Source organism: Marmota flaviventris, chromosome Y (assembly GCF_047511675.1).
Source record: "Marmota flaviventris isolate mMarFla1 chromosome Y, mMarFla1.hap1, whole genome shotgun sequence".
NCBI lineage: Eukaryota > Metazoa > Chordata > Mammalia > Rodentia > Sciuridae > Marmota > Marmota flaviventris.
The window spans coordinates 14965749-15109396 of record NC_092519.1 but is presented as its reverse complement, the minus strand read 5'-3'; the positions used below and the strand labels follow the sequence as shown (position 1 = coordinate 15109396).

General features: G+C 48.4%; 1 protein-coding gene and 3 long non-coding RNA genes across 7 annotated transcripts; 3 read left to right on the top strand and 1 right to left on the bottom strand.

Moving 5' to 3' along the window:
* Positions 1-63455: 63455 nt before the first annotated feature.
* Positions 63456-89472, bottom strand: Pnpla4 (patatin like domain 4, phospholipase and triacylglycerol lipase). 4 transcript variants are annotated; one of them, XM_027954013.3, is made up of 7 exons: positions 89156-89472; positions 87196-87380; positions 83230-83324; positions 82925-83060; positions 72472-72537; positions 64982-65134; positions 63456-64267 (listed from the first exon to the last, which is right to left on the bottom strand). In XM_027954013.3, exons 2-7 carry the CDS (start codon positions 87373-87375, stop codon positions 64136-64138), a joined length of 762 nt encoding a protein of 253 aa, XP_027809814.2. In that variant the 5' UTR covers positions 87376-87380; positions 89156-89472; the 3' UTR covers positions 63456-64135. The 4 variants fall into 4 exon arrangements, with proteins under 4 accessions (XP_027809814.2, XP_027809816.2, XP_027809813.2 ...); XM_027954015.3 differs by lacking the exon at positions 89156-89472 and adding an exon at positions 88977-89077; XM_027954012.2 differs by lacking the exon at positions 89156-89472 and adding an exon at positions 88568-88643.
* LOC139703470 (uncharacterized) lies at positions 88796-122926 on the top strand. The gene is made up of 3 exons (XR_011705768.1): positions 88796-89042; positions 90484-90662; positions 122487-122926. It is a non-coding gene; the product is annotated as an uncharacterized lncRNA (long non-coding RNA).
* Positions 97179-99821, top strand: LOC139703471 (uncharacterized). The gene is made up of 3 exons (XR_011705769.1): positions 97179-97369; positions 97759-97867; positions 99077-99821. It is a non-coding gene; the product is annotated as an uncharacterized lncRNA (long non-coding RNA).
* An 11718-nt stretch (positions 122927-134644) lies between the features above and the next one.
* On the top strand, positions 134645-138432 carry LOC139703472 (uncharacterized). Its single transcript, XR_011705770.1, has 2 exons — positions 134645-134918; positions 137323-138432. It is a non-coding gene; the product is annotated as an uncharacterized lncRNA (long non-coding RNA).
* Positions 138433-143648: the final 5216 nt, after the last annotated feature.

Here is a 143648-nt window from a genome sequence, read left to right as displayed (position 1 = left end):
AGCTCACATTTCTGTAAAATGCTTAATCTAAGTATGTGTTTCAAATCACTAGGGGACAGGCCTCAGTGTGTGAATGACACCCACCGTGAAGATCACCGGTCTCCTTTTCTAGAGCAATAATGCTTCCCAATCTGGAACGTCACCTTACGATTCCTTGACAGGATTGCACAAAAAAACTATGTGGTGTCATCATAAGGGAACTGTAATTTAGTCTACTTGCCCAGATAAATTCAAAAGTGGATCAGCCGGAATCAGGGGTGCACGCCTGTAATCCCAGCGGCTCAGGAGGCTGAGGCAAGAGGATCACAAGTTGGAGGCCAGCCTCAGCAACTCAGCGAGAGAACTTGACCATAAATAAAATAGAATTACAAAACACAAGACTCCAATCAGGTGTCATCAAGGAAAGAATTAAAAGGCCACTATATTCATTGAAAACAAACACCGGTCACGAGCGATTCAGACACTAGACACCCAGTGTAAAAGGGGAGGGAATATTTCCGAATCATAACACGGCTGTCAATATCCAGTAACTTTTGGAAATCAGGAAACAGAAAATGCAGCCCTTGCTAAAGAACTTTTATTAAAGAAATATAAATGTTTCAACATAAGCTCTGGCCAAATAATGCAACTAAACCAAAATATATATATATATATATATATATATATATATATATATATATATGCATGTGTGTACATGTGTATCTTTATATGCACCCGTGTGCATGTTTGTGTGCATACAGAGTGAGACAGGGAGGGATTATTTTTGTAAAATAAATGCATATTACTTTGCATGTTATTTTGTACAATAAATGCAATAAAAGAGAATAAAAAATCATGGCATTTGCAGGTAAATGGGTGGAGGTGGAGAAGAGAATGCTGAGTGAAGTGAGCCAATCTCCAAAAAAAAACCAAATGCAGAATGTTTTCTCTGATATAAGGAGGTTGATTCATAGTGGGGTAGGGAGCAGGAGTGTGGGAGGATTTGATGGACTCTAGATGGGGCAGAGGGGTGGGAGGGTTAGGGACGGGGCAGGGGGTGATTAATGATGTTGGAATGTGATGGACATCATTATCCAAAGGACAGGTAGGGAGACAGGAATTGGTGTGAATATACCGTGTACACAACCAGAGATAGGGAAAATTGTGGTCTATATGTGTAATAAGAATCGTCATGCATCCCGCTGTCACATATAAATAAAAAATATGTAGATGAAAATAAATGCATGCAGTATGTTTAGAAATAGACCGAAGAGCATATGAAGCAAAACGTTAGCAGTGGTTACGATCCTTCTCTGAAAACATCATCCTGCTGAATGTCAATCAGTGACCCGATTCCAGCGCGCTTTCTGCCCTCCGCTCCCTCTGGTGCACAATGAGCACATACTTATTGTCTCGTCTTAGAGGCATTTGAAAGGCTTTTGACTGCGTTCATGGCTGTGATCTTAAATGTCGACGATCGAAAATCGCAGAACTGCCTGGCAACCTGAGCAACTGGACATGGCAGGCGGAACAGGGTTCTGGGCAGGAAGGCAGAGAACGCAAAGTTAAGAAGCACAAAGGAGTTCTGTAAACGCAGCCTTTCTGGATACGCTTGCCGTTCTGCACCAGACCACGGGGAAGAAGGCAAGGGGGTCTGCGGGCAGAGTCGACGCGTTGCTTTTGGACGTGACCCAGTTTAATAATCGATTCCAAGTTTATCTAAACGTCCTCTGTCCGTAGCATAAGGCAGCGACCCACGGTTATGCCTCTTGCAGATGTGTGCACCTCTGTCACCGAGCAAGCAAGCCATCTGGGAGTGAGAGCGTAGATGGTGGTAGAGACAATCTCAGAATCATCCTGCACAACCCCCATTTTTTTCTCCCTGGGGAACGCAGAGACCAGAGACCAGTTTGGCTTGGACATTTCCAGTCTGGTCTCCCGTAAGCAAGTCGGGATCCAAAAGGAAGTGGACCGGCTCGGGTCATAAATTGGCTCTTGCGAGATGAAATCATTGATGGTGTGGGCGATGCTGCCTTTGCCAGGTGGTCCTCAAAGGACCTTGGGAGAAAACAGACGTAGGTCTGTAGGTCAAGATTGCTGCAAAAATAGCGTAGGTAGGATCTCAGCCTTCAGGGTGGCCCTGTGGCAGTTTCTGCAGGTGACAACACACCTGGTAGTGTTAGAACTTGCACTGGGGCCTGGATAGAGTTGCACACATTCAGGAGACAGTGACCACAGTGCCTTTGAGTGGCTCAATATGAATACGGAAGGCTCTGAGAACTGTGATCTCGGAGAAGAAACACCGGGCAGAGATGCCCTTTCCCCCACCTGAAGATGAGCCATCTCTCAGAGTCCTGGACAGACACATGAGCTGCAAGCCATCGTCCTCCCTGCAAGGCTTTGATTTAACAGAGTAGCCTCTTAGAAGGGGGAGGTGTCTGTGCTCTTGTTTGCCTAAAGGAGAACCCCGGGTTGTATAAATAAAGAAGAAATGACGAAAACTTGGACGGGGACCTGGGTGACATATTAGGAATACAAACCCCGCCCCTTATCTCTCATAACAGTGACTTTGGCCACGGTACCCTTCAGACAGGAGCAAATTAGCTTTTCCCAGCCAGTAGCCCCTCAGGAAACTAATTATCGAAGGTCAATCATCCCTAGTCGTATTGACCGAAGGAATGGTCAGCTTGCTGACACGGTCGATGCTAGCTTTCTTTCCCGGACATGTTTATTAATAATTTAGGATGGAGGGGGGTGCAGAAGAGGATGCCTTCCGGAATTGCTGTTGGCTGTGACGTGCCACAGATCACGATGAAAAGTGACGCCCAGCCAAGGCTGTGGGATGGATGCTAGGTCGGCCGTGGATGGGCAAGGATGCCGTCCTTGTAGCCGTACCAAGGTCATCTATCAAAGAGATGCGTGCTTTTCCATGGGACTGCAGCACGGATCAAAATAGCCAAGCTGTGGAATCAACCAAGGAGTCCATCAGTGGGTGAATGGGCAAAGAAAACACGGTGTATGCACACAATGGAGTAGTATTCAGGCATGAAAAATGCAGCCATTTGGATGAAACTGGAAGACATTAAATGAAATAAATCAGGCATCAAAAGACAAATACCACATATAGGAAGCTAAAAAAAAGACTGATCACATCATGTTACTGAAAATCGCAGGGAAAATGTTAAAAAGCAGAATTTGGTTTTGACAGAATTTGGGTGGCTATGGGGTGAGGGGAGAGGGACCTGCAGTCTCCTCTGCCTCCTCTTGGTGGCTTCTGTTCCTGGGGGTGCTTGGGCCTCTCTATCTCCACAAGAGCACCCCCTGCACCCACCACTCCACTGCACAGTCATCTCAGAGCCCCGTGTCAAGGGCAAGAGTGGCACCTAGCCGGTCCCCAGAGGTACCGCGTCCAGAATCCCCTGCTGCACCCCGTCTGCCACCGTCTCCTGGTCGAAACTCATCACAAGGTGACCCCCATGTCAGGGTGCTGGACACAGACCCCCCCATCTTCAGAAGCGGAGATGCACTGGGAGATGACGTCTCCAAGAGACGTCACCATGAAAGAAATCCGCCGCGGTCCTTCCTGCATCGAATGTGGATGATGTGACCGGCATCCATACTCCTGAAATTGCCATCTTAAGCCCTGAAGGGTCCCCTTTCACAGAAGAATTCCTGTGCATTTGGGAAACTCAATCTGAAAGATAAAGGAAGACCTACTGTGTGTGTGTGTGTGTGTGTGTGTGTGCACGCGTGTGCGCGCGTGCAGGATCGGTGTCCAGCAGTCAAATTCGTCCACTGGACTCTTCCTTCCTGTATTTTTAATTTACTTGGTTTTAATATATTTCAACAAGTGACACATGCACACGGCACCAGATTCAGAGGCGGAGGGGGGCGTACCGAGAGCGAAAGCCACCTCCCTCTGCTGCCCAGGTTCACCCTCTGGAAGAACCAGGCTGCTTTATGGGCGGGGCGAGCCTCTGCAAGGTCTTGTCCCAGGAGTCTGCAAGAGCACCCGCCAGCCCCAGTGTCCTCACTGTACGGTCACCTCTGAGCCCCTGGCCAAGGGACACCTAGCACTCGGGATGCAGGTTGAGACCCCTGGCGTCAGGGAGCACGGTGGCCTTCACTTGGCTCCAGCACACTTTGAAGTCAACCAGGGATCGCACTCTGATCTGGGTGATTGACATCACCATCAGCCGGCGTTAGGGAGATGAGCGATGCTGAAGTGCATGGGATTCATCCCAACCCCTGACGGCCTTAACAGCAAAAGCCGAGGTTTCCAGGAGACAGGGAAATGCACTCTCCAGACGGTAGCTCGCAGATCCTACCGGAGTTTATGTAGCTGTCACCTGTCCTGCTGATTTCAGACTTGCAGTGTAGTCGTCATGTCAGCTGACTCCTTGCAAGTGAGCATAGATGCACCTTCCCACCCCATCTACCCGTTATCTCTGTACATCATGCACGATCTACCTACGTCCATCGCCTTCTCTATCCACGCACGTATCATCTGTCTTCCAACCACCTGTCAATCATGTCTACCTATTGTCTACCTACAACCTATGGGTTTGTTGTTCTGGAAAATATCGACCAAGACAGTTAAAGCAAAGACACGCACTTTCTCCTGGTCTGCTATCTTCCTTAATATTGCATCGTTACTTTTATGTGCTTTAGATCGTTTCGGCAGGCTTGTGCAAATTATCCAAATTTAACTTTTGACTGAGACAACACCTAAGAATCACTATGTGCCAGTCACTTTATCGGTTAAGGAGCATCGTTCCCGGTGACCCAGAAGGTGAAACAGATTTTTTTTTTTTCCTACATGGGAAAACCATGCTCAGTATTGTGCAGCTGCATTAACTATGCAATTAGCATCCGAACGTATTTGTATGCCCAAGGATCTCCCACTTGTCTCTCAACCATCTAGCTCCGCCCAAACACCAACAGAATCGCGTTATTCACAATAGCTATACCTGATCACCGTGTTATTCTAAATCTTCATTTGTACTTTCAGATTATCACGCGTTTGCTCAATTGGACTGTTTTTCACAAAAGCAGCCTAGCTCTATTATTTTCCCAAATGTTATTCAATGAAATTTAACAGGGATCCCCATACCAGAAAAATAAAAGTGTTTACACAAAGAATCGCTCCTGCAGCTTACGGCTCAGAGCGATATTCGAGTATTTATAATTGCAAACAATGAACTGCTTCAGTGTCGACAAATGTCTTTGATTATTTCTAAGCAATGTTCCACACCTAAGAAAATATTTTTTTCCACTCTTTTCCTACCCTTTCAGTGTATCGACTTCAAGTATTAAATGGAAGAATTAGGTTCCTCGGAGAGAAAGAACACAGAGAAAAAGACATATGAATATTTAATCATCAGAGGAGCAAATATATTACAAAATAAAGTGGGAGGTCTTATTGCCTCCAAGACGGCTCTCTTTTTCTTTTAAAACCTTTTTTTCTTATATATAAATGATTTTTCTTGCCTCCCTGTGCTGCTTAAATTCTCTCTGACGCCTTTGCAACGCTGTTGCTCTGCGGATACCTGAGTTATGTCATATCTCCGGATCAGGAGTACGTAGCCATGGCAACGGGGAGGGCAGGTAATGGCACATCAGGATGCACCCGGCCCCCTGGATTAAAAAAAAAAACAAACCATAGATCCCTATTTGGAAACGTCGGGAGTGCGAATTGTAAGTTGAAAGAGGAAAAATCCACAAACCTCACTACGTGACACTGGTAGACACACAGAAGTCCGAGATAAATTGCGATTTGCGGGTACGTGTGCCTTCATTACTTTAGGAATGTGCACAGTGCAGAAAGAGGAGGCTGGGTCTTTGCAGAGGTGGCATCTGGCTGGGGGCCGCGTAAGTCATCGTGAGTCCTCAATGAGTGAGATCAGCAATAAAGAAACACTGTCGGCGGTGCATAGCTAAAGGAGAGCATCTTCATCCGACTTTTGCAGAAGGGTCTTTCCATCAGGGGTGAACAGCTGCCTCGTGTGTCTAGCCATATTTCCAAGTGTGTGCCATAGGACCCATGAACATGACAAGGGTCTCATGCAACTTCTAGGGGGCACAGAGTAGGATGCACGGTTTCTAAAGAAAGAATTAGCACAAAGATTCTAACAGCGATCATCTCTCTTCTTGTTTCCCTAAATCAGTTTTATTAACCGTTCTTTTTTTTTTAATGTTTATTTTTCAGCTTTACATGGACAGAATATCTTCATTTTACATTTGTGTGGTGCTGAGGATCGAACCTAGTGTCTCCTGCATGGTAGGCGAGTGCCCTACCACGGAGCCACAGCCCCAGCCCCTTAACCCCTCTTTTGGGTCACGCATTCGTTTTGAGAACCAGTGTTCGATTCTCCTTGCTTGCTCTCTGTTGTTAGTCCACTCTTTTAACGGCTGTGACCAAACTATTGGACAAGTGCCGGCCACCTGATCGGGTTCTTTGAGTTTTATGTGTTACAGACGTTGTGAAGACAGCATTTGTTTTACCATCTCCATTTATTTTGTACACGATGCAGCCAAATTCCTTTGAGTCAGATGACGAGAAATCATCCCAGAGTGGGAAGACCAGAGCCTTGTTCTAGGCCATGTCTGACAGATCCTTCCAACTCCGGTGTTCACCGTTGGAATTCAGCCCTGGAAATCAAGTCGAGTGAATGCCCACTAAAGGATCGGTGAAGGGCTTTCTTGGTGGTAGAAAAGCCCACCCCGTGTTTTGGATGATCCTCTGGACTGAGGGAATCAAGTGACCTTCCATGAGATAAATAAGGATATTTGGAAAGGTTTCCAGATTCCGTGATTTCTTCCCCACAAGTTTGCAACGGGCTCCAAGCTCCACCATGGAAGACGAAAACTTGGGACATGGACCTACTGTGTGCGTGCTTGAATCGGTCACAGTGAATTCCACTTTCCCGCAAAACTCTACTGCACCAATTAAGTGAGCAATTAATAAATGAAAGACCCGTGGAGCGCAGGAAGGGGCATCGGGGATGGGAGGAGGAGAGAGAAGGAGGAAGAAGCGATGATTGGAACAGAGAAAACGAGGTGGTTTCAGTCCGCTGTCTCGCTGCTGTGACTCAAAGACCCGACCAGAGCAACTCTAGAGGAGGAGAAGTTGATTTGGGGGCTCACAGTTTCAGAGGTCTCAGTCCGTAGACAGCAGGCTCCACTCCTCGGGGCTCGAGGGCAGGCAGGACATCATGGTGGCAGAGGGTGGTGGACGGAAGCAGCTCATTTGATGATCGGAAAGCAGAGAGAGGTCTCCACTCTCCAGATGCAAAATATAAACCCCAAAGCCACGTCCCCCGTGTCCCACCTCCTGCAGCCACACCCCACCTGCCTACTGGGTTAATCCACATGAAGGGATCAATCCACTGACTGGGCTCAGGCTCTTAGGATCCAATCACTTCTCCTCTGAACCTTCTTGCATCGTCTCACACGTGAGCTTTGGGGGGGACACCTCACGTCGGAACCGCAACAGATATTGTATGCACACCTTGAAGAATAGGTCAGAAAGATCCCCACTCGTGTATGACTCTAGCGCACTGATAAAAAAAAAAGACATTTTAAAATAGGCATTTCCCAGTGGAAATGTGCGCAGGCCACAGATGACCCCCTTGCCGTCTGCCTGTGCGCTCTTACGTTCATTCAAATGCTTTCAATTCTCCCCTGGTTTGTAAACAGGAGCAAGCAGTGAGGGTCGCCTCCGGAACCCGTTTATTCAACTCGCTTTTGTGGCTGGTAGGCAAGGGCCGCCTCCCTACGGGAAACGCATGCTTCCTTTCCCAATCTTAAATAATTAAAAGCACATTCAGCAGTGAGCATCCGTAAGAAAAGAAGGCCGCAAGTTCAACTCTGTTGCAAAAAAAAAACAACCCACAAGGTAAGATTCATTTTACAGAAACACCATGTCTCCCTCCTGAGAGGCAGCAGCGTTGGCTGGTATATTTGAGGGAGGAGGAAACAAAATGCGAAACTTGATTTTTTTCCCAACTTTTTGCTTTTTATCTTTCGCTTCTGAACGCCATTAAATTTTTATTTTCACCCTGAAAGCGTTTCTTCTCCTTCCCTACAACACCCAAGCCTGTCAAGGAATTTTCGGCAATAAAGGCCCTGCCTATGCCACAGAATGACCGGAGGGAAGCAGTGGCTAGAGGCAGGGCTGAGGCTGAACTTGACACTGGGCATCAGAGAGACTAGCTCTTTGCACAAGGTCAGAATAAAAAACGTCCAGTGGAAAGACGTATTTAATTTTCAGAACATTTTCTGCACTTGGAGATCAATTCCCCTTGCAAGCCCTGCCCCGAAACCACCCCTCTCATACCACGATGGTGATGCACCTGATTTCTTCTTCCCTCCTGGGTTGCAATGCACCCTTTTTTATGTGCATTATCACATTTATCTCTCTCTCTCTCTCTCTCTCTCTCTGGCTAGAGATTCAATCCACGGCACCACGCATGCTACCCTAAGCACGTGCCTTACCTCTGAGTTACACAGCCACACCCTGAAATCTATCTTCTAAACAATAACATTCTCCCACCCCCAGCAACAGATTTCCAAACGTTGCCTCCCCTGGGTCGGGTCAAAAGGCTGGATTTTGCTAAGGTTTGCCTCCTGGGATACCTAGATCTGGATTTGCAAATCGGTGAACGTTGTGCATTTGGACATGTGTGAACGACGGCTTCACAAACACAGGCGGCTCTTTAATTTGCAGTTACAGAAAGCTGTTAAGTTGGTGCAATCATTTTTATCCATCTGGAGGAATCTAATACTCGAAGTTAAAAAAAAAAAAAATAAGACAAGTCCCGGCTTACACGTATCTCACGCAGATCTTCCTTGAAGGAGAGAGGACAACAGTCGCTTCTGCCCCGTCTCTAGGTATTTCTTGGGTCTCTTGGCAACCTGACCCACCGTCTTTGTTTAATTGGGCTGTGGACATGACGCCTAAGAATTAAAGTTGGGTCCACTGTGCAAAATAAAGAGAGAAGAAGAAGAAGAGGAGGAGGAGGAGGAGGAGGAGGAGGGAGGAGGGAGGGGGAGGGGAGGAGGGGGAGGGGAGGGGAGGAGGAGGAGGAGGAGGGAGAGGAGGGAGAGAAGGAGGAGGAGGAGAAGGAGGAGCAGGAGGCGGGGGAGGAGGAGGAGGGGGAGGAGGAGGAGGGGGAGGAGGAGGAGAGGGAGGAGGAGGAGGAGTGGGAGGAGGAGGAGGAGGGAGGAGGGAGGGGGAGGGGAGGAGGAGGAGGAGGAGATGGAGGAGGAGGAGGAGGAGGAGGAGGGAGGAGGGAGGGGGAGGGGAGGAGGAGGAGGAGGAGGCGGGAGGCGGGAGGGGGAGGGGAGGAGGAGGAGGAGGAGGAGGAGATGGAGGAGGAGGGAGGAGGGAGGGGGAGGGGAGGAGGAGGAGGAGGAGGAGGGAGGAGGGAGGGGGAGGGGAGGAGGAGGAGGAGGAGGAGGAGGAGAAGGAGGAGGAGGAGGAGAACCTTCCTCTATGAAAACAAGATTTCCATGGTTAGATTTTCCCGATTGCGTTGACTTACCCCCTTTTTTGCATTTGGTTATTATTGTTCACGAAGCCGTATCTGGCTGCATTCAACTTCTGTGAAGTTTGCCCAGAAACCCCAAAGTTAGGTAAGAGAGGCGACGGATTAAAGAGGCCTCCCTCTTTGCCCAGAAGGAAGGGAGAGCTTTTCGGGGGGGAGGTTTAATTTGCGAAGCTCGAGTCTTTTAACACCCCAAAGAGCCCTATCATTTCTTTTCTCGTTTGACGTCTGCAGAGTTACCGGTAAATCTTTCTTCATTTAGAGAAAGGTGAGGCCATTTTTCAAGGGAATCCACCCAGTGCATCCACAGGAGGAGGTGCTGTTTCTCTCTTCCCACGTCTGCCTTAAATATAGGACCTGCCCAGTCGAAGCCGATGCAAAAATAGCTTCGGATTTCAATAGGTGATATTGTCTCCCCTGTAAAGGATGAGCCCGGCGTGTGACACAGAGTCGCTGCTGTGCGAGACTCTAAGCAAGCGCCAGGGCCTTCATTCTTCCCCATCTGTCCTTTATTGGGGATGAAATTAATGGCGAGGCTTAGCTTTGTCCTTGAAAAGACCTTCACCTTTCCAGGGGGATTGAGTCGCTTGATCATAATGAACCAGCGTTATATTTTTAGCCACTTAGGCATCTGTTCTCTATCTAATTTGTGTGCTTATCGACAGTCTCGTTCCAGAAGCTGCTAAGGTGTTAACACTTATTAGGGGACGTTACGCTTGTGACATGTCACTCCCCGTTTGGAGACGTCAGAGCGAGGGCATGGGAAGGCAGAATGCTCAAGGAAGATTGCAGATTAGACGTCTGATTCCGGTAGTGGACTCCCCAAAACATTCAGAATTCAAAGGAGTTCAGGTAAATTTACATATGATTATTCTACATGGGAATACACACACTAACAATGGTTTCCCAGCCTAACCCCACTCACTCAGTGTACTCCCCAGACTGTGTGGTAAGAATACCATATATCTTAGTCCATTTCTCTTGACTATAACAAAATACCCGAGGCAGGGTGCTTTATAAAGAAAAAAAAAAGGTTTGCTGTTGCTCATAGTTCTGGAGGCCCCAAGGCTGTGTGACAATTTCTGCTTGGCTCTGACCCCCCCGGCAGATGGCATCACAGTGGTCAGAGCACATACAGAAAAGATCACGCGTTGAGACAGGAAACCAAAGGTGGATTTAAAGGTCAGTCTTGCTCATAGACAACAACGCGTTCTTGGTGAACTAACCCACTCCAGGAGACGAGCACTAATACCTTGTAAGGACAATGGACCCTGTGATCTAGTTACCTGGTTGCTGAACCTTACTCTTAAATGTTCCACCACTTCAAAGGGACCCCTTCTGAAGACAAACATTTCACTTTAGAGGACACACTCAAACCTTATCCAAACCACAGCAAACTTCAAAACAGAGTCTCTAATGTCTCAGGAGACTGCAAGGGAGGAGCAGAGGAATGCATGGGAAGAAGAAAGAACAGAAGTCACGAAACAAGAACAGGCAGAAACCAAACAAGAACAGGTGGTTAAAAAAGTTGCCAACAAGAAGAGGCGAGATGAGCGGGGGGTCTGGTTTTCCAGTAGCGTCGACATGCGGAATTTTAAATACGTAAAAGAGACTCTCTACTCGGGAACTTGTACACACCCGACCACAAGATCTCAACTCTCTGACCCACCGGTTTCCTCGTCCTGAAAGGCTTTGACCCTCAAGGTTTGTACCCCAACCGTGGAGTCCACAGGGGGAATAAATAGGACAAGCCCCAGATTCTCTCCTGTGCATGGTGACTGACTTGTTCTAACATCAGGGTGATGCTACCTCAACTTCAGGTGCATGTAGGTTCCCCAGGGTCCCTGCTCCATGAACAATCTAGTTGTATGGCTCCACAGGGGGCTGAGCTTATGCACTTCCAACCAGCCCCTATGACATGTGGAGGCTAGAGGTGGAGAGAGCCCAGAGTGAACCGTGAGGCTCCCCGGCATGTGGCTTCATCTGGCCATTTTACATCTGGGTAAAACAGGGCGTCTCTCCAGGATCTAGCTTGACTGTTCAGAAAATGTGCTAAGGAACCCCAAGAACTATCATAAGAAACCAGATGTCCCCTAGTCCCTTCCCACACTTTTCCATTTTGATCTCTCTCAAGGAGGACTAGAAACTCTCTCAAGGAGGACTAGAAACTCTCTCAAGGAGGACTAGAAAGTCTTTCAAGGAGGACTAGAAACTCTCTCAAGGAGGTCTAGAAACTGTCCCGGGTGGAAAGGAGAGTTTTTCTACAAAGGACTACATGGTAAGTGTTTCTGGCTTTGAGGCCACTCGCCAACCTTGCGAGCTTCGTGTGTCCGGGATGCATGAGAGCATCAACGGACATCTTATGAACAAAGGGCCGTGCACAGCTGTGTTCCAATAAAACTCGAAATAACGAGAACAGATGGCAGAGAGGGTACAGGGGCCGGAGTTTGCAGACCCCCAGACCTAAGGACCACCTACATTACGAGTGTTTCCACCTCTTTCTGAGTAGAATGGTCTCCAGATATTCCTGGATACGTCTTGATGATTTCCACGCATCTTAGGTACCGAGTGCAGTTTAACATCATCATCGACAGAAACCACCACCGAGTTCCTTGACTGTGCCCGGGTGGTCCGCTAGACCTAGGCAACTTGGGCACTTTGAGAAGGGGTCTTGACTTTTGCACAATTCCCCGCCTCCGTGGCTGATATCTATCTTAGAGCCTTTGATTTTTAAAACAAAAGGAAAATTCAGTCCCAGAAGGGGTAAGCCAGCTACCCAAGCCCACAATCAGGACTAAAGGGTGATTTTTTTTTTAATGACAAGAAAAATCTGCCCTTGTTGGGTGGCACACGCCGGTCATCCCAGCGGCTCGGGAGGCTGAGGCTGGAGGATGGCGAGTTCAAAGCCAGCCTCAGCAGCAGCCAGGCCCTGAGAGACTCAGGGAGACCCTGTCTCTCAATAAAATACAAAATAGGGCTGGGGAGGGGGCCCAAGGGTCGAGTGATCCTGAGTTCAATCCCCGGTACCCCCCATGCCCCCCAAAAATGAGCGCTGACTGCTTTCAGATGAGGAGACTCTAGCCCCCGGGCAGGACACTGAGAAGGTTCTAGAAAACCCTTCCTGTTAGGCAGGATCTGAGGGCTTCGCCAATAGAGAGAGTTTGTTTTCTTGTCCGTTCTGCTGTGTCCGGGAGCGATTTTCTTGATGTGACCTCCTCCTCCTGCGGGGGGAAGGCTCGGTTATCTGTTTCCGGCTGCAGTCCGCTTTCTGCCGAGCGCTGGCCTGCTGATGATGCTGTGAGTCTCACCCAGATGCATCTCATTCTTTTATTTTCCTTTGCCCCAGTAGCTCTGGAAGCCAGTGTTCTAACCTGATGCTAAACATTTAACTAAGGGCTCTCAGAGCTGAGGACTCCCAGAGCCTAGAAATACATTATTGCAATTTTTCATGGAAAAATGCCACATCACTCAAGCAGTTCATGAATAAAACAACCGCACCACAGAAAAAGCCAGGGAAGGCCTTTTTTTTTTTTTTTCTGGCTGAGAAAGGACAAGGGAGGGTTGGTTCTCCAAGGTGGAGCTTAAAACCAGAGACTGTGCGAGGCACAGTGGCTCACACCTGTAATCCCAGACCCTCGGGAGGCCGAGGCAGGAGGATTGCAGGTTGGAGGCCAGCCTCAGCAACTTAGCAAGATCTTGTCTCAAAATTAAAAATACAAAGGGCTGGGGATGTGGCTCCGTGGCAGAACATCCTTGCTGTCATAAAGAAAAAAAAAATGAGAAATAGAATTACAAAAATAATGAAATGATAAAATAAAAAATAATAAAATAAAAATAAAGTGCATTAAAACACACACACACACACACTCACACACACACACAGGGAAAATTTCCATCCCTGCTCTGCATTTTGACAGCTGCTTCTACCTGTTAGCCAAGCCAAATATGACACAATTTTTTTTTTTATTTTATGATACTCGAGAGGAAAAATAAACACAATGACAATTTGGGGCATGAATCTTGCCTTCCAGACATGCAAATACACCTAGGTTCTTTTAGCTGTCAGTCAAAATGACTTTGAGTGGAAGGCATCTGGGTCATTTGGAGCCATGGGAGGTGGCGGAGCCTTTAAGAGGCGGGATCTAGTGGACCCATTAGGTCATTGGGGGCGTGGCCTAAAGGGGAAAGTGGACCGGGCCTCTCTCTCTTTGCTTCTGGCCCCGTGGTGAGCGTCTTCTCCACCACGTGCCCCTGCCATGAAACACTGTGCGGCCCCAGGCCTCCAACTTGCGATCCTCCTGCCTCAGCCTCCTGAGTCACTGGGATTAGAGCTATGAGCCACCACACCCAGCAACCTTTGCGCCTTTTCAAGTTGATTCCCTCAGATACTTTGTCACAGTGACAGAAAACTGACTGACGCACTCTCTTGGGCAAAGCTCAGTGGGGCTGCGTTGCACCCTTTATCGCACACAGGAACTGGTAGATTTGACTTTTTTTTAAAGCAAGACGAGATTTCTTTTCTCTGGACAATAGTCCAAAGCTTCTGACCCCAACAGAATTCTCAGTTGCATGAATTGCCGGGTAGGCAGACAATTACCACTCTCTCTTCCTTGTGCTTTGTTTCTCTGTCATTCATTTTTCTCCTCTGCGTGTCCCCCATCTCAGCGGTCGGCGTCTAGAATGCTCACAGCTTGGACACACGTCTCTCTGAGCTACGGCTCCCTGACCTGAGCAACTCAAGTGACTTTATTCAGCACATGCCACGGCCCCTTCCTGCTCCTGGGAGCCGTGACAAATGGTCGCCCTGCATGGATTCTTTCCGTCTGTGACATGGGTGGTTGCGATGTCCCCATGCACAGAAGAGCCAGTGGAGGTATGGGGAACTCGAGTGAGCTGCCCGGACACAGGAGGGACTGTTGCAGTCGCCTCTGCCGTCCCAAAGCGGGACTCTGAGAGAAGGCTCCCTCCCTCAAAGACGGCATGAAAGTTCTGCACGTGAAGCGTGCACTTCAACAGCAGGTGCTGGGAGGCCAACTATTTAGACATTATCCTTCTCCTTCAAGTAGCAATACCCCCTGACCCAGCATTCTTGCCTCTAGTCCCTGTCCCCTGTGATCAAACTCTTTTGCTCTGTGACACTGGTGCTTTTAAAACTCGAATCTAGACAGTCACATTACCAAGTCTTGGTGTGCTTGCAAAACCGTCCTCTCGGGGCTGGAGAGGTAAAGTCAGTGGTAAAGCATGTGCTTACGTGCATGGGTTTAATTCCTGGCACCATATCAACAAACCGACATAAACAACTTCACTGGGCACCGTGGTGGCCCACGCCTGTCACCCAGCGGCTCGGGAGGCTGAGGCAGGAGGATCGTGAGTTCAAAGCCAGCCTCAGCAAAAGCGAGGCCCTCAGCAACTCAGGGAGACCCTGTCTCTCAATAAAATGCAAAATAGGGCTGGGGATGGGGCTCAGGGGTCGAGTGCCCCTCAGTTCAATCCCTGGTATCAATTATTATTATTATTATTATTATTATTATTATTATTATTATTATTAAACCAGGAGCCTCCACCAGCTACCATCCTTCCTCCGGTGAGACTCATTCCTAAGAACGACCTGCCTCAGAACTTGTCCGTGGCTTGAAAATGAAGGTTCCCCGTATCTCAGACCCTGTGTCTCTTTCTCTAAGGCTCACACCTGCAGAGCAAAGCTGTCTTGCCCAGGTTTTCCTGCTGCGGGGAGATCTGGGGTGTCACCCAACCCTTCACCTTCTCCCTCCCTCGCAGCCGGGCTGAATCCCGTGTGTGTGTGAGACACACACCTATTTCAAGGCAGGGACAGATACAGTTCTTCACATTTGCCCCCCCTAATTTTGTACGGGTTATCTATAGTGTTTAAATGGTTCCCAGCCAGGGATTGCTTTCCAGAGAATGCAACATTGGAGACCGAAAGAAATCTCTGCATGTATCAGTTCCCTCCCTTGGAGAAAGAGAAGCATTGGAAGGTTAAGGGAGGTTGGTCACTCGGGAAGGCCATTTTGGAACACGAGATCTTCCTGGTCCGCCACCAGCCTTTGGGGGTTATTTGAGATGAGACTCTGAAGGTTGATTCTGTTCCTCCAGCATCGTGGATACAAAGGCGGACCCGGAGTCGGAAAAGAGAACAGGATAAACTTGACTTTACAAATGAAAGAAAGAAATATAAAACTCCACGGACCAAGTTTAAATTTGCATTGGAATGAGTCGAGAATGGGTCTCGGGAAAAAAAAAAAAAACAATCAATTTCCTGGCATTGTGAAAACTTGGAACGCTGTCCCAGAATGCCGGAAAATAGGACCAAAGAGATTAAAATGAAAAGAGATTAAAATGACAAAACGGCAAAGAGAAGCATCGACTTATAATTAATGCCCTCGAAGAAGATGATTTGAAAGCAAACCGAGCAGAAATAATAGCCAAGAATGTAACAAAAGGAAACTTTTTTTTCTCTAAAGTGAGAAAAACAACACAATCCCGGATTGAATAGGTTCGCAAAAAATAGCATGGAACTGAGACAGGAGGTGCCGTCATCGTTTAAATAAAAGGGAGGGAATATCTCTAACCGCCCTGGACAAATAATGCACATGACTTAGGGGGAAGGATGCCGGGGCTGGGCTCTTGCTCCTTTGTAATATCAGACAATAAAAAATCAAGCAAAAATCCATGCATGATTGACAGGTTGGCGTTCAGGACCCAAGAGAGAGATCCGTCCAGTGTAAATTCAATGAAGAGATGGTCTCAGGTGTGCTGTGGTTCAGAGTAGACCCCATACAAAGAGCTTTTCTGGAATAATAAAAAAAAAAAATGGAGTGGATGTATATTCCAGTTTACCGAGATATAAAATGAAATAAGGGATAGGAAATTCGTCCTGATGAGGGACCCATGATTATTCGTTCACCTCTCTAGACGGATCCTGAAAAATGTGCTTGAGGTCAAAAGAAGAACTCGGCAGAATTGTTGGAAAGCGTTAAATGGCAAAAAAAAAAAAAAACACAGAAAATTACTGTAGTTACTGCTGCCTTATTAACCTCCCCTGGTCACACGCTAAAGAGATAAATAACGTACGATGGCCCAAATGCATCAAGGAAAACTGCACGGGACACAATGTGCCCAAGATGAAATGACATTTTGTAAGAAGTAGACCCAGGATTTCAGATGGTATCCCTAATTATTGCTGGTACATCAGCCCTTTAAGTTAGCAAAAATCCAGACCAGCACTTTCAAGGTGGTCTCCATTCTAAAATCACAAAGGAACTGTGTAAAATCAGCAATGTCTGTTTTGCTCAGCCCCTGAGATACTGATTTGATCTTCTGTCTGCATGCTACCTGGTACTTGGAGATGACATGGAGAGGTTGCATGTATTGATGGGGTACAGGGTGATAATTGGGTAGATATATGCAATGCAGAATGACCCGGTGGAGGTAATTTTGGCATTTCCAACTCCTGGCACATTGAATATTCATATGCGTTGGGATACTTCGGACTCTTCTAGTTATTGCAAAAGATCTCATAAGGTGTCGTCGACCGTAATCCCCCATCGTGGTGTAGAATACCAAAGTCCATTCCTCCTGCCTAACTGTATTTCGGTACCCGTTATCTGACGTCTCTCTAACCCTCACTTCTTCCTACTCATCCTGATCTCTACCGACAACGGTTGTAGTGTCTTCTATGAGATCAACATCTTTACCTTCCTCAAACCAGTGGCAATGTGTCGTATCTGTCTTCCTGTATAGGGCTGATTCTGCATCCCTCGGTGCAATCCACGTTGCAGCAGATGGGATGGATAATGCTCCATTGCGTATGGGAACCGGGTTTCTTTATCCTCTCATCTGCTAACGGGCTTCTTGGTTGATCACACGTGCGTACCGCGACAGTAAACCCTGGCTGTGCAGGCATCTCCTTGGAAAGCGGACGCATTGTCTTTGGATATCTACTAAGAAGAAGGCCTCCTGGGTCATCGGCCGGTTCTAGTCTGTGTTTTGGAAGCTGCACGCCGTTTTCCATGACGGCTGTGCTCATTCACACTCCCACCAGCAGTGGATCAGAGCTTGCAGAAAGTCCTCTGACGATTCCAACGTGCACACAGAGTTGGGGACCACTGATTTAGAAACGACTACCTGATTTCTTCTGCAAAACCTGGAAATCGTGTGTGAGGAACAGACGGTTTATATCTGTCGCCGTTGGTGTGAAATCATCAGCGGTTAAAGGGGGTTTTCATTTTTCATTTGGATAATCAGGTAAGGATTGGTGGATAGGCATTTCCGACACTTTGAGGGACGGGCTAGTGGAAAATGTTGGATTCTTAAAGGGATCAGGCCCACCAATGGGGTGACCTAGGCGGGTGGATCTCAACTGGGGGTGGTGGTGAATGTATCCCCAGGGGACACTTGGCAGAAGTTTGGAGATATTCATGGTTATCCTGAATAATGGGTTTGGTGGTAGCTATTGATATTTCCTGGGAGGAAGCCTGACCTATTGATAAGAATTTGGGGGGATGGCGTGGGCTTCTCATAGGGAGCATTTAATAAGATTAATAATACATGCGCTAAACAGTTACCAGTGCTGTCTGCCTGATAAAAATCATCTACGGGGGCACCCGTGCATGTGTGTATATATAAAATTTGCTGGTACGCTCTGCTACTTCAGCACACGCACACCTGTGTGGTACCCAACGTGACATCTTGCTCGTGCCCACAGTCCCCAACATGATTCCTGAATTCCCTTGGTTGTGCATCAGTCTCACGAGACACAGAGTCAGAGGAGAAACTCAAAAGCCTGCAGGAGACGGGCAGCTGTCACGTAGCCACACGAGGATGATTCAGGGCAGAGACGGGAGGAAGAGAAATCACGCACAAACCCCAGGCTACGCAGACACACCTCTTCTGCCCGGTGGGGTTGTCTCTTCCTCTTATGCCTTTGGTCCTGATGATGCATTGAGGAGAAAAAGCCGGAGTCACGTATTTGAACTTCCAAACCAATTTACACACCTTGGTTTCTTTTTAGTGTATATTTCTGTAGAAAATAAGAATTGCAATATTGATCAATTTTCAGGGCATATACTGGATAGGATTCATTATTCGTTCCTTCTTCTGTTAAAGACCATGCCCAGGAAGGTGCTCACAACTCTCTTCAAAGACTCTTTCTGCAAATAAAAGATTTCACTCACAAGTAACTGAAGCCCAAAAACCTACTCAAAAATGATTATACAAATGGGAAATCGTTGGCTCACACAACTTAATTGATGACCAGTATCTGGAATCAGTAATGCTTTCTGTTGGAACTGTATTCTTTACCAAGAATTATAAATAACCATCAGCCATGTCCGCTGGCAACCACGCAAGTTTCCTTGCTGGAAAATTGTAAAATCATTTATTCCAATGGGAAAAAAAAAATCCATAGGCATCATCTTTAGCATGGCCAGATCAACAGCTCGGGGAAATTCTTTCTTGAGATTCTCTTCCTAAACCATTAGCTGTTGTCTACACACCAGCACGTGTCGTCTTCTCTGGTGAAGTTTCCTTCCCACAAAAGAATCCCATTAGTTGTCTTTACACACACGTTGGATCTAAAAGAAAATAGTATCAGAGATCCTTCAGAGAATGTACCAAAACAAAAAAAAAAATGTTAAGAATGACAATTGGTCCTGGGAATCGATTTTCAGAATAGATCCTGAGCCAGGTGGTATGTTTAAATAACCAGATATTAAAAGCCCACCCATTGACTTAGTATACATCTTCCTGGTTGGTCCACCAATGTCAGGATCTCCTTCTATTTTGAAGCCAGATAATATTCCATTGTGTGTATAGACCGTGTCTTCTTCGTCCACCCCTCTGTTGATGGACACTCGGGTTGATTCCATACTTTGTCGTAAAGACAGCTGCCGTGGCACGTGGACTTGGTACTTGTACATGCAGATCCGATTTCATATGTTTTTGATATGGACTCAAGAGTGGAATTTCTAGATTATCTGGTAATTTTATTGCATGATTCCTCTTGGAGGATGTACCTCATGGAGTCAAAATCATGGAAACAGAGACTGAAACGGATTGCCCGGAGCTGGTGGGGAGGTTGGAGTGGGGAGTTCTGTCATGGGCACGAAGATCCAGAAGTACGGATGATGAGTCATTCTGTCGGTCTGTGACACCACACGATGCTTAGGTGGAACTCTGTGTCATTGTGCACTTCAAAATTCAAATGCATCTTCTCTGGTTAAGTTATTCTTCCACCAAATTAAATGAATGGATAAATAAAAGAACACAGAAATCTTTTGGAAGTGTTTGATTGATATGTCTATGATCTTTTCTCTTTTCGTGCCCAGGATTGAACCTAGAGTCGCATGCCTGCTAAGCCCACATAGCCCACCCCAGCCCTATGAACGTCACTGTGATTGCAGACGTGGTTTTGCACGTGTTGGTGCCCATCAAAACTCATCAGGTTGTACTTACTGAATATGTCCAGCTCTGGGGATATCAATTACCCTTCAATACAACCGATTAAAGAATAAAACCTAAACTTTTATTAAATAAAGTCATCCTCTGAAAAAAAAATTTATGATATTAATAGTAGAATTAGGAAAAAATATTATGTCCAGTTCAAAGCAAAGAAGCTACCAATTTATTTGAAAATTGATAGCATGATTTATTGTTTTTAAAATATGGTATATCAACCATCTATGTACGTACGTATATATTTCAGATTATGATTCATGGTATGCCAAGCTACAAAGTGGTCTATCAAGAAAAGCACTTTAAAAAAAAAATAAAGCAAATATATTTAAAAAGTCACAACTAGATAATGGGGAAAATTTTCCACTTAAAAACTGTTAATCTGTGTGAAAGGAGGCATGCCAAAGAGAACTGGGAATCTTTCATGAATTTATAGGCACTGTTTGCCAACCGGATCCAATTTTTCTCTTGTTGAAACTGCTTCATTAATTTAATGTGCAAGAAATAAATATTTGATGTGCAATTAGTTGGAGATTATTATGGCCATAATGGAACCTTTCCAAATAAACAGCTGCTCCGGCACTTTAAATGCATGAAAAAGCAAGGGACAAAATGGAAAATAGAATGAAACACCAGCTCTACAGAGGGGAAGTGTTAAAATATTCAATTAGGGCCCTAAGATGGCTGCTCATTTACAAGTTTGGTGGTGGTTTATCAAAGCACAACAGCATGAAACCTGCTCAACTTTCGCCAAAGAGCCATCCACCCAAATTTCCACGGAAACATTTACGCAGAAACGTAATAGGATCTTGCCAGAGGAGAAAGTGTCATGAAAATAGACATTTACCCATGCTACTAATTCCTTCGGACTGTTTATTTTATATATTTGTGGATACGTATCAACGTGTATTTGTAGAATTCTGATTATTCTATGTCACATTTATGGACGTCCTCTGGGTATCTGTTTAGGCGGCCACATGTGCATGGCGATGAGGATTTCAGTTTGGGAATGGGGCCCGCCTTTGACCGGGTTATTTCAGGTCTGGATGCGTCCCTAGGATTTCACAGCACGTGCACACACACACACACACTGGCGAGAAGCATCGCATGCCTTTAAAGCACTGGAGCTCCCTGTAAGTCTACGAATCTTCTCCTTCCTTTGGAGGTAGGTCATGGGAGTTGGAGATGGGTTTTTCTGCCTCACTCTCTGCACTGGGAACCTCTGGAGGCGGGGGGCAGGCTAAGACCTCAGTGTCTCCAAAGCCAGGCATCGTCCCAGTACGCATTCACGGAAAGGAAGCCTCCAAGGGTGAGCTTTTAGGGGACTTGCCGTGCTCCCAAATCTCCCAACACGAAGTCCTCAGAGTCCCTGCAGGGTCTTCCGAGTGCCGTGACCTTCTCGCCTTGGCATGTAAAGGCATGGTGCTTTGGGTTTGCCAAGGAGACGCACAGAGAAGTCACACAACAGTGCCCCAGATGAGAGGCAGCCCGGTCCCAACACGGGAGTGACTCAGATTTCCCGTGATTCATTCCCAGCCAGCCCACTGTCACAAGGGACGGGGACCAGCTGTGGCCACCAAGACCTGCCCAAATTGCAGATCTACGTGGGTTGCGGAGAGGGAGTGGGGGGGATGAATTGCTGTTGATTGCCTTCATCAAGAATCAGAGGGATCTGTTACAAAGCAAAACATAACCGGAATACACAGGCGCCGGGAGATTGGAGCTATTTATTCAGTCAAGGTATTTTTAGCTTATATCCGAATGTGGCATTGTGGCTACTCGTGTCCCACTAACCACACCTTACGCAGTCAGGAAACGAGGAGATTTAGTTAAAAATACCTTCCTGTGAAACCAGGACGTAAGTCATTTCTACCGCCCCGAAGTTGACATTATGCTGGAAGAAATCAGGGAGAATGATATAAATTAGCACCAGGCAATAAGAGCACACAGGAGGGCTTCGTGAAATATTCAGCACATACCAAATGAATACCTGCCGTATTTTTCCTGCCTGGGACACTTAAAACTGGGTTTTCTTTACCCTGCCATTCCAAAATCACTGATCTTGGTCCTGTAGAAGCCAGTCACTTGAGCCTGCATTCATAGATGTGCAGGGCTCTTACTCGTCTGCCTTTTCTTACAGGGGTGCATTCCAAAGGAGAACTCGTGGAAATGCAGGAAACATCATATCCTACAATTTTTCCTATAATATATCCAACCTAAAGCACAAAGCCTTTTTATCCCAAGGCGAGAAGGTCACGGCGCTCGGAAGAACCTATAATATATCACGTGAATATCAGGGAATCCTCTGGAATCTAGACGATTAAATGAACTGATCCTAGATCCACCTTTTCACGCTTCAATCTGGAGTTTAATGACGAGATTGAGGCGTTTCCGTAGGCAAAGCTGTCTTCCTAATCGTTCCTTTGAAACGTGCCATTGAAATCAGTAAATGTCAGCGCGTTGTGGCCAAAGAATTTAGAAGTTTTCTGTTGTCTTAGAATGTGACTCCCTTGTTGCGTAGCAAACATCCGCTAGGGGAAGTGTATTACTCCTTTGGTGAAATGTACAATGTTTAAAATCCAATAAGACTTAATAAAATAATATTTTACCAACAAGAGAATTAATTTCTTCTGTCTATTTGTGCAGTCCGCGCAGCTCATCATAAATCAAATAAAATCGTGATACCTCGGAGCAGAGGAGTACAAATAATATGCCGGTCTTAACATGATTTTTATTACTTGCTTTTCCCTCTGGAGGGATACGGGGAGTGCCCTAATGAAATTGGCTTTTATTACTGATGCATGGCAACTTCAGAAGTTCAAGAACTTGTGCAGGAAAGTAGTTAGGAATCCCCAAGGAGGTCTGTTTAAAGACGCAACAGGGTGGAGACGGAGCTGAGAGTGGTTTGGAGCTTGGTAGGGATGGTCAGGAGGCAATGTGCTTCAATCTTAAGACACCCAATGGGGCAGGGGAGGGGCGGGTTACTAAGCATAGATCATCCAGTCTGATATTTTTAGTGTAAAGTTCAGGATGACCATGGGAAAACCAAATCTCCTGCAAAATTGAAGGCTACTCTGGACCCAAGGCTGGAGCCCCCCAGGGTGTCCAACACATTGACATATCCACTGCGACGGCAGCAAGATGGCAGCTTGTCAAACGGTTTTAGGTGAAATCAGGGGACCAAATGTTGCCTCTGAAGATCCGGGACCGCGACATCACTTGTAGTTGACAACGGCCGTCCAACGTCCAACTCCCATCACCAAGAGTTTGCTTGGCCTGAGATCTTTCTCACCGAGGGAAAGAAGTACTGGATCAAAGGAAAATGGATTCTTTTGGAAAAGTCTGCTTCTTTCTGCGTTAGTGATGTGAACCAGGGAGTCGGGGTTATGCACGGTTCTGAACTCAGGTTCTGAGTGAATTCCTCCTCCAGTTCTTCACTTGGGATTGTAAGGCTCTCTCTCCTGCTCAGCACTGGGAAAGCAAGTGGTGGGGTGGCTTTTGCAGCAGAGCACACCTGCCATTATAATAAAATTGGTTAATATTAGTTGAATAAATTAACGGGGGTGAGTGAATACTTAGGATGGATGGGTGGATGGATAGAAGGACCAATGGATGGATAGATGGGTGAACCAAGGGATGAATGAATGGGTGGACAGATGGATAGAGGGATTAGTGAACCCTTGATGGTATGTAAGGGCAAGAAGATGAGAAAAAAAAATGTACGACCTTATTTGAACTTACTTAAAAATACAAATAAAAGAGAAGAGTCCCTTCAAATATAGACTGGATTGGGCAAAGTCTCCGGTAGCAGATCTTATTCTCCAAGAACATTTGGATTCTGTGCTAGATAAGAATCTTCCACGTGGAGAACAGAACATCAAGCTTTAATTGAGTCAGCATCAATGTGATTTGAAGCTATCAAAATCCTCTCGGTCTCTTGCTTAGATCTTTCTCTCTCTGTCTCTCAGTCTTGTCTTGTTTGAAATTTATCCACCTCTTTCAATGTAGGCAACAGTGGACTTGGATAAGGTACAAATGTTACGAAACCTTGACTTCCACTCCAAGACAGGACAGGCATCTAGGTCTGCTAAGGTTTCATAAGGGAATGCAGCCAGGAAAATCCTAAATGTTGCATGCGGGGAGGTCCCCGGATACTTGGATCTTCATGAGATCATTGTAGAAACAGATCGTTGGGCAACAATTAAAAACAAAACAAAACAAAAAAGATGTAAGGGGTGACGGGGATGCTGTAAAGTTCCACCTGGGTAACTCTGCCTAAGGTTTTTTTTTTTTTTTCCTGCAAACGATTGCAGATGATAAAAGTTAATTAAATTTTTCATGAGAGGCACATGTACAGATGGGCAAGCGAGTTCCCCAGGTCCAAGTCTTCAAGGAGCCCCTTAGTTACGGAGATAAGAAAAAGAGCCGTCCAGTGGAGCTCAAGGAGTGGGCAGAGAGATGAAAGAAGACCGTGAAGTACCGGGCCGGCCAAGAATTCGAGGAGGCTTAGGCGGGACTGGAGGGGCTTCAAAGGCAGCTCAGCAGAGTGTCTCTCTCGAGCAGCTAAGGTAGACAGTTTCTAAGTGTGGGCTAATATATGCAGAGGAAGTTGACAGAGGATGCTATTTTGATCCGAGTGGGAATAAAAGTTTCCACCCCGTGCAGATGTGTGGTGGAGGTGACTTTGGCCGTGATGATCAGAGGATTCTGGGACGACGGTCAGGAAAGCGTAGTGTCACTTTCATAACCTAAAATGCACACTAGGCGGTTTCTGGGTAGAAGTCATTGCAACAGGGCTGAAGTGGAGGTGCTGGACATACCCACTGACCAGACCACCCAGGTGTGTTTAGCAGAAACATCAGAAACAGAGTTGCGCACTGATACAGGACTTGGAAACGCTCCTGTGAACACAGTGCTTGCAGTCAAATGTCCATTGACTGTTTCAATCCCCCCAACTCTGCAAACCAGGCGTGATCTCTTTCTATAATGAGAAAGCAAGCATCAGAGACACCGAGAGACGGCTGGGAGATAGCTCGGTGGTGGGAGGGCGCTTGCTGAGCGCGTTGGGGACCCACACACAAGCACCCCAAAAAGACCATGTAAAAAGGCAGAGAGTGGTATCCCAGTAAGGGACAGAGCTATCTGCACTGGAAACACATGAATGGTGAGCAAGGATTAAAGCGGAGTTCACCTGCGTGTCCTGTGTTCTGCGGTGACGCTGCCTTCCACCAGAGAAAAGTCCCCCCAGTGCCAACACAGCCCTGTCACACCAACGCACCCGGCCGTACACCGTCATACATGCACAGTCACAGTGACCGCGTCCGTATGCACCCTTCAGATTGACACTTGGGCAATGCAGAGTCCCTCCCCGGGAGTCACTGAGAGCAAATCCATCACCACTCCCAGTGCCGAGGTGGTGCGTGCATGTTGGGACCAGCGCAAGAGAGCTCGTGGGAGCTGAGCTGGGGCCAGGGTGCAGGACCAGGGGAGTGGGCTGATGACCACTGAGGCCTCTGACATCCCATCATTTTCTCTAAAATAGCAGCTGCTAAGAGGTGACCAGATTTGCTCTGATCCAGGCTCAGAAAGGATGGAGCTAGCCCACTGACCTTGTGGACCGGTGAGCCAAGACGAATCTTTGCTCCTCTAAGTTGATTTTCTCAGGCATTTTGCCCCAGCAAGGAAAGGCTGACTAACACACATGAACTCAACGAATACTTAAAGATACTGACTGCTAAGCAGTGTCAGGTGCTGGAAAGAGTAAACATGGCCCCAAATCACTGGATTGTCTTGTCTTCCAGAACTGACATCGAGTAGGCATCCGACAGATAATGGCGTAGGGAGGTACCCGGGGTTTTACTGCATCAGGGAGGTCAGTCTTTGACCTGTTAGCAGGAAGGAGTCCAATAAAGTGACCCGATTTCTTGCTTATGGAACCGTCTGGCTGTTGAGTGGCAAGTGAGTTGGAGCGAGCCCAGTGCGTGGGTGGTCTTGGGAGAAGAACGGAAGGGTGTACAGGCCAGTCACAATCCCCAGGGTGCTCCAAATGGACACGGCCGGCCGGAAGCCCTCAGATTCACAATCTGTAAGATACAGATGAGAACTTTCTGTGTAATAGGAAACAGGGTGTGGGACGTGAGCAGATTATCTAGGGAATGCACATCTAGAAAGAGAACATATAAAAAAAGAAATGCACCTCCTAACACCTAATGCTAAATGATAGCCATTCCCACTGAATGGGCTTGTCCACCCTCCCCCGGGGTTATCCATGAAATCTGCACTATCACCATTGCCCAGGAGAAAGCCCGGGGTATCCTCACTCAAAGGAAGGACCCACCCTGGCCCCATTCCCTGCCCTGCTTGGCTAAAAACGGCATCTCTGTTTGAATGTTTTTAAACGCCATTCCTCAGGATGAGTGCAACGCCGCATGGTGACATTTGCTCAGGGCTGCTCTTTCTTTTTATATTGCAAAGATTATCTCTTCTACTCCACTTCAGAAGAAGGAGAGTAAATTGTAAACTGTAGATTTCTCGGCCGCTGCCCTTTCATTTTTAGCAACCTTATGTAGTAGCTTATCATCTCATTTCCTGCAGGGGGTCAGGTCCTCATTTTTTTTTTTTCCAGTTCGTGATTCCCAGCTCCAAACTTTGTGGTATTTCTCTTCTGCACATTCAGTTATTGTCAAATGATTTCCTATTGCCTGGTTTGGGGGCACAGATTTGCAGCAATTTAGCCTTTTCCCTTTTTTTTTAAATCCCTTCTTCTCAGAAGGCAGTTTTGCTGACATTTATGGAGTCTGGAGTGTCACGGAGAGTAAGGCGACGTGCTCTGCATAAGGACATTCCTATCGTGGTTCTTGAAGTCAATGCTACGTAGGCTCCAGTGGTCAGGCCATATCGCAGTGGGAGGTGAGCATCATTTAATCCGCTGTTCAGCTTTCAGTGTATCAGGAAAGGACAAGAATGTACTGTGCTGCCAAGCGTTAGAAAATCCCCTTTTTGACGATGGTGGTGGTGATGATGATGGTGATGAGGGTGGTGAGGGTAATGGTGATGGTGGTGGTTATGATGGTGGTAATGATGGTGAAGGTAATGGTAATGATGAAGGTGTGATGGTGATAGTGATGGTGCTGGTGATGGTGGTGATGATGTTGGTGGTGATGGTGATGATGGTGGTTATGATGGTGGTTATGATGGTGGTAATGATGGTGAAGCTAATGGTAATGATGAAGGTATCATGTGATAGTGATGATGATGGTGGTGGTGATGGTGGTGATGATGTTGGTGGTGATGGTGATGATGGTGGTGATGATGGTGATGGTGATGGTAATGATGAAGGTGTCATGGTGATGGTGGTGATGGTGGTGGTGATGATGATGGTGGTGGTGATGGTGATGATTATGGTGGTGAGGGTAATGGTGATGATGGTGGTTATGATGGTGGTTATGATGGTGGTAATGATGGTGAAGCTAATGGTAATGATGAAGGTATCATGTGATAGTGATGATGATGGTGGTGGTGATGGTGGTGATGATGATGGTGGTGATGATGATGGTGATGGTGATGGTGATGATTATGGTGGTGATGATAATGGTGATGATGGTGGTTATGATGGTGGAGGTAATGGTAATGATGAAGGTGTCATGGTGATAGTGATGACGGTGATGGTGATGGTGGTGATGATGTTGGTGGTGATGGTGGTGGTGATGATGATGATGATGGTGGTTATGATGGTGGTAATGATGGTGAAGGTAATGGTAATGATGAAGGTGATCGTGGTGATAGTGATAGTGGTGACAAAGATGATTATAGTGATGATGATGATGGTGATGGTATTGGTAACGATGATGGTAGTGATACTGATAGTGATGGTGGTGATGGTGATGGTGGTGATGGTAATGGTGACGATGGTGGTGATGATGGTGATAGTGATGATGATGGTGGTGATGGTGGTGATGATGGTGATGGTGATGGTGACGATGGTGGTGATGATGGTGATGGTGATGATGGTGGTGATGATGGTGATAGTGATGAGGGTGATAGTAATGAGGGTGATAGTGATGAGGGTGATGGTGATGGTGGTGATGATGATGATGGTGGTAATTATGGTAGTGATAGTAATGATAATGGTGACGGTGATGGCGTTGATGGTAATGGTGATGATGGTGGTTATGATGGTGATAGTGATGATGGTGGTGGTGATGGTGGTGATCACGATGATGGTGGTGATGGTAGTGGTGATGATGGTGATGGTGGTGGTGATGATGATGGTGGTAATTATGGTGGTGATGGTGGTGATGGTAATGGTGATGATGGTGGTTATGATGGAGATAGTGATGATGGTGGTGGTGACGGTGATGGTGATGATGGTGGTGATGGTGATAATGGTGATGATGTCCTATTTATGTTCTGCTTTCAGATACAGGGAAATTCCAGGGTGCCTATCATTAGCGCCCCACCGCTGGTAGAGAAGAACCAATTGATATGGAAAGACAGCCTCCCAGGCAGGGAAAGAAACCCCCCTGCCGTCACAGGCATTTGTGAGGGATGAGGTAGCTCTAGCTCTGGAGCCTCACAGTGGGGGAAAGAAAATGGAGACAGACACTCAGAGTCTAGTCTGTCATCCTCCTTCCTCCCTGGCACACGGCTTCCTGAAATACCAGCAGAGTGAGCTGACAGCAAGCTATGAGCTCTAGCCCGATTGTGGCAAAGGAATCATTGTTCTTGGGGTAGAGAGAAACATCCGGACCGTGGAAGAAAAGGAACAGCGTTTTCCCCCTGGTTGTTGATGCTTGGGAGAAAACTGAGTGCCGTTCATTTGGACAAGTCCACAAAGTTTATCGGGACGTCACAGATGAACCCTTCCTGGACCTTCTAGAATGTGTTAATGGAGAGGCAGTTTGGTATGACACTCTGTTGTCTCCCGAGAGTGCATGAGAGAGATGTCTGCCGGAGCAGTGCCTTTGTAATTCTGCAAATGAATTATTGAGCACAGCAGCTCCCGTCACTCACAGAAGCCCACACAATAAGACTCGCCTTGAATTTTTAGTTTGGGGACTGGGAGCCATGCAGAGGAAGAGATCCGTCCTCAGCAAGGAATGTGTGCGCTCTCTCCCATCAGCCAGAGAAAAGGATTGGACCAATGCATCTCTCTCTGGCTAGCCATCAACAAATGACCGCCTAAATTCACACCCTGTGCCCCTCACTACTCTAGGCGAGACCCCCGGGGACTTCAGGGTTTTTGGGGGGGACTCTGTCTTGATGGAGTCTTTTTGTCCCTTGATGTGCTTTGTCTTCATTTGAAAGGTTGCCTTACTGCTGTTGGGTTGTCATGAGATGCAAACCTTGTGTGAATGAATCTGTTATTAGTTGGAACACGACTCTTGGGGTGTCCACGTGTCCAGAGGCGGTCACGTCGGGGGGACCTGATTCTGAGACCTGAGCAGTCCAACTCGTCTTTAGGCATCCTCCAAGGGTGGGACTTCCATTTTAAATGATACAGAAAAATGGGGACAGTGTTTATGTACTAGAGCATCTTATGGATCAGTGACACAAGTCACAGGAATAAAAACATGAATAAATGCAAAAACACCATTTGGAACCATTTGGGTGGTGAGTGATGATAATTAAAGGGGTGACATTGGAGGCCAGCCTCAACAACTTAGCAAGATCCTGTCTCAAAATTAAAGAATGACTGTAGATACGCTCAGTGGTAGAGCGCCCCTGGGTTCAATCCACACCCCACAAAAAAAAAGATCACCCCACAGTCACGCAGACCTGTTAAAAACACATACTTGGAAATAAGTCAGGCAGCATGACCCATGGGATTTGGGCACCAGTCTTATTCATTCAACCCTAGTTCCGAAGACGATGGTGATATTATTAATATTTTGTAGCTTTCTAGATATCTTCTTCCATGTGGACAGCTGGAGGTTACTAGATGTGTTTACTTTCCTTAATAATTGGTATTATGTAAATGACTGTTATTGATACATTGGAACCAATGATTTTTCTATCAAAATCCCACATCAGGGGCTCTGGCAAACCAGGATACAGAGTCCCGGACATCCCAGAGAAGCCTCTTCACCAGGATGTGGCTTGATTTTGGAAAAGGAAAATGAACAAAGTACCAGGTGTATAAAAAGAGGTAAGCAAATCATCAGTCCTGCATAAAAGGTAGTCTATTACACAGCTAATAAGAATCGTGTTTTCCACTCATTGGAGTTCATGGGTAAAGGCTCAAATACATGATATTAGTGGATATAGTCACCTATAACATTGTCTATATGGCATGTATAATATGTGTATATATATATGTACGTACATACATATATATCATATAGTTTTTGAGGCTGGCCTCGAACTTGTGATCCTCCTGCCTCAGCCTCATAGATATATATGCGCCATATATATGCCATATGTATTTATGTATATATATCCCTATTTATACCCCTTATATACACTTCCCACTCACTTCCCTGATATAATAATAATAATAATAATAATAATAATAATAATAATATAGCTGTAGTGAAGTACCTCAATGAATAAATTTTGAGCAGGAAATTTTGTGTCTTCAAAGCAAGTGGCCACCATCCTAAAGGTGACTGTCTTCTGGACAGAGGTCACAGTGTTTTGCCACCTGTCCCCCGAAATCACTCTTGCTCTATGGATCGGTCAGGCAGAAGAGCATTGTAGCCTTAGTAAGCAAAATACAAATTAATAAATGCCTAGCGTGTGCAGCCACCCAAAGAACTCTGATTTCACCCAAATAACGCTCCAGTGGAAATTGCAGCTTTTAGAAGAGCAGAGCGTTCTTGTTCCCAGGTGGGGTTTTCGCGGGAGACTGGGACGATCTTGACCGTGGCCTCAGCCAATGCGTCAAAGCCTCCCCGTGCTGTCCGACAGCTGGCCCAGTTGCCATCTGGTGTCCATCTGAGACGGTCACGGGGGAACCTGAATGAACGAAGCATCGGTGGGCCAGGTAATCAGGTGACGTCATCCATCAGGTAGCCACTTTGGGTTTGCCCCAAAGAAAGACGAGTCTGAGAGACTCAGAGAGGCCGTTCATCACACCCGCTGAAGGTCTTGCCCTTGATCCACTTCTGCGGGCTCCAGAAAGTAAGAAAACGGATTTCTAAAGTACGACTCTCTGTGGGCCGAGGATCGGGAGGGAAATCAGACTCTGTATGCAGCACCATCAGGACGATTTTCCTGAGTATTTTAGATAACTGGGATTGCTTTCTTGGGCACACTGTCAAACACAGACGCACACAAAAGCAAAGACACTTTGCCTGCAGATTAATTTTCTCATTTTGATTGCTGTGAAGTTAAACCTTAAACAGTTTTTAAATAGTATCTTAAGCATTTTAGCTGTTATTCTCAAGTCTGAATGTGCTTTTGCACTCAACAATGTCTGTTGTGAATGCATTTTCTTTTCTTTAGGGGTAGCACACATCTTCTTGGCCATTTCTTTCTCTGTTCAGCTCCTTACGGTTGGACTCCTCCTACGGCTCCACCCTTAACCCCTGATTTTCCTCTAGCTTATGGGAATCTGTTCCTGGGATCCTACGTAGTCTTCATATCTTGACAGCTCCAAGACTCTGACCTCCACCTCTGACCTCTCTCCCGAAGTCCAGTTGCCTGCTACAACACCACCTGCCCGATCAGAGCCCTCTGGTCCTTCCAATAACAACGTGTTTTTTTTTTTTTTTTTTTTGACAAAGAATAATTGTACGGACTTATGGACACAGCGTGATGATATCCAGCCCTGACGCTATTACCATCTCTTCACGGTGAGCACCTTGAGCGCTTTCTTCGGCTTCTCTAAATGCACGCTACTTTACAGACAGGGACCGTCACCCTACTGCGCAACAGCTCACCAGATCCTTACTTGCATCTAACTACAGCATGATCCCCATCCTGCCCTCCCCACCACTCTCCCCAGCTCTGCCAACCACTGGTCCATTCCCGACACCTAGGAGATGAAATTTATCCGAGAGAACATTCGGCCTTTGGTTTTTGGAGATTGGCTTATTTTCTTTGCATGATAGTCTCCAGCAAACGCCATACTTTCATTTCTCTTTATGGCTGAGTAATATTCCACTGTGTATATATATATGCCACATTTTTTTTTTATCCATTCATGTGTTGAAGGGCACCTAGGTTGGTTCCATAGCTTAACTATTGTGAGTTGAGTTGCTATACACATGGATGTGGCTGTGTCCCTGTGGTATGCTGATCTTAAGTCCTTTGGGTATAGACCAAGGAGTGGGATAGCTGGGTCAAGTGGTGGTTCCATTCCCAGTTTTCTGAGGAATCTCCATCCTGCTTTCCAGAGTGGTTGCCCCAATTTGCAGTCCCACCAGCAACATACGAGTGTGCCTTTTCCCCCACAACCTCGCCAGCATTTATTGTTCCTTGTATTCTTGATAATTGCCATTCTAAGTGGAGTGAGATGAAATCTCTGTGTACTTTTGATTTGCATTTCTCTGATTGCTCGAGATGTGGAACATTCTTCGTAGGTTTGTTGATTTTTGTGTTTCTTCTTATGTGGAGTGTCTGTTCTGTTCCTCTGCCCTCTTATTGATTGGGTCATTTGTTTTCTTGGTGTTGAGTTTCTTGAGTTCTTTCTACATCCCGGAGATCCGTGCTCTACCTGAGGTGCAGGTGGCAAAGATTTGCTCCCATTCTGTAGCTCTCTCCCCACGATCTTGACTGTTCCCTTTGCTGTGAGGAAGCTTTTTAGTTTAGCTCTATCCCATTTGTTGGGCTATAGGAGTCTTGCTAAGGACATCGGTCCCTAAGCCAATATGACACAGATTTGGCCCACTTCTTCTCCCACTAGGCTCAGGGTCTCTAGTCGAATACCTACGTCCTTGATCCACTTTGAGTTTTGTGCAGGGTGAGAGAGAAGGGGTCAATTTCATTTTGTTGCATACGGATTTCCAGTTTTCCCAGCACCGTTTGCTGACGAGGCTGTCTCTTTTTCCAATATGTGTCTCTTGGGCACTTTTGTGTCGTATGAAATAACGGTACTTGTGGCCGTCACCTAACCTTGAGGGCCTTACGTGACTGGCCCTTGGGTACTCTCCAAGGTCCCTCGGTCCCTGTGTCTCCCAGGTCTCCATGTCTCAGCTACGCTGCTCAAACACCCTAGGCTAGTTTATACATACCCACTCTGGACAGCCCAGCCCCAGCTCTACAACGTGCGCTATCAACCAGCCTGTCTCCACCACCCCCTGACTTAGCAGTCACATTTATTTGACTTTGAATAAACCATCTTTCTATGTCTTGCATTATTGGCTCTTAAAAAGAGCCTGATAATATTTCATAAAGGTGTTTTTTGATATTAAAGGCATTCATACATATCAAGGGCTAAGAGCAATATTGACACAAGCGATCGATAGACTCACCTTTGCACGCGGCGGTCAATATGGGCAGGCTGACTTGTATTAGCTCTCCTAAAATTGGGGATATGAGCTAATTTGTTTTAAATCACAAGTAATAAGTCATCATCCCGCCAAGTGCAGATCATCATGGCTGCCTTCCCATTCTAGCAGCAGACAGTGCCCCAAGCCTGGACTCCTTTATCCAGAATCTAGGGCTCAAAATACTACAAAGTGGCACCGCGACGTTCTCGAACACAACTTTACTAAACATAGATGCAAACTGATGTTCAATATTGATGTTTCCAAGAGTACAGATGCCGGGTCATGCAGCACACACGTATTCAGCTTGCAGATTTTGCCAAATAATATTACATAGTTCTTTTTCTAAATTGCACACTTTTCCTATATTTCGGGTCTAGTCAAACGGTTTTTGAACCAGCTGTCACGAAAAGCGACCCTCCCAGAGTGTAATCCATAGGACAAAACACACCCTTATTAGCTCAAAGGATGCTTACCATTAGTAAGAAATGTCTCAGCATAAACAGGAATTACAAATTATAGATCGCGCTGCTTTGGTAAAGCATGTATCACTATTTGGAATATCTCGTTATTTTAAGGGCAATCAATTCCTCCAGTCGGAATAGACACAGCAAGCTACGGCTTTTTTTTAGGAACAAATTTATACATATCACCCAAGAGCTCAACTGAATGGCCTACTTGTGCAGTCACTAAAGAGTCAAAGCTTGCACGAATGCTAGCGGGAATTTTGACGGCACATAGATAGATTATTAGGCTGGAGAGGGTATCGAGCATGAAGACCTAGTGGCCGGTTGGAATGGGAAAATGATAGCTCATGTGCATTTCTACTTTGAGCTTATCAAAGGTGCTTCTGATGCTGTTGTGATAATCATTCCTATTGGACCTTCTGCAAGGTTTGGAGGTAACTAACATGAAGATAATGTTCTTTAATCGATGCACCAGGTTGTTTATTACATGTGAATCCAGCAAAGCCTCTTGCTTTGTTTGGATTCCCTGAGTAAATGCTGCATTTCCCGCAGTTTCTTAAGGTAGGGTACGTTTAGTCAAGAAGAGAAATGGCTGTTTGGGAAACCATTCTGACACATAATTGGGTGGTTGAGGACAGCGTTTCACACTCGACGTTATAAAAACGGAATCTAATAAACGGCCTTTCGATGGGATTTTGTCTGCTCCCGACCAACGTAAACATGCCTGCAGTTGACACTCTGGTTCGGAGCCAGGGTTATTATAAACTTTGTGACTTTACTGTCTTTCTCTGGCATGTTTCCAACCTAACCGCGCAGCACATTCAATCTGAATTCTCGGGGATGCGTGCTGAAGTCAATTCTTTGCTGCAGTCCACGTCGAGGTGCGTCGATTGCATTTCATTTGGCATTTCACCAGATTCTAACGACGTCAGCGCTGGCTTTTCGCTAAATTCCTTCTTTGTGTTTCCAAATGCCTCTCCATCGGTTTCCTTCTTTGTACTATGTCTTGTGTATCTCACAAATTGGTTCCACTAATGTATGTAGATTAGGAAATAAATCCCGGGGAAAGTAAAAACAGATACAGGCTTCGTGTTGGGGGGGGGGGACTAATCAATTCAGCTGCATTTTGTGGAATTTGTGCTTGTCTTGTTCAATATGAAGTTAAAAGTGGATAGAAAAACGAACACATGGCACACACACAGTACGCTCCGGGTTGGTCTAGAGCTTCCTCCAAATCCAGCAGTAACACAAAACACATGTTAACAACAAAAAACATAATTATGCAGGCATCAAAACACCGTGGATAAATCCATTTTCTCCCAACAACATCATTTCTTAGAGGAAGAAAAACAACTTTAGTGTTAAACAGCTACTTCTATCAGAGTTGTGAATTCTAACGACTAGTCCTCAAATGACAATAGGGTCTCCTATTCGCGTCAGCAAACTCCAGCACCGTACCCTTATATCATGTGTGTTTGCATCTTGCCTCGTCGGGAGCAAGGTATAATGGAAAGAACTAGAGTTTTCAAACCAAGCAAGTACGAGTGAAAAAGCAAACTCTGACAAGTGGCTCTAAGTTGATCCTGTCTCTCTGAGCTGTCACTCCATCTTCTGGAAGATGGAGACAACCATATCTTCAAAAAAATATCTGAAGATACTAAGTAGAGTATAAGTTAAATGATTCTAGCAATTTACCACCCCCCAGCACCATTTCACCAAATTCCCTACATCATTGCCCATATCCAATCAGCTAGTAACCTTTTCTCTATTTGACCTGGAATAGTTGAGAAATGGTTGTGTGACTGTAGCTTAGGATTCCCAGGTGGAGAGGAGGTAGGTGCATGGGTGTATTAGTCAGTGTAGGCTGCTGTAACAAACATCCCAGCCCAGGGGGCTTATAGAGCACAGACCCTGACTGCTCTCAGCTCTGGAGGCTGCAGCCCAAGGTCCGGGTATGGCAGACACGGGGTCTGCTGAGGGCTGCTTCCTGGCTCAGAGATGGCGCCTTCTCCTACCCTTACGTGGCGGAAGGGCAGGGAGCTCTCTAGGTCTTTTTTATAAGGACCCTCACCCCATTCATGAGACTGCACCCCATGAGCTCAGCCCCTCCCAGAGCCCCCCCCTCTGAACACCAACATGTTGGGGTGAGGAGTCAACATATGAAGTGGAGGGGGGATTCATGTTAAGACTGTTGCAGTGGCTCATGGGAAATGGGGCTGCAGGTCTGGCTGGGTCCAGCTCATGGAGACATGTCTCTGCCTTCTCCCCTTGAGGACTGGGATGGCTTTTTCTCCCAGACCTTGACCATCTTCCCTGCAATTCAGCCTAGCGCTTTCCCTGCACTAATGCACTCTCTATTTGGGGACACAAGTGTCATTCCTGATGGGAGCAAGCCCAAGCCCAGACCGAATGACACAAGAGAGAGAGAGAGAAACATAGAAAGGACGCAGAGGAGTTTTGCTGCGGCTGGTGCAAGCTGAGCCTACAGCACGCTCTTGTCTTCAGCCTCTGCGGGTTACCGTTTGCTTCTTTTTGCTCCCATTTCTTTCTTTGTGAGTTCTGTGGTTTCCCCCAAAGACTTCTTTAATCATAGACATGGTAGCACTTAATTAATTTCTATCGAGTCTGGCCTCCAAATATCTAACACTTAAATGCAGGGTCTGCTGCTTCCCATCAATGAATTCCCTCGCAAATATTGAGCTATTTACCCGCAGAGCAGGAAAGAGCCACAGCCTCATTAATCTCTCCTCGGCCCGAGCCCAGCCCCCTCCCCACCACCTCCGCACGGAACGGATGCAGTAGCCAGCTTCATCTATTATTTAGAGAGGGCCATTGATTTACACAACTTTTCTTGGTCAGAAGTCTATGATTCATTCGCTGTGTATTCGGTTTGACTGCAGAGAAGAGCTATGTGTGGGGAGAAGGGGCCCAGCCAGCGCAGGCGGCTGTCGGGGTGGGTGCCACGGGTTTATCCAAATGCACGCTCTCTGCAGAGGCAGCAACCTGAAACTTGCACGCCCAGGACTTTGCCCAGAATGCATTTTCGGGAAATTAGGAGGAAGAGTTTATGTCGGGGCTCACGGTCTCAGAGTCTCAGTCTGCAGACAGCTCCATTCCTTGGGGACCCAGGTGAGGGAGACCATCATGGCACAAGGGCGTGGAGAAGGATAGGGCAACAGGAAGCAGAGAGAGCTCAGCTCAGCTGACCCAAGGCACACCCCAGGGGCACACGCCCAGCGACCCTGGTCCTCTGGCCACACTCTGCCTGCTCAGAGGATTCAGTGTGGAAATGCTGATTATCTTGATCTGATCTTTGTATACTGTAGACCTACATCGAATCATCACATTATTTCCCCATTAATATGTGTGATTAAAAATTAAAATAAAGGAAAACAACTAGATGCATGAAGCAAGAATAAATGAACCACTCTGCCTTGACGAAATGCTTTTTTTTTTTTGTGGTAAAAATAGTTAAGTCCTCTTTTCCAGGAATTTGGAAATGTATGATGATACTTTATTTTTAGCTTCTTTATCTAACTTCTTTTTCTTCACATATTTTTATTGGTACCTGATAGTTGTGCATAATGGTGGAATTCCTCTGTCTAGGAATTTTGAAATGCACGATAACTTATTTTTAATGATACTAACCAGAACTTATCCATTATATCCAACTGTACATCATCTGACTTTTTCTTTATTTCCATTTCTTTATTGGTGCATGATAGTTGTGCATCATGGTGGAATTTGTTGTCACATATCCGTACATCTACGCAGTGTGTGTGACACTCTAATTTGGCAACTATCATTCCTCGGTATTTCCCTTCTACTTTTTTCAAATTATCTGAACCTTTGAAAGCCATGCTCATGCTCTATGATTCTTGACCTTTGAAACCCAATTACATAGTCTAGAAAAGAAGTTGAATGCTGACATCTTAAACACCCGTGGGAAAGAAAGGGTTAACCACCATCCAAGAATGTCTCTTCTTGATTTACTGGGGACACCTAGAAAATAAAAAAAAAAAAACAGGTGACCCAGGCAAGTCCCTCTGGAGGCTTGCAAATGTCAGAGCTCCCGGCAAAGCCGGTAATGGGATTTCTAGTCGGAGAGACTGGGTTCAAGGTCTCCGTTCAGCAGGCTGTGACCGTCTGGCTGGGGATGTCTATGGGTTCAGGAGCACGGGTCCCAGAGAAATGTTGCTCACATCGGCGAGGTAGCTGGGTTTGCAGTGAGAGGCTCCACGAGACATTTCATTTCCTTTAGACTAAAGGGTGCATCCAGAGCTCAGTGCACCATTGGGAGACCCCCTGAGTTAAACCTGGGGCCAGAGAGCTTCCTAATGCAACCAGAAAGGATTTGAGGAGGAGAATTGATGCTTGAGGACTTGAGACCTGGTTTATATTTCCTTGGTCTATTTATCATGTTAAAGCTCATGTCATTTGGGCATCCCAAGTCCCATTCTATTTCTGTGTGTGTGTGGACAGGGGTGCTAGGGATTGTGCACAGGGGGGTGCTGCATCATTGAACCACATCCCCAGCACTGCACCCCCTGATTTTTTTTTTTTTTTTAATTTTGAGACAGGGTCCAACTTGCAGCCTTCCTGCCTCAGCCTCCCAACTCTCCGAGTTACTGCATCTAGCTCCATTTTATTTTGAGAGTGAAGAGATGAGATGCCAAGCAATACCTTCAAAGAAAGATAAAATCAGGAATTATGTCCACATGGAATTTTGCAATAGATATGCCTGAACCCGGAAGCCAATGGCGCAATGCTTCCTAAAACCCGCCTATCATCCAATGCCAAACTCCCAGTCAAATGAGCGCAAAATACTAACCTTTTCGGACAGCCCAAGTCTTAAAAAAATATAAATAAAAATAAATGCTTTATCTGGCAAGTACTAATGGGTGTGATTTTCCAAATGAGAAAAAATTCAGGCTAAGTACCTGGTAGGGCCAAGCAAAGAGCAAAAGACAAGATTATATATTTTGCATTTTGTATGGATTATATGTTTTGTATCTGATTATATATTTTGCATTTTTCACTGAGATTCCCGGGTACCCCCATCTGCGCCATCGCCAAACAAGATATCAGCAACAAACCTCGAGCAACTCCAACAAACCTGCAGCTCAAACCAACCCCTGTTCAAAGGCTGTTTTTATGAACCACAGAAACGTATCAATTTTCAAAACATGCAATTTAACGCAGAAGCATAATGATGTGTTAATGAGGCGGCTGTCAGAGTTGAAGTGATTGTGTCTCTCGGCAGAATGCGATTGTTTGTGTAGAGGAGATGGCACAAAATGCCAGGAGCTGTGTTGGTTCCCTCAGACTGAACTTCCTGAAATGCTACCTGTCTCCACCCTATAATCACACATTATGCAGATGAAGTATCAGTGGTGGAGATCCCTTGGGAATGTCACAGAGAACTCTTCACCACTTGAGAGACATCTTAACACCAGGACGGGGGCTTCCACCAAACACCAACTCTGCCGACACCTGGAACGTGGGCTTCCCAGCCTCCAGAACTTGAGGATGATGTTTGCTGTTTAAATCACCAGGTCTCTGGCAATTTGTTACAGCAGCCCGAGCTGACTAAGACACATCAGTCCATGATAAATCATGGAGAGCGAGAACACAGGGTGATTTACTTTACTTTGTGTTCCTTTCTAGTGTTTCTTTTCACATTATTAAAGTTAAAAAAAAAAACAATTCTCTAAGGACCCTCGGCTGAAAGAGTGGTTTTTGCACCACGTGGAAGATGGTGGGAAATGCCAACCTTGGGTCCCTTCTCCAGGCCTCTGGATTTTGATGAGATCCCCTGTGGTTTTGGATGCAGGGCTAACTTGGAGAAGCACTAAGTTAAAGATGATTTGTTTTAGACAGTTTTTTCACTGCCGTGACCCAAAGACCCAACGCCTACTCGGCTGACTGTGGAGTCAGAAACCCAGGTCAAAGTGGCTTTCTCTCTCCCACTCACAACGATCCTTTCCAACCAGAGCACCTCCCTTTGTATCTACTGTGCATTTTAGCTTCCTGCAAGAGAGTCAGGACATGTTTGGAAGAAGCTGCGTGGACTGATACGTACTGTGCCTCTCCTTCCGTTTCATATTCACCAGATTTTCCCAACAGACTCATGCGAGGGTCTGATTACACAGCAGCCTGTCAGCTTCCATCACTGTAACAAAGTACCTGAGCCCAGCAACTTGCAAAGACGAAAGGTTCATTAAAGGTTCATTCTGACTTCCTGTTTTGGATGCTCCGGGCTATGTCAGTGGGTCCCGTCCTTTGGGTCCCGTCCTGAGACAGCACTTCAGGCGGGAGTGAGTACACAGCAAAGCAAAGCTGTTTGCCTCAAGGCAGGAAGTGAAAGGGGAGGAGGGAGGGGCTATGGTCTCAGTCTCCTCTTCATGGACACACCCCCAGAGACCGAGACCCCTTATAGGGCCCCATCTGCTTCCAAAAGCACCGCCCAGGGGAAGAAGCCCTTAAAGGGCCTTTAGGGGACGTTTAAGATCCAAACTGTCAAATAGGTTCCCATGGGAGGGAGGGGAGACAGAGAGACAGACAGAGAGAGACAGAGAGAGAGACAGAGACAGAGAGAGACAGAGACAGAGAGAGACAGAGACAGAGAGAGACAGAGAGAGAGAGAGAGAGAGAGAAGACCGAGTGTGTGTGGGCGGGACATGGGACTGATTTTATTTGGTCATCACTGCTATTGTCATTATTATTTGTGGTGCTGGGGATCAAACCTGGCGAACAGTACGTTGGAAGACAGTTTGGTCATTTTTAATTTTTCTACGAAACTATATAATGCCCTTCCCATGAGATTCAGAAATCACACACCTTGAAAGGCACCTGAATGAACTGCATGCTCATGAGCACAGGCACAGAGTAAGATCTGCACATAGAGATGTTCACGGGAGCTTTGCTCAGAATATCCAGAGCTTAGATGTCCTTCACGAGGTGAGTGGACAAATCAGCCACAGCGTATTCAGAAAGTGGACTGTGATTCTGTGCTAAAAGAAAGGAGCTAGGGCCAGGCACCCTGGCCCACACCTGTCACCCTAGGGCTCAGGAGGCTGAGGCAGGAGGATCGCGAGTTCAGAGCCAGCCTCAGCAACTTAGCGAGGCCCTCAGCAACTCAGGGAGACCCTGTCTCTCAATAAAATGCAAAATAGGGCTGGGGATGTGGCTCAGTGGTGAAGCGCCCTTGGGTTCAATAGCCAGTTCCAAAAAAAACAAAGAAGGCAAAGAAGACGTGACCTGTCCAGCCACGGAAAGATATGTGGGTACCAAAGTGCACTTAAGTGCGAAAGTCAGGCTGCAAAGGCTCCAGAGAGCCCGGTCCCCACCCCGCACATCCTCAAAGCACCAAAGTGCAGAGATGGTACGAAATTCAGTGGTTCCCAGAGGGGACGGGGGAGACAGGGTCGAATGGGCAGAACCCAGAACATTTTGGGGACGGAGACCCGGTTATGTAGGACACTGTGCTGGAGACGCCTGTCTGTATACATTTGTCACAACTACAGCCTGGAGGGACCCCCAGAGTCCCCCTCATATCAAGTAGGGCCGTGGGGTGGTGACCATGTGTCAAAGCCAGGGAGGCTCGGGGTTGTTTTAGGGCAGGAGAAATATGGAAGCTCTCTGATTTTTTTTTTCCTGTTTATCTTTGCTATGAACCTCTTAAAAAATAAAAAGTATTAAAGAAAAAAAAAAGGATACATCAGAGAAGGGTTTTGAAGGCAATGCCTGAGGGTGTATGTTAGGGAGTGGGTCCACGGGCCAATTTTGACAGGCTCATGGGAGTTTTCTCTGTGGGTATCCATCTCCTCTTCTTTACAAGAACGCAGCTCTCTGAGACCTCGGTGTTATCAGCCATTTATTGCATAACGTGATCCTTTTTGTGAACCAACCCACCTACACAGATGGAGCATCCTGCATCCCCAAAATCCCAAATCCAAATCCTCCAAAATCCAAAATGCTTTGATCACCCAACGTGACGGAGGTGAAAAAAAAAAAAAAAACATCCACACAATGAAACTTTGTTTCTGGCACAAAATGGTTAGAACCTTTCTATACAATCATCTTGAGGTTCCATGTCTAAGGTGCCTACAAAGCTTGAATGAATTCTGTACTAAGGCTTGGGTCTCAGCCCCAAGGTATGTCATTGATATGTGTGCAAGTATTCAAAAATCTGGGAAAAACGGGCAATATCTGAAGCCCTGGAAGATGCCTGCCATCTCACTCTCTCACCTGGAAAACCCACTACTATCTCCTTGTTTTTAAGTTCAGCTGATTATCAGCCTTAAATCCACTTGCAACTGTAACTCCTCTCGTGGCCCCAAGCATTGTGGATCTTGTGGACAGAGGGCTTGCAAAAACAGAAAGGAGATCTCGTGCCTTTGTGACTCACAATTTCACTTTTCCATCTACCAGCCAAGACTCTGTGTTCTTCACATTGCCACGGACATATTTCTATTAACTTGTTCTGTGAAAGACGAAGAGGCTGAGTCAAGTTTCCCCAACAACTGAGCATCTTTGCATTTCCAACTTGATTTTGTCAAGTACCTTTTGGCTACATTTGAAAGCTTTGTCCTCCAACTCACATAGAGGCATGACTCTAACACCTTCCTGGACATTTTATCTTAACTGAGCGACTGCTTTCCTTTTGGGTGAAGATCTGAATCATTCATTTTTCAATATGGATTTCTATAGATGAAACTCAAATGACTTAAAATCAAGTTCAGATTATTGAAAAAAAAAGTTTAAAAGATTTCTCATTAACCTTTCCTAGGATGATTAAAACAATGCAAAAATCAACCCAAAATACTAATCGCAGTTATCATTTCATGAATATGAATTTCAAGAGGAAGCCATTGACACAATATAGCTCAAATGGTTAAAAAAGAAAAAAGAAAGAATTAAAGAAACGCAGGACACGTGGTCATGCACGCTTCTTGGTTGAAACATGAACCTTGTTTGGGATTGAGAAAGCCTCAGGATCTGCCCCAAACATGGGTTCCATTAGGGGATTTTCAATACCAAGTCACCTGGGTATTCATTTGCAAAAGTGTTAGGTGTTGATATTGATGTCCTTAGAGGTTCAAGAATAAATGCCCCAGATTTTAAAGTCTTTTAACATTCAGATCGTTTGTGTAAAAGTCACATAAATGCCATCTCACCAGCATTTGCTTCTAAGTACAAATCATTTACCACCATGGGTATACATATCAAAATCACCTACCGATGCTTTTCGATTGCAATGAGGTCATCTGTCAACAAACACAAGTTGAAAACAGCCCAAGTCACAGGTGCACTGAATACCTCTGACCTAGAGCATCCTAAATGAGCAGCCCAGCATCTTGGAGAGTGTGGGTCATGATTGTGTGGATGACGGGGACCTGGGGTGCATTTTTTAAAAAATATTTTTTTACAGTAGATGAACACAATACTTTCATTTCATTTTTCTTTATCTGGTGCTGAGGATCAAACCCAGTGTGCCTCATGCGTGCTGGGCAAGTGCTCAACCAACTGAGCTACAAACCCAGCCCCTGGGGAGTATGGGCACATATATACTATATATAAAATGTATGTATGCATATATATATATATATATATATATATATATATATATGCATGTATGTGTACTCAGGTATGTGTGTTATATGTTTACAAGAACATAGTCACATCTATATACATATGCAGAAGACAACAGCATAGTCTGAAAACAGGATTATGTTGTTTCAGGAATAAATTCCAAATTGGATCACCTAAACGGCACTTACGTCAACTCAGTGTACTTTGGTTATAGATTTAAGAAATGATACCTAGCGTAGGAAAAATGCTTCCTCCCAGAGATATTCACATCCTAATTCCGGGAACCAGTGACGACGGTACCTTAGATGACAAAGAGGAATTAAAGTTGTAAATGGAATTAAGGATGATAATCGGTAGAACTTAAACAGAAGGAGATAGTAGTGAGTTTTCCAGGTGAGAGAACGCGATTGCGAGCATCTTCAAGTGTGGAAGAGGGGAGCAGGAATGAGTCTCACAGAGGTGACCTGAAGGGACTCACTCATGCAGACAGTCCTGGCTTTGAAGACGGGAAGGGGCCACCCGTCTAGGGAGGCCAACAACCTCTTCCTGGCTATCCCAGCACTTGTTGATAGGCCTGGAGGAACTCGTCATGGATTTCTGAACCTCACAACTGTGAGATCACCTAGAAATTCGTATTGTTGAATTTGCCAATCAAACTGTGCCTGGTGGGACTGAGGTCGACTCAGACACGTGCCTCAAAGTCACAAGACTTGCGGATTGGCCAAAAGGTGACAAAGGGCAGCCTTCTCGAGGACCTAGAGATGGGTGTGGTCAAGTTAAAAAAGTAAACAACTCTTTAGGGACAGTCCCTGTTGGTACAATGTCACTTCTTTGGAAATTCAGCACGGCACAGTTCAGAATCCAATTTTTTTTTTAAAAAAAAAAAGTAACTTCTTATTCCAGTTTGGAAGCTCTGGTTTCCAGAGGAATTGGAAATGGTCTGAGTTTATTCATTGCTTATTGTCATTGCTGCCCTCGATCCGGGCCACCCGAGATGGGAGTAAAAGGATAAGAACTTAATCATTTTGCTGCTTATTTCATTATTTTCTTTTGGTCGGTAGTAATGAAATGGAGCCCACGTCCTGCGTTAGCAGACAGTCTCCTTGATAATGACTTCCTCCAGGAATCATTGAGTTTTCTCACTTAATCAATAATTTCATTATTTGATGTGGTACTTGGTGGCTCTCTCCCCTCTGGGTGTTGGTGTATACAGGGCTACACACACACACACACACACACACACACACACACACACACACACAGGCTGGCTGTTGGAGAGCATTGCTTCCCGCCCAGCAATTTATATTATTTTAAAATATTATAGATCTCCTGTTGTTTTTTAAAAAAATACTCCTACCAGTTTGCCGTCTCCATTATGCTATGGGACATCGTTACTTGAGGTTTTCCATTGCAAAGTGTATGGAAGCACAGATCCACAGTGTAGGATCGTGGTGGCCAGGTCGTGATTGGTGCATTTGGTTTGAAGAAGTTATTTTTTGCAGAAAAGGAGACGGACATTTCTATGCCAGCAGCCATTCCCCACAAGTGCAATTCTCCTACCAGCTTCAAAGTTTAAGTCCTGCAGGTGAGGCACCTTGCGAGGGTAAGAAAACGAACTTGAATTTGATTCTGTCTGTCTGCAAAACCTGGGGGCTCTTGACTGGTCTCTCTCTCTTAAATTCCGTAGGAGACAGCTGGGTGCAGTGGCGCACACCTGTCATCCCAGGGCTGGGGAGGCTGAGGCAGGAGGATGGCGAGTTCAAAGCCAGCCTCAGCCAAAGCGAGGCCCTCAGCAACTCAGGGAGACCCTGTCTCTAAATAAAATGCAAAATAGGACTGGGGACAGGGGGCTCAGTGGTCAAGTGCCCCTGAGTTCAATCCAGGTACCAAAAAAATAAAAAATAAAAACTGCTAACTAGGCAACTCTTACCACTGGCCTGTTTGTGGGAATCTGAAGACCATGGAAGATCTCTCTTTCTCCAAGACCACTAGAGAGGAAGGAGTTAAAGAGATTAAAAATAGCACAGTCGTTTTAGAAATCTAGATGTTAAAAGAGGAATCGACGCCCGGGGGAGAGATGAGTTCTGATGATGCTATATAATGGGTTCCTGAAACGCTTACATGTAATTAAAGATATAAAAAGGAGAGGGCGAGGTGTGGAAAAGTTATGAATATACAGCCCCATAATCAGTTGCTTTTTTGAGATATAGCACTAGTTCAGACTGTTTTGGGGCCATAAAAAGAGAGAGAGAGATGTACAGGAAGAAAAAAGAAAAAAAAAAAGAAGTTACACACGGGGTTGTAGAGTGGCCACCGAGTGAGAAAGGAGAACCCGATTTGGGGAGCTATAAAGCAGGTCCCCAGGGATAGAACATCACCGAGCGCGCTAGGTGAACCTCTCGCCTTCCATGTCGATCTAATGCAGTCCCGTCATTGTGCACGGGATTCCATTTGCACACTCAGGCTCAGCGACTTCCCACACTCACAAGACCCAGGGACACCTTCCTAAGGGCACTTCTGCACGACAGCATCTTAGAGCGTGTCCATTTTCAGTGGCGCGGTGGCGGTGGTCATCCCTGTGAAGGTTTGAAAGTCCTTGTAGAGAGGCCTGTTGGGAGAGGGAACCAGGTTCATTGCATAGGGCAAGGAAAAACCTCTCAAATGGCTACTCTTTTTTTGAGGGGGAAAATCGTGATTTTCAATCTGAGAAGCACTGTTGGATTTAAGATTTGCTTTTGAATACGTTAAGGTCGACACTGAAAAAAACGTGTTTTCCTCTAACTTTGTCTATTAGACGCATGGATATTCTTCTGACACAGAAATCTGGGAGATTCTACAAAACCCAAGTTCGTGCTTTTCAGTGGGTCCTTTGAAATAGTTTGGGGTCAGTTAAACAGTGTGCTTTCCAAATCCTGACCATATGGACCGTGGGTGTCGCTGGGGGAGTACATATAAAAAGAGATGGCGCATGGATCGTCGTTCTAGCGGGAAAGCAGGGTTTGTCAACCTTGGCACCCCTGATATTTGTCTCTCGAGAATTCCTTGGGGTGGGGCTGCCCTGTGCTTTAAAAAAAAACGTTCAGTAGCTTTCCTGGTCTCCACCTACTGGAATCCAAGAGAAGGTCCTGGCTACAATGAGAGCAAACAATGACTCCAAACAGGACCAAATGTCCCCGGGGGATGACATTATCCCAGTTGAAAACCAATGTTAGAAATATTTCTCATAAACGGAGCGCCAAGGCACACTCCTGGGATGCCAGCGACTTGGGAGGCTGAGACAGGAGGATCGTGAGTTCAAAGCCAGCCTCAGCCAAAGCAAGGTGCTAAGCAACTCAGGGAGACCCTGTCTCTAAAGAAAATGCAAAATCGGGCTGGGGAGGGGGCTCAGGGGTCGAGTGCCTCCCAGTTCAATCCCTGGTACCAAAAAAAAAAAAAAAATTGAACAACTGTAACAATATGCCGTAATAAAAAGTCATGGGATTGTGGTCTCTCTCTCAAAATCTCATTGTACACTCCTGATCCTTGGGTAGTGAATCTCTGAACCTGCAGAGAACCGGAGGCTGCTGCAATTCGGTGGTGACATTTTTTTTTTTCTTAGATTTTTGTGCAATCCTCACGTCCCAGAACCCGTAAGAGAGGCCTCCCCATCTTATTTACCTTCCTCTGACTCTCAGAAAATTAATGAGCCCTTCTCAAGAGTGGATAGATACGCGATGAAAATGAGTCTGCCCACGCCTGTATCTGGGAGAATTAGAGAAGATGTGACGAGATTAATATTGCATTTACACTTCTGCGGGTTCTTTGGCAGTGTATTAAATGGAATTTGATGGACTTTGGATAAGTGGATTTTACAAATAACACCCGCGGTTCACTCTTGTCTCCTTATTGGGTTAGAAATTCAATGAACGGCCCATTGCAGTCCAGGTCGTGAATAAGTAAGACGCACCTTAGATACTGTGGTTGCTTTGTAGCTTCTGAACTGGGACAATCTCTGTGGAATGACAAGGTGCCCCGTCCATCATAAAGGAAAAAAAAAACAATCCACCTAGTTAAACTGGCTACTTGGCTTGGATGACTTCACGGGGATGTTCCCAAGATGGGTTCAACCTCGTGGGAAGAAATTACAGGCGGACGAGCTTTTAGCAGAAAGTCAGTAAAGATTCGTGGTTTTAAAAGGATGTGAATGCTCAGGGCAGCTCAGGACAGGCCCTGTAAGAGAGCTGGGGGTGGGGTGCAGAAGATGGCAGGAAAGAGGGGTGCTTCATCTGGTCACGGAGCATGCATGAGGGTGTGAAGGTGGGGTCCCCGGTACCACCTAAAGCCAGAAGTAAAAAGCCAACCGTATCGAGCGTGCTTCGTCTGCCTGGTGCACTCCACCCTCAGTTCTGAGCACAGAGGAAACCTTTCAAGCCACACCGATTGCAGAATGCCATTTATTGACCATTACGTCCAGCCTGCATGGGCTGACTGCTAGGGAAGCTGCGTGGGCATCCAAGTTATTTGGGGTCTTGTGTGATGGTGAACATCTCCAGGTGTCTCTTGGGAAGAACCATTCTTTCCAAAGTATCACCCCAAGAGAGGACTTTGGGCCACCATTTTTCATGCAAAACAGGCTGGCTTCGTCCGTCCGTCTTTGCTAGTAACAGGCTGGGTACGTTATAAAGAAAGGATGCTAACTTTGGCTCCTGGTCCAGGCTGCATCTGGTGATGGACCTTTTGCTAGCAAAGCCTGGACACGGTGCAGGGCATCGTCATGGTGACAGATGGATTCTGAGCATGCCTGTATGTCCTCTGGTCTGTCTCCCTCTTCTTGCAAAGCCATCAGGATTCAGTCATGGGGGCTCCTCCACCCTGATGACCTCATCTGATATTTTCACCACGTCCCAAAGGTCCCTTCTCCAAGCACCGGACTTGAATTAAGTTTCTAAGCTCTTAATACCTCACAGTGGGGATGAAACTCCAACGTGAGTGTCACCGGGCACGAGCGTCGCCCAGCCGGGAGTTTTCCTTACAGTATCTGATGCTTACTCTTTCGCTTGTCTCCCTCGAAAACTCATTTCATCTCCTTTCCTCTTCCTGAACCTGCTCTCTCTGAGGTCATGCAAGATTTTCTGCTTGTCACGTCCTCCCTCATTTTGCAGAGGACACCGTTGACCTCGCTGGCTCTCGTGAACCCTGGCTCTTTTCCTGAGCCTCGGCTGCTGCAGGGTTCCCCTGATAGATGGTACTCATACAGCGATTGCGTATCTCCCTCCCCTCTCTGCTTCTCCCTGGCCCTTAATGGTTTTTTCGTGAGACTCTCTTCTTAATACATTGCTCGTACCCGAAGCCTTTGGCTGGAGTTGGCTCGGTGAGGATCCGACACACGCTGCCTGCATAAATTCTGACTTGGCCCTCCCTGTGACACCTGCAAGTCTGCTCCTTCCCTCCTCAACGCCCCACACCACTCCTTTGGAAGCTCTGTGCGCTCAGTGATTCCTTTCACCATCCTGACAAGGCATCCCGGAGAGCAACCTCGACACTGACTTTTGATACCTACCGTTCTCCCAGTTGGGCAAAACCAGATCCGTCTTGTCTAGACCACACTCTACTCTCTCAAGGACTTGGGATTGATGTCGGTTGTGATCGGATATAAAGTGTCCCCCCCCTCCCCCAAATTATGTGTTGAAGGCGTGGTCCCCAGTGCCGCAATGTTCAAAGGTGGTGCTCTGGGGGGAAGTGATGGATCGTGAAGGCTCTGACCTCATCAGTGGATTAATCCATGGGGGGAGTCGGAATTTAAATGGGTTATTGGGAGGTGGTGGAGACAGTAGGAAGTGGGTCCTTGGGGACTATCTTTTCCCTGCCCCTTTCTATCCTGGTGATGTTGGCCATTCTGTCTGGGCCATAAGACTTTGGAAGTTCTACTATTTACCTAACTTCTCTGGGTTCAGGCTTTCCTCTGAAACTACTAGTCTGGAAATTCTCGGACGGTTTGAAACACTTGAATCTCTTAAAGATCTCCTTACAGGATATCTTATCCACATTTTCTTCTCGCTTGAATCTTTTCAGATGGAGGGGGTGTCCATTTGATGGGACCCGCATTCCGGGAAAAGGAGATTCAACGATTTCTCTGCCATGACTTCGAATTCAGAGCCCTCTACACCCTTCACAGACTGATGATCATCTCCAAAACTGGCTCCTAACTTCTCTCCTGGTTCCCACTCAGGGATTGCAGATTTATCTCCCTGAAACACAGCTATGACACCTTCCTGCTTCCACACTTGGAATCGATGACGACGTTCGTCTTGTGCCCGCTGCCAAGCGGCACGTTCCTTGTGCAGGCTGGGCACGTCTGTCGGCAGGACATGCCCCTGTCTTCTCCCCGACTCTTCACCACGACGACGATGCATGCAGCAGATGATTCAGATCATTCCAATCTAGCACGGCTCCTGCTTCCAGACATCTCCCTCTGTCTTCAGCCCGGGGGACCTTCTGCACTTCTTCACCAGGCACAATATTCCACAGAGCATATTCCTCGCCTCCAAGGGAGGAGAAACTCTCTGCTTGTCTTCTCCCAGACCGCCTGTCATCCACGATTCCTCTGCCTGTCACTCTGCAGGCTGGGTTGTTTTTAGGTAGCGCACCATCTTCTGCCCGGGAGCAGCGGTGTTTATGAAGCAGCCGGCCTCTCCCCCAGCTACGCCCACTCCACCTCCCACTCGTGGTCCATCTTTCACCTGAAACTTTTATCGATTTTTATTTATTTTTTTTGCATTGCTGGGGAACAAACTCCGAGCCCTGCCTAGGCTAAGCATGCTCTCTACCTCTAAGTTGCATCCCGAGTCTCCCCCACCTTTTGAATCCACATGTGCCTTTCTAGCAATGAGAATTTCAATGCATTCGGGTGCCATACTTACCAGAGTTAATCGGAAAGAGAGGTGACCCGACAGGTGCCTCGGTATCATAAGGGGTAAAGAAAAAACTAGGACAGAAATGACCTTTTAGAGTGGACTTTGCAAGAGGTATAAGATGCTAGCACAGAGAAAATCCAAGCCAAAGGGACTTCCTGCAACTGTTAGGAGGGAGACAGCTCAGATTCGAGGGACTGAGAGTTTCTGTGTTCAGTGCAAGGTCAGCAGAGCTAATTGGGATTGCAGGCCCCCGTAGGTTAAGCAAAGTTTGTGCTTGGCTGTTTGTCCATTTTCAGTATCTGCAGAACGCTCGCTTCTGAGACCGTAGTGGGGACCCTCTGAAAATGTTTAACAACTGCGAGACAAACCCTCAAGGTACTCAAGGAAAATAGAAAAAAAAAGAAAAAGAAAATAAAAGGGTCCCTCCAATGAACATCTTTCACCCTGAAGAATGCTAACTTCCAGCCATCAATGTAAATCCCTCCGGATGGAAAATCCTTAGGGAAATCTCTACGTGAAAAGTCTGCATGCCATTATCAGAGATTTCCTAGGTTTGCCGGTTATTATTGTCTCTCTGATTCTGTTTTCCCACCTGATCATGAATTTTGGACCCCCAAAATATTCCACGTGATATTGCGGTTGGGTGTGCATGACTACGGTGCGTCTTGATTGACGTCTAGGGACTTCGTGAACGAATGCAGGAAGAAATGATGTTTCGGATGTTAGGAGAACACTTCTTGTCTGATTTTCTCCCTCTTCAGACGCTGCCTGCACTTTGTCCTAAGATTTTAAATCAGCAGATAAGCTGCATGCATCGTCTTCTGGGATATGTGCATTGCTTTCCAATCCCATTCATAATTTTCCTGGGTGAAGAGTTAAATGTAGAGGAACCCTAAGCAAACACCAAATTAGCAGGCTGTGTATGTATAGTGTCGATTAATATTTAAGCACCTATTGATAAAGTGTGCTTTGTGTATAAATCTAGCAGAGAGACTTGCCTCCACTATGAATCGTGCTTTAGCATTATGCAGAACGTTTAGCAAACTTACCGTGAGATCAGCTATTTCCACGAGAAGCATCTTTTACGCGGAGATTTAACTCTCTCATCAAAGATTCGCCTCCACGTTGTGTTAACGTTCAGGAAATTTTGGCGAATTTCTATTTCTTTGCCATATAAGATGATCTTCGTATGATCTTCACTTAATACAGCTCAAAACGGAAACGTGGTACATTGTGTCTCATGAAAGTGTGGAAGGAAATATTCTCAAAAACTACGAACAGAGTGCATCTGGGTTCAACGTGTGGGTGTAGAAGGGCGGTCATCCTGGGTGCCTGCAGAATTCTAATTGCGTATTCCATTGGTACCAGCAGTGAACCTTCTAGAAAGGGAATATTTGCAATGTGCAGAGATAGACGCCAAGGGTCACGAGGAATCTAAGTGACCACAAGTAGGAAATGACCGTGAAGGTTTTAATGCACACAAAGAACTAATAAAAACCGCAAGTCAAAGAAAATGATTTCTGTGTACGCTACTGAGTTGGGGGAGAGCAAGAAAGATGCAGAATACTCTGTACTCCATAGAAAGTAGGAAGCAAATCTCTCTTTGTACTAAAAAAAAAAGAAATGTGTTTATATATCGAGAGAGAGAGACAGAGAGAGAGAGAGAGAGACACATCTTTGGGTTCTGCTTTCATGGATTCAACAAACCATACATTGAAAATATTTTTAAGATATTGCATTTGTTCTGAACATGTCCAAATTTGTATTCTTATCATTGTTCCCCAAACAATTCAGCATAACAACTATTTACATAACATTTGCCGCACAGTATGGGGGGATTATAAGTCACCTGGAGATGTGGGATGATTAGACAGGTTCTATGCCAACCCCGTGGCATTTTATGAAAGGGGCTTGAGTGGACTACTCCTGACACATGATTATGCAGGACAGACCTGGAGATGTTGTGTTTGGAAAGACCCTATCGGCTTTCGGACAACGTGCATTATCATTTTGCATCACAACACTGGACTGGGGACACAGCTCAGTGGTAAGGTGCTTGCCCGGCATGACGCATGAGACTGTGGATTCCGTCCTCAGCATCAGGAACATCAAACAAACCTCACAAAACGTTTACAAGAACGCTGGCTACCAGATGCAAATTTTCTAAAAACAGCCAGTGTCCATGTCGCAGAAGATAAGTGGGCATTTCACTTCTGCAGATTGAAAATCAAAATGTGTGGCTCCACAGATAGATACACATATATTTCTAGATACGTAGATATTCTGTGTCTATATTCTCTCTCTCTATAGAACATATATAGAGAATATCATATGTATATTCTATCTTTCCACATATATATATATGTGTATGTGCATATGCCTATACATATACTCTGATTTGCTTAGAGGGTTTAAACCTCCCTAAAAGTAACCTGTCAGATGGCATCAGGCTCAGAAACTTCTTCATCCTAAAATAACCCCCAGGGGAAACGACTTCTGTTCAAATCACAGTTTGGAAAACGTTTTGCATGTAAAAAGCGATGGTACAAGTGACTTTCCCCCTCTATAAAATTTCAGGAATATAATATTTCTATGAATGTTTTTGCACATTATCTGGTGTCATGAACAGAACAAGGCTCCTTATTAAAAAAACAACAACAACAACAAAAAATGAACACACACAGAATGCAAACTGAGCTTTAAATTACTCCGCAGGGGACACAGATGTCATCTAGACAAATGTTGTCATAATCGGAAAAACAATAACGAGTCCAAAAACTAACCGTGATAGGAAAATGGGGGTGTCTAGGTAGAGTAATTCGGCACTTTGCACTTGGTGTGCTTAGTGCTCCTCAGTCTGCAACATTTTGTTATAAACCATAAACGAAAGGTTTTCTCTATTTTTTTTTCCCACTCCTTCATGCCGCTCCTCCCATAAATAACCTTCTATAGATAGTGGTAGATTATTCAGGAAGAACCAGATAATGGGATCTTACTTTGGAGGGTTTCTCTTTATTCTAAACATTCCATCTGTCTAACTATATTTATGGTGGGTAAAACACCTGTTTTGATTCCTAGGGAACAATCTGGCCTTAAACTCACAGCTGGTGAGAGTCTGCGAGGGTGTTCAGGAACTATTTCTCAAGTGAGGCAGATGGCTATCGAGAGCAACTTGGTTAATTTTATTTTTTATCATTCGAAAAAAAAATATTTAAAAAGGTGGACAAACTCACAGAGACAGGACTGACCGTCCCCCAGTATGAACAGCCCGGGACGTGAGCTCAGGGTGGCGGGTGGGAGGCATCATTAAAAGCACGTGACCATTGTGGGGATCAAGCCCTGGGGGTCAAAATCTCACAGGAATAATGAGAATCCAATCAATATTCAAAACTGTCCAACAGATGGGCAATAAAAACAGGTATGTCCAAGAGCCAGAATGACCCGAATGTTTGGATGTAGTTGGGCTTGAGCAGGTCTCCTTCAGAACCCGCAATTGAAGCCGCTTCCTGCCGCCATCGGTACACGGAAGGTGGAGTTGGCGTTCCCGGGGGCCATATGTTGGGAAGTCTGGGCCAGACCCAGAACTTGGGAGTCATCAACTTACAGACTAGAATTTAGTTGAGAATTTGCTTACTCCCAGAGAAAGGAATGGGTAAAAGCCAAGGTCACCAAGAAATGGGATTGACAAGGAAGGGACAGACGTTGAGTATGAAAGTAGAGTCTCTGCTGTTGCATGACCAACTCAAGTAGAATCACGTTGGAGGGGACCGGAAGGTACCGTGAGGCACCCCAGGAAAAGCTGGTGCATAAACCGGAGGCTTCAGTCTGTTTGGAATACTTGGGTTTTGGCTTTTGCGTTGTGGGAGATGATTGAAATAAAATGTGTGCAACTGGTAAAATGGATGAAATACAAGAAAGGCCACGCTAAAAATGAATCAGAGAGAAAAACAATACGGATAATGAAGAGACACCAGGTAAGCGAAAGAATTGGCACTTTTGCCCCGATTCATCTAAGTGAATCAATTCAATTTTCCACATTGAATACTGTTCCAGCTCCATATGATGCTTAAAGCATGAAGAAGACCAGATCTGTTCGCCTGAGCTTTTAATGAAATGATTAGAAGGATTTGACTAGGTGTGGGATCAATATCTACGCGTCTATGGAAATCTAATTTGTTCAATTAATAAGCTTTGGCTTTATGGGTTGCATAAATAAAACGTGGATATGCAGAGGAGCCTGCTACAGAAATATAACACGGGGAAGTAAAAACAGCGGTGTTCTTCATGCACACAGACTCTGGGGATGCCAAGGGATTTATCCACATTAAGGGAGGAAGATGCGGGAATAAATTCCACGTTGCCTGCGGCTAGTGGAAATTAAACCGTGGAATTACCTGTTGGTCGAGGGGAGAGGGAAGCCCAAGTTCTGATGCCCTCTGGAATATGGTGAATAAGCTCCTGTAATTCGGAGGCGAGAGTCACTAATTGAGAACATCTGCCTGAGAATACTTGAGAGGAGGCAGAGGACAGCGCTGCAGGGGAGTGTACCTGGGCTATCGGCAGAATTAATTCTTCGTTCCGATGTTTTGTCACTTTAAAACATGCCACATAAGTCGGCACGTAAAAATAAGGAGGTGACAGAGTTAAGATTAATCTGATCCACTGATGAGTAAATACGACTGGATGCAGGGACCTACTTGGCGCAGATAGGTCACTGGGTATATGCCCGGGGGAGTTGATCTTCTCTCTCTCTCTCTCCCCTTTTCTCTCTTCCCATCTCTCTCTCTCTCTCTGCCTCTCGGTGGCCATGGGCTAGGCAGCTTTGCTTCACAATGCCCCTTCGGTCACGTTTCTGCCTTGGACTCCATCAGCAATCTGACTCGTCTTTTGAAACCGTGAGCCAACATGGAATTCTCCCCCTGTTTGAGCCAGCGTTTCCAAACTATGACAAAGAGACGTGAGCAGAACTGTTAGAGGAGGAAAGGTTTATCTGGGGGCTCATGGTTTCCATAGACGGCCAGCTGCATTCTTGGGGGCCCAAGGAAAATTGTTGTGCTTCTCTGTGTTTCTCTCCAAGACTCACTCCGTCTCAGGTGTCCCGAGTCTGTCATCCTGGCCTACCACCCCAGAGCTGTTCTGTCCCCAGTGCGCTTCACGGCCTCCTATCCCAGACCTCCCAGCTTCTCAGGTGCCACCGTCACTACCATAGGTCTTAACTTCTGCTTCCAGTTGCAGGCTACTTAATTGGGGTAGAGAGTCATAAAGACAGGGTTGTGCTCACCAAGGGTCCAGATGAAGGACCTCAGCCTCCCACATTGCAACTTCTCTCTCCTCCAGAACTCCTGCTTCTCCTAACAGTTCTCCAATCTCCCACGGGGGCCTTTGGTTTAGCCTTCACCAGAACCTCATGAAATCAATGCTCTGACTTTGTGGGGTTTTTTCTTCCATTCACTGTTATTTTCTCATTTAACCATCAACCATACCAACCTTCCTTTCCTCCTGTCCCGGCAGTGCCCAACCCAAATATCAATGCACGCCTCCGACTTTCAAGTTTCCCCTCCCCTCTCTCAATCTCTTTCCTACCAAACATCTTGGGAAAAGGGTGCCTATAAAATAGGGCAATGCCGTCCGTCCCTATCATCTGTCCCTCATCACTCTCCTGGGAACACATTGGTATTCCCATCGCTATAGCAACCAGAGTCTAGGCCGGGCTCCTCCTGACTTGATGTGCATATCAATCCCTGGGGAATGTCCTCAAAATGCACACTGGGTTCAGTTGGTCTGGAAGGAGCCTGAGATCCTGCATTTCTCTCTCTCTCTCTCTCTCTCTCACACACACACACACACACACACACACACACAAGGTTTCAATAGTTCCATGTTGTATGAACTAGTTCCCATGTTGACATGGAAAAACGGAGGCTGGAGAAGTCAATGTGTGATCCTACATCAGATTTCCAGAGCATCAACCCCCAAGCTCACAGCGGGTCAGGAATGTGCGTCATCAAGTGTCCTCAGACACTTATGTGAGTCGTGCTTTAAGAACCCACAAAATCCCCGAATACCCACCCTGCTCTGTGCCCACTAATAAGGAACAGTGTGAATTCTGCTCAGAGAGCGGCTACCTAAGGACACATGAAGATGCGTTCATTCCTGCTGCCTGTGCCAATGTGCCAGGTCTAGTCCTGGGCTGTACCTAGATCCTGGTGATTCTGTCCTCTTCCCTGACCTCTCTGAGTTTCATTCATATGCATGAAAAACTCTGGGCAAGAAACTCTCCTATAAATGATCTCTTTATAGATTTTTTTTTAATGAGAAAGAATAGCTAAGAAAAGACATGAGTCTGCAATTAAGATAGAAAAATATTGAATACGGGCAATTTTAATAATTGTGTTTGAGCTTTATAAATAACCAAGTTGGACATTGGGAAAATGATGAATGAGCCACATTTTTTGATACCCACTGTTCCACAGACTCTGCCTGTACATAAGATCTGATGTGGTGGAAAAACTCAGCCCTGGGCTGCTTCCTGAAAAAAATCTAAAATAGTCTAAGTGACCCAACACAAGGAACGAGGACTGTTTAAGGAGATGGAAATGCAAACTGACCTGATTTGATCATTGCACTTTGTTGAGCGACATCAAATTACCAACACTGTACCCTGAAATATGTCCAATTGAGAAATGTCGAATTTTTAAAAAGTAAAAAGAACATTAGAAAAGTTGCAATGGAACCACCATTTGACGCAGCTATCCCACTCCTTGGCTTATACCCAAAGGACTGAAAATCAGCCCATACTACAGGGACACAGCCACATTCCATGTTCATAGCAGCACAATTCACAAGAGCTAAGCTGTGGAGTCAACCTAGATGCCCTTCAGTAGATGAATGGATAAAGAAAATGTGGTATAGATACACAATGGAATATTACTCAGCATTAAGAGAGAATAAAATCATGGCATTTGCAGGTAAATGGATGGAGTTGGAGAATATCATGGTAAGCAGAGTAAGCCAATCCCCCAAAACTAAAGGCTGAATGTTCTGTCTGATAAGTGGATGCTGATGCATAATGGGGGGGGGGAGGGGGATGGAGGAACTTTGAGGGGGCAAAGGAGAGGGAGGGTTGAGGCTGGAGCATGGGGGTAGGAAAGATGGTAGAATGAGATAGACCTCAGTACACGTGTGACGGCCCATATGGTGCAAAGCTACACTGTGTACAACCAGAGGAATGAAAAGTTAGGGTGCAATTGTGTAAAATGAATCAAAATGCATTCTGCTGTCACAATACCTAATTAAATGTCTTTATGTCTTCCACGTTTCTAGACGTTGTGTTGTGCATCTCTCTTGCCATTGTGAATCAATTTTGCCTCTTTCTGAATTTCTCCCGATATAAACACGGAGTTAACTTTCCTAGGTGCCTATAGACATTTTGATGAAAACTTCGTCATGTATTTCTTCCACTCATTAATTGCACTCTTATGCGTTTGGCCATTCATCTATTTCTCAACCACCGAGTACCTGTGGTGTGTTCAGTTATGCGCACAATGCTAGGGAAAATTTACAATTGGTAATGATTGAGCTATTTTCTCCATTTTTAGCCTTGATTCCATGGCGGTCTTTTCTAGCACTTTCAGAACAATTAGCATCGTAGTAGAGATGTCAAACACGCTTGCTTTATTCTTGATATAATGAAAATTTCTTCCATGCTTTATTATGAGGAATAAGGTTTGCCATTTGACTGTGGATGATTTTTGAATGATAATTTATTGACACTTCTTTTACTTCTTAATTGAGTGTAGCTGTTTTATTAATGTAGCACGCATATGGAAATTTGTCAAATCACTGTATCTGGTGAGAATTTTTTTTCCCCTTCCTTTAGGCAATTCACATAGGGACCCAAATTTAGAATTTTACTGTTGAAAATTCAAATCCAAATATCAAAAGGTCAACAGACATCAGAACCAAGGAGATAATTATTGATAGATACATGAATAAATTACATGAAAATGGTACATATAGTCTATGTATCTATATTATGTGGAAATTTATATATATAGTTTATGTGTTATAAATATTCAGTTATATATAAGTGTATTTATATACATTTAATCTGTATATGATACACACATAATTGTCATAATTGTCTAAAACTCCAATGTAGGGAACTGAAAAATTATTATGAAAAAATTCATTAAAATGTCTCTAGGTACATACAAAGTTTATATCAAGATATGTTTATATCAGGAAAAATTTAAAAACTGACAAAATTCATTCATAATAGCAACAAAGAAGTCTAATACCTAGAAATTGTGAGAGACATACAAAAACTACACATTAACCTTCTTGTGTGGAATCAGACCTAAAATGCTCCTGAATGGGGAGATTAAATCCTACTACATATAAACAATGCATGTGTTAGTCAGTTTTTCGTTGCTGTGACCAAAAGACCCAACAAGACAAGAAGAACTTAGAGGGGGAACAGCTTATTTTGACTTGCAATTTCAGAGTTACAGTCTGTGGCTGGCCGACTCCATGGCTCTGGCCCAAGGGGAGCAGAACAAGATGGCGGCAGGGCCTGGAGGAGGAGAGCAGCTCAGGACAGGGCACCAGGGAGCAGAGAGAGCTCTGCTCGCCAGGGACTGGATAGAGACCCCAAAGGCACAGCCCAGGGACCACACCCCACCTGCCTACAGTTATCACCCACTTAATCCATATCAGTGAATTAATCCACTATTAGGTTAAGACTCTCAAAACTCAATCATTTCACCTCTGAACATTCTTGTATTGTCTCACATGAGTCTTCTGGGGACACCTCCTATCTAAATACACTCTACTAAAAATATCTAAAAAGAACAGATTAAAAAAATAAAAAGTCCTGGAGAAATGATATTTATAAATAAACTGGGAAAAGAATAGGCCTGTGAACTTGATGAAAGTTATTTAACTTTCCTTCCTTTATTTTAGAAAAGAAACCCAAGACCTTCTTTTAAAACAGAAACAAGACAGGATTGATGGGATTGCTGCATGTGTGCCATACTGACAGTCAGGGTGTAGGGGAGGATTAATTAATTGTCTTAAACAAGCAAACAGAGCTCTCACAATCACAGTCAGAATGATGGCCTATAAGGACTACCCCGGAGACTCTGTTTCTTACAACTGGAGATAGAATTGAGCACCGTGAGCAGCACACAACTAGCGGCAGTGTTCCACGCACCAGGGACAACATACAGTGGATTTTAGGAAAAGGAACTTGGTTCACAAGAAGCCCATGAATGAAGGAACCTGAGAAGAAGTGTGATAAAGACGTGATGCACGGTGGACGAAATACGGAGAAGTGTTTACGAGTGTAGAGAAATGGCAGTCCATATGAAAACCCAGCCCAAGATGTAAAGGCTATTTTATTAAGAGGACACAGAAAAGACAAGGAAACTTTCAAAGAATTCCCACTCTGCACAGCAATCAGCCTGGGCAGTCCAAGTGCAGCTGAGAGAGCATGTATCCCCACAGGGGACGGCGGGGGAGTAGAGATGGCATCAGGGCCACGAGGAGCACCGACTGAAGAATAATCATAACCAGAGACAGAGTTCTCTGTGCCAGAGGAGAGCTGTAAGAACAGAATAACACAAAACTAGAATGAGCTGTGAAATTGGGTATATCTGCTGAATGGATGCGTTTTCATAGAAGATGGGTGGATGGATACATAGATGGAAGGATGGATGGATTGATAGATAAATGGATTGATGGAAAGAAAGATGGCTGGCTGGCTGGCTGGATGGTTGGTTGGAAGGATAGATGGACTGACAGGTAAATGGATTGATGGATGGATGAATGGATGGTTGGTTGAAAGGATGGATGGATTGATAGATTGATGGAAAGATGGATGGATGGATGTATGGATGGATGGATGGTTGTTGGAAGGATGGATGGACTGACAGGTAAATGGATTGATGGATGGATGGATGATTGGTTGGTTGGTTGCAAGGATAGATGGACTGACAGGTAAATGAATTGATGGAAATATGGATGGATTGATAGATAAATGGATTAATGGAAAGATGGATGGATGGATGGATGGATGGATGGATGGTTGGTTGCAAGGACGGATGGACTGACAGGTAAATGGATTGATGGATGGATGGATGAGTGGTTGGTTGGAAGGATGGATGGATTGATGGAAAGATGGATGGATGGATGATTGGATGAATGGAAGGATAGATGGACTGATGGGTACATGGATTGATGGATGGATGGATAGTTGGAAGGATGGATGGATTGATGGGTAAATGGATTGATGGATGGATGAATGGATAGATGAATGAATGGAAGGATGCATAGATAAAGCTAAGTAACAAGAGGTAGATAAAAGATAGATAACGGTAGATAGGTAGGTAGATATACAGATAATTGTTGGCACGTGTATGCTTCCACACCTGTATGCATATAAATTTCCTAGTTGTATTCACTGAGATAGCCTGGCAGCAGCAACACACCACTAACATGGTTATTTGTCTACTAAATTGGGTTTATAGATACCATAAATATAAATACCATTTCCACTAGACAGAACCAACACCCCTTGGAGAAGGGGATGACTTCAAGGCTGAGGCAGAGAAAGAACAAGATGAGCCTGAGATATCTTGTTGCTGAAAGTGAGAAAGGGCTCAAAGTACCATGTGAACTGTCAACAAGAGTCAGCTAAACAGGTTCCCGATGAGCACACTCAGGACAATGTGAACGTCAATATAAGTGGGGATAGATTATAAGAGGCTATACCCAGTGGAAACCAGGAGGCCACGTAACTAAACACCTTGGGATAGGAATAATTTTGAGAGCTTGATGAGGAGAAAATCTGAAAATCTCTCTCCACAAGATATTTACTAACTACAAAGGAAAGAAGCATGGCAGGCATCACTAGGCGTGGGTAATCCTCTGCCAAAGATATTTAGCCTGAATCGAATCCTGAGAAAACATCAGAAACACTCAAACTGGGGGAAACACTATAAAATCACCGTGATGCTTTAAAGAGTGCCCCTCTGCCCCAACTGGACGTCTCAGAATGGGGTGTTATTTGGAAACAGGCAGATTGGAATGAGTTAAGGATCTCAAGAGGAGATCAGTCTAGATTTAGGGTCAGTCCCATATGGAATGACTGGTGTCCTTCTAAGAACAAGACAGGGCATTTATTTATCTATAAATCTAGAAATCCACCCAGGAAAGATGATCTTGTGAAAACAGACAGGCGGGCTGGATGGATGCACTTCAAAGCCATCCGGTTCTCAGTACTTGATATGGCGACCCCAAGAGATGAACACAAGACCAGATTTTTAATCTCCAAACTTCCTGGTGCCATGAAGACCATAAGGGTGACATCATGGTCCAGGCTGAAGACACAAGAGACACATGTCATACCGACCAGCACACTTTTGTGACAAAAGTCACAATCGGGACAGGCGGCCGAACTTGAATGAGGTTTGAGCTGAGACAAATTCGAGCGCAGAGCTGACCAGTTACGCGGTCAGTTCATCCCAAGAAAACTGTCAGTCTGCAAATCATGATCACCGTTGGAACGACTCTCCGCGTTTCCTGAACTATAGGACTTGCGTCTCCTCCTACCTCGAGTTATGCAGATAATTACTTCCACTTTTAGGATGGTTTTGCTATCATCTAGATAGAGCTTAAGCAAGAAAATCCTCGACGAAGTGAACTTGTAGTAATGACTGGTTCCCCGGCCATAAAGAGTGACGGAGTCCGAAGAACTCTGTATGATCAGTACTTATAAGTATAAAGAGGGAGTTTTTCTATGATGGTATTCATTTTTTTTAAATCATTACGATAAAGAAAGAAGCAGGGTAAATGGAATCTATGTGTTCATTGCTGCGAGCTGCGAGTTTCTTTGCAAGATTCCTGGGACCTTGCATGGCTGATCTGACCTTGGCACCTGATCTTGGGCAACCAGAACGGGCAGACTCCTTGCTTTCTTTGTGTAGTGCACTGCTTGCTCCTCAAGAGCATCCTTGAACTTCATTTTCTCTCGCTGTCAATGGAAGCGCTGGGTTCCCATAGTTACGAAGACCGTGACTGGAAAGCAGAAAAGGAAGACGAGTTGGATTTTAAATGACGGGTCCACAGACATTAGGGAATTGCCTCTGTAGACTCCCCAAGCAGTCTGCCCCAGTAATTACCCTGCAAACATGTCAGTGTCTGGGTCACAAAATCTCTTCCGAATTTGTATCCATGGGTTCAAGCACGCTGCAAAATTTTGACCCCAATGGTGGGGCTGATCCTATGTGGAATTCCGTTATCTAGACACCCGGGGACACACTCCAGAGATTGACAGCGCACGCTGTGTGGCTGGCCTCCCTGAGGACTTGGTACGCCTCCTCTGAGGAACGCCTGGGGGGTACAGATCTTGCTGTATGTTGCACGGGAAAGTCGCTGCACATTTATATGTCTATATCTCACAATTTTTTTTTTTTTAAGGAAAGGATCATCCACCCACATGGTCAAGGATATATGTAGTGGGTTACAATGCATTCTTCAAAAAAAAAATCCAAGAGAGCAAGTCATTTTTCTTCAAGAAAGAAAGAAGTTATGGCTGGATGCGGTGGTGCACACCTGTCATCCCAGCGGCTCGGGAGGCTGAGGCAGGAGGGTGGAGAGTTCCAAGCCAGCCTCCGCCAAAGGGAGGCCCTCAGCAACTCAGGGAGACCCTGTCTCTAAATAAAAGGCAAAAATAGGGCTGGGGATGGGGCTCAGCAGTTGAGTGCCCCTGAGTTCAATCCCTGGTACTCCCCGCACACACCAAAAGTAGTTATGGAAACAGCATACAAATAGAATACTTGCAAAAGGAGAGAGAGTAAGGTGCAAGATCTTAGGCAAAGCTGGAAATCTAGCTAGTAAATAAACTGGCACAAACGTGAACTGATAATCCAGTCTTCCTGTCACTTAATAAAGCCACATATGGAGATTCAACCACGTTTGCTCACGTAGATGAAATACACACCCCAGGGACCATCATTACTGTAGACGGGGTCTCTGCACAACTCCTAAGAAAAGAGGCCGTAATTGGTGTCTGTGTGTAAAAAATTGTGTATTGGGGGCTTTTGAGAACCATAAAACTGATTTAAAGAATGGTTTCATGGGGGTGAAAAGACGAATGCAGGACAATTAAATCCACGCCATTAAATTGGTCTGTTTCTAAGTGCCTCTTGGTAATGAAGAGCTCATGCTTGGCGAAACCCCATCAAAACAGACTGAAGACGGTGTCAGCGAATCAGCCCTCGGTGATTGGATGCCGCTTCACAAAGTGGGACGCGGCATCCGCACAGTGTGATTTACAAACGGGGCTCTGCATGGTTACTCTGGATTTTAATTCTTGCTCGTCGACTTGGGTTTACTTGGCTCTTGGTGTTGTGCAGCATTTTGTCTATTTAAGTTCCTCCCAGCTCTGAAAGCATGCAGCCTATGTCTCAGATTCCTCTTCCCCCCCGCTGCCCTGTGGCCTGATGCAGGAGGAGATGCAAAAACCATTCCTCATCCCCTGATGCTGCCAACTCTGATCAAATGCCCTCTTCCCTGCACCAAGCACTGATTCAAGTATTAAAGATAGATCCATTGCCATGGGCCATAATTAAATTGACAGAGTCCTGGCAGAATTTTTTTTGGTTTTTTTTTTTTAAACAAGGGTTTAATGAGAAGGCGCCCTCCAAAAGGATCCGCAACTTGCTGTGCCTTCTAAGCTTTCCGGCGTGTTATTCAAACCAGTCTTCTTTGTGCAGGAACTGCACGGTGTCATCAAATCCACGCCGACACAGGGATTCCATTTTCCTTCTGCTTGGAGGGAAGAGGGCCTGGTTGAGCCTCATGAGGTTGGGCAGGGACAACTAGGAGGGAAAGACACAAGTTCAGGCTGCAGGACATACGTTTAACAGCCTTCACCCCCGAGACGCCGGGAGCAACCCCCAGATATGACAACCCCAAACATCTCCACGGGGTGCCAGGCCTGTCATGGATAATATGCCATCGCCCCAGGTCCAGATACATGAGATTAAGGGAATAGATATCTTTATGCCAGTATCTGTCCAACATTCGCCGATATTTCAGTTCTTCTATCTTTCTAAATAAATAAATGACCCAATCGAAAACTGCACTGATGGCCTACCAAGTTTATGGGTGTGGGAAAGAGCCGAAGACAGAGAAAAAGCTATGCAAAATGTCAGTTAATTAAGCCGGGCACGGTGGCTCACGCCTGTAATCCCAGCAGCTTGGGAGGCTGAGGCAGGAGGATGGCGAGTTCAAAGCCAGCCTCAGCCAAAGCGAGGCCCTAAGCAGCTCAGGGAGACCCTGTCTCTCAATAAAATACAAAATAGGGCTCGGGTGGGGCTCAGTGGGCGAGTGCCTCTGAGTTCAATCCCTAGTTCCCCTGCCACAAAAAAGTCACTTAACCAGCAGCAGACAGACTGCGTCCTGACAGCCCCAGGCCCCCAGGTCTCTTGGCCTGATGGAGAATTGCAAGGCCCGGCTGCAGGCTGCATCCATTCTGCGGGGATTTCCAGTGGACTGGGGCACTTTAAATGTCACTGAAGGTAATTACTCACCATTATGTCCTGGTTGGTGACCTTGATGTACACACTGAGCTGCCCTTTGTCTTGGGGGGAGATGTCCAGCCGTCCACAGAAAGGGGAGATGGTCACTGTGCGGCCTGCGGGCAGGACGGGGAGACTGTTGGTGAGGCCTCCGTCCACCCACTTCTGTGGAAAGGAAGGTGCACGTACGTCAGTGCCCGTGGGCGGCCCAATTCCCGCGCAGAGAGGAGCGGGGCCTTCTCCACAGTGGCCGGCCTCCCTGGTCCTAAGATGCACGCTTTGGGTGTCCTTGTAAATCAGAATGTCTGGGTGCTCACCCACCTGTGCGTCTGTTTTGGGAGCAAAAGAAATCTCTGTACGCGTGTTACTGACTGAGCTGTGGAGAAGTCTGGACGGAATCAGAAAACCTCACCCACCCGGGGTGGGCGGGGGGGGGGGACCTCGGAGGGCTCAAGGTGAGCGTGTCCTTGGTCCCTGCCTCTAGGAAACGTGCTCTGGTGGAAACACACACGCTGCAGCCCGTCTGTTCCAAGGCCAAGGATAAAAGAGATGGAATACGTGCCATTTCTGTCATCTACGGACTGCCCTGTCTCTTTTATTCCTCCTGACTTGTTTTGACTTATCAATCTGCTGAGGAGACGGTTGGCATTTCTATTAGTTACGAAGGCCTTGGCCGGATCCCGACTCCTCCAAAGGGAATGAAAGTCAACTAAAAAATAAGCGATTTGACTAAAATGAAACTGACCCAGAATGATGTGCATGTTGTCATAACGCACAAGATTACATAATTACTTCATATATATATATATATATATGGCTATGAATATCTGTACACCTGAAAGTAGCTGTATTGCTCTCTATAAACACGATTGCAGCGTCTGTATGTGTTTTAAACATAGCAGGTTACATAAGTGAAACCTACAAAGGGGAGGTTTGTAAAACCAAAGGCCCCCCAATATGTGATTGCATCCCCGAGCTTGCTCCCCCGGCCTTGATTTACGTATGAATACCTAAGAGAAAGGAAAAACAGGGCGCCTTGCAAAACGGATCTCCCTTGACGTTCTCAACAGAGCCCGTCACCCATGGGGTAAAAACCTGGAGAGGTTTCATCAGGGAAAATTAAAGATGTGTCAGAGAATTCAAGAGCGAGCTCCTCTGACTTGTTCACCGTAATGAAAAGGGGGGGTCAATCTGGCTCATTAAGTTGAAAAGTGTTGCAATTTACTACGGGGTTAATGACTGCTGTTTCAGGGAATCGAAAATCCTTTTTCCAAATTCTGTTGCCTCTTGTTAGCTTGTTCTGATTGGATAAATGACTAGGAAACACAGAGTCATCAGATGGCTTCATGACTCCATCGGCAACGATTTCTGCGCCTCTGTCCGCTCCGAGGCTGCCATCCCACCGGCTCGGGGGCTCTGTGGGCCACATGCCTCACTCCCGAGTTAAGCCCTCCCGAGATCGTGGGCTCAGAACACGCACACCTCCGTTCAGCCGTGCGGATTCGACCCATAACTCCGAAAAGTGCCACCGGAGCAACAAAAATAAGTCCCCAACCTCCCAATTAAAAGTGCAAGAATTTTTCCACGCCGTGCTCTCCAGGGAGGTGGAAATCTTGCCCTTAGTGTTTCCGTTCAGGAATTCTCTGGCTGTTGGCCCCGTATTCCTGCATGCCATTCCACATTCTTGCCCTGAGGTGGCATTTGACATGCCAGTAGCTTCTGCCCTGAGCATCTGTGGTTCTAGAATCGTCCTTAAGAAAAATAAATGCTCTGGTATGAGATAAGTGTATTTATGTGCATTTGTCTCTGTTTTCTATTCTGCACCAATGGTCTGCGGGTCTGTCTGGGCGCCAATACCATGCTGTTTTTGTTACTATAGCTCTGCCGTATAATTTAAGGTCAGGTATTGGGATGCCTCCTGCATCGCTTTTCTGGCTGAGGAGTAGTTTGACTATTCTGGGCCTCGTATTCTTCCAAATGAATTTCATGACTGCCTTTTCTACTTCTATGAAGAATGCCACTGGAACTTTAGTGGGAATTGCACGGAATCTGTACAGCGCTTTTGGTAGCAGAGCCATTTTGACAGTGCTGATTCCGCCTCTCCAAGAACACGGGAGGTCTTCCCGCCTTTAAGGTCTTTGATTTCTTTCTTTCCTGTTGTGCAGTTTACATTGTACAGGTCTGTCACCTCTTTTGTCAGACTGACTCCCAAACATTGTATTTTCTTTGAGGGTGGGGCTGCAAATTGGTGCAACCCCTCTGGAAAGCAGGATGGAGATTCCTCAGAAAACTGGGAATGGAACCACTACTTGACCCAGCTGTCCCACTCCTCAGCATATACCCAAAGGTCTTAAAATCGGCACACTACAGGGACGCAGCCACATCAATGTTTATAGCAGCTCAATTCACAATAGCTGACCAAGCTAGGTGCTCTTCAACAGATGGATGGATAAAGAAAATGTGGTACATATATCAATGGAATATTACTCAGCCATGAAGAAGAATGAAATGATGGCATTTGCTGGGAAATGGATGGAACTGGAGAATATCAAGCTAAGGGAAATAAGCCAATCCCAAAAAACCAAAGGCTGAGAGTGTTCTCTCTGATGTGCAGATGCTAACTCACAATAAGGGGCAGGGAAGGAAAGAATAGAAGTCACTGGATTAGACAAAGGGGAATGAAGGGAAGGAGGGGAATGGGAATAGGAAAGACAGTAGAATGAATTGGATATAAGTTTCCTACGTTCATACATGAATACAGTGTAACTCCACATCACGTACAACCACAGGAATGGGATCTAATTAGGATAAGTTATATTCCATGTATATATGGTATGTCAAACTACATTCTACTGTCATGTATAACTAAAAAGAACAAATTTAAAAGGTTACAATGTTAATAAAGCTCATTGCTGGACCTAGGCTGCTGCCCCTCATTACCACTGCTCACCCACTACCGCCTTCCAGTCTCTGACCACATTCCAAGCATGCGCCACGTTAGCGTGAATTGCCTGGGTTCACAGTGATGTAGCTTTCGTGGGGGATAGGTTCCAAGACCCCCAGTGGATACCTAAAGCTGCAGATGGGAGCAAACTCCGTAAACATTATGTTTTCCTCTATGCCCCACATCTCTACTGCGTATCCGATCCCCTCATTTTACAAGAGGAAAGTGCATCTGGGGGAATTACTTGTTCTAGGTTGTGGCCTGGTAAGTTACGGCCCACCATTTCCTTCTTTAAATAAAGTTTTATTGGCACACATCCACGTCCTTTGGTTTACAGATGGCCCATGGTAGTATTCCCACTATGACAACACAGTTGGGCAGGTGTGTGGACAGAGATTATGTATGCCCATGGTCAGATATTTACCCTGATACTCTACAGAAAAATTGCAGGAAGAAATAGCTACTGCCGTGGAGCTTACATGCAAAGAGGCTTGGAGACAGAGAGAGAAACCATGAGCCCCAATAAACTTCTCCTCCTTTGAGTTGCTTTTGCGAGGTATTTTGGTCACAGCGATGAAACGGTAACTAAAACACAGAAAGGGGATCCATAAACAGACCTATCTCCTAGGACACAGAGGAGAGTCTCCCGTACGGAGTGAAGAAAAACGGGAACAGAGAAGAGGTAGGTAAGATTTTGGAGTCAAAGGGACACAAGTTAAAATGATATTTTTAAAAAGGGGCCAGGGAAACTCTTGTACTAACTTCTATTGGACGCTGCTGACTTTCAGAATTTCTGAAAGTTGTTTAGAAATGGTGACTCCAAAAAATCGAGTTCGTTTAGCAGTTGGCAAGGTACAGTCATTAATAATAAATATTCCCTGGAAGACAAACATGCTGTTCCAAAAATTAAACAGACCGTGCAAAAAAAAAAAAAAGTGTAAAACATCATGGAAAAATAAGAGTTTTCATTTTAGAGTAACTGTACGTTGACACTGAGGTTTCCATCCAGCCAAATCCGGCCGGGGCCGTTCGCTGAGATAATGACTGAATCATGCTTTTGTGGGAAATGCCTAAGTCAGGAAGAAACGGGAGCCCAGGACTGTGGTAATGATTTTATATAAATGCACAGTAAGTGAGTATTTCACAATTCTCTTTCCCATAGGGGTCAATAATGAAAGGATCACTGATCCATAATGCAAAGGCTCAGGGGAGAGACCTGCAATTGACAAGTTAAAATTAAAATAAATAAAATAAAATTAAAATAAAAAAATAAAATTAAATTAAAAAATATTACTTGAATCCTAACTCAGACCAAAGGAAAAAAAAAAAACCCATCTGCACCGGGCCCTTGTGGACAGGATCATGATTCTGACAGTTAGCCATTTGCCGATGCTAATGCTCTCTCTTGGAGAATATCAGTTAGCAATTCCTTCTGAGGATCGTCCTCTTGTCCCAAATGGATGGCAGGCATCTGTGATAACCTGGCTTACGAGTGGGATCGCTCCGGGGGCTTCCTGCATCTAACCCCTGCTTGCACCCCAGCCTCCCGCCTCAGGAAAGGCCCCCTGAGCCAGCAGACAAACCAAAGCCCGGCTGCAGGAACACACTGCCATCTAGGAAGAAAGACGCATTTTCAGCGTGGCTGACATTTTTGTGCAGTTTGGGTCGTATAAAGAGCTTACACCCACAGCCAAACGCGTCTCTGACGCAAAGTTCACGATCCCCTCGAGATGGGGAGGAAAGAGGGCAGAATCTGACTCGGGGAGGAGAGACCCCACGGACGGGGGAGACCATCAGGCTTAGAGCAGGTCAGCCGCCAGCCAGGAGGACGCCTGTCCACTGACATTTCCTAGCATGAATGACACGAGGCCCCTGTCAATCATTCTGCGCCTGGGGGTCCTTGCTGCGGGCCCCACCGAGCAGCAAAGGGAAACCAGATGCTTAGCGGAGACATAGGGCTCCTGTCCAAAGTGTTCAGTGACTTCCTGCAAGACTTCATCAGGAACCTCCGATCCCAACGGCCCAAGCCAGCGGGTGAAGGAGGGAGAGAAATGAAATGAGGAGTAGCTTCTGTGAGAAGCCCTAAAGAAGCAGGCAGAGCAGAGACGCCAACATGAAAGATCATTCTGGGGACATTTCCCCCTTCTAGCTTAGTGACTTGGGTAGATGAAGACCTCTATGTCTCCCTTTCTTGCAGCAGATACGACTGGATATTGGCACATGGAAAGACAACAGCAGATAACGAGAATACAGAGGACTGGTCAAACAGCTCCCCTACTACCCTCCCCCCCAAAAAAGAAAAAAGATTCAGGAGCCCAGCTCCCTAGTTGACATCTCCAGGGTGTGATCTTTGACCTCATGTTTCATAATGAATGCTGATGCTGCAGTCATCACATCTAAGTTCCAGGAAACAGGAAAGGAAGACGAGAAGAACGGAAAATGTATCATCTCCCTTCCCACGTGCCTCACAGTAATTTGGCTGGCATCTCGTTGGCCTGTACACAACCTTCCTTGCTGTAAGTCCAACGGTATTTCAGTTTACATCTTCTTGGCCAACAACTAAATGCGTACACATACTCACCTGCAGGGGAAACTCAGAAAACTAACCTTTGAGCTACACGGCAATCATTCCAGATAAAATGAGATTCTATTACTAAGGAAGTGAGAGGGTCCTCACCACAGGTTCAACAGGTGGGCTCACTCAGCCTTGGACTGTCAGTCTGCAAATTGTGAGCTTAAAACCGTTTTTGTTTATAAACCACGAACCTTAGGTATTTTGTTATAGCAACACGGAATGAACCGACACACCTCTTTTGATGTCAATGCAGAATCTCATGAAATGCCTTAGGATTTTTCTTAACCATAGTTCCCATTTTTGTAATGAGTAGAGTATATTATAAAGGGTACTTTCAAGTAAAAGCTATTTTAGATTTCAGATCGTTATAAAACCAATGTTCACAGTACAAAGCTGATTTTTTGATAGCAACTTTAAGCCTATTCAAAATGTAATGTAGAAATAAATGCCAACTTCATTTCGAGAGGGAAAATAATACTTTAACTACGCATTCAGAGTGTGATATATTGCAAATAAAATTCTAAATGACAAAATAGGTCATACTTTCCTTGGAGACTGAATACGTTTTAGCTAGGACTGACAGCATCAAAAATAGGAAACATTAGGAAAGCTTACCTAGTTTGTATAAGATGATAGGTAAATTTTTTATGCACTCTTAAAAAAATTCCATGGGTGTATTGCTTCTCATTGGCCACAATCAGGATTTCAGATGGCTAAAGAGAGGTGCCTCCCTACAAATGATATGTCCTAAGCACGTGGCTACTGAGTTGTCCAACTGAGAGTGGACGGTCGCTCTGGGGGTCTCATTGTATCTGTGAGGTCTTTCTGCAGCCGTTTCTCCTCCCCTTCCTCACCTTCTGTCTGTGCCCTGCCCAGGGGAAGTCCCTCTAGGCCGAGAATCCCACGGAAGGCCAAATAAAAAGGGCAGGACACCAGGAGAGTCCCGGGAGCGGGCATCCTGAGGGTCTGTCAAGGTCCCAGTGCAGACCCCTCCTCCAGCTACGAGCCAGCAGACTTGTGAAGCTCCGCTCGGGCCCTGGCTGTGAGACCAGCACTCCTCAACACCCCCAGGAAGGTCACTGTGTGTGTGGGGGGGCCCCGGGGTAGGAGTGAGAGGTTGGGCAGACGGGTGGCATCAAAGTACCCCCAGGCACTGATTCGTGAATGAACAAACTTCTGCAGTGTGAAATAAACAGCTCTCCTTCCTCTGCAAGTGGGCCTGATCCCTAATGGGTGCTGGATTCTGCATCTGATCATACAGTGTCTATCTGGGGTATGTGCCAAAGAGAAAACGTGCTGGATTCTAAGCTCCATGGATCGGGCGTAGGTTGGACACGTGCTGGGTTTGATTGTGAAATACACACCACGGCGGGTGTGTGTGTGAAATGCACACTGTATTGGATGACAGGATACGTATTTCATATAAATAGATACCGTACGTGGTGACATAAGGCTCATCTTGTCTATGTTAAACAGATCCTCGGATGATAGATGCACCTCGCTGGTGTGGGTTAAACAGAAATGGTGTTTAATTATTAAAAGCCTATCTCTGCTGGGTGTCAGATAGAGGCGGTGCTGGGTTATGAGATGCAGGTGTTGAACCAGTGTCCCTGAGGGGGGGAGAGCTACCGCATGGCTCAGGGGCCAGGTGTGCAGGGCCCCCCGGAGCTAGTCCCACCAGGACCACGTGGCAGTCATAGGGAGGAGCCGTGACCAGTTCTTATGAGGGAAACCAAATTCTTTCTCTGCTTTCAAAGGTATTTTTAAATGACAAAAATAAGAGCATCCCTGACAATCATTCCTCTTCCCCGATTTCGATAAGGTATCAAAGACCCTCCGGTTCTTCTTCTTCTTAGAAACAAAGCTACTTATGCAAAGAATGCGTTCCCATGGATCTGGACCAGAATATGGGAGACTGTCCCTTTCGGAGGAGGTGGATTTCTGGGGAGATTGGCGTTAGCTCCTCCGTTACGGCGACATTACCTGCCCTTTGTATTCCACTGGTCTCAGTCCCGCGTAGATGGGCACAAAGCTGCTGGCCAAAAGAACCTAGGTGCACAAAGAGAGAAAGGACTCAACTCGAGAGGCCACCCAGGAAGCTGCGACACCATTTAGTACGAAACTCTTATGACGTGAACCACCTTCCACGCACGTCCAGACACGAATGCTCACACTTACGTAATAAAAATAATAATAATAAAAATGAAAAATAATTTTAAAAAATGTTTTCAACATCCGAGAAGGCCCCAAAATCATAGGTTCAAATCCACGCTCCCCAAATGAGTGAACTACATACTCCTAAGTCAGAATCAGTGCAGAAGGCCAAGTCCTTTTGAAACTGGCATCTCAATTCCTGAAATCTGTACGGGTTGCAGTTGCTAATTGATGATTTCTAATGTCCTATCAATTAGTAGGAAAACGGTTTTAAAGTCGCCCTGTTATTTCGTGGAAGGGGAACCCCCCTGGTTATTACAGGGGAGACTCACTCCCCACAGCGCAGGATGCCCCAAGGGATGCTACCAGGATGCGGCAAAGCAGACAGTACGTTTTTTGAGACACTCCACGTTCCAGCCAAGGAATCATGAAATGCAAGTAGACGCTATCTTCCGTTTGAAAAGTGGGAAACGATCGTCATTTAGGATATGATCAGTTCTTCCAAGAGAAGCAGCCGAGCTCTGACGGCTTTTCGAAATCTCCATGTTCTCTTCCGCAGCCTCGGTTTCGAATCGCCAGCGAGGGCTCTATTTGAACACACAGGGCATTAGACGTTGAATATTTAAGCTCTAATCTTTCAGCTGATAAGGGAAAGTCTCTATGGCTGTTTATCGGCAAAGATTTCATGAGGCTTTTTTTTTTTTTTTCCCAACATGCATTATTCAGAAATGGATCAGAGCCCCAACACTGGCTTATAAATCATCTGTTTAGAATTATTTAGAACTCAGAAGGCGTTTCCCCCCAAGAAATAATATTATAGGTCTGATTTTTTTTTAGGTCAGCTCTCAAAAGCCCATTTATGCTGATCTGCCACTCAATTACAGGCCCAGGCGACAGTGTAACGGGATTTCTGTCGGAAAATCTCCCCTGGGCTGCACCCCACAGGGCAGGAGCCCGTGGGGGCGGGAAGCCCTTCCTGGTGGTGACTTCTGCACCGGGTCCCTGAGCCGTGGTGTGCGCTTCCTCCTGAGGTGGCTCGTCCTTGCACCTGTCTCATGACGGATAGAAACCAAGGCAGAAAGGCTCTGGTGCCTCCTCCACGGGGCACTAGGCTGCTGGTGGCACTTTCAATAGCAAGGCAGAGAAGGAGGGCCCAGGCTGCTGGTGGCACTTTGGGGTCAAGGGCAGACGGAGGTCCTGGTTATGAGAGCTCCCGCAATAATAGGCTCCCGACAGGCGGCTCAGGAAGCTTCTGGGGACGGCGGTTTGAAGTGGCAACGTCATGGTAACAGCACAGCCCAGGGACCAAGCCAACAGCCCTGGGTCACACAGCTCTGTCATGTCAGGCTGGTTCTCTGGGCCGGGACCGGCTCTATAATCTGTCAGCCCCGTGCAAAAAGCAAACGCCATTTCCCTGTTCAGAAAGTGCGAAAAATCCCAAGATGTTGACAGCTGGGTGTTGGGTCAGGAATGAGGCCTTTTGAGAGCCGGGCCCGTGCCCACGCGTGCCACGCACACCAGGGAGGGGACTCGGCTGTGCGCCACCCCCCAGCGCCTGCCTGAACTCTCTCAGAATTACTGCTCAAAGCGACGACATCGCCCGCCCAAGGGTGGCTGAGCTAATGAGTGCTTCAGCCTGCACCTGGGTTTGGGTTTATTTTAACACCAAACACACCTTCCCTTGGATGTTTTCCAGGGCCAGGAACTGAGTCCGGTTTCTTGCATCCTGTTTGTTTGGTGGCCAATTTCATGCATCTCTCTCTTAATCACTTGTTTGTGCAGAGACCAAGTGCACGCTCATTGGTAGAAGTGCTTCCCGGAGGGAGGGAAGTATCCTCTTTCATTCTGTTTTTATGGATCCGTTCATTTATTTATCGCGAGGTAGAATAACAAGCCCGCAGGAGATTTGACAGCCTCCCAGTCAGTGCGGACCTGCCTGTACCAACACGCTCAGCGCAAGGTCTCCGTCTCACTGTGTAGCACAACAGGACGGGGTGACAGTCCCTCCACCACACCCACTCCACCACGAGGCAACCCGGGAGCGAGGGTCACCTTAGGAGATTTGCTGGAGATCATCGAGGAAATCTGTGGCAAAGCGCCATCCTCAGTCCCAACCCTCACTGCCGCCCCGTGGCCATGATAAAATCGGTAGTTGGCATTTTTAGTTAGAGAAAGCCTGTTTACAGTTAAGATCATCGCATTTACTCCAACGAAATCCGGCCCTGTCATCGATTGGTTACCCTTAAAATGAAAAGCCATGACGGATGGGTCCTAGGTAGGTTCTGAAGCACAGTCCACCGGTTTAATGAAGTAGCTGGCGAATCCCACGTTGCACCGTAGCATCTCCTGGAACGATTGGTGGGCGAGGACACAGCGACGGTGCTGGGGAATGCCTGCCGCATTTTAAAGTCTCTGAAGGATCAAACGTGTGTCTCCTTGGGCTGCACAGAGATATGTACGCTGCAAAAAAATCCACCACCCTTAGAATCAGGACAGTACCCTCCCTCCTCCACCGAGTTGGAGTATAACGTGAAGTTGGCGATTTCATGCCTGGAGCTGTTTTGAGGTATTTGGATGCGGAAAAAAAGGGATCCAATTACTTCCCTGCAGATAATAACAGTTAGAATCCTCCTGAAGGATATGAAAAGTGCAGAGACCTGGAAAAAGTGCGTGCCCCTACACCAACGCGTTTTTTCCTGACACTATTCACTCTCCCTTTTTATGGCCTGGTGATCTCTGCATCAAGCCGACTTTAGTGAGGAAATTAGCTTTGGGTAGTTAAGAAGGAAACGGCTTTCCTTACTGCCATTTGATTGCAGCAGATAGATAGGATTTCATAAGGAGGCAGGTGAAGACTGACATGCTAAGACCGCTTAATGCAACACGGGGTCCCAACGTGTGTCTTTCAGCCTGGGTGGCTTCCTGTGGACGACACCGACGTCACCGATCCATCTCAAGACATCCAGAGCAGCCGATGTCAACGGAAGGGTCATGTCCCCACCCTCTGCTGAGCCACAACCCCAGCCCTGTTATTGTTTTTTCTCACCAATTTTAGAGGTGACCTAGTAAGCAAGGGACTCCTGGTGACTTTGCCACAGAAAACACCTCTGATACATGGGAAATGGGAGGAGCAGATGCCTCAGTGGATTTCAGGAAGTTGGAGGCTGCTCTCGTCTGCGTCAAACTGGCTGAAACCACCTACCTTTACTTTTGGGTCTGCCCAAGGGTCCCGCGGTGGGTGGCCTTTCAAAGTCAGAGGGTTAAACTCCTCCCTCAGAGCATGCTAGCAGCCATGACTGTATGTGCACACCGTAAGGAGCCGTGAAGATCGTGCACCCACGCCACTAATTATTTCACCTGCAGTCACCCTTCCCAAAGCCCAAAGTCCCCCTGATTCTTTATCCCATAAATATCCTGAACCCTAACCTTCCAGGAGGCAGAGGGGAGACCTGGATCTCCTACCTCTCTGCTGGGTTGCTTGGTGAATCAACTCTCCTTTGCAAAACTCATTGTTTCCATGATTGACATACCGTGCCGCAGGCAGAGCAGACTGGGGTCAGCAACAGGTCCCCAGATGTCAAGAGCTCAGTGGTTGGGCACACTCATGAGAAAAGCAAAGGCTTGCCTTCCCGCCCCATCTCTCGGTACAGTGCTTTAAACATGGTGTGCAGTGTAAAACCGTTGATTTTCACTTTATTCTTACTTAAATATACAAGGATGAGAATCAAAGTCGGTGGCTTCCCGTGGCAGCGGCTCAGAACATTGGCCAGGGCGTATTCAGGACACGTCCTCGCTGGCTCTTTTCGTTTTGCATTTTATAGAACAGGGGGTGTTTAGAAAATTATGTGGCTTAACTTCCTTCGAGTATAAATTCTCAACAAGTTTCGTTTATGCCTCAAGTTTACTGTGAAGTGTAATGAGAATCTGGCTGTTTATACAGACCCTGCTGGTGTCGTTGAGATTCAAAGACAGATTCAAATTTATCTTCCTCCAGTCTTGCTAAGATAATGGCCAATCTGAAATTCAGTCCTGGTTCCACCTTCACAAAAGCTAAATGTGAGAAGATTCCGCTGTAAAGGAGCTAGGTGCTAGGAAATTCAGGTCAGCGGAGCAACGGAGACAGGGTGCCCGCTCCCGGGAGAGCTGGGGACACTGTTGGAGATGACTTTCTCCCTGGCCATCCAAATAGAGGTGTCTTCACACCTGCCAAAAGGACATGTCTCAGAGCACACGTGTGCATCGACCCTGCACATGAAGAGGTTCAGGATGCGCCCCAGTTGAGGGGCGCAGGAAGATGTCACTGTGCCACGTCGGCGTGTTGATTTAAAATGCACTTCTGCTCAGTCCTGCGGCTGCCGCAGGACTTGCTTTTAAGCCACGGATTTATCTCCCTGATTCTGCTTTGCTGAAGGCTGATGTCACAATGCGCCTGGATTTGCTGGTTGTGAGCTTGCTTCTGACGGAAAGCAGCCCAGAGTACAATCTGGAACTGAAGGGGAAGGAGTTGATATGCAAGATGGGCCCAGTTGGGTCATTCAGGATTCTCCAGGGAGCCATGCTAAAGAAGGGGGTGGGGGTGGGAACCGATGCCCATCAAGAGAGGAGGGGCCCTGGAGGGGTTTCACATCCACAGGTCGAGGCTGGAGGGAGGAGGAAGTATTTTCATCGTCCTGCTGTACTTTACCTGTGTGGCGGGTGGAGGGCAGGTGGGTCCTGGGGATTGAACCCAGGGCCTTGTGCATGCAAGGCAAGCACTCTACCCACTGAGCTATATCCCCAGCCCCAACATTTTCTTTATGCACCTGAAATACACCTCTCGGACCAGTGCGGATAAAGGAGGGAGCTGTATACAGGGGGCGTGTTGGGGCCCTGGCTGATGGGCATGCACCAAAGGCTGTCCCCTCCCTGGTCAAGTCAAGTAGTCGGGTGGTAGTCAGCAACTGTGCTTCCCTATCTTCACCTGGTCACCGACGGGAGAGGGGAAGGGGTGTCAAGTACATTCCAGGCCACAGAGTGCCTAGAGGCCACGGGTGTGTCTTTGTAAAGTAGAAAACACCAAGTAAAATAATCCCCATGGAAATAGGATTCAGAACACCATGAAGACCTGTGTGTTAGGCAGCTTTTCTTCCCTGTGACCAAAATACCTGGCCAGGCCCCAAAGCCCCAACGGGGACAGCGCTGCACTGGGAAGCAAGCCTTCAACACTTGAGCTTTAGGGGGGATATTCGAGACCCAAACCCGTAACAACCGCAAATAAAATGAATCTTTGGCCACACAAATAATGAGGTCAACGAGGGGCTGTCGGGAAACAATCAGAAGCATCACACCATCCGTCGAAAGAATCATTTTGCAGCACGGAGTCAGGGAGCATGATCCCAGAGAGGACTGACAGGCCTAAACCTGCACACGTGTGCATGCACACACATGCACACAGGTGCACACACGTGCACACAGGTGCACACACGCGCACACGCACACGTTGTAAGCCCCGGGTTCGAGGCTGTATTTCCAGGCACACAGCACCCTGTCTACACTGAGGAGCAGCAGTGAGCGGGTGCCCAGGGAAGCACCAGGCACTTTTAAGGAATTCACCTAGCAGGGGGCGGGTAAAGGAGCTCATGATAGCGCTGGACACAGAAGGCAATCGGGGCACCATGTCTAGCACTCTCCCGCGTTCCTCTACCCTAACTCGAGCTGTCGTCCGCCTCTCAGTCTCTCACTGTTTCTGCCTCTCCCCGTCTCTCTCCTTCACAGATGGCACCCGTGTCCCTGGGCCTGAGGTGGGCACAGCATGGTGGCAGGAGGGCGTGTGGAGCAGAGCTGCTCAGAAGCGGGGACAGGGAGGATAGGGCCAGGGACGGGAGGCCCTGCATGTCCCAGTGACCTCCTCCTTCCAACAGGCTCCCTCTCCTATGGGTTCCGCCACTACCCACGAGCCAGCCAATGCCGACTCCATCAGGGGACGAGGTCAGAGTCCTCAGGATGCCACCAGTCCCCCAGCTCCCCACTCGGAACTCTCTGCACTGGGGACCCGTCCACTAACACGTGGCGGGGGGGACACTCCAGATTCAAACCCTAACAGGACACTTCTCAAGGACCTGAGCGCCATCACAAGAAGACCCCAGCCTCCAAGACGGCGTGGGAGGACCACGGCTAACTCTGGTCATCACCCGCCCACAGACACAGCTGCCTGGTGTCGTCACACAGAGCAGCCCTGGGTACTTTCACTTCCCCGACTGACCCCACGCACCCTCTTCCTTCCTTCCTTGCCTTCCCTTGGCTCCACTGAGGCTGTGGAGGCCATGCAGATCGGGGACAAACCGTCTTCCATCAGCTCTGCTGCAGGTGACACCTGTGACGTATGGGTTATGAGGACAATGGTTGTCTGGGTTACGTTTCAGGCCCTGGGAAACCATTTCGTCCGAATCACAGAATCCCGCTTGGTCCTGAGCAGGTGTCTTGCTGAGTTGCTCAGCACCTCGGTTTGGCTGAGGCTGGCTTTGCACTCATGATCCTCCTGCCTCGGCCTCCGGGGCCACTTGGATCACAGGCGTGCGCCACCTCATCTGGCGTCACCCAGCTTCTTTATCCGACTGAAATCCCAAAGTTTATCCTCAAGGAGGGGGATCTGAGTCTTGGACCTTCCCTCCCACACTTGGCCGTCTCTTGAAGGTGTTCTTTTGTAAAACTCATTTCAACCCTGGCTTATCGTCCACTGGGCCAAACGGGTCACACCGTCTCAGACAACCTTCTCCCCGGCCCCTTCTTCCATCACAACATTCAAACTTGATGAAGGGGCTGCTGGCAAGGGGTTGGTTGCGTGTCCCCCCACACTGCTGGGTTTGGGCTCTCCTTCCCGGTCTTCACCATTCTTACTCCGTTCAGCTAAATGCTTCATGCCTGTTCCAAGCGGCGACTTCATATATTTTTATAGTCACCATCTGCTACAAAGGAAATGTCCTCCCTTCGTTTTAGTCTGAAAAGGTTAAAGCATTCTGCTAAACACGGAGAAGGCTTCTTGTCGAACCCAGGACAAATGCTAATTATCCAACAGTCTCCTTGCAAGGTCTTACACGTGGACATCAGTTATTTCTCCTCTGTTTGATGAACCCAAATAATTGCACCAGTTCTCTGCGTAGCTATGACCCCGGGGATCAGGGAGACACGGTGTTGCCCTATGGCAAGAGCTTGCTATCGCCGCACAACAGATGACCACCAGAGCTTCAAACAAGACACAGCCCTGCGCATGCTGACGGGAGGTCCCAATTGTGCGATGGGGGGTACCAGGGCAATATTCAGCTGCAGGCAGGGCTCTGTGTTCCCCTCTGGAGGCTCCCGAGAAGAATCATTTCCTTGCTAATCCAGGTACTAGATGGAGTCACTTGCATAGGGTGGCAAGGCTGAGGTCCCCTGGCAGTGGGGAGCGGCCCCTAGCACCTGAACACGGCTTTCACATCTCAGAATCAGCCACAGCACATCCAGTTTAGGACAGGCCTCCATTTCTCAAGACTCATCTGCTTATCCTGGGTCCCCTGGGACAATGCAGGAGCACGTTCCCTTCCGAAGGTCTGTGCCATATCACATTTCCAAATATCTCTGGCGCCATCAGTGTCTATCCTTATAGCTCTGGGGATTCAGGTACGGACGTCTTTGAGGGCCCAGATTCTGCCGACCCAACCCTCATTCCCCAAAGGGACGGAAAAGATGACTGTTTTTATTTAGCTTCGGGTGTGACCGGAGCAGAAGGCTAGAGAATGCACTGTCCCGCCAGGTGGACCGCTAACTAGCGACACCATTTCGCACAGGTTATGGGACAGGCGGGACCCACTTCCTACTTTTAAAGCAGGCCATTGTAGTAGATGCCACCTCAGCTGGTTTATGTCTTCATTTGTGTTCCTTCATTTCTCACGTGTTGGTGGAGCCCCTGCATCGTGCCTGGCCATGTCCCGGGCACTGGGACCGCTATGGGAAAACCAGCAATCTCTGCCCTCCTGGGGCGAGCATCCTGCCAAACAGCAAAAGCTTAATTAACTTAGCAGTAAGATGTGCTGGATGTGAGGCCCTGGCCAATAGACCAGGTGGGGAAGATAGAAAGAGGGTGGCTATTGGGTACCAGATACAGCTACCTAAGAGGCATAAGTCCTGGTGTTGGTGTAGAGTGGCAATAGTAATTGGATTCTATATTTCCAAGTCGCTAGAAGAAAGGGTTTTTTCATATTCCCAAAGAAATGATGACTGTTGCAAGTGACGGACCTGCTAATGGCCCTGCTGGATCGTTCTGCCACTGTGCGCGAGTATCAAAAAATCACATTTTGTACCACGTAAATATGTACGATCGTCATATTTCAATTAGAAGAAAATATGACAGCCGAGGCAAGGGTCCCTGCTTCTTTTACGTTACAACAGCCCACCTCTCTTCCTAGGCGAGCCAGAAGAGAAATGGCAGTCCTTGTGTGTCTGCATGGGTCATGGATAGCCTGGGACAACTCAGGTGTGGGGTGACCAGCTGTCCTCTTGATATTGTCCAAGTCTACAGAATATTATAATAAGATTCATAATAGGATCACGGAAGAAAATTCTTTTTCTAAGATTAAAAGACGGTTATAAGTGATGGTGCTGAACAGGAACGCTGAGTATCTCTGCACGTCGTTCCAACATTTCATCAAGCATTCCGGACTGCAGCATCAAGGTGTTACTAAAAACCAGTGGACCTGCTGTCTAACCCGGGCAGAGTTTTTCAGTCTCAACCCATTACCTCCTGCTGTATCAAAACATGATTCTCTGTGTTATCCAAAGTCGCCATGATTCGCACAAAAGGACTAAGGAAAATCTGCCCTGTTTTCTAAAAATGGGCACCCTTCCCGAGATACAAACACTCAAGCATCACCTGAGCAAAAGTTCACTGTTATTTGGAAATTAACCAGTAGAAGCATTTCCCAGAGATAATGAATTCTCCACCAAGCAATTCTCACATGCCTGTGGATAGAAAGGCATTAAAATAAAATGCAAGAAACAAAACGAAAGGTTAGATTGAAAAGTCGAGACCCAGAAACCAGAACTGGTGGCCAGGGTCCGGCAGGATGACCTTGAAGCCAGAATCAGACAGGCAGCCCGTACAGGTCCAGTGAGGTTGGATCAAGGAGGCCAGTCGTGAGTGAGTCTGGCAAGTCTAGACTGCGCCCTGAGGGCCTGAAATGCTAATTCCTTCATGGCCCTTCCTCCATCTTTATGGAGAACCTGCCCTTGCTCCAACCTGTTGCCAAGGTAACCAGCCCCAGGACCAGCCCTCCCTACAGGGTTGTTGATTAATGTGTCCTGGGCTGCACCACCCTGCCCTTCCCCTTCAGCCCACCAGGTTCCCACCTTTGGGCCACCCCGCCATTCCTGGGCCTGGTCACTTATGCAGGAAGGAGAAAGATAGGAAGCCTAGGACATTTACAAAGGGCAGAACCCCTCGCCTCTTGGGACACCAGGCTACCAGCTATGGCCCCTTCTCCCTCCTGGGAGAAGTCTGCGTTGTCCCTTTTCAAATAGACCCTGCTTCCTATGCTTGCCTCTGCGTGCTTCTCCAGTGTTCAAACACGTGGGGAAGCAGGACTCGTCACCAATGACCAGCGGTAGGTGTCAACCTTGGTGTGTGTCACACCCCATAAAATCTTTCCACCGTGACTTCCTCATTGTTGAGTCATAAAAGGGCCGTCCTATGGGGGCTGGGGCTGGGGCTGGGGCTCGGTGCTGGAGCGCCCGCTTGGCACGCGAGAGGCCCTGGGTTCGAACTCAGCACCACATGAGAATAAATGAATAAAATAAAGGTATTGTGTCCAGCGACAACTAAAAAATAAATATTGGGGAAAAAAATAAAAGGGCTGTCCTAAGGCCTGTGCGCGAGTCTCCTTCCCGGTCTTCCCCATTCTGATTCACAGACGACTCCAGACGGATGGAATAAGAGCGTCCATGTGGACGCTCCTCCACAAACTACCCAGGATCGGCCACGTAGATTTCAGGGAGTATTATTGCTACTAAACTGCACCCGCAACTCGCTTCCCATAGTAAGTGGTGAAGCCTGAAAATGAGGAGTCAAGTAGAGGAGGCGTGGGCCTCGCGGCCTGGGGAGGGAGGCTGGGGGAGCCATTCATCAGACACGTAATTTACTGCGCCCTGAGCATCTATCAGCCTGGTACCAGACCCCGGATCTGAAGAGCCCAGCGATGCTTATTATTCCTAGGAAGTATCTAAATCAGCATTTGGGTTTTTTTGCAAATGGGAAATGCGGCCGGGCTACCTTAATGAGGTCTTCCCTGGAGGGAAAGTGGGAGACCAGGTAATTCTGCCTGGTTCTGGTGTTGGTGATGGACACGTACAGTCGATCGTGGGCCAGCTCGTGGGCGTTGGGAGGAAGGATGGACTCCACGCCGCTCCTAGAGAAGGAAAAGCAAGCCGCACGCATTACTCACCGTTAATTATTGAGCAACTTTGTAAATATTTCACAAGAGCGAGGGCTGCGCTTGGCACACTTTGTTGGAGAGCGTTCAACACTCTGTCTTCGAGTACTGGGGGGGGGGGGGAATGCGCTGTGTAAACATGTACCTCAGCCGGGCCATGAAGTCATACCCGGGGGTCAGCGCCCCGAAAGACTGCTTTCTCGTTTCTTCAGCAAACTGATAGGTGAACCGGTTACATTCCTGAAAAAGAAATGAACATCTGACCCTCTGCATTGTCCACATGAATTCATCCCTCTTCCAAAATTCCGCCCATTGCTCTGGATTCCACACGCCCACCCAGCCGGACACAGGATGCCACACTCTTTTGCACAAGTGTGCAAACCTCCCCCCTCCCATCTCCTTATCCACTCTTCTTAGTCCCAGGGCAAATTACTTGTTCTTACAATTTGTCTCTCTCTCTTTTTTTTTTCTTTCTTTTTAAGCCACCTCAAATGGCCTTACTCGACAATTAAAAAGGCCTTGAAGACTGGACTGAAATTCTAATTTAGAACATTCTTCTACAGATTGCCACGCACAATTAACCCTCTCTCCCTCCCCAATTCCGGGGCCTCAGAAGCATTTCAATTGCAACCCCACAAGGGCACAGATGAATGACAACGGATGCAGAAGAAAGCACACTGGCTCTCTCTCTGGAGGTGTGTCTTGAGCAGTGGACAGCCTACAAGTCCCTGGGGCAGGGATCCTCAAGGCCGGCTGTCACGGCATGTTCATGGGACCCTGCAGGCTGGGAGTAATCACCTCACTTGGCAGGTAAGAAAACCGAGGCCTGCAGAGATTAGAGGACCTTTCCCAGCAGCACATCAGAAATGCACGAGGGAGCCAGGATTTGAATCCACGTCTGCCTTCTGAGCAAGTCAGGTTGTCTGAAGGAGCCACGTATTCATTATAAAGATCCTGCAGATGCTGCACCCTGCCTGAGCTGGGCATTGTGATCACAGAGCCCTTTAGTAGCCGTTTATGTTAACTTTGGTATCTGACCTCACATTCTCCTGACGAGGGAGGAGTAAACTCAGAATATATGGCTAAGCTTAGACCTCTGGCCTCCACCAGCCCCTAAGCTAAGAAGGCGATTTGTGTCTGAAACCTGTTCCCCTGCTGGGCTCTAGTCTGACTACCTAATGTCCCCCACCAACTACTTAGGAACATCTCATCTGTGTTCTGCCGCTGTGAAAGGTCCTGAAACCTCCTCCTTGTAAATCTTTGTACCTGGGTCAAGGCCACTCCTATGGGGCTCAGAATAAGCTATTTCCTTATTTCCTTAATGTGGCGTGGCTACTTGACTTGCACACTTTGATTCATTATCTGGTTAATTCAGTCAATACTGGGCTAGTCCCTGAGATTTGGGAGATCTTCGCTTTTGTCTTTTTTTGAGGGCCACCACGGGGAGGTGGCACAGTGCTGTCCCAAGCACTTGGAAGGTGCTGCACTTTGCAGGTTGGATGTCCCCAAAAGGGTCCAGGTGTTAAAGACTTGGTCCCTGGGGTGGCCCTGTGGGGAGGTGCTGTGGACCTTGGGGGGGGGGCCTCGAGGGAGGTCCTGAGGTCACTGGGGTGTGCCCTGAAAGGGATCACGGGGGCCTCAGTCCTTCCTCTTTCCTCTCTTTTGCTTCCTGGCCATAACGTGAGCCATGTGTTCCACCCAGTGCTCCGGCCATTGCCAACTGACATCAGAGCACCAAAGCAATGGTTGGTTCCATCTGTTCTGGGACATGATGAGCCCAAACAAACATTTTTGTCTTTGTAAGTCGGCTTTTTCAGGCATTTTGTAGTGGCAACTTGAAGTAAGAGAAAAGGGGAGGCCGAAGGGTCCCAGATGAAAAGGATTGAAGAGGCCACGCTCATGGCTTAGAAGACGGGAGAAGGGGCCCGGGGTCAAGGAACCTGGGCAGCCATGAGAAACGTGAAAGGGCAAGGAGAGAGCGAGATGCAGAACTATAAGGTAATAATAACTCCTGCTGTCTGAGGGCATCTGGTTGGTGGCCCCTGGTTACAGCATCAACAGGAAGCCAATACAGTGGGTATCAGCCCCCAGCCTCAGGGTGGGAGAGGCTTCCCTGCACTGTGACATCTGGGCTAGGACTTTCAATGTGAATGGGAGCTGGACAGGGGGCACAATAATAAGGAGTGGACTTCTTCACCTTTGAGTGCCCCTCGGTGACCAATGCTATGCCTTCCTTGCCAGTCCTGAGGCTGCACCAGGAACTGAGGGGCGGTTTGCTGGGGAAGGCTTTGCAGCTCCAGGCTCTTTCTCACATATGCATGCCTCAATTTGCCCACCACCTCAAAGACGTGGAGCATCGGCTCCTCTTAATTAGACATGGAGGGTGCTCCTCTTAATTAGACCTGCATAAGCTCACAACAAGATTAACTGCATATTTGTCACAAGAGTGAAAAGCTCCAGGAATTTACAGCACCAAGCAGAACTGAGCTAACCTGTAATTTGAGCAGATTGAAGAGTTTTCCAAAACAAAACAAAACAAAAAAACCTCAAAGCAATTTTATCGACCAGTTATTTCCAATTGCTAAAGAGAAAAGAAATAGCCTTTCCATCAAAAGGTTATTGTGGCACAGCCCTGGGGTTGTGGGTCAGTGGTAGAGCATTTGCCTAGTGTGTATGAGGACCTGGGTTCAATTCCCGGTTGTGCAAAAAAAAAAAAACAAACTATTTTGGCAGAAACATTAGTTTTCAAAAGGACCAAGGAGGAAATGAGAATGTCCTAAGGTCGATAAAGAGAATAATTTTCACTTTCCAATGTGAACACCCAAAACACCTAGCCTTAAGTCACAGCAACATGATTAGCCAACGTAACCCATTTTCCAACTTGGAAAAAAAAGAATAAATACATAAAAACACGTAATCTGATTTGAAAACAATCCAAGCAAATCAGGCATCGTCTTAACATCACAGAATTCCAGCTGCATAAATGCCTATCTTATTGTAGCGTTTCCAAATCATGTAAAGAGTTCATCACAGTTAATACATTCCTAAATTTGCTGAGGACTAGAAATCAAATCCACTCAACTCCAGAGCTCAGAGATTTGTTCCACTTAAAGAAAAGACTGAATGAAAGAGGAAGGGAAAGTCCCCTCCCCCGCCTCTCCAGGCCACGGCTTGCTGCAGCGAAAAAGAAAGCAGGTTCTGGGAGGAGCCAGAGCGTGCAATTCAAAGCACAGGATTTTGCAAGCTTGGGGGTGGGGGATTCAGACCTCAGGGTTTTCGTCCTGTGTAATCACTATGGCTTTTAGTCACTTTTCTAGTTTTCTGAACGCCAAACCATCTAAAGATGAGGTGGCTGGATTTCTGAAAAACTTCCCTGAAATCTGAGACTGAGATTTTGATGTTTAAAATCCCCGCAGCCTTGAGACTCATTCTCGGGCACGAATGGGTTAAATCCTTGTCTTCTGATGGTTCAAAGCCATTCGCCTGTGTAAGTAATTAGCAAATATTTTCTCCACCCATAGAAACCAGCTCGCGGTCGGTGAATGTTTGATCACAGTCCAGATAGCAGAAAACCGATTTTAAAAACATAGATTGCATTAAAGAAAATACCTAATGACGGCTGTTTTTTATTACTTCTGGTTAAACTGCTTGGAATTCAGAGCTTCTACTTACTGTGAGAATTAAAAACAAATTAAATTCCCATATCATTCCACTTAATTGAAATTGTATGCCCAGTTTCATTTATGCGCCTGTTAGAAAATAGCAGTGAGCAGAGGTACAGGCCACATGTTCAAGGCTTTGAAAATAGGCTCTGTGCTCTCGTCATGCTCATAGAAAGAAGAAAAAATCCTTTGCTGCAAGACACAGTGCTGGAATCTTAAAGCTAAATAAAAACTCGAGAGCATTTTTAAATCCTTGTCTTACTGTCACCCCAAATAATCTTCTTTTCCAAACCCAGGGCACAGATCCCCGAAGAGTCGATCTTAAAAGAAAAGTCTAAACCTTTTGTTTCCCAGGCAAAGCATGATTTCTCTGTAAAGAGTCGCACTCATTGTCGCCATTCCCTTTTAATTTCTTAATGAGGAACACAGCCTCGTTACTGCTTAATTACCTCTATTTTTTCTGGCGCTGTTAGCAAGACAGAAGCAACCAAGGATCCTGCAGAAGCCCCGGCAAAGGCCTTGACATCCTTCAGCAGCCTCTTGCCATGTCTGCAAAATGCAGATGCTGCCCCCAAGTGGTAAATGCCCAGAAACCCACAGGCTGCAAACGACAAGTTGATGGGCTTCATTCTACCTGCAGAATCGTCAAAGGAAAAAAAAAAAAAAAGAATAAATAAAAAATAATAAAAAAGTTACACATTAGTATAGTTTATTCCACACACTCTGTAATTTTGCACCTGTTTTCGTGCATGGTTTTCTTTTAACGTATGATTCTCTAAGTGCAGTTGTTTCAATGAATTCTAATCAATCCCAGCAGTTTTTCAGGGAACCATTTTCTTTTCTTTTTTATTTTTTTTAACATGATTCAATACTCTGGTTAATTATTAAAACAACAACAAAACGCCCAACTTTCCATACTTGTTCTTTTTAATTACTTGCAAGAAACAGATGTATAAATTCCAACTGGCAAGTCCTCTGAGCTTTTTTTTTTTTTGAACTTTTGAGACTTTCTGCTGGGGGGAGGGTTGCTCTTGCAAAATGGGGGAAATTATTAGAGACTGCATCAAATTCCAAGCGAGCAACAGATTTATTTGCTCTTTGGAAGTGCATCAGTAAATTTCAAAGATAGGTCCTGGTCCACCTCCATTTCCATCATCATAGGTATCCTTATCTTTTAAAAATTCTGATACCCCTGATTAGTTAATAATGCAATAAGCTATTATCCAACGATGCAACACCGTTCATGCCCAAGTAGCTCCAGACAAATTGAGGTCATGGCTGACAAAAGGTCCAGAAGGCTTCATACAATGAATTTCCACCACCATATACTTGCAACACACCTAAATATAAATATTCTGTGTGTGCTGCTGCAAAGCCCCAGTGGACACAATATGCCCATGTGAATGAAACCCTGTCCCCACACGCCTGTCCACCCTGGCTTCCTGGGGGGGGGGGGGGCTAAATCCTGATTCTGGGGCACTAGGGCGAGGCACACAGGCTGGACCAGGAATCGAGGGACGGTTTGCTGCTGATACCCCAAGCTGGGCCCCGTGCAGGGGGGGAGGCTCAGCCTGTGCAGGCTGCACAGAGAATCCGGGCCAGCGCTGCAGGGCCCAGCCCAGGTTTTGAGTCTACTTGTGCAGGCGTGGGGGTGGAGGAGGGATTTGGGTGGTCTTTTTCTAGGTGGTCAGGCCCATCAGGCGCAGGCCGGGAGATCTCCAGCTGCCCCGGGTAGGTGGGGCTACTGCCTCATTTCTCCACCCCCGGGGCAGCCCACCCTGACCCTCCGGAGCCTCGCTCGGCCCCGGCGCTCGGTCCTACCAATGCAAGCCTGAGGCACTTCCGTGTTGACGGCCCCGGCCGCTAATCCTTAACCAGCAGGGGGAAGCGGGATGTCACTCAATGCGGCTCCACCTATCAGAGCCGAGTTCCGCTCGCCGCGCGCCCGCCCATGAAGGTCTGGCGTTAGAGTGGGCGGTACCTCCCCCACCTCCCGCTCACGTCTGTGACGTCATCACGCCGACGCGGAGGCCCGCCGGCTCTATTTAAATCGCGGCGCTCAACATGGCGGCGCCCACGTTACCGCTCGGCCGGGTGTCCTCTGGTGCGGGCAAGGACAAAACTTTTTCCTGTCGAGTTATGCTACCTTAACCACCTAGAGATGCGTCTTAACCCTTATGAGCCCTTCAGCGCGACCTGCGGGCTGGCCGCCACCTGCGAACCTGCTGACCTTTAATGACCCTCATCGGCCGTGCTCCGGAAGCGCTTGCTCCTCTCCGTCTGTGTCCCGGAAACGGTTCGTTTCTCTTCCCCGCCCTCGCGCCCTCCAGAAAGCCCCCGCTGTTCCAGGAGACTAATGCGGGGGGGGCTGGGTTGGGGCGGTTCACACCGCGGCTTTTCAAGGCCCACCTTTGTTTCTTGTTTTTCCTAAGCACTTCCTGGAAAGGCTGGACGACGACTTGGGGGCAGCTTTTCACATCCCCATGTGGCTTTATGCTGTGTGACCTTGGACAGGATGGGCGATGTCTCTGAGCCTCCTGGGTGTCTCATCTGCAGAAGGCGGAGGCTCAAATAGGAGTTGAAAGCTCAGTTTTAAAGCTCCTGCTGCCGGGAGGTCCTTCAGTAAATAGGTCCAGTGTCACTCTGGGCTGTGGGTCAGACTCAAGAAGCGGCCCGACCCAGATTGGGAGGGCTCTGGCCATTCCTTTTTCAAACAGTGTCCTCCTCCTAGTAATCCAGGCTGCAGGAGTCTCAGGAATGGCAGTCCAAGGTTCTGTGGTCCCCCTGGTGTGACGACAGAGGTTTTCTCTGACCACAGCCAGAGAAGCGAATCTGACAGCTGCAAGGGGGCCTCTTCCTTCAGCAAACTAGGGAGGGGGCTGAAAAGCTTATCAAATTGCCTCTGTCTTGGTGTTTTCTTTTCCCTTTCTCCCCCTTGTGGGGAGCCACCTTGGGTCCAGGACATTTGTGATATGATGATTGATATGATGATTAAGGAATTAGAGATTTGGGGTTTAATTCCTGTAAGTCTGAAAACACCACCATGCTCAAAACCCAGTTACTGCTGGGCGGGGTGGCACAGGTCTGTAATACCAGACGCTTGGGAGGCTGAGGCTGGACGATCTCCAGTTCAAAGCCAGCCTCAGCCAAAAGCAGGCCCTAAGCAACTCAGGGAGACCCTGTCTCTAAATAAAATGCAAAATAGGGCTGGGGAGGGGGCTCAGGGGTTGAGTGCCCCTGAGTTCAATCCCGGGTACCAACAGAAAAAAAAAAAAACCAGTTAACAGTGTCCCTGGGTATTTATGTAGGTTAGCGTTGCTAGGGCCAGAGTGTTTGCATGCCTCCCCAGACGAATGTGTTTAAATCTCCACACACACACACAGTGTGATGGTGTTAGGAGGTGGGCCTTGGGGAGGTAGTGAGGTCCAAGGGTGGGGTCCTCATGAACAGGATTAGTGAGTGCTCTCACAAGAGGGCCACCCCAAAGCCCCGTTTCTAGCACTGAAAGGTGCACTTGCAACAGAAACGTGGGAGTCCACAACCTGAAAAAGGCCTGGTTCAGGACTAGCCTTCTGAACTGCGGGAATTCACGTCTGTGGTCGTTAAACCACAGAGTCTATGGTCCTCTCTCACAGCCACCTGAGTGGACTAAGACAGTGGTCTAGTTTAAGCTGGTCTGGTGGCACGGAAAGACTGAGGGTAGCCTAATTCTTTTTCTTCCTTTCTTTCTTTTGCAGAATCAGACCCTGGGATGCTGTTGGCAGAAGCCTGTCCCTGATTGGTTCAGCAGATCGTCTAGAATGCAGGTGAACACCTCTGCACTGCACGGCTTGGATGGACACCCCAAGCTGGGCATCCTTCACCTCCAGGAGGGATAAGGGTACCGGTTCCTGCCAGAGTGTGACCCCCACCGACTGTAAGTCTCACTGGAGCCACCTATGTGCCCTGTGACTCTTAAAACGTTAAACATGTTTGTTTCGCTCTCTGTTCTATCCTCAATCATGTTTCCACGTAGTTAGTTAAAAAGTTCAGCTCCCTCACGTAAGGAAGAATATCAATCCCATTCGTCTTTGTCGTCTCTGTACCGCGCATGGCGCTTGGCGCCCAGCCTGGAATCAACGTGGGTTTCTTTTGAAGGTTGAATTTTTGTAAATTAGCACTGTGGTCTGAGAATATACTAATCGCCCTTTAAAACCATTTCTTAAGTTAATTTATTTGCTTATTCTTGCTTCTCTGTTTTCCTTAGTGATTTTGTTTTGATCTGGTGCATTTAGTCATTTATCCTAGAATTATTAAGCGTCTGTGGTGTAGCAGGTCTGTGCTAGCACGGGGCACCCAGAGCTGACAGGAGTTCAGCCTTTATCATCAAGGAGGCAGAGTGCAGCTGGGCGCCGGCTCGTGTAATTAGAGCAGCACGGTCTGGTGCTGTTGCAGAGCCTCACATAGGTGCCCTGCGTGCGGTGGCACCCTGAGCTAGACGGTGGGAAACTCTGAGCTCTGGGAGGCATCTGTCACTGCTCCCAGCCCATAAATGAAGTGCTCGAGACTGATGGCTCCCTGGGATCCCTCTCCCGGAACCTCATCCTGTACGGCACAGTTTCACTTTCCACACTTCTTGATGCTCACTCAGAAACAGTCTGAAAATATTAAATGGAAAGTTCCAAGGTTCAATTCTTTGTAAGATTTAAATTGCTTGTTGCGCCGAGTAGCGTGATGATGATCTCATGTGTCTGCTCCGTGCTGCTCAGTAGGTGAGTGACCCCTCTGTGCAGTGGATCCACACAGGATACATCACCTACCCTTCAGTTACTTAGTTGGTTATCTGTTCAGTTGTGGTCGTCGTGTGGCACTGTTTGTATTCAAGTGACACCTATTTTGCTTGATAATGGCCCTGGGAACGCCAGATCAGTGATGCAAAGGAGAGGCTGGGGGACAAAACGGGGAGTGACCGGTCAACCCTGACCCTGCCTGGCCGTGCTGCAGGACATATAGGAAGAGGCACAGCATGTATCGGGGTCAGTCCTGTCTGTGATTTCAGGTATGCACTGAGGGTCTTGGAACATACGTGCTTCTGAACCTGTCAACACACGTGCACCACCTGCATCTGAAGACCAGACACGACAAAGATGTCCCCCTACCTCGGGCTTTTCTGCTGTTGTGTTAAATTTCCTCTTTATTTAACCAAAACGTTGAAATCAGCTGGCGCAGTGGCACCCACCTGTCATCCCAGCAGCTTGGGAGGCTGAGGGACGAGGATCACGTGATCAAAGCCAGCCTCAGCCAAAGCGAGGCCCTAAGCAACTCAGTCTGTGTCTCTAAATAAAATACAAAATCGGGCTGGGGATGAGGCTCAGTGGTCCAGTGTTCCCGGGTTCAATCCCCGGTACCCACCCAACCCCCCCAAAAGGAATTGAAATCAGCATAGTTAGTGAATATTCGTAACAGCACAATTCACAGCAGCTAAGTTGAGAGACCAGCCTAGGTGTCCATCAGCAGACGATGGATAAAGGAAACGTGGTGCACATACACAAGGGAGCTTTACTCAGCCCTGAAGAAGAACGAAATCACGACATTTGCTGGTGAATGAAAGGAACCAGACAGCATCGTGCCAAGTGAAATAAGCCCGACTCAGAGAGTCACGAGGCTGATGTTTTCTGTCTTATGCAGAAGATTGAGAGGAAAAGGGAGTTAAAGACAAGGAGTCCCCATGAAAATAGCTGGGACAGTAGTAGGGTGGAGGTGGTCCATGAAGGGAGAGAGAGGAGGGGCGGGACAGGGAGGAACCTGGGGACAAAACAGGCACAATTATGCCATGTGCGTGTGTGGGTATCACATCCACTTCCACGTACGTCATGTACCAATTAACAAGTACGTCTGTGTGTGAATCCGCAGAAGGGAGACCCTTAGACTAGAGGAGAGAGAAGGGGGGAGGCTGTAAACCCCAGAGGCACAGCCCACCTGCCTACAGTCACCCCCTGGTTAATCCCTAGGAGGGATTACTGCCCTGATTCCTTTAAAGTTGTCAAGACCCAATTGTTTCATCTCTAAACTGTCTTGCATTGTGTTATATGAGCTTTGGGGGCACACGTACTTCAAACAATATGCTGTGTAGACAGAGGGTTCACGTCCCTGGTGGCCAAGTGGTGGGGGTGAAGTTCAAAAGGCGTAACAGAGCCCTAAAATGCTTTTTAAAATCCCCGTGAGAGAGAATCTGTGTCCATCGCTGTGTACGGTGTTGCGGAAGAGCTGCTCTCTTGACATGGTGGCTCTTGTCCACCCTTTGCCCACACAGGTAGTCCCTGATGGCCTTCAAGTAGTTTTTTCACTGTGGAGAAGATCATGGGAACAATAATACCAGTGTCAAGTAACATCGCGAGATGATAAAAGGAAGGGCTGCTTTAGTGCCTTATGCTTTTATTAAATTTGCTAAAATACGTTAATTTGGTTATAGGATCTAATCCTGAGCTGAGCTCATAATCCAAAGACACATCCTGGGCTGGGGTTGTGGCTCCGGGGTAGAGCGCTTGCCTAGCACGTGTGAGTCTCTGGGTTTGAGTCTCAGCACTGCATATAAACAAATAAACAAAATAAATGTGCATCAACAACTCAAAAAAAAAAAAAAAAATCCTTCAGTGAGTCAACTACCTCACTTCAAAGAGAGAAAGTAAGGATTTGGGTGGACAGAGGTTCCTTGATATCCCTGAGAGATTGGTTTCAGGACGTCCTCAGTTGCCAAAGACCAGCACCTGGCTGAGTGATCGCGGTTGACCTTGGTTATCTGCAGGTTCCATGTCCAAAGACTTAGCCAACCACAGACAGAAAATGTCCTTTAAAAAACCGAGTTGCATTTAACACGTACACACTTTTCTCTCTCATCACAGCTTCCTGAACAACGCAGTAGAACAGCTGTTTGCCTCGTATTTACGTTGTGTTAATAACATCAGTCCAGTGCTGGTTTGAAGTTTGTAGGAGGTTTTGCACGTGGAATCGTTTGCCGTTTTACATAAGGGACTTGCGCTTCCACTCATTTTGGTATCCTCGGGTGTCCTAGAGGTCCACGTCCTTTGTCCTGGGTGCTAAGCGACTGTATTTTGTTTTTTGCAAAATTCCTGGCTTTCCCAAATATCCATCCCTCTTGATTGGAATCACACCATTAATACTTGCTGTATTTACTGCCTGTGTTCCGCACGCCAGCCCTTTACGCGTTTTCTCAGGGAACTTTTAACAGTGCTGAGAGGTCTGCAGACGCACGGGCGGGCCTGCTAGGCTCAGCTGTCCCGGGCCCAGAGCCTGCACCCAGCCTGCTTTCCTGGTGGTCTCCCAGAGTGAAGCAGGGCGCTCTTTCTGTGTGCAGCACTGTGTGGTTGGCTACCACGCATCTCACACCGCCTCAGTTCTTTCTCTGCCTTTATGATTGGTGTTCATATGCATATTTATAATTTTACTGAAAAGTGGTAAGCGTTCTTCATAAACGTGATGTGTGAATTTGTAGGTTTTAGAGAATTTGTCTAGGTCTTGGAGAAAACAATAAAAGCAGGCCTGCCAGTTAATGAAAGCCAGCCTTGCCCGCTGATGGACGATGACACCACTCTTTCTGATGACCCCTTCCTGGAAGCTGTGTCATAAAGCAGGTTATTGTGAAGTGGACGTAATTTCCACTAGGCACAGTGCTGTAAAAGGCGATCTCGTTATTGACCAAGGTCCCAAGTGGAAATAAATCATGTCTTCATGCCTTTCTGCTCACTCGTTAAATAACCTTCGCGGAGCGTCCAGTACAGGAGAAGGACCAGGCCGGCCCTAGAGGTACCTGGAGGCGGGGAACCTGCGAGCCCCGGTCTGTGTCTCGTTCTTCACCTACTAGGTGGTCGGTCACGTTTTTCTCTCCTTTAAGCCCTGCTTCTTCCTCAGGGCCTAGGTCAGACGGTGCCTGGGGAAGGCCTTCAGCTACCTTGTCTGTGTCTGTCACACCGTGGCCTTTGGTGCTGTGCCGGTCATTTTGGGGGTGCTGGCCAGGTCTTGGTTCAGGGTCCATCTGCAGCAGGGACAGTGTCCCGTACTTCTTGTGTGTGTGTCACCGTCTTAAGTCAGCAGGAGCACACGAGTAATGTGTCCTGCAGGCAGGAATCTGCCGACTGCAGGATTCAGAGCCTGACTTGCAGGAGAGGGAACAGTATGCGGGTTCCACTGAGTGAGACTTTAGAAGCTGGGCTCACTACAGACAGGCGGCTCGGGCCCCAGCGAGTGCTCTGAGTTTCGGTCACGTCTGTTTTTCTCCTTGCTTGTATTCTGTAGGCAGGACATCCCCAAGAGGCGGCCAGTGACCCTGCATCTTCTTAGCTGATCAGTGGAAAAGTGCTTTTGTCCCCGTTTACCTCCCGAGCTTAGAAAAAGACTCTTGTTAGCTTTCGGCTGCTGTAAACCAAACTGTAAATCAAACTCTCTTAAACGGTGGTCCGTTTAAGAGAGCTGTGTCCTGGCTCACAGCCTTGGGGCTCTCAGCTGCTGCTTGGTGGGACCCCCTGCTTTTGGGCCCTTGGCGGGGGGCACTACATCATGGCGGGGCGGGCCTGGTAGAGCAAGCCGCTCACTCAGGTGGTGGGACGCAGGGGGGAACGAGCAGGGCCTGCAGTTCCAACGTCTCCTCGGGGCCACCCCACAGGGCTGGGCGACTCCACCCAGGCCTGCCTCTCCAAGGCTCCCCCCCTTGGTACACCCAGGGCTGTGTACCTGGTCTGCAGCACCTGGGCCTTTGGGGCCACTCAGGTAAAGCACAGTACTCTGCTGGTGTTATCACACGCCCGTCCTTAGGACCATCGGTGTGACAGCACATCGTGACGCAGTGGTGATTGGAGCCCGTGGTGGGTGCACGTGGCCGAGCAGAAGGGGGTGGATTTGAACAGTGGCATTGCCAGGTCCAGCACAGGATGGGCGAGGCTGCCCAGGGAGAGGTCCAGCCTCCCGAATCCACACTTGCACCACGGACTTGACCCACTGAGTTCAGTGAAAGCAGACTCACAGCTGTCCTCCCCGAAAACCAGGCCGATGTGCCCTGGCCCTCTTGATAGCAAGGCTGCATTGCACCCGCCCCGCAGGGCGCTCTAATCCAGACACACAGGAACACGGCGGGGACGTGTGGTGCGTGGGAGGTGAGTGCACATGAGTCATGTTCGGACGCACAGCCCGTGGTCCCTGGCACACGTGCTGCCCAGGACGGAATTGTCATTTGCGTTTTTTGGCTTGTGGGGTTTTTGTGGGCCGTGTTGGACCCGAGAAGGGGTGCCAGACGCATTCACCCAGTCTGTGAGCGGAAGGCGATGCTCGTTCCTCTGTGTACATCTCCCTGCAGGAAGCCGTGGACCTTAGACTCTTCCTGAGGATCCCGTCTCACAAATAGGGCCAAAGAAGTCGATATTAAGTAAACGTGTTGGACAGCAGGGCCAGGAATGATGATTCTCCTCTACCAAAAAGTGTGTCTTGGAGGAGGAGGGAATCCCAAAGTTCTCTCCATCATCTCTTTCCTGAAAGCATTCCATCTGCAGGGATTTTGAAAAAGAACATAGTATTTAATGGACGTGCACTCAGGTATCTCAGGATTTTTGTTTTAAACTAAAAGTAAATGTATTGTTTGCAGAAACTTCCAGAAGCACTCCGTACATCTTCACCTTAATTTCCAGCCTCAACGTGCCTACACTATGTGGACGCATTGCCTGTTGGGAAACTACAGAAAAAAAATATCTAAAAAGGGCCAGACCTCTGAAATGGAAGTCCCAGTGGATTCCAGCAGGTCCCAGGCTGACGTGTAAAAGATGGCGGTACCTCCCAGACCTCTCATCATGCCTTGAATTCTCAGAAAGCTCCTGGTCAGCTAGGGGGCTCTTAGAGTAGGATTGTGCTAGGCGACAGTAGTTTTTGAATTGTATGGATTTAAAATACAGTTTGAATAATGATACAACTTAAAATGACGAAAACCCAGAATGTGCTGTCTGGGAATGGAAGAGGGCAAGGTCAAAGTCACTGAGGCTGCATTTATTACGCGAGGCACCTGTCTCCAGTATTCCTGCCTCATATTAAGCTCTGCATTTCCAGATTCCCAGATGGGAGGCAGGCAGAGCCATCGAGGTGATTAGTTCAAGCACCAACCTTTTATCTCACTGTTTCTTTCTCTGTCCTCACCTTGAGGATGCGTGATCACGTTCTCAGCACGCTTTGGAAGTGTGCCCTATTAAGAAAAAAACTCACTTCCTACTTAGCAACTCTAAAACCCAAGGGTACTGTAGTTCACCATTCTTCAAAAAAAGCTCTTTTCTTGAAGTTTAGTATTCACATCTATATACTCCAGAAATTAGAAAATTTGCTTGTCACCACAGTGACCACATTTTTCATAGTTTTATCCTAGAAAAAAAGTCGGATTCTGTAAGGGATGAAGATGCTCACAAGGTAACTGTAGAAAGGGAACCACGCTTCGTCCCACCGTCCTGCGAACACAGGCAAACGTTCTTGTTGCTAGTGTTAGAAAAGAAGCTAAGACAGCATGTTTCTTCACTGTTGAGAGAACAGTACCTTCTGACATGGTGGATGAGCACCTGCGTTCAGTGGCCCGGTTTTACCCAACAGCCACCCGAGGTGGGTTTTCATGGCTGTTGACTTGATCGCTGTCGTCCTGGGCCGGCTCCTTAGATTGCACGCTTCCCCTCGCCTTTGGCCCCTGTCTCCTGTTTTTCATTCTGTACTAGAATGGCCAGTTGTCGTGCTGTCTTATGCGCAGTGTCCAGCCTCTCTGTAATGTACTTTTATTCGCTTCATATTTTATGTTGTTGAAAGAAATAGATGGTCGCCTTTATGTGTGTGTGGATTTAGCACCGCGTGACGTTTCCTGGGTGCCGCTTCTCACCAGCTGTTTTTGTCAAGCTTTTTCACTGCTGTGTCTAAAAGATCTGACCAGAACAATCTGAGGAGGAAAAGTTTATTTGGGGGGCGGGGGGGCTCAGGGTTTCAGAGGTCTCAATCCACAGGCTCCGTTCCTGGGGACTCCAGGTGAGGCCATCATGGCGGAGGACTGTGACCGAGGGAAGCAGCTCACACGATGGTCAGGAAGCAGAGAGAGAGGTCTCCGCTTGCCAGGTACAAATACAGACCCCAAAGCCGCGTCCCCAGGGCCCACCTCCTGCAGCGACACCCCACCCCTTCAGTTCCACTCGTTATTCCCACTGGGGATGACGTCGCTGAAGGGCAGGTTTCCCACAACCCCGTCATCTCTCCTGGGAACCTTCTTGCATTGTCTCACACGTGAGCTTTTGGGGACACCCCACATGACACCTCCTTACAGATGCTGGTGCACTTAGTGTTCCCGAGAACCCCGTGAGGGGAATCCTGCACTGCTACTTGATTTTAAGGATGGCTCAGGGAGCCACAGAGAGACGAGGAGTGTTCTCGTGGTCCCAGGGGCCTTCCTTTCAGGGCCCCTTTCCTGTTGGGCACCCACCCTGCTGCTGTGGAGGTCTGGAGGGGCAGTGTGCCGGCAGGGAGCCTCAGCTGGGGGAGAGGTGCGGTCATCTCCTTACCTCCCCATCTGCCTCCCTCCGCTTCTCAGAGACATTTGAATGGCCGTTTAACCTCTAAGGGAAGAACAGTTAAAATCCTAAATGACTGGCACTTTGCCATTGCTGTTTACAGGGTGTGACGCTGGTTTTAAGGGCAAGTTTCAGAGCATTGAGCTGGGACGTGGGGTCAGCCGAGGAGCAGTGGGCTGTGCAGGCCACACAGGGACGTATATGCACGTGGCTGTCACCAGACAGCGAGGGTGCCACGCAGAGGGAGCCTGGTGGGCTTCAGTCACCTCTTGATCCAACCCCCTGCACCTGCCGAGTGAGGAAAGATGGGGAGGAGGAGGAACTCTCGAGTGTTTCCGCTGTGTCCCTCCCTTCGCCTCAAGTGTCTGAGCGGGAAAGCGAGACGAGGCTTCCTTGCTCCTGTTGTCTCCTGGGAGTACGGGTGACGTCCCTTACCACAGGTGTTTCAGGGACGCCTGAACCAGAGTGTTTCAGATCTCAGAGTTTTTGGAAGTTTGGGGGAGGTTTGCACATTCACAGTGAGATATATAACAAGGAGACACAGTGTGTGCCCTTACCTGATGCATCCTGTTGAGCTGCCCTCTGAACCGGGGCACTAGCAGGCAGCAAACACAAGCTGCTCCCGCTACGTGCTCTGTGGAGAAACTGTTGTCATTGTCATCGTGGTCCGTGCCTTCCCTCACGTTATCCAGTGATTGTTCTCAAAGAATCGAGAAAAATTTGCTCCTTGATTTTTTTTTTTTTTTTTTCTCCCCCCAAGCAACTCAATGATGATGATACGAGCAATTAAGGGCTGCAGAGTCTCAGGAATGTTTGCCCTTAGTTAATGAGTGGCTTTGCCAAGAGTGGTAGTGTGTCCTCCAAGATGACGTGCGTGATCCCACCAAAATCGACCCCAGATGCGTCTGACCTGTGTCTGGCCTCAAGATGTTCCTCGCCTGGTGTCCGGGGGGGCTGTCTCCAGTCTGCCCCCTGCCGGCCCATGAGCCAGCCGTGGCAAGTCACTGACCGGGAGCTGATCCCCAGGCTTGGAAGAGGGTCTCGGGGTCAGGTGGGCCTAGACCTTCCAGAAAGCTGCGGCCCCAGCATATTACCACCCACCAGATCGTCTCCACAGAAGGGTGACAGAGCAGTTTTGTGCCCACTCCGTCTGAGGGCTGCTTTGCCTTAGGTGGGTCACCATCAGAGTCTCAGGTTGAGATGAAGAGGTGGGCAGCAGACAAACCAACCTGCACCAGGGCTGGCCGTCTTCTCCCTCTTGCCGCTCAGTCCTTCCGCTATCTTGACTCTTGAAATCAGATGACCTACTGATTTCAAAGAGAGATGCGTTTGGTTCTGCTGTGATGAAAATCCGGTGGTCATGGAGGATAGCTACTTGTTTAGTGTTTTTACTTTTCATTTCTGTTTACCATGTTCACCAGATATCAGTTATTCTCATCAGCGCATTTTGGAAACTTTTATTCAAGTGAAGAAAATCAGGTTAGAAAAGAGAATAAAAGTCATGAATGCTCATTAACTGGCATCAGTGTTGTACAGTGATTAGCCTGAGTGCCTGTCAGTGGGCTCCCAAGTCAGAGCTCCTGCAGCGGGAATCTGCAGGGCAAGAGCGTGGGTGCCTCTGTGTGCAATATGTCAGAAGACACTGCACTGTCCTGAATATCCAAAAAGAACAAACAAAAAAATAAAATATAAATGAATCCTTAGGAAAAAGAATTCATGAAAGGAACATAGGTGCGTTTTTACACATGTGCATACACACACACACACTCAAGGGGGGGCATTTACTTTGTGAAAACAAGTGTAAGTTCTTTCTGTTCCTGTTGGAGTTTAAGTTTAGTTTTAAGAAGTGAAATATTTTCCTCAATTTTCAAAGACGTGGGTTCATCAGAGAAACCTTAAAGGTCACAAAACGTTTGACTACCCCCGAAAACGACACAGATGAGGTATCTCCACGCACACGGGGAAGCATATTTTGTGATTTTCAAATTGTGGAAATCTCTTCCCCAGACTTTGCCCCGAAGCCTTCCATCCGATGTTGCCAATATAAGATATGATCTAACCAGAGAAACACCAGTAACTGAAGTGATTAGATGGTCAGCGATCTCATGCCATTAATTACATGCAGTGTCTTTTGCTTCTAGGCATCTTATCATAACCCAGATTTATGGGTATCATTTTAGGAGATAATTGTGAATGAAAAGGAGCCAGCGATTATATGAGAGATTCTTGTTTGAGTGTTTACGATGTTTTTCACCTCCCAAATGATTTCTTACCTCCTGCTAACAACCGGCAGTGTTGGAATTGGTGTCTCAATAAATTATAACATTCCAGGAGCCTTTGTGCTGGCGATATTAATTGTCGGAATGACATGGCTGCTATAAAGCGGTGTATTTTCAAACACCCTGTCAGAACTTTCAGGCAGGTGGTTTTCGGGCCAAGAGCTTCAGTATCGGCTCCCTGATCCGAGGAGGCGGGTGTTGGAAGGTATTTTTCAGAGAACTGGCCGACAGCGCTCTGCACGCTGCTTTTTCTTACCTCTGGGTATCCACAGAGCTGAGTGTGTCCTAGAGAAGCACGTGGTCACAGTGATGAATGACCCTGGGGGCCGTAGTCCAGGGAGGGGGATAGATGATGACCAGCCCCTCAGTCTGGGTGTGTGAGTCCCCTGTGGAAGGTGGACCAGGGCCAGGAGAGACCCCACCCAGCCAGTCCCTGGGGTCAGGTCCCAGGTAGAAACCACGTGACTGGTGCGCTGAATAGTGGCCCGCGGAATTCCAGTGTGGACGGCGGGGAAGAGCTGCCCAGGCACATTAATTGGGACCGTATCACAGTCCCAGGAAAAGGGGAGTCTCCTTGGGAATGTCTCGTGGGTTTAAAGGTATTTTGTGGAATGTCTTACAGAGAGGCGAGTGCGACCACCTCACGTCCTTGGGATCTTTCTGTCTGGATGAGGGTGAACGTGGTAGGTCAATGAGCTTTTCACATCCCAAGGATTTTGCCTAGAGGCTGGCATGCAGTAGGTGCTCAATGAGTACTTATGGGTCACTGTCTAAGTTCTGACGGAAGGACGGATGCGCCACTGGGAGATTCTAGTTCTGCTCTGCGTCCAGGTGGTCTGAGTGCCGGACCAGCTTATCCGTGCCACCTGCTGATTGAGGACATGGCACCCAGAACCCTTCAGCTGCAAGAGGCCATGTGAGACAGGACAGGTTGGGATAGGATTACTGACAGCCCGAGTGTGGATTGAACCTTCAAGGGTAGTGCTTTGTCGAAAGCCGAACGAACACGCGTAGATTTCAGAATTCAGGTACAGTGATTTAAATCGGCTCACTCTCCGTGTGTATATACGTGTGTGTGTAAGTTTAGTTCAGTTTAAAATACCCCATTAGCATTCGTTTTGATACTTTTACACGTGTACACACACTCGGACCACAAGTTTCATTGGCCTGGCTTGAGGTGGATGAGCATTTGTTCTCCCTAGTTCGTGCGGACTGCGGGTTTAATTCAGGCCCTCCTGCCTATGGCTGTGTGCCTTGTGAGACTTCCAACCCTCTCTGTGCCTCAGTTTCGTAATCTATACGTTGTGGGCAATGATTCCAGCCAAATTACAGAAAGTCCATAAGGCTAAACAAGTTAACAGGTATGAGAAGCTTGAGATACTATTTGTCTTTTATTTAAATGTATTTTTTGCTGGGGATCTAGTTCAGTTGGTAGAGTGCTTGCTTTGCATGCACAAGGCCCTGGGTTCAATCCCCAGCACCACAAAAAAAAAAAAAAACCCAAAAAAATTTAGTTGTTGATGGACCTTTATTTTATTCATTTATTTGTATGTGGTGCTGAGACTCAAACCCAGTGCCTCATACACGCCAGGCAAGTGCTCCAGCACTGAGCCCAGCCCCAGGTCTGTTTTAATTATTATTATTATCGAAACGGTGACAAGATGACTGTTACGACCCGAGTAGTGGATCAGACTTATATTTCATGTTGACTGCTTAGCATGAAGCTCTTTGATTATTTTCAGAATATTAAACATTGACGAATAGGAGTTACTACAACGAGGACAAAGTGAAATCGCTAAGGTGGAAAGGCAGTAACTGAGACCCCTTTTTCTTTCTGTACATAAAAGAGAGGCCCCGAAGAACTCGAGTTCCTTGGGACTGAATACGTTTTAGAATTCTAATGCATTTTTTCGTGAAATTTTCAGATCTGGCAATACTAAAATATTTGTATCTCTGAGCTGATGTGGCATCACAGAGTCAGTTTGCACACCCAAGCTGACGTGAGTGGAGCATGGTCTGTAATGACTGTCTGTTCCAAAGCTTATGTTATCGGCCCTCTGACGGAAAGACAGACAAGCCAGCAGGTCTCATAGCTCAACAGGAGTTTCCAAGTTAGTGAACTCGTGGGAAATGGTGAGGTGATGCAGTCTGCGATGGATCGGCCACGGGAGATTCTAGTTCTGCTCGACATCCAGGTGTCTGAGTGCGAGACCCACTTCCTCAGGGTTTACTTTTCCTGGTGTTTCCCTGGTAGGTAGGGCCCGACCCCCTGCCCTTGCCAGGGTTGCCTGGAGTGGGCTGGTGTTGCATGCGGCTGCTTTGCACCTGGAGGCTTTGCACGTGATACCTGTGAAGGAAGGGGTGTGGAGAGGAGGGGGAGTGGGTAGGAATAGCCTCAGATCTGTCACCCCTTTCATCCAGCTGGACTCTGGTCCAGCGGCAGACATGACAGGGATCGCCAGAGTTGACCATGGCTGTGTCTGGGGGGTGTCTGTGTTCACCAAGTGTCTTATTTTAACACTCTTCCTGTGGGGTTTATTTTATTTGAGAAGGTAAAGGTTAGTTCAAAGGGTTTTCTTACAATTCAGCTTGTGTATTAAAAGGGCTACGTATCCTGCACAGAAAGCGTCTTCGTGCATCTGGGCTGCTATTAGAAACGCTGCTAACTGGTACCTTATAACAGCAGAAACTTCTCATAGGACTGGAAGCTGGAGTACTGGGGGTTCAAGGTGCAGGAGGGGCCGACTCGGGGTCTGCTGAGACTGCTTCCTGGCTCATAGGGAGCACCTTCTCCTGGGTCCCTCACATTTTGGAAGGGCAGGGGCCTCTCTGGGTCTTTTTATAAGGACACCCCATTTGTGAGATGCCGTTCTCATGACCCAATCAGCTCCAAAGGCCACACCTCCTAATACCATCACTTTGGGGCGAACATTTCAACATAGTGTATTTTGGGGGGGGGACATTTAGACTGTAGTAAGTGGGGGTTATTATGCTGGTTGTGATCATAGTGGTAGTGATTATGAGAGTGGAAGGAGGGAGAAGAGATGGAGGAGGAGCCACAGTGGTGGAATGGTGAATATTTACCGGGCTCGTCCCCGAGACCCCCCGTGGAATATGTCTGGAACACTGTGAAGCAGCGATTAACATCATCCCAGTTTTAGAGGTGATGTTTTGGCTGTTGAAGTGACTGTCAGTGGAGTTGATGAACGCCAGGGGTGAAGGTCAAACCCAGTTAGAAGGAGGGCCCACACCTGCTCTCCCCTGCCACCGTTTAGACTCGGGGGACAAGGGCGCAGTGCCTACTTGTGTTTTTTGATTAACTAACTTCAAATGATGCATCGAATCTTTCTAAGCAACAATCTCCTCACATAGGAAGAGCTGACAGTAGCAGCCAACGGAGCTTAATTATTGGGTTAATGTGAGACTAGACAATGAAAACCCAAGGGCGGTATTGTTTATACAATGCTGTGAGTTCTTCAGGAACGAAGGCTGGTATTGGTACTTGATATTTTGAGCTTGGTGTAGTCATGCTAGTCAGGTTTCTGGGTAATCAGCTTGGAAAGCAGAAAGGTTCTGTGGACTCAGTTCATGACCTCTCAGTCCCTTGCTCTGGGTCTGAGAAGGCACATCACGGCAGGGAGCAGATCTCTTCTCAGCTCAGGGTGGCCGGGAACTGAGAGTGTGGTCTGGGGTCCCACAGTCTTCCTTCAGGGGCACGTCCCCAGGGCGTGAGCTTCTCCCACTAGGCCTCTTGAAGGTCCCCCCGCCATCCCCACCAATAGCACCACGTCGAGGACCTTTAACTCAGGGACCTTTGGTGGGCACGGAAGATCTGCCATATTTCAGTCGTGGTGTGCAGTTACACAAAGAGCATCCTCTAGAATCATACTCTCCCAAGCTGGTAGCTGGGAAGGCATGGGTGGCCCCCACCCGGCTGTGTATTTGCATCACTTGCGGGGAGCACCTAAAAACTGTTAATGCCTAAGATCCCCCCCACGTCAGGAATCTGGTTCCCTTGGTCTGGGGTAGCACCTCGAACATGCGTGTATGTGTGTGATATAGTCACACACGTGTGTGTGTGTGTGTGTGTGTGCAGGTAACGTGTGTGCTTATGTGTGTGGGTGCCGCATTCTCCCAGGATGATTGTAGTGTGTTCTCTGACAGCCAGGGGGGCCATCTGTTGGCTCTGGCAGTTCCAGTGGACATCCTTCTATTGCTCAGTATCCCGTTTAACGAGGGCACCCCCCTGTTCTTTGGTGTCACGGTCTAGATGATAAATTGCCTAGTCCCCTTGCTGATAGAGAGCGGCTCTTCCCCTTGCGAAAAGGCATCGGCATAGTGTCTGACCCGGGCTTTCCGGGTCCCGGCCTGGACTCCTGTGAACGCCACTCGGCCATGCTGGGTGTCTCTTAGAGACGCTGGAGAGAGCAGAACTGCTCCGTTTATCTACGGTAATGAAAACCCCTCCAAATAGGTCACGCTGGGTTCCCATGTCACCCAGCTGAGTATGGCAACGCAGAGGTCCCGCACCTGCCTGGCCCACTCGGGAGGAGGTCGTCTCAACAGTGGTGCTGACGACCTCCTCGACCTTCTCGTGAAACCTGTCAGTTGTTGGACTCAGAAAGCAGGTCACAGCCTCACCGCCGTCTCAGCGCTGCTTTCCGGAACATGCCGCGTGCCATCAGGGAGCTCGGTGGACGAGACGTTGCGACCTGCCTGCTGATGACATTCAGCAGAACTTCTGACCCCAAATTCCGAAGAGCTGTGACCTTCAGTTCCTCTGGCCGTGCGGAGGCCGTGCTTGCTAGACTCTCCCAGGGATGTCGGGTTTTCCTTTGTGTTTTTGCTGTGCTGGGGATTAGACTCGGGGCTTTGTGCTCTGCCCCTGAGCTGCATCCCCAGCCCCGCGGTGGGTGTCAGTTTTGATTTTGGGATCTAGGGCAGCCTGGCCCAGAATAGGCATGTACCAGAAGAACTCAGGGGGTTTCACGCAGGCGTGTTGATTTACAAGGCTTCACAAGACGTCCGTGGGTGTAAGCGTATTTCTAAGACGCTAGGAAGGATTTCTTTTCACCATTGGTTATTGATATACTCTGGACCTTAAATATCCCCCAGGCTGGCCTGGTGGCACACACCTGTCATCCCAGAGGCTCGGGAGGCTGAGACAGGAGGATCACGAGTTCAAAGCCAGCCTCAGCAATGGTGAGACGCTAAGCAACTCCGTGAGACCCTGTCTCTAAATAAATACAAAATAGGGCTGGGGGTGGGCCTCAGTGGTTGAGTGCCCCTGAGTTCAGTTCCCAGTAACCGCCCCCGCCCTCCCCACACCAAACAGATCATCCAGAGCTCACGTGTTCAGTCTTGGTCCCCAGGGTGTCACTGTTGGGAAATGGTGGGACTTCAGGGGGCGTGGCCTAGTGGGAGGTCTTCAGATCGTTGGGGATGTGCCCTTGAAGGGGATGGTGGGACCCCAGTCTCCTTTCATTCTTTCCATTCCCTGGCCATGTGGTGTCTATCTTTTTGTCTGGGAGGTGTCCCCCCATGATCTCCTGCCTCACTGCAGGCCTGAATACACTGAGGTAACCAGCCGTGGATTGGAACCCCTGAAACTGTGATCCCACAATGAATGTTTTCTGCTTGCAAATTGATCATCTCAGGTGTCTGTTACAGTAGCAAAGCCGACGAACCTCAGGGGTGTTGTCCAGCATGAGCCAGTCAGAAACGAAGGTCTCAAGAAACAGAGACGTGCGTTCAGATCCACCAGAATAAACGCAGCACAGCAAACGTTCATGCCACCCAGCGCCAATAAGTGGCCTTGCCTGCTGGTGGAACCCAGGGTCAGCGTCATCACTGGGAAGTCCAGTTCCGAGCCTTGCAGGGGCCTGGGGTGTTTGCAGGCCTGGCTCAGAGCTGTCGTGGCAGAACCTCAGAGGTTGGCTCTGGCGGGTGGAGGGGGTACTAGGAAGTCTCCGAGAGCCTTTGCCGACTGCGCCGAGACTCTCTGGTTCTCAGAACTGCGGCACCCTAGGGATGATGGGGGACTCTTATGGCCATGAAGCGGCTTCTCAAACCCAGGGAAGCTGGTTATTTGCTAAAGGACTCCTATGCTCTCATAGTTACTTTCTTTAAAGAAGGAAGGTCCACACATTTCCCTGGACACTGAGGAAATGGGACGCCTGAAACAGACGTGGATGCCCTTGAGGTGTCCCCGATCCTTGCAGGTCCTGCCGTAGCCGGTCTTCTGTCTTCTCACGGCTCCGTTCCTCGGGTGTGATCCGGAGCACGTGGTGCTGGATGATTTGTTGGCACGTCTATCCTGTTACTAGGCTGAGAGCAGAAAGCAGGGCAGACTTAGATTGCATTTTCTTCACTTAGCAAAGGAATGAACACACCCTGCATATACTAGAGCCTTGGTTGAATTCATGACTGTCCACAAAATTGGAAGCCTCTCGACCCTCTGATCCACATCCCAGGGTGCTCATGTCTAGTCAGTGTCTGGGCCCACACCCGAACGGGTAAGCGCTGTTCCCTGTGAGCAAGACGCTCTGTCCCTCCTGGCTGGAGAGGATCAGCCCCTGCTGTGCCTGCTGGAAGGAGCCGGAAGGGCTCACCCTCCCCTCTGCTCATCAGTGCGCCTTAATGCCTGTGGAGGAGGCCGAGTGCACGTGCAGGTGCGTCCTGTGAGATGCCGGTGAACGGAAGCAGCCAGGGCCCCATAGGAGCAGCAAGATGATGGGGTCAGCCCAGGGTGACCTACTTGGAGATTTTAAGAAGTCCTGGAAAATCGTGGCTCGTGGTGTGAGTGAGTGAACGTCAGAGAACACCAAAAAATAAATAAATAACATGAGCTACAAATGCAGCCATCACTGCCTCCTGGGTGATTGATTGATAGACTTTCCAGAAAGACTGCTCAGCTGTGCGGGAGCCTTCCCAGGTCTGTCAGACCTTCCACACGTTTCCCTTACCCAGAGTACCCATTCCTGAGCCGTGCATCACCGGTGTGGTAGAGGGAGAGGGACCGAGAAGGAAAACAGAACCTAGCGGTGGGCGTGGGGCAGGAGGATGCTTTTCTTGGACTACCCAGCAGCCACTGCTCTCCGAGTGTGTGTTGCAAAGAGTATAAACCACCTGGCTGAGTTCAGTTGTGCCTATCCATAAAATGCCAGATGGCCCCGAGACACCCGGTTGGCGTTATTAATCAAGAGCAATGTCATGTACACACCAGCGCAGGGCTCAGATTGATAAAGTTATGCAATTATCGTGGGAGTAGGGAAGTTTTATAACCACACCAGTCCCTGCGCCTTCACCATTTGTAATGTTTACGGACGGCTTTGGGGATTTTTCTCCAAGGATAAATCAATCCCTTTAATCTTGTTACCGCCTATACATCACGGAGGTGTTTCGCTCTGGCTTTTGCTGGTTTACAAGATGATTGGAACTCGTCCTTTTGGAAGCCAAACTATAGCATATGATAGAGAAATCTGCCAGGTGCCTCCGCGAGTCCCCGGGAGCCCATCAGGCAGGCCGCTCTCCAGCCCCCAGCCCACCAACATTTTTTTTTAAATTTTTATTTTCTAGACTAATGGGGACTGTGTTGCTCCCAATGACACAATTTTGGAGAGGTATTTTTTACAGCAACAGAGAGCTCACTAACAGGGGCCTGTTGTTCCAGAAAGACCCGATTAGGAATGCAGATCTCAAAAACTGAGCCGCGGAGCGAGTCCTGGGAAGGCCTGCAAAGGGGCCTGGCGCATCTTCTTGCCCTTTGTCTGTCCTTTCTTGTTAGCGCTCTGCTTGAGGAAGGACAGTGGATATTTAAAGCCCTCCGTCATCCCTTTTGAAGACAATCCTGTGAATGATCCATACTCTACAACTTACAGATAAAAAAGACGATTCCACATGCCTTGGATAAAAGTGGTAATCAGCTTGGACAGCAGTGTTAGTTTTAACAGGAATATGTTCTACACCAGCAGCAGTGAAAGAATAATTATCTAATACGTTCATCCCATTACTTCCCGTTCTTCTGACTCACATTTTTTAATGATTAAAAAAAAAAAAATGCTGTATTTTAAAAGGAGGTGGCTCTGTCTTTGTCCGGTTTTCATTTTCAGGACAGGTATTTCTCAGATGACAAAAAAAAGAAAAGCATACATCTTGGCTTTTGCACAAGCAATGGAATTACACTTGGCAGGAATACGTTTTTTCTTCCCTCCAGCGTACCTACCTGTGTAGCCGTGAGAGGATCAAGTCCAGATTTGAAAAGGACGAGGACATCAGCACGTTCAGTTCATTTGCGAAGGTGTGCCCGTTACAACTTCCCGCGGCGGTGGTGATGGTGCCAGCCTGTGCCCTTTGTGCAGTGCGGAGGTCACAGTCAGCATTGCTGTGCAGTCCCAAGGGAGTGCCACACTCAGAAATCCATAGGTAGTTCCAGACTCTGGATATTCGGCCGAGAGGTGACGTCCTGTCCTGAGAAACCTAGCTGTCAGTGACCGGGGCACTTGTGTCTGCTGTGCTGATCTCAGGATCATCGCCAGTGTTCTTTCCTGCCTCTGCGTGGGGCGGGGTTGCAGTCTGTCACAAATTGAGGATGTCCCAGGTGAAAATACTAAAAGCAGATCACCTGCTGAACCTCCCAGCCTAGCAGCGCAGCCCACCTGGAGTGCCTGGGTCTCCCTTAGTGACTGCGTGGCCGCCTGGGGGCAGAGGAGGGTACCACCTGTCACTCATTCACCTGGGAAAAGATGCAGATTCGAAATCCCAGGCAGGGCCTCTGCTGAACGCGTTTGGCTTTGCACTGCTATAGAGTGCACACGCTGTAGCTGGAATCGTCGAGAATCGGGGCCATCTGCTGTCCATAGGCCGGCTCCGTGGGTCAGCTTGCTGTGCTTACTGCAGGATTCCAGACAGCTCGACACGTGTGCTGCAGTGTGTGGTGACGCTCTCAGGCTCTTGGTTTGTCTGTGCAAATTGACAGGAATTGACATCCCTGCCTCTTGAGATCAGAGCGTGTAAGATGTCACTTGTGCCCACCCTGCACACGTGGTGGCAGCTGCTGTGTGGGATGGGCTCTGACTCTTGCCGCCCTTGTCTGGGCACAAAACCTGCCTGCTCTCAAGTCTCATTAAGCCCCGTCCTAAGCAGAGCACAGCGCCGTAACTGTAACCACAGGCCCTGCCTCTCCCCCCTGCCCAGATGTTTATGTTACAGCTGCACAGAATCTCCACCAGCCAAAAATGGTAACTGCATTTTGATAAAAAACAACTGATGAATTCATTTTTTTATTTTTTATTTTTGGAAACAGGGATTGAACTCAGGGGTGTTTAACCAATGAGTCACATCCTCAGCCATTTTTAAAATATTTTCTTTAGAGACAGGGTCTCACTGAGTTGCTTAGTGCCTTGCTTTTGCTGAGGCTGGCTTTGAACTTGTACCTCCGGAGCCGCTGGGATGACAGGTGTGCACCACCAGGCTGGCTTCTCCCTTGAGTTCCTTAACGACGGGTCTTGGCCTTGGTCTCCCCGGGGATGGTTGTCGGGGACGATCATGACGCTGTGCAGTTGTTTTAATATAGAAGAGCAGGAAGAGGAGAGGAGGTGGGGGAAGAGGGGGAGGAGGAGCAGAGGAAGAAGTGGGGCAGGGAAGGCCCTGGGGAGCACTGCAGGCAGAGCTGCTTCAGACGTGGCCTCCTGAGCCTGCCGCCGTCCCCCTCCACTGCGCCCTCTGGGTGGCAGCTGCAGTAACCTGTACCCACTTGTCAAGCATCCCACGCTGTCTTGTGCCTCCCTACCTTTTTGCACAGGCTGCCACTGAGCATGCCCTCCTCTGTCTTCTCTCTTCCCTGTTGGCCTGGGATGTCCCAGGTAGTCCTGGGACCAGCCCAGGGCTCCTTCCTTCAGGTTGACATCGCAGGGTGTGCACTTGCTAGGTGAGGGAGAAGCGGTGTTTTCTCCTTCCTGTCCTGGACAGCCTGTTGGTCCATCCCTGGGCGTCTGCATAAGCATGATGTCGATGCACATCCAGCTCATCTACAGGATGCACCCACCAAGACCCTGGGTCGTCTCTGCATCCTGGCACAGTGTCCCTTGAACATCTCAGGCAGGAAACAGTCCCTGGAAACACTCCCAGGAGCCCACAGACTGGGGACCTGGCCACGTATGTAGTCAGCCCTAGGCTCACTTGGATCGAAAAGTGGTGACGTTCCTTCAGGAGCAATAAGCACAGGCCTCTGCATCGATCGTGTTTTATTTCAAGCGTTGGATACTTGTTTGTACAAAAGCCTTTCTGTTTTATGAGCTTTCGATATCTGGTGAATGAGCTAGTGCCTTTCACCACCCAAGTTTAACAGAGGGCTGGTAACGCTCCTTAGGCCTTGTCCGGTAGCCCCTCACCAGGAGGGAGACGTTCTGTGCGCAGTAAGGGCTATCGTTGTGCAGTGCTGGGCGGGATCGGCCTGAGCAGTTGGGGAGTGCAGGGGTTTAGTGGAAACGCAAGGCTGGCTTTTGGCAGCTGAAGTTGGCCTCTTGGTGTTGTCTTCAGTCAGAGACGTGACATAGTCATGTCCCCTAGAGTACAGTTCCTTCATTTGTGAAACGTGATGTCTCATTTCAGAATTTTATGAGATCATTGGAGGACACTTTATGAATATAAGGTGGAAAAGAATCATCAAGGTGCCAGGCGCGGTGGCACACACCTGTAATCCCAGCGGCTCGGGAGGCTGAGGCAGGAGGATCTCAAGTTCAAAGCCAGCCTCAGCAACTTAGTGAGGCCCCAAGCAACCCAGCAAGGCCCTAAGCCCTAAATAACAAAGGGATGGGGACGTGGCTCAGTGTTAAGCACCCCTGGGTTCAGTCCCTGGTACCGATCAAACAAACCCTAAAGGCGTGATATTATTAGGCACCTAAACGTATTTCAGTGCACTTTATACACCCCCCACACACATGTGTATGTATGTGTGCATGTACACTGTGATACATGTGAGTGTGTGTGTGTATGTAGAGCTGATTATTGTCAGCCTAACTTTCTTTTTCGTTTTCATTTACTTTTCCTCTTTCCACCCCCTCCTCCTCCTTCCTGTCATCTCCTCTTTCTCCTCCTCCTCCTCTCTCCCTCTCCCCCTTCTTCAGCTCCTCCTCCTGTTCCTCTGGTTCTCCTCCTCCTCCTCCTCCTCCTCCCCCTCCCTCCTTGTCTTTCACCTCCTCCTTCTCTCACCTCCTCGTCCTCCTCTCTCCCTGGTCCTCCTCCTCCTCTTCCTCCTCCCTCCTCCTCCTCCATCCCCCCTCCCTTCTCCTCCTCCCCCTCCCTCCTTGTCTTCCACCTCCTCCTTCTCTCACCTCCTCGTCCTCCTCTCTCCCTGGTCCTCCTCCTCCTCTTCCTCCTCCCTCCTCCTCCTCCCTCCTCCTCCTCCCTCCTCCTTCCCCTCCTCCTCCTCCATCCCCCCTCCCTTCTCGTCCTCCCCCTCCCCCTATCCTCCCCCTCCCTCCTTGTCTTCCACCTCCTCCTCTCTCACCTTCTCGTCCTCCTCCTCTTCCTCCTCCCTCCTCCTCCTCCCTCCTCCTCCTCTTCCTCCTCCCTCCTCCTCCTCCATCCCCCCTCCCTTCTCCTCCTCCCCCTCCCTCCTTGTCTTCCACCTCCTCCTTCTCTCACCTCCTCGTCCTCCTCTCTCCCTGGTCCTCCTCCTCCTCTTCCTCCTCCCTCCTCCTCCTCCCTCCTCCTTCCCCTCCTCCTCCTCCATCCCCCCTCCCTTCTCGTCCTCCCCCTCCCCCTCTCCTCCTCCTCCCCCTCCCTCCTTGTCTTCCACCTCCTCCTCTCTCACCTTCTCGTCCTCCTCCTCTTCCTCCTCCCTCCTCCTCCTCCCTCCTCCTCCCCCTCCTCTCTCCCTCCTCCTCCATCCCGCCTCCCTTCTCGTCCTCCCCCTCTCCTCCTCCTCCTTCCTCCTCCCTCCCCATCCTCCTCTCCCCCTTCTCCTCCTCCTGCTTGTCCTTGTCCTCGTCGCCTTCCTCCTCCCTCCTCCTCCTCCATCTCCTCCTCCTCCCCCTCCTCCTCCTCCCTCCTTGTCTTCCACCTCCTCCTTCTCTCACCTCCTCCTCCTCCTCTCTCCCTGGTCCTCCTCCTCCTCTTCCTCCTCCCTCCTCCTCCTCCATCCCCCCTCCCTTCTCCTCCCTCCTCCCCCTCCTCCTCCTCCTCCTCCTCCTGCTCCTCCTCCTCCTCCTCCCTCCTCCCTCCTCCTCCCTCTCCTCCCTCCTCTTCCTCCCTCCTTCTCCCACTTCCTGTCATTTTGTACAGTGGACGATTCTGATGGCCTGTGCTCGCCTGTGTATGTGATTTATCTTTCACAGCTCATTAAGGTGCTTCTGACAGGAGAGACCTTTAGGAACTTCTGTGTGTGTGTGTGTATGTGTGTGTGTGTGTGTGTGTGTGTGTGTGTCCATCCTAAAAACAAAGTGACAGTGGAAGGACACTGAGGGGCAGTGCTCGGCCCTGGACCTGGTTCTCAGCTCTGCAGAGTGACTCTTTGGAGGCTCTGCACGGCCGGCTTCCTTCCACAGGGGCTGCAGTGCCAGCCAGCTGCAGGACAGGGTTCCCTCCTGTGCCTCAAGAAGCCCCCAAGCCTGTGCAGAGGCGTCAGCTCTTGCCGTGCTGACCTTCCCAAGGAGAGCTCCTCAGAGAGAGTAGTTGGGGTCCTGGTGGAAGACAACCAAAAGAGCTCAGTCTCTGGGGTGCAGACCTCCTGCAATCTGCACATGTGACTTGCAGCGGGGTGCGACCTGCTGTTCTCCACGCTGGGCTGGGACCCTTGGCGGGTGGTTTGTCCCTGCAGCTCATGTGACCACCTGGGCAGCAGCAGCAGCAGCAGCACCCTGCAGGGCAAGGGCTCCTGGCCGTGGCCTCTGACTCGCGTCTTTCCCTCTGATGTCTTTGTTTTATTTTGCACTGAGAAGACACAGAAATATTGCTCCACCTTCAGGCAAGCACCTCTATTTCATTCCCTTCAAGGTAACAAATCAAGGTGGTGGCTTCTTGATACCCGAGCGCTGTTCCTGCAGGGCCTGTGTGTTATTGCACCCGCTGCTGCTTTCTAGTGGCTCTGACTCGTGCTCCTGTGAGCGCTGCCCGGCCGTGTTTCTAGCTTTGTTTTCCTGCAGGTGTTTTTCTGTTTTTTCCCCTTTTGCCTGACTCCCCTGACACAGGCGTGTCCCATGATACTTTCACAAGCACCTCGTGGTTTTTCCATGACACTCCTTAGACCACGGTCGTGTCGCACTGAGCAATCGTGAGATGACGTTTCCAGGTCGGCTTGCTGCATCTTGGGGCGTGCGTCCACCTGGGAATTCTGGGGAGTGTCCACACTGATCAGGTTGGTTGACATCTCATCCTCGGTTTTCACTTGTTTTCCTGAGCATTCCCCAAACTTAAGAAACAACAACAAAACAAAACAAAAAAGCAGTTATGAGAGACCTAGTTCATTTTTATTTTTCTCCTTATAAAGACTCCCATCTCATCTATTTGATAAAACATACTGTCTCTTTAGAGTTTCCTATATTTAGGTCTTTCATAACATTTGTTTTGCAAGTAAAACCTGTAAGCTTTTGAAGATGTTCAGTTGGAAAATAAAGCCTGTCATTTAGCAGAAAACACGTGGAAAGGGGAGCGTTTAAATACTGTTATTGCAGATCATTAGCCGCAGAGAGCTGTGATTCTGGGTTTTACCTGTTCACGGATGACACGTTTTTCTCTGACTACTAACTTTGCTCATCTAATCCTTACCTAAGGGCAGTTGATAAAGGGCACGACTTTGAGAAACTGTTTGCATCCCAGCCAGAAGGTGGGAAATATACACAGACACAAAACACGTGTGTAAATGTGCAGATACATGTTCATGCACATAGAGTCAGACTCACATGCATATCCATATACATATAGGTATATACAAATGCACACGTCCACACATATGCACGGACATACCTCTATGTATTCTTATGTATACATACATATGTTCATACACAGACACGTGTACACACATGCACATATTTACACATATTCACATGTGTGCATGCAAGTGAACACATGCACATGTGCACACCTGGACACATCTATATACATGTGCATTCATTCACAAGCATGCATGTCTACATGTGTGCACATGTATTTATATATACAAACACACGTGCTCGTGCATATAGACCCACAGACACACGTGCCTATCCACACTTGTGTATCACAGGTATATATCTAGGATGGTGGTGCGTGGTCAGGCTGCAGCTTACCTAGTTTAGTAGACACTAGGATCTGTGCAGGGGTGAGGGGGGACTGGAGGGCAGACTTCTCTTTGCATCCGGGGCAGAGTGTAGACTGAGGGTGGAGGATCTTGTGTAACCGGGGCCTTCTGTGAACCCCAGTGAATACAAGTTGCCATTGACATTTAGGGACATGCCACCAAGTTTTAGGCCAGAAAAGTGGGAGTCTTCTTCATTTGTGAGATGGGAGGGATTGGCAGGGAGGTGCTGGTGGATTGTTGTGCAAGCCGGGCAGCCTGCGATGGAGGTTAGGTCCTCTTTCCAGGGCGGGGCGGGCTGAGTGCAGACATCAAGGCAGGGCTCAACAGGAGGCTCACTTGGGAGTGGGCCTGCAGCTGAGCAGCTCCTAAAAGGGCTCCTTACCAAGGCCACGCGCATGCACACACACACACACACACACACACACACACCCCCGAAGCACATTTTAAACCACTCAAGTAATGAGCAGCTGATGCTGAGTTTTCGTTTGGTTGGGACAGGTGGCAGTTGTGTTGGAGGTATTATGGGCGCAGCAGTCACGGCAGTGGGGTTGGGTGCCACGGAGGGAGACCTCGCTGGTGTCTGGGCCAGGGGACCCACCCGCGGGGCCAACAGAGCAGCAGGCCGAGAGCGTTGGGACTGTGCTTGGGAGCAGCGGGGAGGCGGGTCACTGGGGGAGGAAGGTGACGAGCAGGAGGGCGACTGTGGGAAGGTCCGTCTATCGTCCGTCGAGGTGCGACGGGGTCTGAGTGTCAAACACAAGCTCTTGGCCAGAGAGTGGGTGTCTTGGGCCAGGACTGGCCTGGAGTGGCACAGGGAGAAAGAAGGGTCAGGAACCATGCGGGAGTCCCCAGAGTGGACAGGACGTGGCTTTTGAGGTGAGCGGTGGGGGGTGGAAGGCGCTGAGAGAGCCCCTCGTCCCGTGACTGCAGCTGGGGGGAGCCCAGGGTGTGGCTGAGGACACTTGAGGACCTGGTGTCTGGCAGTCAGGAGAAAGGAGGGGGGATGGGAGGAGGCCTTGCCACGGCTCAGGACCCGCCTCTCATTTTGGAAATGGCCTCCAGAAGGGGTGCTCACATCCACAGATGCGCCATTTCTTCCTTTGTGCGTGATCCCCATGATCAGAGATCAGGGCGCCCTGGCCAAATACGGCCCCGCTAACAGAGTCAGCATCTCCCCGGCTTCCTGTCCGTTCTCGCTGGGGTTCTTCTGTGGCAGGCAGAGCCCGGGGCGGTACTCCCTCTTATGCCGAACCACGCTGCAGGCCACCGGAGACGTGCAGGGGACAGCTGTTACAGGAGAGGACCCGGAAGTGTCAAGAGGAGGAGACGAGGGTGCTTGAGCACAGCCTCACGACGCCCCCCGTGCGGGGTTTCAGGAGCCAGGCTCCGAGTGACAGATGGCTTCTGTGAGGGAGTAACGCAGGGCAGGGACCTAAGTCATCTGCAGCATTGGAGCGCAGGGACTCACTGAGTGTAAACTCTGTTACATTGTGACAGACGATCATCTCCAACGCCCAGCACGCGTCTAGGGTGGAATTCAGAAGAAGCTGCTCCGTCTCTGTCGCTGGCCCCAAGGCCCTGTCCACATATTTGAGACAGGATTCCCGAGGAGACTGTTAATGAGGCCTGGCGTGTCATCCAGGGTGGGCAAAGCTGAGCAGCCTCCTCCCGCGGGGCAGTGCCGAGGGTGGCCGGTCCTGCAGCAGCAGGCTGCCTGGCCTGTGTGGGTGTCCCCGGTGCCCGCGGCCCTGGCCTGACTGTGCATGCACTCAGCCCGCCCTCGCCTGCTGTCTGGTCTGTGGTGGGGCCAACAGGGCAGCATCAGCCCCAATTCCCGACGTCCTGGTAGATGGTCAGGAGGCCAGAGTTGGCCTCTGGTTACACAGTAGGTTGCACCCAAAACCCAGCATAGAATTAACCCATCAGCACATATTCACCCTGGAAATACAAGGGGGCTGGCCATCATTGTTTATCCTACCGATAAACATTCCATGAGCTTAAAAATGATCCAGCAGTATGTACGACGACAGAATCAGGTCTCACGTATTCACTGCAGGACAAAGTCTTTGCAGATTAGTTCCGTGACGCACGCGAAAGGGCACAAGGTTTTGAAGTCGGGCTTGTGATCTTGGTCTGCAAGCTTGTGTGCACGCAGGACCTTGGGCTGAGTCACCTGTGTGGAGCTGGTGCTCCCAGGCTCCCTCCTGCAGGGGCTGCAAAAGCTCCTCAGCCCGCCAGCACGTGTGGAAGGATGCAGGTAGCGGCAGGGCTCAAGGCAGATTTACCGACGTCATAAAAGTCTGTAGTCCTTGCATTAAATAGCAGGGTGTATACATTTTTCTTTTTAAACTTTATTCATAAGAAATTAAGTGCTCCTTGAATAGTAATTCAGATGCCTCAAATAGTAAAACTAAATGTAATTTCTTTTCCTGTAATGTGCCGTTTGGTCGCAGGACAATAATGTTTAAGGCTTTCGTAGGTTTAATGGGTGATGGAGATGAGAACTCTTTTTATAAGTGATCAGATTTGTCCTTGAATAAAAAGACTTTGCAGACACCTCAGTGTTCAGTTTGCTTGTCTTATCTGAACTTTCCAAGCTCTTTTCCTGAGGAATCCTTGAGTATTCGCTCTCTCTCTTTTGAATTTCATGAAATGATATTTAGGGAAGAATTCCATTTTAGGAAGATAGATGGTAGCAACCTTGGAAAGTTCCTGGGGGTGAGTGGAATGTGTAGAAGACACGACAGCAGTTCAGAGGGGCTAAAATGACAGGAAACAGTAACTTTCCAAGTCAGGGAGTGCCTGGCCCTCCCCGGCTACCTGCCTTAATGTGCATCAGCTGACAGGGACTTGGCAGCCTTGGGGACAGGGCTACAAATAAGAAACTGGAGCAGAATCGTATCTTCTACATACGGGAGCCATCCTGTAAACAGGACGTACGGCCAGCGTGACAGGGCACAGTATGTCGTCCCATGGTGGTACATGCTCAGAGACACGTGGGAGATTTAGGAGTGAAGCCTTTTTTGCTCAATCACAGTATAAAGTGTTGCCAGGCCGGCCGGCTGGGCCGTCTTAGGATTTCCGTGTCCTGGAAACGATTCCCGCGGGTTTCCGTTCAGCGCCAGAGACCTCTGTTGGAGTCTGGCTTTGGCAGCACGTTGTTGCCTTAAACCCATGTGTTGGAATGAAGCTCGAGGCTGTGATGTGGCCTTCCAGGAAGGCACTGGCCAGGGCCCACTCCTGGTTTGCTTTCAGATTTGTCCTTGGCTAATCTCTGAATGTGTCAATCAGCCAGAAAACACGAGCCCTCCAAATCGCAACTGGAGTCCATTGTGGGAACAAAGCAGAGCTGCCAGTTTTGAAAGAGAGCAAGCTTCCCTCTGGAATCTCATTTAATTCTGCAGAATTCATGGGTTTTATCTTTTGTAACTCTTAGGTGTTAAGCCGCAAGTGTGAGCTAATGTAAGAGAACGCGTGTTAGGCACACGGGAGACACACCAGATAGAACCCACTCCCTCCTGGTTCTCCCCTCCCTTTACCAACACAGGAGTAACTTGTTAGACGTGGCTGATTAATAGAAGCTGAGAAATTCATCAACACAAAATAGCACCCTTGTTTGTGAATAAAGAAAGGAGAATAAAATTAGAAAAGTGTAATAGACTGTTCTCAAAAGATCCAAAGACGAATGTCTGATGCTCCATTTTCCCTGTGCCCTTGGCTAAGCTCTACAAGACAATAATAGCCTTCTCATTACAAGATCGTACCGTTTCATTAATTGCAATATGAATTACTGCCCACACTAGTGCTCCGTCATCATCTAATAACTAGTCTCTGATTTAAACAGAGTTTAAGGACTGTCTTAGGAGCAGCCAGAGAACATGGAGAATCAGTATGGAGACCAGCATTCAACCTCTCTGGTCCCTCAGGTCTTTGATAAGTCCTGGAATCCAGGTTTAATGGCCCTGCCAGGGCTTAGGTCTTCCTCTCACTATGGACAGTAGGGGTCTTGCTTGGAATGTAGGGAATACTCTTGAGTTCACATTGAAGAAGTAGTAGTCGTGTAGACAGTGTCAGCCAAGTACAGAGCATGACGTAAGTGTACATACGATGAAGTCCGAGTGTGATGCGCTGGTGGAATTGTGCCCGTGTTGGTATTTCCTTGTCAGGTGGCAGTTTGATCCGTAAGTCCAGGATGTCTTTGAAGAAGAGGCTGTAGTGGGATTCGGGACACGTGTTCTGTGCCCTCCCCGAACTGTGATGTTTCTGGATCCAGAATTCTGTGATGGTTTTTTCAAGGCACAGTGAGACTGAACTCTCTCTCTTCTGGCACCTGGCAGAGATTGGAAGGCGCAGGGGCAGTGTCCAAAGGGATCTAATTGGTTTCCCAAAGGGGTGAGAAGAATAAGGATGGTGTTCACCGTCTCTTGGGCTGCCAGCTGGAGAATGCTGCTTCTTGCTGGGAGCATCGGATTCCGCTTGAGGGGCTCGTCCTAAGGGCACAGGAATTGGGGGTTTGGCTGGTGACAGCGGGGCCAGGGAGGCCTGAGCTAACAGAAGGAATCACATCAATCTGTGCGTCCACAAGACCCAGTTAGCACCGTGCAGCCTCCGAGGCCCTGTGGTGTCAGCTCTGCAGCAGAGCAAGGAGGAGCAGAGATCAGAGAAGGAGTTTCAGGGAAGTTCCTGAAAAGGCAAATCGATAAGATATTTCTAATTGTTTAAACGTAACATTCATGGAAATAAAAGTATCGGAAATGCGTTTCTTAGTGCTCCTTTCTACCTGGTTTTGCGTACCCCCCACTAAAATGCAAGTGACTGAAGGTATTATGAAGTGGGAAGGTGGAGTCCTCCAGACAGGCTGCAGGAAGGGCCCAGTTCTCCTGAAATCAGACGCAGATCTGGGAGGTCAAGGGCTGCAGCAGCGTTTTCTACCCACAGGGACACACGACCTGTCTCTTCGATGCTGGAACGGGTCTCTCCATTCCGTTTTTCCTGGAATCCAGCTGATGTTCCTTGTGATGTCGTGCACACATTGGATACACCCACAAATCGGACTAAACATGTTAGAGTCAGACGAGGAAAGAATTTCTCAGACCCTGGAACCAGAACGTCTCTTGGGCGCCATCCTGTATGGACTCTTCTCTCCAGAGACCAAGCACTGACCCCCGGGTAGACAGGGCAGTGCTTCTGCTCCATACAGGACATTCCACAGAGGGCAGCGTTTATGTCCCAGAACTTGCTTTACATATCATCCATATTCAGTCAGAAGATGCAAAATGTTGCGCTTAACTATTTGTGTGTGTGTGTGTGTGTTGCTGGCGGATCGAACCCAAGGCCTTGTGCAAGGGAGGCAAGCACTCTACCAACTGAGCTATATCCCCAGGCCCCAAGCTTAACTATTTAATAAGAAAAAAAGTGATGTCTTCTTAAACTTTAACCTTGTTTGTTGTGGAGCTCAAATATATGAGAATTCACATTTTTTTCCCCAAGAGATTCTATAAAGACATTTACTGTGACTTAAAATATTTAAGATTTCAGCAACATGGGAAGATACAATATTTATAAATTAATCAAACTGTTTTGCATGTTATTTCTTTTCATGGGGGGGCTTATAACAATCCCGTCTGTGTGTGGGCTTATTTCTGTCTTTCTTCTGAGATTTCTTCATGGGAATCGGCTATGGTGAGCTGGGTGCCTGTAATTCCAGCTGCTGGGCTCTGAGGCAGAGGCAGGAGGATCCCGGGTTCAAAGCCAGCCTCAGCCAAAGCGAGGCCCTGAGCAACTCAGGGAGACCCTGTCTCTAAGTAAAGTACAGAATAGGGCTGGGGACGGGGCTCTCTACACTCCAGTTGTATTGGGGGATCTCAGAGAAGTGTCCAGAGAGTCCCGCCCAGGACCACCCTTGACTTTTTGACTGACAGCAGGGTGACATCAGGCTTTCTAGTCCCCACTGCCATGGCCACTCTAGGTCACCTTGGCCCGTACTGACTGATTCTCACTGGAACCTGTTCTTACAGATTTTATGGTCAGAAGGAATCATCCTTATCCCCTGAGCTCTGGGATCTGGTCTGTGTCAGGGTCACAAAAGTCCCTCTGTTGCCAAAAGCTCAAGTCGTTGTCCCCAATGCCGATCCAATAACAAGGACACAGTTCTGAGAAAAAGAAAAAGAAAGTTTATGGCTTTGCTAGCAAAGGAGAGACCCAGGGGACTCCTGTCCCAGAGGCTGTGACTCTGTCAGCAGGAGCAGGGAGGGGGCTTTTGAAGAGGTGACTCAGAGGCAGCGCGCCCCAGGTTCTCTGTTGGGGTTGCCCTTCACTTGTTGATGTGGGTGACAGTCATCTCTGAGATCACCTGGTGCCATCCCCGGTCTGGAAGACTTTGTTCCTGGGGAGGGTGTGGACTCAGGGTCAGACAGCTCTGCCTAGGATGGGGAAGAGGCCACCCTCCCCTGAGGTTAGGGAAGGGGAGGGGTTAGGGAGGAGCAGGGAGAGAGGAAGAGAAAAAGTCTGTTTTAAAAGTCAGCTGGCCCAGCCCCAAGGGCTGCCTTCAGAGCCCCCAGGGCTCCGCTGTGGCACCTCCTTCAGGGTGACCTGTGTTCTCATCTGGTGGTGGACCTCCATCTCTCCTGCAGATGTCGGCTGTTTTGCTGGGGAGTGCAGCACGTCCTGTTGGCCGGGCAGGGCTGCAGGTGACAGCTTTTTAAAAGAGGAAGCACATGGGGGTCAGTAGTGGGCCCGGTTATGGAATTATGCCCTAATGTCACGTCCCCACCATCCCTGTGGGTCTGCCCCCTGTTGTGAGGACTTGGTGGTCTCACTGCCTGGCTGTGGGCCTCCTGGTCTCCTGCTGTGGGGTAACCGCAGTGGTCATCCGGGTTTCTGGTGTTTGCTGCAGTGCTGCCTGGCTCCTCTGCACCCGCCGCCCTCCCAGCCCCCATCCTCCCCCCCATCCTCCCCCCATCCCCCTCTCTGCAGGTGGCCCACTCCTGCTTGCTGGGTGCTTGTGAAGTCCGACCCTGTGTGCCCCTGGCTTGTCCTGGTGACAGCTCAGCCCTCTCCCTGGGTGAAGCCGAGGCAGCTCTCTCCAGATCCGGGGAGCACTGCTAAAGCTGGGAGGGAAGAAGAAAGAGAGAGGCCATTTGTGAGCGCCCAGGGGAGGCTGGCTCCTCAGACTCCTCGGGTTTTACTGGGAGAGGGGACCTGAGGGTGGCTTTGCACATCCAAAGACGGCCTCAGCCCCTGTGAAGTCTTACCCCCTCCCAGAATGGAGAGGAGGGGGAGGGGGAGGGCGGGGGGGGGGGGACCTTTTCCTAACTGCTGCAGCCAGACCCTCCCGCCCCGCAGCTCCGCCTCAGCTCTGCCCCCTGGTGGGGAGACACGGAGACCCGAGGAGGAGGAGCAGGGAGTGGAGTTGATTTCAGGAGGCGGTTTAGGGTTTCTTCATTTAAAGGAAGAGGGACAGGTGGAGGAGGGGATGGGGGAGGAGGGAGGAGGACGGGGAAGGGGAGGAGGGAGGAGGGAGGAGGAGGGGAGGAGAGGAGGAGGACCTGGTTTTCAGAACGCACTTAACAAATCCTTGATTTAAAAGGAGACTCTCTTTCCCCAAACTGCAGGTAGCTACAGGAGGCAAGAGAAGAAGCGGTCCTTTAGATGGCGCCCTGGCGGCCAGTGGGGTGACAACGTGGTGACATCACCCCCAGGGTGACGTCTAGACCAGGAACCGCCCGCCGTCAGGTGGCGTGTGGACAGCAGCACTTGTGGCAAGAGCCCGGGGAACCTCGGCAGAGCCTGGGCCCTCAGAGGCAGCGCCTGCCGGGATTTCTTGGGCAGGACGTCATGGTGGGGACAGGGCTTGCTGTCCTGAGGTCGGGAAAAGGGGATGACCTTTCTTAAACTGCAGCGGGAACCTGCGCTGGCTGGAAGGGTCAGAAGACGTCTCGCTAGGCCTCTGCAAGTGAGATACACAAACGCATGTTAAGACTCATTTCTGCTCTGAGGATGACAGGGAGGTGACTTCGTTCCTTTCTTTCGCTTTATTTAATAAAGAATGAAGTGACCACGCATCATATCTGATGGCTGCACCATTCTGTGAAATAAATACTTGAACGCAGACACACACATCCCATTCAGTCAGGAGACTGATATGGGATGAATCGTATCCTCCATAAGGTCTGGAAAGTGCATTCGGTCAGCACGCAGCGTGGGGTGGCCTGACTTTAGGTTGGCCAGTGGCCACTGCAGTCAGTCTGTCCTCTCCCGTGGCTCCTTTGAGCTTCATGTTGTAAACACGACGTGTTGGTTGGGCTCACAGGCACAGGGGTCAGAAGCCTTGGGCTTGAGTGGCCCTCCCATGGCCTGGAAGGTGCCGTGTGGTCAGGCTGGTCGCTTTGGTCCCTGTGACTTGGAGTCCCATCGCGGGTCCTTATGGGGACACACAGCCCCACCTACCTGAGCGCCTCTAGGGCCATTGAGGAGTGCTGGCCTCTCCCCGGGGGCTGGGGAAACAGGCAGCTGCACGGTGAGGACCGTGTGAGGGTTTGCAGGCCGACAGAGGGGCAGGCCGTGAGGACCACCGTCCCCCACCCGCACGGGGTCACCAGTGCACACTCACACGGGGCTCCTGCAGAGACATAGCAGCTGGCTCTTTCGTGTAGTTGTGGTTCGGGTCTGAAATGTCCTGCCAGTGCTGTGGGTTGAAGGCATGGCCCCTGCTCTGGGGCTGTTGGGTGGTGCCACCTTCAGGAGGTGAGGCCTGGTGGGAGGAAGTCAGGCCATGGGGAATATTGGGCCCTAGCCCCTTCCCCCCCCTGTGCTTCCTGTCATGCTCTCTCTACCTTGTGTCCCCCTCCATGATGTTCTGCCTCGTCCCAGGCTCAAAGCATTGAGACCAAGCGACCGTGGACAGAAACCTCTGAAACCATGAAGCAAAATTAACCTTTTTTTTTCCTTATAAGTTCATCTCCTCAGGTATTTTGTCACAGCAATGGAAAGAGGGTCTGGCTGGCATCATGTCCATGTCTCTATCCTGTGTGGCAGTTCAGGGAGCTCCTGAAAGTTGGGGAGAAGAGCTGTGCTACCCCAAAGACTGTCATAACCTGACATATTGACCTTGCCCCAGAGCAGAGGGCATGGCTGTCTTTTCTCCCAAAGTTTCATGGTTGGGAAACTTGGTCCCCAGGGTGAGGATGTGGGAGCTCTGGGTCCTTCCAGAGGTGAGCCTAATAGGAAGGTCTCTCGTCAATTGAGATCAGGCCCTCAGAAAGGACTGTGAGACCCCCGTCTCCCTCTGGCTTCCCATTTGGCTCTGTGAGCTCCTTCTCCCACACTCTTCCCCTGTCATCCCCCATGAGGTCATGCTGCCAAGGGTGTCCTCTCTAGAGCCTGCACCATGGTATTTGAACTTTCAGCCTTCAAAACTGAACTAAAGACACCTGTTTTCTTTTTAAACTTAACCTGCCTCCGGTGTTTCATTATAGTAACTCAAGTAAACTAATACAGCAGGGGAATAAAATGACTCACCCATTCAAAGTAGGTGCATGTCCCAGTAGCAGAGGGGTTCGTGAACTCCAGAGTGATTGTGTGAAGAACACTCCCTCCAACGGCAAAGCAAGCACCTGGAGATACGGATAGTGTCAGGATAGTTAATTAAGATGTCATACGGGCGCTGGGAAGAGATTAATGTTTCATACAATGCAAATACATTGAGAATGATTGTTAGGATTTTACTTATTTATTTTTTTGGTACCAGGGTTTGAGCCACTGAGCCACATCCCCAGCCCTTTTATGTCCTATATTTAATTCAGAGCGTGCTAAGTTGTTCAGGGCCTCACTGAGGCTGGCTTTGAACTTGGGATCCTCCTGCCTCAGCTTCCCGAGTCTCTGGGATCACAGGCGTGGACCACCACGCCTGGCTGGGATTTTATTCATCAAATTCAGGGTGCACACAAATTCCTACAGGTGAATGCGTCGCTGTTTTTGCTGGGGAGTGGAAACTGCTTTGGAGGTGAGTGGCCTGGTCAGCAGGCCCAGAGGAGAGGGGAGGAGGGCAACCGCCTGAGGAAATCCCGGGGATAGGTCGAAGGTGTAAGCAAGAGTCTTAGTGTAACTGGAAGAATAGCCAGTTTGGCCGCTTTCCCGCCGCGTTCTCACCACCCATAAACGCTCTGTGGGGGACAGTGACCCTCTCACAGTGCAGCTGTAAGGGGCACTCACCTGCCGTGCCGGAGGACTTGCCATCAGCCCAGGACAGAACCAGGCTCCTCACCAAGTCTCCTGACTCCAGACCCAGGGCAGGCTCTACTCACCCCGAGTGATGAATTCCAGGGCCCGCAGAACCTTCCAGAATGTGTGGGTGGGCTTCAGCGAGGTCCCGAGCGCCCGAGAGGTACATGTTCAGGTTCATAATCAGCGTTCTTCTCAGGGAAAACACCTTGTTCTTTCAAGGTTCTTAAACGGTTTTATGACCTTTACAAACCACCGGAGAGAAAAATGCCCAGGAAATGGAGACTGCAAAGGCTGCTACCGTTATTCCTGTTGTAAACATGTACTTATCACTCCCACAGAATGTACCTGCGGAAAAGTGCTCCCCTCTCACCCTCATGGCATTATTTTTTTAGGATGGCAACAGGGATGTGGGGGAGCAAAGGGGGTGGTGTTTTTCTAGTTGTGTGCAGATAGGGACCATTTGCACCGGCTGTTAGAATGCTCGCTGCCCTGATTAGAAATACCACTGCTCCCGCCGGGTTCCCTGTCTGCAGACACAGTGAGCTGATGGGAGGATCCTGCAGAGGTTCCTGTTGGGGGGCATGGCCTCCTCCTGCTGTGACTAGCCCTGAGGTCCTGGGGGACTGTCCCATGGAGCAATCCTGTACACAGGGCGCCCCCTGGTGGGCAGAGGCCTGCAACTGCACCACTGCCTGCCCAGCTTCCAACAGCAAGAAGATGGGATAAACCTGGTGAAGGCAGAGATCTGAGGTCAGGCATGCTCTGAGGTCAGGCTGAACAGGGACCCTGTGTCACACAGAGACGGGGCGGTCCCCAGCTGCCAGAGCTCAGAAGGAACCAACCCGGGGGGCCTTAGGGAGCACTCCGGCCGCCTGTGCAGACGGGAAGCTGTCCTTGGAGTGTGACGTCTAGACGTGCATTCACAGGTTGAATGTGGGCTTTGTGTCTCCAAGGACCAGGTTGCAGGGATCTCAGTGCCAAGAGCAGTAAGGTCCCCGCTCACTCCTGTGACCCACAGGGACGGTTCATGCCTCCAGCCCTGGCTCTGTAGGAGTAGAGGTGCTGTCCCCAAAGGCCACGTGAACTGGATGCAGGAAGGAATCCCACGTGCCACCACACTGCCCTCTAAGTCAGTGCCGCAGCCCAGCCTGGGCAGCGCGGTAAGACGCGGTTCTTCCAGGGCTGCTTTGGCTGCAGACTGACCCTCTGCCCAAAGGCACATCTTTCCCAGGTCGACCCACATCTCCGAAGGCCGGGGGAGGGCCTACGACCCGGTCATTCCACTCCAACACGGGGCAGCTCTAGGGGCATGTCCCCCCGGCCCCGTGCCTGGCTCCGGGCTGCCGCACCTTCAGCTCCTCTTCCTCCTCTTCCTCCACGTCCCGCGTGTGAATTCATAACAAATGCCTTCCCCAGCGACATCTCACCGTCTGCTTCCAGAGGACCCAATCCGCAGCACAGAAGGTCTCCAAGACAGCTCTAGAAGAAGTAGCTCAATGGGTTTCTAACTATTTGTTAGGTTAGCTTTTTGCTTATCAACCCTTTTCAGAACTTGACCATGTGGGAATAGACTCTTTGTCTAGACGAGATAAAGAATAGGGTAATGTGCAGGGTCATCTTATCTATAGAACTTAAAATACGGTTATTAATTGGTGACTTATAAATTGAAGTGTTATTTTAAAGCAAAAAAAAACCCCACTATGATTCATTTTGCTCAGTTATCTGGAGGAGAGATTCATTTGGCCATTGCACAATGCAGACATGTGTCAGTCATGGTGCCTTTTTTTTTTTTTTTTTACTATTTTAATGGTTATTTTTGGGGATCTGTTATTTATTGTTGGCAAACAGTGGCCTTTTGTGGAAATCTTTGCTTATTAGATCTTAAGAAGAAACTCAAGGTTTATTTTTGCACATTAACTGTCACCTGAATGTGTGCCACAGGCTCAGTATAAATGGCCCAGGAGACCTCTCACCTGTCCGTTATCTTACTCATTAACTAAGTCGAACACAAGGAAACGGAAGGCGGCCAACCTTCCCTCTGACGTGCAGAGCCGAGCTCTTCCTGCAGGGGGCAGCGTCCTACAGGAGAAAAGGCCAGTCCCTGCCTCTAATTATCCGCCCAGTAACAGATTATTATTGGGCTCCTTGATCTAATGTTGAAAAAAATCCTTTCCCACAATGTGATAATGAATTTGCTTGTTTGTGGCAGATTTTAGCAGCCAACAACATTATTGCTTCATTTTAAAAAATGTTCACTGTGGAGCTTTCGATTATTCCAGTATTTTTAAAGGACCCTGGTTGATTCCGTGGCACCTCGCAGCATTTAGGGGCTCGATCCTCTGCTCAACACCTCGGAACCCGTCCCCTTGGAAAGCCCCAGGTTGGAATGTCGATGTCAGCCTCAGTTTCTACTTTAAGCAGAGACGAGCGCAGGCCACTGTCTATGTGGATTAATCCACTGAGGGACTGCTTGGAGCGTGGCGGATGGAGGGGGTGCATCCTCCTTGGAGGGGATGGGTCCTGGGGGGCACGCCCTCGGGAACGTCTCCTGTTCCTGGCCCCTTCCTGGCTCCCTGTCCGCTTCCTGAGCCTCCCGCCGCTCCGTGCCCTTCTGCCGTGATTTTGTGCCTCACAACAGGTCCAGAAGCAGTGGAGCCCGTTAACCCCCATCTCAGACCTCTGAATCCATGAGCCCCAGAAAGTCTTTCCCCCTGTAAGTCATTTTCCTCAGGCCTTTTTCATGCCACGGGAAGTTGATGAACCCAAGGGGACCTGTGCCAGCCAAGACGGCCGTGGCACAGCCACAGTGTGAACTCTGTGTGTGACTCAAACACTGCTGTGTGGCACACGACCGTAGGGCACTGTGACAGCCCGCGCTCTGCAATAAGGTCTAGCTTGCGAGATAGAGCCACACGTTCGAGCATTGTGCACACACCCATGCACACACACACCCTACGCATATGTATATATACGATGGATTCTGTAATACCTGCACATATGTGCGCATACGTGTCACATATATGTAAATACATGTAAATGAATACACACACGTACACACGTGTATATGATGAGCTCTGCAAGATAGATGGGGGTTTCGTATCAGATGCCGTGTTGCACCCACTGTTGAGGGGGAGTGGTCACAGTCTGTGCCTGAACTAATAATTGGGTGAATTGTTGGTGTAGCTCCTTTTTATGCAGCGTCACAACTTCTTACGAAATACCTTTAAGATTCCTCCAGAAGTGGCACCCCCATGTCACGTGATTGCCGTTTTTCCGTTTGCACGAAGCCTCCTGTGCGTCACCAAGGTGAGCCTGTAGCGCCACACCTGTGGCCTCCTCACTGCTCGCTCCCAGGGAGGGGACAGAATGGGCCAGCTCACCCCCAGCTGCCGTCTGCAGTGTGCAGGAAGGAAGTGGATCTCCTCCTGCTTCTCGACCGCATTCTCATGGAACCACAAGTGGCCTGGGGTACCTCTGCAGGATGACGAATGCGTGGAAACAGTGGCTGTCTTCCTCCCCGTCCTCAGTGAAATCGATTCCCTGCCCCGCGCCCCGTCACTGCGGGATCCTCTCAGTGACACCTGTGTGTCAGAGAGGATGACCATGAAGGTACCCATCAAACCTAAGTTACAGTTTGGGAAACAGGAATGTCTGGTGCCGCATCAGGGCGGAGCCTGCCTCTTTAAGCAGAGCCCCAGGGGATTTCTGCACCCCCTGGACTTTGAGAACCCCTGATCCAAGACGTCGCTTCTCAAGTCCTTGTCCCCGTCGGATGATCAGAGGGCTGTGAGAGCCCCGCTGGCCCTGCCGGCTCCCAGGGGGTCCGATTGTGTCGACCTGGAGCGAGGGTGGGTAAGCTGCACTTCTGCCAGACTTGGGGGTGAAGTTTTTGTTGGGACCTGGAGGCTGGGTTTAGAGGACCCGGAGTTTAGGTCTTAGACCCTAAGAGAAAAATGAGGCTAGCTGCTATTCCCCGGACCTTGAATGTCCACCTGCCAAGTCTTAAAGACTTGGTCCCCCAATCATGGCACTGCGGGGAGGAGGTGGGGCCTCCTGGGAGGAAGTGGGTGCACGAGGCGACTGTGGGACCCTGGCCCCTCGTTTGGTTCTTTGTGGTGGTTGTTGCTTCCCAGTGACCACGAGGTGAGCAGTTTCCTGCACCATCTGCTTCCGTTGTGATGTGCAGCCTTGCCCCAAGCCCAGGGGAAGCGAGGTCAACCAACCATAGAAGGAAACCTCTGTCGCCGTGAGCCCAAATGAACCTTTCCTCTTTTTAAGTTGACCGTCCTCAGGTGTTTGAAACAGTAGCAGAGAGCTGACATAGTCAGAGTGGCTTTTTGGCCAAGGAGCTAAATGAAATTTGTCTGATGTCTACATTCCTAAAAAAAAAGAAGAAGAACCACCTGCCTAGGGAGCATACTTCAGTTATCGATGCCATCGTATCTGGAAAGTGGCCAAAAAGTAACACAATAAAGGGAGAGTGTAAGAAAGAACCATGTAGACAGCATTTTTGGTTTTTTTTGGAGGATGTGACAATTTGATGCCACAATCACTACCATTTCACCTTTTGGCATCAGCATCTACCATCTCCGACAGATGGGGAGCTGAGGGCAGATGTGAGCGTCAGGTGCACAGCCACCCAGGAAGTTCACTGTGCATGTGCCACACGGATGACCCTGGGCTGCGTGCACAGCCACAGCGTACGGAGTTTATCTGACCATTAAAAAAAATAATAATAATAATCCCATGTTCTTTAACTATCTCTTCTGCCGACGTCAGCTGCGTCTGTTGGATTCCTTATTCAAGGCATCTTATATGAATGGAGTCGCAAAATACATGGTCTTTTGTGTTGGGTTCTTTTGGTTGTTGTGCTGGGCGTTGACCCCAGGGCCTCGTGCATGGTGGACCCCTGCCCTCCCACCAGCCAGACCGTCAGCCCAGGAGCTTAGGTTCCGAAACCTCGGACGGAACCTGGCCAATCTGATGCCTCACACACCTGCAAGAGGTGTCTGCATTTCCTCCAAAGAACGTTCTGGTTTTCTGAAATGCCTTTGTAAGAACATTCTTAAGTGTGTCTTAAGGAAAATAGGAAGAGACCTTTTTTTTTTTTCCCTAGGGAATATAAAGAATTTGACTTTCTAGAAGAGAAAATGTCTGTGTTTACCTTCACATTCAGCAACCTGAGTTTTAAAGTTAACGTCAAAGTTAACTTGTTCAAAGTTCACTTATTTTTCTGTCTATCCTTAGCCCATATTTAGTTTATTCTTATTTAAGCGGAGAATTTTAGAACAGGTGCTATACATCTATGTATTTTACTTTTTGCAGTTATAGATGGACAGACAGCGTGCCTTTACTTTGTTTCTGTTTATGGGGTCTTAGACTGAGCCCAGTGCCTCACATGTGCTAGGCAAGTGCTCTGCCACAGAGCTACAGCCCCATCCCCACAAGTGCTCTGTATTTTAAAGAATGTACTTTATAAAATATAAAATATTTCAGATTTGTTGTATCTACTGATGACACTGTTGATAAATCCTGTTTTTGTTTTTTTTTAACCTCGGCATCATCGACGGGAAGGACTGGATCTTCTCCGCTGCTGGGGCTGTGCTGAGCGTCCTAAAGACACCTCGCACCGTCTCTGGTCTCTGTGCGCTCGGTGGAGTCGCCTCCCTCGGTCCTCTCAGCCGGGAAGGTCTCCCCTCATTGTCCAGCGTCCCCACGTGGGGGTAGGGGGTGGGGTGTGTACGTACGCAGAATCGCGTCTGCTTGACAACTGTGCTGCAGGACGCGAACTTACTTGTGATTTCAAAGGCTTTCCAACTACGGACTAGGAAAGTGATCAGAGATTACTAGTGAGACCTCTGCTGGGGTGGAATTTCCAGCTTGGGCACTATCAGATGTTAGGAGTAAGTTTCAAGGGAAAAGAAGACCAGGTAGGGTAAAACTTTAAATATCTATAGGAATATATTTTATCCACTTATATATGCATATATGTACATGTGTGCATGTACATACACACACATACACACATATATGTTCACACACACGCACGCACACGCACACAGAATATAGGAATATTGTCGCTTCTAGTTTGGGGAAAACATGATCCTTGTTCACGTCAGTCAGTCAAGTGACCTGTGGATAAACTTGATCTAGACGAGCTGTGCTGGCCATGACTGGTCAACCCAGCACCCATTCCTGATAAGACTCCAGGTGGGGACACTTTTTTCCCTGAGGGTTGGCAATCAGCTCGAGACCGGCTCCAGCAACGTTCCGTGGATGCCAAGTTCATGTCTTCCTGCATCCCCTGAGCTGCCAGGTCTCCGCTGCGTGGGTTAAACTGCCCACGCCTGCAGAGCGTTCGAAATGGGCGAGGACTGACCACCGGTATTGGCAAACGTGATATTTTTACTGAGTTTTCTGTGGGTAGTAGGTTGAGAAACACCATGTCACCCAGTATCGGCTGGCTCCTTGCACAGGTGGAAACCGTGCATGAACAGCCCCCGGTGCGTAGAAAGAACTGCAAACTGTTTTCCATGTGCTGCCGGTGCACCGTATGCTCTATGTGTCTTAGTGGCGCTGTTGAAATACCTTCAGAAATGTTTCCTGGCAGAGTCAACATTTATTTTGGAAACGTTTACTTGGCTTCAAAGCTGCTGTTTTTCAGTTGTGTGCCTAATGGAGGAGAGATGTTTGGGAGTCCAGGCAGTCCCGGGCAGGATAGATGGGGACAGGCCCCAGAGGACGGGGACAGGATGGAGACCGGGAGGGCAGCCGGGGTTGGGCTCTTCTCTGCTGTGTGATTTCTGCCATGCCGTGATGGGGCAGATGGAGTGACGAAACTCAGACGCACACGGGTGTGGGAGGGTTGAAGTCCCTCCAGACAGAGGCTGGGGACGCCGGGAATGAGAGCTGTTTCATTTTATTAACAATCCCAATTTCTCATGCAATTGCCTCAAAAAAAAAAAAAAAAAAATCATCCAGATCACCTTCTACCCACAGCGGCTCTGCATGGACTTGCAAAGGGTAACAAGCAAGCCCTGGTTACCCCCAAAGCCGAGGGGCTGGAAGCAGAGATCACACAGCTTTATTCAGAAAACCAACAAGCACAGCTTTCCCTCTGAGAAGCTTCCATCCTGTGAGCTGGGGAACCGTGGGTAGAATAGCGAATTTCTGTTTCAAAGCCGGGGGTTTGTGTGCTTAGTTCCCGCTTCTCTGCAAGAGTCGTGGGGACTGGGCATGGTGGCGTGTGACCACGATCCCAGCAACTCCGGAGGCCGAGGCAGGAGGCTTGCAAGTTCAAGGCCAACCTCAGATGCCCAGCTGTGTAGAAAGGACGAGGCAGGTGAAGCCCTGTTCTGGGCACTGTGAAGTAGTATCACCCGGCGTTGGCACGACAGGATATCGAAACCTGAGGGTCCCCCTTCACGTTGAGTGCGTTGTTGACATGGCTCCAATGTTCTTGTTGCCCATAGCAAGGCCACTGCCCCCTGGCTTTAGTGAAGAACGTTGTACGTGGATTGGCACCTGTTGGTGCCACGTGTTCCAAAACTCTGAGCTGGTGTAATCGATGAAACTTTTCACCGGGACATGGGACCTGACTTCTAGAAATACCAGGAGATGCTTCGTACGTTACCCCCTCTTATTCCTTTAATCCCTTGATGGGGCAGCCTCCTCTACAGCACGTGTATTTTCTTAGCTTGCGGTCTTTGTCAGTGCCTTGATTTTTTCAGAGACATCATGAGAGAAGATGCCCATCAAACGTGGACACGGGTGGTCCGTAGAAAGCGATTTCCTTGGGAAATGGCAGAAGTACTGCTGCCCGCCACAGGAGAGACGTCCACCTTCTTTATGCCTGTGTCAAAGTACTCTGATGGTTAATGACCAGGGTGGCTTCGGATGGTTTGCAACGTGTAAGGTCATCGCACAGCCATTTGGGTACCTGCAGAGCCAGTCTGCGGTGTTGGCACACAGGCAGTGCGGCAAGAATATCGACCCAATTGAACCGAGGCGGAAGTGCTCTCCACGAATCTCGTGGCACAGCCCCCAATCGGGGTTTGAGAGGGTGGATGGTGTCTGTCATCGCACGGATCAGGATTTCTAATAAAGATGACGCTCCTGAGGCATGTCTGCTCATTCTGGGCCTCCTGTTACAGCTCCCTCATGGGCCGGGAGAAGTTGAGGACTCTTGTCCGCAGCCCAGGAGCGAGAACAGAGGAGTCGTCTTTCCACCCTGAAATGCTATCCTTGGGCCCAACCCTCATAAGTGGGTAGAGCTGCCTGGGAGCATTTGAAACCCAGGAGCAGGAAGGCACTGTGAGCAGCAGCTCTGACAGAATCAGAATTTTATGACCGAATTTCCATCCTGGCCATTCTACCACCTCCAGCCAGAAACGCAACCGCAGACTATTTCTTGGATGAATGAGAACAAGTTCATTTATACGGATATCTCAGTGCTTTCTGTCAGCGGGACACACATAACTAATGCTGTGGATTAAGTTTAACTTTTCTATTACGGGGATTGAATACCCTGGCCATTCCAGTCTCTAGAATTATTAGAAGATGTATTGTGACTAACATTTACTACTCTTTCCAAATGTCCTTGCTGGTGCTCCCGTTTCTGCAACATACGAATGCATAAAATATCTGAGCCTAGCACTTTAGATTTCCGCATCGTGTATTCATCGGCTGAACCTCCTTCAGTCCCTGATGCCGGGATTCTTCAAACTACACTGGCGTTAACTTGGCTGATAAAAACGTCTCTGGTATTTCTTGTGTAAGAAAGCCTAGCTGTGTGCATGTTACCAAAAGCAGAGTTCATTTGCAAATCTTGATTTGCACAGAGCTCAGCACAAATGTAGGAGAAGGGTGTGCACGAGAGGGAGTCAGTGTTGAGGATCTGAGCAGGTGGCATTTACCAAAGGCGCCCGTAAATGAGAAGCAAAGATCGGAAGAGATGGCGGGATGCTGGCCACCCATTCAAGGCTGATGCTAAGAGAGGGACTTGGAAAAGGGCCCAGGGAGAATCAGAGGTTTGGGAATAGTGTGCCATTGCTTCCCATGGGGTCTCTTGAAACACTGGGGAGGGAACAGGTTGGGGTGCCCCAGTCACGGGGGATTGCACTCACTGTATGCATGGAGGTGCCCCCCACGTCCCGTGCACCCCGGCAAATGGTCGTGCGTGATCCTGCAACACCGAGTTCATCACTGCCTGAGAACAGCACACCCCTTGAGAAGATGCCTCTCCCTCTGTGGGTTGGTGGTCAGTACTCGGGGACCAGGCTGCATGTCAGGGTTATGGATTGCTGGGAGATTTACAGCTATACACAAATGCACCTGGGTGTGTCCCCCAAAACGTCAGGTTTTTAAAAAGCATCATTATGATTCCGTTGAACAATGTCTTGTCCTAGACGTAAGACCTTTGTAAATAGGTGCTAGCACGTACGTCAGACACTCTTACCCACAGATCTGCTTTCTGTTTCAGTTGGCCACAGTCAACAGCAGTCTGAAGATTTTCACAGAAAGTTCCAGAAATAAGTGATGCACAAGTCTTACGCTGCGTGTGCACAGTCCTGAGCAGCGTGACGGGACCTCCCGGGGCCCCTGCTTTCTCCTGCCTGGGAGGTAAATGAGTCGACTCTTTGTGCAGCGAATCCACACATCATCCACCGACCAGGTCAGGTGACCCAGGCCCAGCTGAAGAGATGCTCCAGCTCCCCTTGTATCCCCAGGAGGTCAGAGCAGCTCACGCCACATCCCAGTGATTCACTGTTATGCACCCCCCTTCATCTCAGTACCGAGTCTCCTCCTGTCGTCACCAGAGGGTGAGTGTCGTGGGGGGGGGGGCATTCCGAGGAGAAGAACCTGGTCACATAACCTCCGTCGCAGCACCTTGTCAGAGTTGTTCTGCTGTGTTGGCCGCTGTGTCGTGGATTTTGCCGTGCACTGCAGTGGGCCTACTTCCTGGGTGTGTGCACTGATATACGGAGGTGGGAGGTGCCACCGTGGGTTTCATTTCGGGAGCATCAGGAAAATCTGAGCAAGGATTTCTGGTGAGCGGCTGAAAGAAAGGCCCACGGGACCTGGAGGATTGGTGGTCTGAGATCCTAAGAACTTAGGGGTGCTTTCAGTTAACTTCTCTAGACATTCAAGATTAGGATTCGTGTTTGACAGGATGTAAAACTGTCAATCGCTTTATCTCACCCAAATCAGGAGCCGGTTGTCCTGGTGGGGGTTGTTACAATTCTTTGTTTCTCTTTTGACTTGGGCAGTTCTTTTACCAACCCCTACTTCTCTCATTCTGTCTGACATAGATTATCAGATTCCATCCAGATCACCATATAATCAGAATCTAATAAAAGGTCTAACAAAGCATACGAGTAGGGTCTTTTTATGATCTCTCATATATTTTGATTTTTTTTCCTTTTTAACGCTTGCTGAGTTTGGTAGATGAGAACTAGGTCATTTTCTTAATTAAGAATATTGAGGGGCTGGGGATGTGGCTCAAGCGGTAGCGCGCTCGCCTGGCATGCGTGCGGCCCGGGTTCGATCCTCAGCACCACATACAAACAAAGATGTTGTGTCCGCCGAAAACTAAAAAATAAATATTAAAAAAAATTCTCTCTCTCAAAAAAAAATGAATATTGAGATTGAATTACTGCAAATAAATATTGGTATCGCTTTTGGAGTCCAGATTTTTATAACATTCTCCTGATGACTTTCGAGCATGAAGGATATTCTAACATCCTTTTCACTGCATAGACTGCAGTTATTTCCACAAATATTAAATCACTCGTTTTCGGTTTCTCATGTTTTTACTAAAATGCAAAAAATATCAAAATTTGAAGATTTGTTTTCTGCTTTTGCCTGGATGTTGGAGAAGTCGTTGTGTTTTGCGATGCCAGACCAACATTCATATTCACAGAAAAGTGCTTGATTTTGTGTTCATTTCTTCACTATCTCGAATGGCCTTTGTTATATCCATGAGCTGAAAATTCAATTTTCTCAGAAATATCAATGAACAAGATAGTGTTTCTTACCTTAAATGAAATGCTTGATCCTTCATGGTGGAGTTGTTTACTTATTGATACTCTTTATCATATTGATATTGAAACTGTTCTCATGAATCAAGATCCATTGCATTGTTATCACAACTTTAGTGTAACAATCTGTTTTTTTTTTTTTTGGTATTGAGGATTGAACCCAGGGATGCTTTACCACTGAGCCACATCCCCAGCCCTTTTTTATACTTTATTTAGAGATAGGGTCTGCAAAGTTCCCTAGGTCACTGAGGCTGGCTTTGAATCTGCAGTCCTCCTCCCTCAGCCTCCGGAGTCTCTGGGATTACAGGTGTGTGCTCATCGTACCCGGCTATCGTATACATCTCATCATTAAATTTCGTAAATTCACATTTCAGCGTAAAAATCTCATCATTATTTTCCAACATTTATCTTTCCAGTTTTTTTTTTTTTTTATAATTTCTAGTTCTTTCTATATCACATTCTTGATCATTTTTTCATGGTGAATTATCTTTTTCCTGCTTTTATTTTCTTTTTATTAGTTTCACCCTTTTTTTTTTTTTTTTTGCCTTGAAAGTTGTTGTTATCTATAGTTTTGGAGCCACCTGTCCTATGTGTGGTTTTAATAGGGGTTGGCCACCTCCCCTGGTGGCCTGGGCGCAGAGGGGCAAGTGTGCCGTCTGATTCCCCCAGGGCTGCCCACGTATTGTCTGGGTCATCTTAGTTCCCGCAGGGTCCGTGTCTGTTTTCCCCTCGTTCCCAGGACACACTGGGGCCTTTGTACTCCCTCCTCAGCTCCAGGACAGGGGCATGTTACTTGCTCAAACTGACACCCGCGTGTGGAACGAGGAGTGGCGATGTCCTTGCGCTGGCCCTGGCCCCTGTAAGCCATCCGTGTGCAGCAAGTGCCGTCAGCACTGCAGGGGACGGTGGGGACTCATCAGACACTCAGTGATGCAGACAGGGGCCCAGCGGCCACAGACTCCTTTCTGCAGGGACTCTGCGTGCGTGGCACCAGTAAGGGACTGAGGATGGTGCGTGGACACCCTAGTAAACAGGGCACGGCGCAGCCCCCGGACACTAGCACTGTCTCCCTCCTGCTTGTGGCCATGAGCTGACTTTGGACCCCTGGCTCAGAGGTCCCTGCTTTCAGCCTCCAGGGGCCTTTGGGTGTGTTGGTGTCTGACTCTAGTCTGCGTTTCCCCTGAAGGTCCCTGACGTGGCTGTGCCGTGGTGGTTCTCCGTGACGTGGAATCCAGCACGTCCCTCAGCTGAAGTCTCTGGGATCCACTTGTTCAGAGGAACAGTGTTTCCAAGGAAGAACCCTCGGGTCTTGGTATCTATGCTGCAGTTGAATGCGGGAATTCTGTAAGAAATGAATGGATTTCAAAAGTTGACTGTGTGTCCACAACCTATTATTTCATATGTGTTTAAGATCTAAATTAAATGCAGCATTTTGGATCAAATAGAAACAGTTGGGATCGCCTGAGAACAGGAAAATGAACCCCAAATAGCAAACTCTTAACTATTTAGCGATAAAACAATCAATTGTATTACCCGCTGGGGACAGGAGCGTGGCCAAGTCTCGTGCCCTCACAAGGTGCTGCCGGCTGTAGCTCTTTGGAGACGGCTCTCCACCCCGTGCTCTCTGCCTAACTGCCCGGCCTTCCAGATACTCCTGTCCCCACAGGGAGTGGCTTGCACAAGAAGTTCACAGCATCCGCACCCGTGACGTTTGGGGCTGGACAGTTCATCAGATGGGGTCACCATGTACACTGCAGAACGTTTAGCAGTACCCCGGGCCTGTCACCCACGAGGTGCCAGGAAACCTTAGCGGTCTAGTGTAGCTTGGGACAAAATCGCTCCCCAGGGGGAACCCCTGGGCTAGATCAGGGTCCTCCTCCTCTCAAGGCTTAAGGTCACCAGCCTTAGTGGGGACCTTGGCAGATTAAATCAGAAGAAGGTGTGGAAGCTGTGGCTGCTCTACTCACACGAATGTCATTTTCACTGCTGGGTGAGGAATTCCTCCAGGCGTTGCTGTGGATGACCATCGAGGCTGGTGGCGGTGTACCTGATGAAGTGCCCAGAATTCATGTGCCTTGAGATTTGGGGACCCACCCAGCTAGGCAAGGACCCTGAACATTCGAGTGTTTGAACTTGAGGCCCAGAGGCACGTCCTCCTTTTAAAATTGGCTTAAAGAGATCAAACAGGCTGGCTCTGAATTTCTTTTTCCTGTGCTGGGAATGGAACCGGGGACCTTGCACATGCTAAGTGTTCTATACCGAGCCTCCTCTGATTAAAAAAGATACTTACACCTGACATCTGCGTCCTTGGCTTTCTAAAAGGCAATGTAAAAAAAAATTCAATAATATTTCTTCTCTCCTCTAAGATAATACTTCTTTATTCGCTCGCCTCAACAAAGTCAGACTCTTTGCAGAGCATTTTTATTTGAAATAGGCTTAGTATTCCCCAAGTCTTCCCTTCTTCTTGACAGTGTATATTTTCATGAATGGATTAGCAGAACATTTCTGACTATTCAAAACTGATCTTTCTGGAGGCCTTTAAAATTCCCACTCGTTTAAAAGAAAATTCATCCATATTCTTTGTTTATTTTGAAAAACTCTTATTTACAAAATGTTCTGTGCACTTCTTGACATCCTCAGCCCTTCGAGGCTGGTTGGAGGCAGAGTTCTTGAGCATGCTGTTTCCTGTAGAGAGAGGCGTTCTGCGGAACCAGGTACAGCCATCGGGTCAGGAGGTCGGCCTCAGCCCAGATCCCAGTTCAGTTCTTAGAGCTCTCTGAACATTCTTGTGGTGCAGAGGTTCCGTGCAGAATCATGCACGCATTGCACGAGTTTTGCTGTCTCCCAGGTCTCTTTCCATCTGAGCTAGTGTCTGGGAGGTGGTGGTGGTGGGGCGCCCCGTCTGCTCCCCGCCCCAGCAGTCTGCCCTGTGCTGGCGGCTGAAGAGCTGCTCAGCCTGCAGACATGGTATGGAAAGTCCTCCCCGCTGTGCCACCTGCCATCTGCCCTCGCTGCGGGAGCCGGTGCTGAGGGTGTGCACTCTTCTCAGAGATGCGCAGTCGCTCACCTGGTTACTTCCCACATATCAGACCGACCTACGGTTCTTCACATTGATTCTCCTGTGCTCCCGGAATGAAAGAGCATTTCACGTGCAGAGTTCTCTCTCCTGGCATAAATATACACCTGTGGCACCTGATGTGTGTGTGCGCGCGTGTGAGTGCGTGCATACGTAGAGGGCACCAGGGTAGGCTCGCGTTGACTGGCAGCTATTTGGACTTAAGAAACTTTTGACTTAAAAAATTCTTCTGTGCAGCAAAGCATGGTCTTTGCAACTGTCCTCATGAAAGAGAACGGTCCCTGAGATGTGCAAGTAGCTCAGCGCACACCCTGGACTGCCATTTGCATTTTGCTCCGTAGCTCAGAGTTTTGCAGCAGTGGTCTAGCACACCTGTCCTTGCCCCAGGCCCGGCTTCCAAATAGCCAGGGAGGGGGATGTGCTCACAGGGGGGAGAAACAGAAGGCACGTTAATAGAGTTTGCAGAGTACTACCTTTATAATGCTGCTGTCATCCACCCCGTGGTAAAGGAGTCGCTCTGGATCACAGGTACATTATCTGAACCACAGAAACCAGCCGTCGTGACGTCGTGAAGTGGTACCGAAAGGGACTGAGTAGAGAAAATGATTTGTTCCTGCAGAGGCGAGGGCACCTGCCCAAGGCAGCAGAGCCGCACAGGGTCATCCTGGGGGGCCATGTCTGTGGAAGGCCAGTGGAGGGGAGAGGTCAGGGGCTGCTTTTTCTGTCCTCTACGGCATTTAGCAGTGTGTGGGGAGAATTCTGTGTGTCCCAGGTTGCAGGAGAGAGTGCTCATGGCGTGTGATGGTTACGGGGCAGGGATGCAGCTCAAGGGATCCTCGGAGCACAACTCCCCAGCCCCACCGTGAGTAGTGCCAGCTTCCAGAAGCCTCCTGTGATATGCCGTCCGGAGGGGACTGTGCATTTCATGGTGCCTTCTGTGTTGCCCGAGTCTTTCAGAAGCTGATTTCTTAATTCATTACTTATGACGCTCTCCAGGTCCAAGTGGCTCTGACTGCCTGCAGCCTTCTCTGTTTCATTGTTTATTTTCTCTTCCGTGACTCTGGCCATTCATCTCCGACTTAAGTGGACTGCCGAGCCTCGGAGCTCAGAGCCCACCGTGGGTCACTGACCACCAGATAAAGGCCTGCTGGGCCTCATTAGCATCAGCCCGGGGTGCAGACACGACTCTCGTATTGACCCGAGCTGTATTTATTTTATTTAATTATTTCGGAATGTGTCAGTATCGTGCAGTTGATATGCCTCATGGGTCCTTTTGCTGTGACTTTTAAAAACTATGTCTAGAGGTCAGTTTCAGCTTTCAGAATCCCCCACGTTTTGGACAGCAGAGCCCCATAACGGAATCCGAAGAGCAGCTGTCTTTCCAAGAAAAGGACTCACTGAAATCATGATTTTGGTTTTCCCACTAGATAAGAACCAGATAAGAAAGCGTATCTTAGGGTGGAGTCTTTTCCTGTTGCTCACTGTATTTTACGAGTCCTATCAATACATTGGGAAGAGCGATGTCTTGTACCTGGGTGCAGGTTAGGACTTCTTTCCTTATCCCTGGGGACACTGTAATCTGACTCATTTCTATTCAGTGAGCGCAGTCGTCTTAGGGCAGTGTTTTACCGGTACAGTGAGTAGTGTGGGCTGGCTTGCTTTCCAAAATATTCATTTGTACCTGCTAATTATAGGAACTTGGGAACCTCTGAAAATAAGCACAGACATGTGAGTTTAAGAAAAATAGTGCTGATTAGAGAGATTACAGATCAAGTCACATTTAGGTCTTTGTTAACATGTCAAAACCCACCAATTTGATTTGTGTAAGCACTCCGTTAAAGAGTGGCAGTTCCTGTTTTCTGCCTTCCCACGGTGCACCAATAAAATAATCTGTGACTTAACTGTAGGCAGCAGAGATCGGTGCTGATACTGTTAGCTTCGGGAACTTTTTCTTATAGTCTTGTCTAAACAGATACCGTGTATTATGGTTTCAATGAGGTGTCCCCCAAAAGCTCATGTGTCAAATAATGCAAGAATGTTCACAAGTGAAATAATGAAAGGTATAATCTCATCAGTGGATTAATCCACTTGGATGGACTCACTGGGTGGTGACTGCAGCAGGTGGGGTGTGGCTGGAGAAGGGGGTCCCTGGGCTGTGCCTTTGGGGTCTCTGTCCTGTCCCTGGTGAGCAGAGCTCTCTCTGCTCCCTGGTGCCCTGTCCTGAGCTGCTCTCCTCCTCCAGGCCCTGCCGCCATCTTGTTCTGCTCCCCTTGGGCCAGAGCCATGGAATTGGCCAACCACGGACCAAAACTCTGAAACTCTGAGCCCAAATAAATTTTTTCCTCTCTCAAGTTGTTCTTGTCTGGTCTTTTGATCACAGTGATGCGAAAGTGACTAAAATACTATGATCAGGTCTTGATGCTAGGAGCCATCTAAAGTTCTAGTCTGCAGACGTTGACAACAAAAATCAATGTCGGGTGCGGTTGACCTTGACAATTTTGAGCAACTCCGCCCTTCTCCTGGGAGGCTCCTGGCCGATTTAGAAGCTCGACTGTTTTGTTAGCGTATGAGGGAAGCGAACTCTCAAGCCATCGGGGAAACCCTTAAGAGATACTAGACGGTGCCCGGTTTCCAGCTGAGTTAATACCAACGTGGATTAGAGAAGGAGGTGGTGAAAAGTGGGAGAGGGGGTGGCCGAGCAAAAGGACGTGGAGTCCAGATGTCCTGCTGGGGTACTTTAGTTCTGGTCCATACCTTGCCCCTGGTCCCCAGGTGTCTCTTTGCTTCATGTCTCTGTCCGAGTTCTGTCTTAACTTCCTGAGAGGTGGGTCTTGCCTTTGGCCCGTCGCCTAGTGCGCCCAGCGATGCTGCAAAGTCTGTTCCACGCTGTCTTGAAGTCAGGCCTGCTCAGGTGACAGGAGGCCATCAGGTGGGTCACCTGTGACATTAGGTGACACCTGAGATGTTGCCTGGCTTCCTAGGGGTTCCTTCTAGACCTGCTGTGAATTTACAGTTTGTCGTGTACCCCTCTTCTTCAACCGGGGACCCCCTCAGCTGGGCGTGCACACTCATCCATCCACCCATCCATCCAGTCAGCTGCCCAACCACCCACCTACTCTCCTATCTATTTATCCATCCTCCCATCCATGTACACACTCATCCTTCCATCTCTCCATCCACGTTTCAGATCAGTTGCTCTGAAGTGTCCCTCAGTTTCTCCATGAGGGCCTAGAGAGTTCCTTAGCGCACCCAGTGAGACCCGCCTGTCAGTCCACAAAGAGGCGTTTATTAAATCTTCCTAAAGTACAGGGAGGGACCGGAAGGGTTGATCCACTGCCTCACTTAAGGCTGTAACTGACCAGATGGTAACTGGAAAGGAATAAAAGGAGCCCAGGCAGAGCTCCTGAGAGGTGTCTGCCCAGGGAAGCGGGAGCCCCCAGGAATCTGCTAGAAGAATGTGTTAACAGCCCGTAGCTGCCAAGTGGGAGCACCGCCTAAGAGACCCGCTCCCCCAGCCAGACACGTGACAGGAGTAATGAGGTGTTGAGCGTTCGAAAGGGACCAGCACAACTCCTTTCTCAGGTCAGGGCCGGGAGAGCTGGGGAGTCCCTTCCTCGGGGATTCTCCGCAGAGAAGGAAGTTGTGTTGCAGAGCAGCAGGAAGGAGAGACCTCCGTGTCTTGCAGGCACAGCCGCAGACCCACGCTGACATGGCGTCAGGTGGGTTGGTGCCTGTTAGAAGAGGAGGTCTTGAGCGGAACCCTCTGGTGGATTTCTGATTCTGTGCTGCGGAGCGTGGGCAGCTTCTCCAGAGGCAGGAAACGCTCTCCTGGTGCCAGGAGGTATTTGCGGGGTGAGTTCTCTGACTCCCTGAGCCCAGGTTGGAGGAGACCCTTGGGTGATTGCTCTCCGATGTTACTTCAGAGAAAAACATTGCGTGACTTTTATCCTGAAAGTGGAATCAGCTGCGGAGGCCGGGCCTTGAAGGGCGTGCATCTGCCCCTACCCTAGGGACATCCGCCATGCCCGGAGCTGGCCCCAGGCTTGGGCATGGTCAGGGCTTTGTAGAGGCCACATGCTCCCTGCCCGTCTACCCAGATTGTATTCTCCCCCAGTTATTAGAAGAGCGCAGCCCTGGGTAGTTAACAGGTCGGAGCTGATGTTCCCGCGGTGCTTACAGGGGAAGTATTAAAATGGGTCAGGATGGAGAGAGGGCCATCTGAGTGTCACGATTCGGACGCTCTGTGACTCCCCCTCGACTTTACGTCGTCGGGAACGAGCTGCGAGTGGGTTGAGACCTCTCCTTGTGTTCTCATTGTTTTTGGCTCCAACAGGTCACGGCGGTGCCAAGTGGGGCAGAAAAGTAAGTTTTAAGTAAAAATCAGAAACTCTAGGAGTAGCCAAATGCTTTCCCCTTCATTTAGCTGGGAAATAGTC

Excerpts from the sequence above, each read along its gene's own strand:
- Pnpla4 (XM_027954015.3), bottom strand. Across the intron at positions 83,325-87,195 it reads CAGCGCCAGAAAAAATAGAG|GAATGTAACCGGTTCACCTA; the intron begins GTAATTAAGCAG and ends TTTCTTTTTCAG. Across the intron at positions 72,538-82,924 it reads CCAGGGAAGACCTCATTAAG|GTTCTTTTGGCCAGCAGCTT; the intron begins GTAGCCCGGCCG and ends TTGTGCACCTAG.